The following is a 144,179-nucleotide window of genomic DNA, read 5'->3' as shown; positions in this document are numbered from 1 at the left end:
TCCTGGAGGATCCTATGGACAGGTAGTTTTCTCCCCCCGCTGCCAGGGTAACACAGATTCCCATCGTCCTGGTTCCGAGACTCCCGATATTGTGGGTGCTATGACATGCTGTAGTTACAGACCTGACAGTTGTCCCTTAGAATCGAAAACATAAATTAACCCTGATGTTACCTAGTGGTGTGAAGTTTGACAGAGAACAGTACATAATGGTATCTGCAGTTCCCTTGCAGAATTCAAATTTCAGCAGGCTAAGAAAATTACCGCCAGAAGACTTCTTCCACTTTAAGAATATTGGCCTTGATTTTTATTTAGGTGCATAGAAGTTAACTCAAAACTGGAAGAAAGGGTGCAAAGTGAGAACCAGATACATTTATGTTTAAATACTCACCTGGTCTGCAAGAAAATAGCTGGTCTGTGTTTTTCTTTCAGGGGGGCCCGGGTTCTTCCCACAGCTCTTATTCTGATAACCAGGTAAATATTCTGGTCATTGTGCCTGGACAGGAGCAGTCTAAAAGTTTTCCCTGAGAGACCATTTCAACTACAAAACAGTAAATTTCTATGTTTTTTGTATAGGGAGGGTCTGTCTACTATCCTGGTGGACCTTATGGACAGGTAAGTGTTCTTACTCATTTGTAAATATAACAGACTTCTGTTATTTTCATTTCTATAATGCCCTTGAAAGAACGAAAACTCTTTCTTGAGGGAACCAAAATAATAAACTTTTTTTATTTTCTCTACAGGGAGGGTCTTCTGTCTATGACAGCAGCAGTGAATCCTATGGTCAGGTAGATACTCTTTTCTTCTCTTTGTATAAAGGGTGCCGAGGGCCAATACCCTGGTTCCTATATACAGCTTTATTCTGTACACTATACAGAATTTCACAGAAATACAGAAATACACTATACAGAATCTCACTGTATTTTAATGAAGGTATGTTTTTTCTTTGCAGAGTGAATTTGCATATACTTTTAACTACAAGCTTGAATTGTTTATGGGAGTAAAAAGTGTGGTGCCTCCAATCGTTAAAGTTCATTTTCCTCAACAATGCTAGCTTTGAATCATCTGCCAGATGAAAGTCTCTTCAAAAGTGGAAATAGAATTTGAGTTAAATATATATTAAATTAGTCTTTTACAGGGACATATCTATGAGTTGCTCAATAGCTATTCTGATAACTAAGTCAATATTAATATTTTTTAAATCTCCCCAGAAGGGAATCCCAACAATAAGTGTCCAAGAAAAAAGTCGTCCTTTTACAATACGAAAATAATTTATGTTTTCTGAACAGGGTGGATCTTCCACATATAGTGGTGCTGGATCTTATGGTCAGGTAAATCTTATTTGTTTCATACATCAAAAGCTTAAGCTTGCTGTGTTGGTTCTTACATGCACTGGGTTCTGTATTTCAATTATTTTTAAGTGATGACCATGGAAATGCCATTTTACCTTCTGTTTCTCTTTACTTTTATTTACCTCTTTACAACTCCAAATGTTTCCATAAGGGAGGAAAGGTGATGCAGTATATACACCATCCTGCTTACTGTGCCACTGTGACTGGTCAGTCCTTTAACTACTCTACTGTTTATGTATTAGCTCATCCAAAAGGAAAACACTTTGTGCATTTACTTTACACACCTTGCTTATGCAGAAGCTGTTGAAAGTCCAGGGGAATGCACATACTATATTTGAAGTCTGTGAATATCATTGTGGGATCATTCTGTAGGGACCATCTTATGTTTTGTTTAGCAATACATTTTAACCAGCCAAAGTAATACAGAATTATTTATTAAAAATAAAAGGCATATAATCCAGACTGCTTTTTCATAGGAAATTGTGTCGTGTTGCTGCTTCTAGCGCAGGATCTAGAAAGAAAGCATAGGTAATGGGATTTTTGAATGTAAAGAATGGTTAATTTTGCAAATTGACTTTATCTAAAATTTTTCCTTATAAAAATGCATGTTTACAAGGAGAGGGGGTTTTAACTTCTTCTGCTTAAGCAACAGGTAAAGTTACATGTTTTTGCTTTTCTCGCACATTCCCTGGTTTAGGTAAAATTGGAGATTCTAAGTGGCTAGTTATTTTTATTCTTCTATTTTATATTCTCCACAAGTAAGGTAACGTATGAGTCCTTTTTATATGAAAATAAATGTTTTTCCATTATTTTACAGGATTCACCATCCATAGGAGGCGGTGAATCTGATGACAATGTAAGTATTTCTTCTCAAGTATATCAATATCAGAATTTACAGTCTTTTAAAGTATCTAGGTGCTTACATGGACCTTCACCTCATCATCTTATCTTCAAGAGTTCCTTTAGAATACATTCTAATCATCTCTGTTGTTTAGTAATTTTCTGCCATAACTTCTTTGAAATTATATTGTTTTTGTAGATAAAGGAAAATGTAGATTTAAATTATGTCATATTATTGTGCTATGGTGTGATAAGAGTTTGGCAAATTAAAATTGCAGTTATGAGAGTTACTGACTTGTAACAATCATACTTTTTTTTTTTAAATTGGTTATTGGAAGTAGCATTTACAAAGGAAGCGCTTTTCCTTTATTTCACAATTTCCATTGCAACTCAATATATGCTCATGGTATATAAAACAACCAGACACTTCTTACTTCCAGTGATTTATTTTGGCTACTTTTTCACTGAGTTAATTTAATACAACAACATTAACTTAACATTGTAACAACAGTGCTATCAATATGTTAGATCAGCCATTCTTGTTCTTAAGGGTTATTTTTTGTGATTTATTTCCATAAGAGTATATTCCATATATGTTTTCTATTCTGGACTCTCATAACAATTTGCACAAATTAAGACTTTCAAACTTAATTGCTCTTAAAATACAGATTTATTTTAGAATTCAACTTTTCCTCAGTTTTTTGAGAAAACACATTATATTTTACCTGTAATCTTTATCTCATTTATTGTTTTTTAACAACACAACTTCCCTTATCAATACTGAACAGACTACTTCTTTCTCTTTCCATCTCCAATTCACCCTACACTTCATTTGTGTTCTTGCAATACCAGACGTAAAGGATTCAAGTTCCTTCATCTACATATTGCATAGGAATTCTGTTTTCATGTAGTATCATGAGAAGTGCTTGCTTTTCTGTTTAAAAACATGCCTTTTCTCCTGACTAAAGTATATTTCCTATTAATTCTGATGAAGCTGTTTATAAAACTTTCCAAGTTTAATGTCTCATTTTCTCGGGGTCTTGAGTAATTTATTGTACAATAACTGGATTTCTAATAAGTCTGTTTTCCAGTGTCTTGCTTAGTAGGAAAACGCTCTCCACAAATTTTTATAAATTCAGCTGTGCACTTCAGCTGCAAGTATAGTGTGCTGTTAGTTTCTACACAGTTTCGGTACCAAAATCTTCTTACAGATATTCAGCAAAGCTAAAATATGATACTACACAGGGCCCCAAGGTCCTCTGAAAGAATCTAAGGTATAACGACATTGGTGCGTACCACCAAGGTCTTACAAGAACCAAGACAACTTTAAAAGTGCTGATGGTTTTCCCACATAGCATTCTGAGAGGAAATAACATAGACTGAGATGTGATCTCATTCCTTTATTATGCTGTATCAGGATTCAGCTTTCCAAATAAAGAAATGCCATTCTCCAGAAATTAGCAGAGAAAGAACTTATCTGCTTATCCTACAGGTGCTTATCCTACAGCTTTTGACTTTCCCAACAAGTCGTGCAAACAAGCAGTAGTTTTCTCTGCCTTCCAACCTTGCTTAGAAAAAACGGAAATATTTTCAATGCAGTAATTAAATTCTAATATTTTTTAGGATTCCACCTCACCACCTGGCAGCCGGCAGAGTGAACGGGTAAGCACTCCTTCCTTACTTGTTGCCAGTAAGGAAGCTAGCCACCTCCATTACATCTTGTGTGGAAGCTGGTGTGGCAGCTTCCACTGTGAGAAAGAAAATCTTTGAGCACAGAGGGAGTGAGGATATGGCTAAAGTATTAAAGTACCGCTAGAAATCCCAACTGATGCTGAGGTGTGGTCTTGAATCAAAAGCTCACACTAGAAACCACAATTTACTTGTTCATGTTCCCGCGCTTTTTTAAGTCATTGCCTGACTGCAAAAGGCTTCAATACCATGATTTGTCTAGCATTTATTCTAAGTGAAGCCCTTTACTGTGCTGTATGACTTACTTATGAGGGCTTCCATTTTCCTGTCATTTTTACATGGCACCCATTTAACTTTTAATGAGAATTAAATGACACAGACTGAGAAATTGTTTTGTTGGAGATGTAAAAACTCTTCAATCATTGTATCCAAAGGAACATCTTCCACGAAAAGAGCAATTAGCAACAGGGATGAAGGGGCATGTGTTGTTTTATACGGAAAGACCTTTTTTTTATTGTTCTTGAACAATCCATAAGAGAAAATTAAGGAATGTGGGAAAGCAAGGAGGAGTGTTCTGCTTGTATCCTGACCTTTCCATACTACAAAAGAAAGGAAGTTTTGGGGTTTTTCACGTAATTTCAATACATTTTTCCAGGATTTTTATTCCCCAGGAGGCAGCCAGTCAGGTGGACATGTAAGCATCTATTTTATTCATTATTTACAGTTCCATTCCAAAATGGTTGTTCTATTTTAAAATTATCCCAACAAGTAAATTATATCCAACAGTTTATCTCCTAGAATTGCTCATGACATCTGGCATCATGTCTTGTGAAATAAAATGACAAACTGTTTTCTTTAAAAAAAAAAAAAATCTAAAAATTAAAAAAAAAAAAAGTGTGTGACTGTTCAACAACATAGTCTTGTTTTCCAGAAGCCATTTTAAACAACAATAAATTGGGTCTGCTTTTTGCAGGGATCATCTTCTCAAGGTGGTGGCTATTCCAGTGGACAGGTAAATACTAACTCTTTGTGGTTTTGACCTGAAGTATCTGTTATACAAAAGCTTGAGTCCTCATATTCTATTACAGTAATTTTTTATCTGGGAGCAAAATTAATTTGGTAGTCAAACACCTTTTTCTTACCTATCTCTACGTAAAAGTCCAAGTGTACACAGAGTGGTCAAAATACAATTCATGTATTAACTGATGTTCTAACACCAGGAAACAAATGACAGTAATAAATATTTTCCATTAAGAGTATTTCTTAAGTAGAAATTAATTGATTTGAATTTTTTTCAGGACTTATCCTCATCAGGAAGCAGACAGTATGGTGGGCAGGTGGGAAACTTTTCTTCTGTGTTGGTTTTTTAGTTTGTTTTTTTTTTCTCCAATGTACATATTTCAAGAAAATATTAACAGATTGGTAATACATAAGTTTCCAGACTACTGTGGGGTTTTTTTAGTTCTCATTAATCTTTATATAGATAAAATCATGTTCTTAACCAGATAAATCTTTTCAAACATAGTTTAGAGAGTAAAATACACTGTAATCAAATATATATGTCAAACTTAAAGACGATCTTTTTAAATTAAAATACAACATTTACAGGGCTCAACTTCCTCAGGAGGCGGCCAGTCTGGTGGACAGGTATGCTTTTCTTCCTCCACACCATTCAGTTGTGCTAGTGTCAGGCACTCACAATTTACTTCGCGTCCCTTTCCTTCACAAGAACTGTTTTCCTTCACCCCTGTCCTTTTTGCCCAAAGCCTCAGCAACACGTTATTTTGTTTTTCCGTGTCATTTAGACATCCCGCAAGCCAGAGTAGCCTGTCTGAATGGCAGCTGTCTTTGAGCTTCTGTACCTGCTTCAGTGCTAAACATTGTTGTTCTTAGACATTTCATGCAGGTAGAATGTGGAAAGTGAGACATTGAATGGTGAACCCCTGGCCACCTCTCGGTTAGTTTTATCAGAGTAGAAATCACCTAGTGGCCTCCACTGGAAGTCACCTTTAGTGTTTTCTGCAACATCTGTGGCATGAAAGAGTACTACCTGTATTCCCAGTGCTCTGACCTCTTTAGGAAAAAAAAAATTGCTTTCTGTAGTACTTCTCAGAATTTTTTACTCATCCTTTTGGTGATTAAGGTTTTTAAGGTAAAGATTGTAGGTAACAAATTTAGAAGTTTTTTGCCCCATCAGAACAGTAAGTGCAGGAATAGTTGCATAGGATGAAGAGAACAAAAAATAGACTAATTTCTAGAAGTTGGGCGTTTGGGCAGTTATGTACGTAACATATGGCTTGCATACCTGGGATTGTAGAAGTAATTTTGAGTTGTAACTAGAGTTCCTTTCAGTCCTGGACTCTTGATATCTTAAATATTTTCTGCATTCTCTACAGGGTGGATGTGATTGTTCTGGGGGAAGTTCTGTAAGTGTTATTTGTTCATTATACGTTTTCTTTTACCAGGTTATTTAACTGGAAAATTATCTGTTGTCCTATTTATTTTTAACTTACTTATTTGAATGTATTCTTAATTTTATGTTCGTTATCCCTTTGGTGACTTACATATTACTGACATGGTAGGAGTTATTTCTTCAGTTATTATTCTTCAGCCAAGCTGAAGAATTCAGAACCCGCAAAGTTGGCAGCAGGGTGTATTCTCTGAGCAGTAATTTTTCAGTCAGCATACAGTTTTTAGAGAGATGTGTATCTCTTCTCAAAAAAAAAAATTTTAAAAATTGATTGCATTAAATAGCAGAATTAATTGACAAAAGACCTATCATGAAGGGAAGCTAAAATAATATAATCTACTAAATCGCCAACCATAAAAAGTTGTCTCAGAAATCAATCTTTACCAAATTAAAAAAAAAAAACACAAACCAATCACAAACCAAAAAAAACCCCAACAACAATAACTGAGCCACTTCTCATTTGTGCTTTAAGTCCATATGAAATTATTTAAAGACTGTGAAATAGGGTAATACATGCTTTCCAAAGCAAATCATATGTGGTCAATCAACATGTAGTGTGTAAAGGACATTCTTGCACCTTGGGTAGTGTTCTTATTTTCTAGGCAGTCAGTCATGGGTAGATACAAAATGATACTTTTGTGATTTATAGTCTACCAGGCTGAAAAAGACTTCTTTCATTTTTTTTTTGTTTCACTTTTGGTTTATGATCAAAGACAAAGGCTAATTTTTCTCTTCCCCCCGCCTTCCCCTTACAGGGTGGATCCCCTACCCTAGTCAGAAGTGATTCCTCTGCAAATGTAAGCAATGTTCATAAGCTTGTAAGGTTGCCCTGTGTTTGTTTTGTCAATATAATGGCTACAGAGGTTAAAAAGAGTCAGTACGTAATAGAAGTCATACACAATTTTACATCTGTAAAAATAATGTAACTTAGTTAGACTTAAAAGTACAGACAGGACATTTATCCAGCACTCACAATTTCTATTGCCATTTGAAACAGTATTCATTCAAAGAGAAGTCTTTGAATGAAAAATGTTGTTTGGCACAAACACAGGTACATAACAATATAAATATTTACTTTGAGAGTCAGTTCCATTGGCTTCCTTGGAATTATGTCAAAATATCCCCTAAGGACATGGATTTATGTGTTTGTATTCCCCTTAGATCACTTACTGCAAGACAGATTAGTATTCATAGATCAGTAATTTCATTATTTTAGCCTTCTCATACGGATAAGAACTCTTTTGCAGGAGAGACCTGTTTGCAGCATTCCCAAGACCAGTTCTGTTCATCTAGGTTTGAAAGTCATGCAGTGTAGGACACTGGAGCTCTGTATGTGCTGCACTAAAGGAAGAAAAAACATTTGGGTCTTTTTGTATCTAGTACATAGTACAACTCTGTGGCATTGTTACCAGACTGCTAGCTGATACAAAGCTGGCTTGGACACAGCTACATAAATGTACCATACAAAAATTAGTATTATGTGATAAATAGGGCTGGTCTTGTGCTCCCTTGTAGGAGGGAGGAATGTGTATATATCTACAGTCAGGAAAACATTTTTACCCACCTGTGTTCTTCATCCTTTATATTATTGGTGTTGAGATTTGTTTCCTTTGAAACTTCCAATTGGGACTGAGGTTTTTGATTTACTGACTTGGCCATATTTGGACAGCAGTTATGAATCAGGGATTGTGTGTGAAGATTGAGGGCACATAGTGGCTATGTCTACATTGACCAGTACTGCAAACTGCTAGGATTGTTTTACTCTACAGAGTGAAAAAATCAGTGCTGATGAACCGATGGCCACACTATACACATTTCAAGAAGGGTTTGCTCTGGTCTGGTCCCATGGACCAAAAGTCCATTTACTACCTGAATGCATTAAGTGTGCCCATAGAGAGCATTCTACAATTTAGTTTAATCTGAAAGGCATCCAATTAATTCACTCCAAGACCACTCCATGATGCAAAACAAACTACAATGAGTGGGGAGTATGAGTTTTGTCTCAAAAGCACACTCCTGATCCGTACTAAAATGCGTAGATGCACCCAGTACCTCAGCATTGGAGAATGGCTTTTGCATACTGAATGTAGATCTTGGTTGTCCCTCAACTATATGTTGCAATCTACCTCAGAACATTGTCTTTAATATCTTCTTTACAGGGCAATTGAAAAGTCATTCATAAGATTCCTTTCGAAGGACACGTATCTGATCGATGCTTAACATTATATCCTAAACACAAAATAGTTCAATTTATGAGCTTAGCAGATCTTGTGGAAGCTCAGAGTGTTCAAAACATCTGTAGTATTATGCAAGAATTAATATGAAAAGCTTTTTGTGGGGAGGTCATTCTTCAGTGTGCTGATTTTAAACTGGAAGAAATAAGCTGCCTATCTTTCAGTCAGATCATTTGAAGTGAAATAACTGGTATTTCCTTTCTGAAAGGGCTCTGGAGGCAGCCATTCTGGTGGACAGGTACACACTAAATTTTAGATGTATTAACAAAGTAGGGAAGGCTAGATTTTATATTTTGAGTGGATTTTAAACCCAAGCAAAAAAGTTTAAAATAGAAATTTATATACTGCTGTCCTTTAAGAAGTTTTGCTTTAAAATAGTTCTGTTAGAGAAAAATAACTGGTTCCTTTTTTTTTCCCTAGGGCTCATCATCATCTGGAGGCAGCCAGTACAGTAGCCAAGTAAGCACTCATTCCAAAAGGAGAGCCAGCTTGCCACTTGTGAAAATGATAGTTATTCACAAACTCAATTAAATTCAGTTTTGATATGGGAACTATGTCTAAAGAGTAAAAACTCAGTAAATTAAATTCATCATTGAGTCTACATGTCCTAAAAATTATAAACTATGGCTTTTTTAGCAAATAGTGCCCTTATTTTTGTGAATCCTGCATAATAAAGCTCACACAAATAATACATGTGGGCAAGAATGAATCAAAATACAGCATTTTTAATTCCTAGTGAACCTAATTTCATTAAGGGGGAAAAAAAAAAAAATCCCATCTCCCCTCTTTAAAGAGACTTCTTGTTGTATGAGGTTTCAGTAAACTTGTTTGGTTTGGTTTTCAGGGTCCCGTTAGGTAAGCCAATCTTTTCCTGCTAGCTTTGGCCCAGGATTTAGCTTTCTGTCATTCTCCAGAAATAAGTAGAGAAAGAACTTGAAAGAATGCTACTTTAACCTTGCCAGCAAGTCACACAAAGCAAGCAGTAGGGGTTTTGCTTTCCACCCTTGCTTAGGAACTCAGGTATTTCCCCAAGCTACCTTGTAAGGCTTGAACTCTAGTTATTAAAGCATACTGAAAGTCCTGCTCAGTTGCCTTCACTCTTAGCTTGTTCTCTTGCTCCGTTTTGGCCTGGGATAGTCATGTTTTGATTTAAGGAATTCCTAGAGCATGTAATTCACTTGCTTGGTATTCTTTACAGGATTCATATTCCTCTGGAGCTAGCCAGTATGGTGGACAGGTAAGCTCTTACTTTTAATATTTTATATATTTACCATTATTTGACTCTTCTCCAGTAAAGGATTATCCAGATAGCTATCGATTTAATATTTCAAGAAACTTTATAGTGGTCTGTTCTATTAATGTGAACTCAAGGAAGACAAAAATGTGGAGTTTATTCTGAGAAGATTGCAAACAGTCAAATAACAAAATACAGATATGTTTGCCACTCATCTCCATGAATTAGATATTCCTTGTGAAACAGAAATAATTGATCATCAGTATTTTTCTAGGGGTCATCTTCTTATAGAGGCAGCCATTATGGTGGAGAAGTAAGCATTAATAGTCCCTACTTTCGTAGTTTTGACCTATGCAAACTTGTAGTTTATTCATTGTCTACCCAGCTGTCTGCCTTAGCTTTATGTATCTTAGTCTAAAGTCTTCTCAGCAAATCTTTCTCTGTAGTATTATGGTGCTACTGTGATTAAACAAAACAAGTTCAGATGAAGACCATTGTTTAAGACTAAGAAAAAACAGAATGTGCAATACACTGACTCAATTGGCTCCTGAAGTTTGCAGGACTAGACGTCATGTCTTTATGAAATAAATTTGTACTTCATGAAGCTAACCAAAATTTTTAAAAGCCTCATGAAATGATTCTATGATTCTATGAAATGGATGTAAAGAAGTTTCAGTTTCTTTTTTGTTCATATTCAGGGTTCACCTTCCTCAGGAGGCAGCCAGCATGGTGGACAGGTGAGAATTCTTCCCTTGTAGTGTTTATTACTTTATCCAAGATTTGGTATTTCTCTGTGTAAAAGAATATTAATAAGGTGATTGATTTTTTTTTTTTCATGTCAATTTGTTGCTAGGTATGTAGTAGTTATAAATGTAGGTGATATAAAGCCACAGGAGAGTTTTTAGGAAGTGTAATTTCTGCTGCACCGTGGTAAATGCAGGTGAGTCTTGCTCCTTCTTGCACAGACTGGTTCAGTACACTCACAGTTTTGCACTGAAAGAAATTAGGTACCTCTCCTTCATATGGAGCATGGTTTAAATGAGTACTATTACATGGATGTAGAGATTATTTAATTCTTTTTGTTCAGGGTTCACCTGCTTCAGGAGGCAGCCAGTATGGAGGACAGGTGAGAATCTCTTCCTGTGTAGTCCTTATCCTATTACCCAGCTTCTACATCAAAACTTGGTACTCTTCTATTGACTGAAAAAATAATATTTTGAGTAAACTCTGTTAATCTGGTAATAGGTGATCAGGTATCTGAAGATATATGATCTGAAACAATACAAAAATGAGGAAGGGACAGTATTTCTGTTATATCACAGTAAATGCAGTTCTGGCCTTGTTCTACCCTCCAACCTGCCCTCCTCATTCTGGACCCATTTCTCTTTTGGTGCTGTCATGGTTTCTTAGCTCTAACAGTAAGAAGTGGCTGGAAGCAGATTGCATTCCTCCTCTAACTCAACCTATGGAATACCTTACTTCCTTCAGCTTACTTCCTTCAGTAAAATGCAATATCAGAGTTGATATCAAAGCAGCAGTATGTTTCCAGAAGGGAACTGGGGAGAAGGTCAGGAATTGTTAAGAGAAGGTGTTCCATGCCCATGTGAAATGAAAGATGATGGAAGAGGGTGCCTAGCGCAGTCTAGCGGTATAGCCTTTAATATGGAGTGAAATCCCCAACAAACTCATCTTTGGCCTCTGAAAACATTTATTGTCAGATTTATTGGAGAGGGAATTAGAGGAGAAAGAGATTTTCAGTCCAAATACAGTCTCCCGAAAATAGGTATATAATCCTAATAGCTCATGATCAGTATTATGGAAGATCCATATGTTACAGACAATCCCTAATTGCATAGAACACATAAAGGAATAGGATGAGTGTTTATCCTGTATTCTTTCATTGTACAGCAGAGAAAGAAAATAGGTTTTCTTTCAAAAAAGAAGCTTAAAGAAGCTTTTTGATAGAGAAATAATTGTCACCTTTTTGTCAGGGTCCATCTTTCTCAGGTGGCAGCCGTTATGGAGGACCGGTGAGAATTGTTTTTCTATTTATGGGTTGTTTTTTCCATTGTTCACCTTTCTTTTTCTGTTTTGTGAAGAACAGAATATTTTATAAAGGGGTGGCTTACAGCAAAACAGTGTTTAGGCAGAATAGATGAATATGTGACTGTCAGGCCACTCGGGAAAGTAAAACATAGGAGGCTGCCCTGAGCACACAATCCAGTGCAGCAGCACTACTCCACACCTGCCTGAAGCTGACTGATTTAAACTTTATTGTTCTGTTTAAATACTAGCCATTGTAAAGGCCAACAGATTTCAGTATGGTTATAGAGGAAGTGTTCACATTCCTGTAACACTTAAATCCATGGAAAAAGAAATGAAAGTGTATTTTTGTGTGACAGGTCAATAAGTTAAAGAGTGTGCAACAAATATAAATGCTTTCTCAATTTTTTTAGGGTACAGCTTCTTCAGGAAGCAGCCAGTATGGTGGACAGGTAAAACTTCTACTTTCATAGTACTTGTGGTTTTGGTACACAATTCATTAGGAAAACTGACCCATATTTTTTGCAAAAAAGAAACATTCTAAGAAAGAACGGCTTTAAGCCAAAGTGAGTGAGGATTGCTAAGTATGGGTCTGCCTGGTATGTCAGATCATGATATGAGCAAATGATACAGGGGCCCATGTGACTGCATGGAAATGCTTCCTTAAACAGATCGTGGTTCTAAGCAGCCCATTTTTGTTGTTATGTTTAAACAGAAGCAATTTGAAAGACTTAAGGACCACAAAGAACAAGTGAGAATATTTCTGTGTTACTGAGTAACAATTAGTTATTCATTTTTTCCAGGGCTTTTCCTCAGGAGGCGGCCAGTCTGGTGGACAGGTATGCTTTTCTTCCTCCACACCATTCAGTTGTGCTAGTGTCAGGCACTCACAATTTACTTCGCGTCCCTTTCCTTCACAAGAACTGTTTTCCTTCACCCCTGTCCTTTTTGCCCAAAGCCTCAGCAACACGTTATTTTGTTTTTCCATGTCATGTAGACATCCCGCAAGCCAGAGTAGCCTGTCTGAATGAGCTTCTGTACCTGCTTCAGTGCTAAACATTGTTGTTCTTAGACATTTCATGCAGGTAGAATGTGGAAAGTGAGACATTGAATGGTGAACCCCTGGCCACCTCTCGGTTAGTTTTATCAGAGTAGAAATCACCTAGTGGCCTCCACTGGAAGTCACCTTTAGTGTTTTCTGTAACATCTGTGGCATGAAAGAGTACTACCTGTATTCCCAGTGCTCTGACCTCTTTAGGAAAAAAAAAATTGCTTTCTGTAGTACTTCTCAGAATTTTTTACTCATCCTTTTGGTGAGTAAGGTTTTTACTGTAAGTTTTAAATGAGAAATTAGACTATTTAAAAATTGGATCAGTAAGTGCATAGCTAGCCTGAAAGAATAGTGGAGAAAGGTGCTACTTTTTAGATGGAGGTTGGTAAGTCTATGAGCAGGATTTTATAGCCCATTTCCTTGCAGTAGGAGAAAGTGAGTTTGATTTACTAAATCAGAGGTCTCCTCCAGTGATTGACTCAGGAAAATAAGTTTCATTGTGTTTTATACAGGGTGGATGTGTGTGCCCTGGTGGAAGCTCAGTAAGTATTCTTTGTATGTTTTTCATAATACGTAGAGATATATTAAAAACTTCCCAAGGAACAGCATTTCTTGAAATAAATCTCTCTATGAATTTATATGTATGATGAAAGGTTTTTTTCACATTGTGCGAAAATGAGAAATTTTGAACCTGCTAAGGACAAAAATATTAAGTGACTTGCAACTGTAGTACTGTATTCAAACAAATACATGGGAAAGAAATTGCACTTTCCCCACCCTGGATTAAACAAGTAGTAATGTTCTCCAGTATCTGTATTAAAGGAAGACTAGTGCTAATTCTGTAAAATATCCAGACATGAAAAACTGCTTCAAAGCATTTAATTTCTTTTGGCTTGTAAGAGAGGCCTGGCATTTTCTAAGAATCTGTTTACCAAATATCTCATGGTATATCTACTGGGTTTTGGACACATGTAATAATGCTGCTTTTATGATAGTTATTAAGAGTATAATTGAACTAGTGAAACTTAGATCTTTGATCTTGGCTCAAAATGCTTCCAAGTGGGAGCAGAGGAACACATGAAAAAAGTTAAAGCTATTTCCATTTTTCTGCCTAATTAGTACATTTCCCATACTTTTGTAAATACTTTTAAAAAAACCCACAAAACACAACAACAACACCCCACCCCCCCCCCCACAACCCTTCTTTTTCTGAAATTAAGCTAATTCACTTTTGAGGGGAGAGTTCAGTTATCTGTTGTCTCAGTATAGTCAAAATTGCTTAGATGACAACTTCTTTTTCTTGGATTATGAAATCAAGCAAAATCAACATGCCATGAGTAATACCACTCATGATATATATGCCACTTCTGAGAATCAGAAGTGCTGAAAAGAACATATAAATTACCAGTTTACTTCTCTTTGCAAGCAAAGAATCTGAAGGAGTAAGGAGAAATCGAAACTAAATCCTTTACTTGTTTGATCAACCAAATAGAAAAGTACACTAGTAATCGGTGTAAATGACCTGATCATTGCAATAGGTCAATACGTTCTCTTGTTTTTCCTCTACATGACATTGTATTTAATAGAGAGTAAACATTGCTATTCTTATTGAACACAGGGCTCTTTTGGAGGAAGCAGCTACCATGGTGGACAGGTAGGCAGTCTTACTACAGATTAGTTCCTCAGGAATAAACATGGCTCTGTTACCATATTTGCCCAGAAGCCATTAAATATTAAGTTCAGTTTAGTCACAGAGATAGGGACAATAATTCCAGAGAGTGCATGTGGCGTTTGTTGAATCATTCCTGGCATTTCAGTTATATCTTTCTATATTCTAGAGCTTTCTTACCTTGAAAAAATACTGAAGAACCATGTCATTGCATAAACGACTAATATGATGTGTGGATAACTGGCTATTTGCCACTGCATTAACAACTGTGTAAAGTTCTTCCAATTAATTAGTGTCATGAGTATTGTTTAGATTAGTTCGAGGGTTTTTTGATGCCAGGTGGTATTTAAAAAAATTATTTATGAAAATTTCACATCCTTTTTACAGGGTTCGTCGTATTCTGGAAGCAGTCAGTATGGTGGACAGGCAAGCAACTTTTCTTTGTTTTCAAGATCTTCCTACTTGCTATTTCTTAAATGAAAAATATGATGCAGTGCATATACTGCCAGTCAGCTTTTCAGTGTTGTTTTAATAAATATCTGAAAACAGGATTGGTTTCTCACTAACTGAAATGGAGTAGCATGAATAAGTGTCAATTTAAAGAAACTGCATAGATCATCGTTTTAGTTGTTTTACCTCAGAATACCTCTTAGCTCAAGTGATAATTTTAATGAACCATTTTTATGTTTCAGTTTCACATTGCTATGGCACCAGTTTAAAATCTGTTTTCTGTGTTATTTTTCTATTATATTGAAATTATCCTTTTTTGGTATTTGTTTAGATTAAATACTTAGAAATTTGATACAAAATTTACCAATCAATATTGCTTTGAAAATATAAATTCTGGTGTGTTACCCACGATAATACTGCTTTCCTCATCTTCAGCTGCCATTTGAGTCTCTTACTGTAAGCAGGTCCTTATGTACCTTTTGTAGACTTAGCAGTTTGTCACGGATTGAGAAATCTTACTAGACCCAATAGTTAACAGATGTAATGGATGGCTATCTAATAAGAAGGTGGAACCTATTTTTCATTAGTATTACTCTTCACAGTGTTTCACTTTGCTATACTAAAAAATAATTTAATTTCTTTTTACTTCATTGGCAAGCATTTGAGTTCAGTATCACTCTGTTGAGAAGATAATATCACAGAATCACTAAGGTTGGAAAGGACCTTCAAGATCATTGAGTCCAACCATTAATCCAGCACCACCATGTCCCCTAAACCATGTCCTGAAGCGCCACATCCACACGTTTTTTGAACACTTCAGAGATGGTGACTCTGCCACCTCCTTGGGCAGCCTGTTCCAATGCTTGGCCACCCTCTCGGTGAAGAAATTTTCCTAATATCCAATAGAAACCTCCCCGGTGCAACTTGAAGCCATTTCTTCTCATCCTATCACTAGTTACTTGGGAGAAGAGACCAACACCCACCTCACCACAACCCCCTTTCAGGTAGTTGTAGAGCGCGATAAGGTCTCCCCTCAGCCTCCTCTTCTCCAGACTGAACAAGCCCAGTTCCCTCAGCCGCTCCTCATAAGACTTGTTCTCCAGACCCCTCACCAGTTTCGTTGCCCTTCTCTGGACACGCTCAAGCACCTCAACATCCTTCTTGTAGTGAGGGGCCCAAAACTGAACACTGTATTCAAGCTGCAGCCTCACCAGTGCGGAGTACAGGGGCACGATCACTTCCCTACTCCTGCTGGCCACACTATTTCTGATACAGGCCAGGACGCTGTTGGCCGCCTTGGCCACCTGGGCACACTGCCAGCTCATGTTCAGCCGGCTGTCAACCAGCACCCCCAGGTCCCTTTCCGCTGGGCAGCTCTCCAGCCACTCCTCCCCAAGCCTGTAGCGTTGCATGGGGTTGTTGTGACCAAAGTGCAGGACCCGGCACTTGGCCTTATTAAACCTCATACAGTTGACCTCAGCCCATTGATCCAGCCTGTCCAGATCCCTCTGCAGAGCCTTCCTACCCTCCAGCAGATCAACACTCCCACTCAACTTGGTGTCATCTGCAAACTTACTGAGGGAGCACTCGATCCCCTCATCCAGATCATCAATAAAGATATTGAACAAGACCAGCCCCAGAACCGAGCCCTGGGGAACACCGCTTGTGACCGGCCGCCAGCCGGGTTTAACGCCATTCACCACAACTCTCTGGGCTCAGCCATCATGTAGCATGGGGAGGGTTTTTAAAAGCTGCAAAACAAATATTTCCCAAATTAACTATTTGGAATAATAAGGATGCTCTTACAATAATACACATGCTGCTCTCTGAACACATTTGACCTAGCAGAAAATCACAAATAAAGTAGATTTTTTTTTTCTCTTGAACAGAACCATACTTAAAGACACTTTATATCCATATATTTATGCCAGAGCATAGTTTTAGCAGGTGTTTTGTGACTGTTTGCCACATTTACTAGTTTCAGTTGTTAAGGAACTTAGAGGAATTAAGCCAGAAGTCTTTCACTGAAAGTTTTTAGATTAATATGCTTTCCAGATTCCTACTGAGATCTCCTGTCAAAAAGTCCTTTCGTGATGTTTCATTCTGCACAGACCAAAAAAAAGTTACTCTCTATTCTGCTGTTACTCTGCCAACGCGTAAGCACTTAAGTTTCCTGTGTTTTGTTTTGGTTTTTTTTTTTTTTTTTTAATAGGGATCTTCTCCCTCAGGAAGCAGCCAGTATGGTGGGCAGGTGAGTATATTCTCTTCCCATCCCATTACTCCTAACTTCTGTCCTGTACTGTCGGAATCAGGTCAGTTACTTGATGCTGAAGGATACATTCATTTGGTCATTTTACTGAGCTTAAATAGTTGAGGCAATATCCATTAAAGTCATTTCAGTAAGCTGAATAAAAGAATTGGTTACAATGAATTACTGTTGTGTGTAAAATGTTCCTTTGAATATACTATAATCGCTATACTGTATTTCATAACAACGCTTTCTTGATTAAGAATAACAAATTGCCATTGTTCTGTTGTGCAGTGGATAGCTTAAGTTTCAGGTACCCCAGTTACTTTTGTTCAAATAACATCCAAATAACTTTGTCCTAAGTACTGCACAAATTGTCTCAAGACAGTGATAGAAGATTTTTTCATCCAACTAATAGATGTTTGATTGACATCTTACAGGGTTCATACTCTTCTGGAGGCAGACAATATGGTAAACCAGTAAGTAAAAAAATTTCAAGTTTACCTTTCTTTTTTCTTATAAGCCGGTTAAAAAATTATATCCAGTTAGGTATGAACTAAACATTTTTCTGAGAATTACTTAAATATGCAAAGTGTCACATGATTTACTTATCTGGGATAATCTCAACAAATGCAAACACAGTATTTATTTTCACACAGTTCCATAGCTTTGAGACAGCATTTTACCCTGTAACTGAACTTCTAATCAATCTCTGGATTAGTTCTAGTAATCACAGAATGAGATTACAGGATCTTTATTTTTTTCATAAGAGACTTCTGAACAGTTATTTCTATTTAAATTTATAGTAATCATACACTTTGTGCTCAGGGCTCACTTTTTCATTCATTTTATACACATTTGTCATAAGTGTTTTTGGCTTGCTTTGAAGAAAATAATTTCTTTTTCTTTTTGAAGGAAATAATAGTTGACATTTGACCATGCATATTTTCATCTTCTCCCATTTCAGATCACTTTTTCACTATGTAATTCAGACCTTGCTCTTGTTGTCATTGAATACCAGGAGATATAAATAAGCACACACAATGTTTTAGCTTATCTCTTATAGAAAATAAGGTGTATCCACCTGTTATTAAAAAGTGGGCACAAATGTTACATTTTCTTATACATGAATCATAAAAGTAAGACATTCTGTATACTGTATTTGATGGCATTTCTTAAAGAGTCAATGCTTGTAAGATTTCCTGTTTGGCAATGCCATTCGAATAAGCAGAGCAACTTTGCCAGAAATCTGAATAAGACTCTTGTAGAACATCTGATTTTTCAGCATCCACTTTTATTTTCAGTTACCTTCCTTATTAGAGCTTTCTCCAAGTAGAGCTGTAAAGGACTCTAACATTAACATTTGCTTTTTCTTCTCCCCAAATCTAACTGTAGACTGATTCCAGGTGAATTAATGTTTAATTGGACCTTATTATTTTTTACTTTATATATATTAAACACATAACTACAAAACAGCTCTTTCTTCTTCAGAACTTTGAAATAATTTCTCTGACTAATACGTCATTCAAAAGAATACTTGTAATGGAAAGATGTTAAGTATTTGTATTTCAGATAAGCTTTTTCTTGGGATTTTTGGATGACTGGTCACAAAATAGTGTTCATTCTCCCGTGGTCCTTTATTCTAGAGAGCAAAAAGTACAAATAGGCTTAGAGTCAGAAACAGGGAATTTTTTTCAGGGTTCATCTTCCTCAGGAGGTAGTTATCCAGGAAAACCAGTAAGGATATTCTTCTTTCAATATTCCACAACCAAGTGAGAAATGTGGATATTGGTATTTAAAATAGATAACAATAATGACGGTGAAATTTAAAGTTATGTTACAATGGTGAATGTCTGAAAAAAATGACTAATAAAAATTGGAATATTTTGTTCAAACTTGAACCTTAGGATGAGGCAGCATTCATTCCTCCCATAGGAAAGTTTTGATATACTCCTTGTTATACTCTGTTTTGATATACTCATAGCAACAGGCTTGGATCATTCTATTTATTAATGATATATTTAAATATCAGGATAACTATTTCAATTTCAAACTTTGTAGTTCAGTCAATAATACATTGCTTTGAAAATCCTCTGAATCTATTCATGGAATAAAGAGGACATAGCTGTGCTTACTTGAGACTGTTCAGGTTAAATAGGGAAAAAAGTGCAAGGAAAAAGGTAAAATAAAAGGCAGTATCAAAATTACTAGTATCTAGGGCATTTTCAAGACTGCTGTGTGCTTCTTGGGCACAGTTCACTAAGAGTCTTGTACAACAAAAATAAATGGTTTATAATTATTTTACAGGGCCTCTCTACCTCAGGAAGCACTTACTCTGGGAAACTGGTAAGAATACTTTCATCACAGCATTTTTATCATCTTTTCTTAGTAAACAAAGAACCTGTGTGGTTGATAAAGCAATTTCGGGATGATTTGGTCTGAAGAGAACATTCTGTATTAGTTCCATTTCTATTCGAGCATATTTAAACAAACCGCTGTGGAAAATATGGCCTCAGCCTGGGAAAGCTATTTCAATAGCAGTTATTTTAAATCTGAATCTGTCTTGTTTCACATTCCAGTTAGTGGCCTTGTTACATTTTACTGTCCACTATTTTAAAATTCCTGTTCTCTGTGTAGATTTTTATAGGTTCTGCTCAGTTAATCCTTCACTTTTTTTTCATAAGCTAGATTGTTGAGTATTTCACTGGTAGATTACCTGGTTTTGCACTTTTCTTCTTTGGTTGTTTTTTTCTTTCTCTGTACTAATTTTTTAACATCCTCTTTCAACTATAAAACTCTGTATAGAATATGATAATGGAATGAGAGGAAAATAGACTTTTGCCCTTTCATCAATTTTAGATGAAATTTTCAGATTTAAGATGAGATAGAGTGTGTAACTAACACTACTTTATCTATGCAAAGCTACTTTCCTCTTGAATGACTTAAAACCATGGTGTGGGTTAAGCTATTAAAGTTTTGTTGATCACAGGCAAAACTGTGTCCAAAACCACTGGGTGGGAACAATTCTAGATTTGTTTGTTTGTTTGTTTGCAGAATTCATCTTCCTCGGGCGGCAGTCAAGTGGTAAGATCTTTTCCTCTTTGTAGTTTCTACTAGTTTCTTCCTATACATGTTGTAGAAAAATGAAAGTATTGTTTATACTGTGAGGTATCTGTCAGACTTCCTATACCTGAATAAATGTTTGAGAATATATGTGCAGCGTAATAAATGGGAGTAGTATCAAAAAAAATGAGGAATAGTGGGACCACATAAATGCTTTATACTTTTGATGCTGCCTATCATTTGAAAACTGAACACCTGTTGATTTACATGTACCATAGATATGGCTCATCATCTTTCAACATCAGAAGTGTCTATGTAATAGGAGGGGCTAACTTTTATAATAGTAATAAATAGAACTATTTTCATTTGGGTTTATCAAATTGCTCTCTCTTTTTTTTATAGAGCTCTGCTGGGAAACACTCCACTCCCCGACTCCTGCTGTTATTCAGTGTTTTGAGTGCCTTTGCTCTCTCTGCTGCTACATCAAAATGGTCTATGTGAACTTCTGAAGAGTTGCTTGGCATCCTAGACATGGATTATATTCAGTAATATTAGATCAATTACTTGATGTAAGAAAAAAAAAATACCCTTAAGTCAAATTGGCAGATGCTACTTGGCTGTTATGTTTTAAGTCTAGCTAGTATGTCATGCCTCTCATTAGTTTACCTTTGGTTTTAGTTATTAGTAGGTATCGTTAGTTTTTTCAGTGTTTTAGGCATAATTTTAAGAGAGCATATCGTACCCTACCTGTATGATTTATTTTTATTTTTATTTCCGATGGGAAATGCAATGAACGCCTACCTGAAATCTGATCGGTGCGACAAACAAGTACTCAGAAAATACTTGGTTATTAACCAAAGCAGAGGAGGTCAAACAAATTGTTGCATACGCAAACTGAGCTCCGTGCCTGGTCATCACCACATAAAATAAGGCTAATGTAAACATCTGATAAGCAGTCCTCGATGGGACAGAAGAAAAGATGACAGACTAATACCAGAGTATTGTTTTTAGTCTAGTGTAATCAAATGCAAGTTTAATATGGAGGTTGCAAAGCAAAACAAACAAAAAAAAATTTCCATAGGACTGAAATCTTGAGGAATTAATTAAAGTTTATTCATTAGAGAAGCCAAACAGCTCAGAGCAAAGAAATACTGAACTCTCTTCAAACTGCTTGCAAACACCTAGAGTTCTGTGGAGAAGCGCATGAGGCAATGCGCTCCAGATTAGGTCGATAGTCTAAAAGCTGCTGAAAAGCAATGTATTTTCCCTTGGGAAGAATTGGAAATTTAATTAAGTTCATAAACCTGATAGTATCTTGGTTTCTCTTCTCAAGTACTTAGTCTAACCTGTGATACCCAATATATCTGCAAGTTTAATTTCAAGAATGATGCTGACACCTGCAAGCAGGTACAGTAAATGTGGTCACAGAAAGACCCCAGCCCACGTTTGAGTTCAGGAGCAGTTCCACATCTTGCAGCGAACTCTTTTGGAGCTGCCGGGGCACCCTTCTCTTTGTGTAGTGACCCTTGCTCTGGCACATAGTTAGCAGCGGCGTGTCCCTTGTACTGCTGCTCCCACAGCTCCTGCGTCAGCCACGGGCTGTGCTCATTTGGTGTTGGCAAAGTGCATTCTCCTAAAGCATACTTCTAACTAATGTCTTAATGAACATGTGCCTAGTATTAAAATTACATTTAATAGTAGTATGCTTCTCTCCCGTGGTTTACAGTTGTAGTTGTGAAATGTATTTCTGTTCATGTTCTGCTACCACCTGGGATTTTTCACCCATTTTTGTCCCTCGGGCGCTATGCCATGCAGGACACGCTGTCCTTTCCCAACAGTCAGTAAATCAACCTAAGTATCTGAAGCTGTAATTGAAGCACAAAGGCGTTTTGCCTAAATATGATCTTCAAATTTTGTTCCTTTGGAACACGCAACAAGGCTCTCGGGGAGAGGTCCGTATCTTAATTTGATCTAGTCTGGCACTTTAATAAATTAATCGTGGATTTCATACAAAGTACTCGTGTCGGTCACTGCTGAACAACCCTTCTGAAGACCCTTTTTTGGGTGAAACACTTCCCCTCCGCTTCCGTCCCGTGACGGACCGGAGCCCGCTGCAAGGCGGCTGGCGCCGGTGGCCTCGGCCGCGCGCGCCGCCCCCTCAATGGCCGCCGGGGCGGCCTGGGCCGCGGGCAGCGCGAGGCGGCGGTATGGGCGGATCCCGGCGGGAAACGGGCTCCCCTCGGCCCCAGCTGCCGCTCCAGCTGCAAGTATTCGCTTCAGGGGGCTGTGGGCCCTTCCTGCCCCGCGTCCCCGTTCCTCACGCAGTGGCCCGGGCTCCGTAGCCCCTGGTAGCCTCCTGCCCCTCTCCGCCGGACAAGAAGCGGGCCCGGCCGCTCCCAGACGGGCGGGCTGTTGCCTCGCGGACCGTCGCTGCGGCTCCGGGGCCCGTCACGAGCGGGCCGCGCCGCCCGCCGCGGCCCTGGGAACGGCGCGGGCGGGGCCGCGGCTGCAGCCGGAGCCTTTGTGGGACGGGACCGTGGCACCCGGAAACACCGGGAGGCTGGTGCGAGCTCTGCCGGCAGCGAGGGGCGAGCTGGGCCGCCGGCCGGGGGCTGCAGGTGGGAGGCCTGGGCTGGGACCGGGAGGAGCAGAGCCCGGCTGAGGCTGCCCCGGTGGGAGCGGTGCAAGGGTTAGGGATGAGGGAAGAAGCCTGAGGGAGGCCTTTGGTGTGGGAGGGGGAGACGTTTGGGCTTGGTGGATGTGGGGGGAAGCAGATCTGTGGGAGCAAGGCTGAAGAGGGGAGGAGTGGGATTGAGGAGGTACTGAGAGAAATGTCTAAATGGAATGGTCTGGGCAAGAGGGAGGGGAGGGGTGAAGGTGAAGTTGGGAAGGCACACGGATCGGGTCAGCAGCTGTGTGGTTGATGAGGTGGTGGCTCGCTTGCAGGGTTTCTTCTCGGTGTAGGTGCGGCTGGTGCTCTGGAGGGAAGGTGCTTGCTCTGCTTGATGTAGTGCTGTGTGTGAAGTTAACAGAAATGCACACTTTACAAGTATTTTCACGGCATCACAATTTCATACTGGGTTTTTGAAATGAGAAACGCTTTAGCAGTATAAAGCTTATAGATTAAGTCAGAAAACTGGAAGATGCACAATACATATTATGCAATAGACTGGCAGGTAAAAGATAAACACGAAAAGGTACTCCAAGTTGTTTAATTTCATTGATTCCTATAAACTGTACTTTAAATCAGAGTGAGAAAGACTTGGATACCAGAGAAAGGATTTTTAAGGGATGGTGGGGTGCAGAAGACTCTGACTGCTTTGTGCAAGAGGGATGTGTTATTTAGGACTTAAAGACCATATGCAACAAACCTTTCTAAAACTGAGTGAGCACCATAGTGGAATGCTTATCTGTCATGGTGGCCTCTACACAGGAGGGTTGGGATCTAAGGAACCCTTGCTCTTCAAAGAACGTATGTGCAAACTGACAAAATAGGTTTTAGAATGAACATTAGGTGACACACTGCTTCTCCCAAAATCTGTGGTGTTGTCTTTCTTCGTAGGCACTGTACTTGACTTATCTGAACTCTTTGTACGTGGACTGAGTTGCGCCTGACCTGTTCAGCTTTCCTCTGTTAAGTTAGTACACCGGACCTGCTCCACAAAAACTGTTGCTGTATAGACCATCTGCTAGGGTAGGCTCTAGCTCTGTGATGCATGCTTTTCTTGTATAAAAGAATAAGCAATGTCAAACTTCTTTAGAGCCTGCAGGGTGAGTTTGTGGGAGGTGATAGTTGTGGAGAAGCTGTTTTACAATAACCTCTTCCTTTAGAAATTGCAGCTCATGATTCCCTTGTACATTGTTAGGCATTGTGAGAACTTGTGAGTGAAAACAACAGTTCTGGGAGATAAGGATCTATTGGTTTGGGATGCGTGATGTTCTGGTATGTAGAAGTAGAATGTGTAGCGAAAATACTGGGTTGAGGAAAGACTGTGGTGGTAAGTGTAAATTTGCTTTATTTAGAACGATGTATTGTTAGGGGTGATTCTATGTCTTCAAGAATCCTATGGGCTCCCTACACAGTCTAACTCTTTATGCTAGTTATGCTGCTGTTTGCAATAGCAAGAAAAAGGCAGAGATCGTCTGAACCAGCTGCCTAGGGAAATCAAATCACATGTGTCTGCTTAAAACAGTTCCAGATTTGGCAGTGTTAAGTGAGGGCAACACATACTTGATCTTTTGGATAGGCTTGCTAGATATAGTTATTCCTCTGTCTTTTTTTCTTGAATTGCTTGCCACCTGGGCTTATTCTTCACCAGTTGCTTCAGATCGTACCCATATGCATGCTGCTTGCACCAGCTCAGTGCCTTCATTGGTACCAAGGAGGCCGCACAGCTGGATCACATCAATTGAGGGTGTCTCTAGAGGGGAGGATAGGTTCCTAAGGTGTACCTCTTAGGATCTGTTACAATAATGGAAGATGGTTAGGAGTTCAGGATTTTCCCATTAATTTTTGAACCTACTTGTCTTATTCATACACCTCAGTACACTGTTCAAATGTCTTAATTTTATTTGTAATTATTAGCTTTATGCAATAAATGACTACAGATTTATTTTCACTATAGTATCTAGTTTGTGTTACTCTACTCAAACTAGATCACCTTGACTGAGAGTGGCTGCATTGCCTCGAGCACCCAGACTTGATTAGTAATTCATAAATAGCCTAAGTGTAAGCTGTAGCTGAACCCCGGCTGTATTCAGTGTTCAGCCTTTCAGCACCTTAAATCAAGCTCCTTCATGGACTTGCTACATCTGCAGGAGTTGCCTTTGGGCAGTGCTTCAGTTTATGGCATTGTACTCCTGTATGCTTGAGGAGGGATGGGCATTTGAACTAAAACTGAGAACTGAATGCCTCCTTGCTCACAGAATCTGAATGTGACTACGAGGACTTTCTATACTGTGATCTATACAATGAATGCAGTGTATGTACTGTTTGAAAAAGAGAGAGGCGGTTAAGGCAGGTTGTATCAAATTTCTATGCTGGCAGGCAGAGTTTGGCTTAATGACTGTTATGTCGATATAAAACTATTGCACTACTGTGCACATAGTCGAAGTCTTCATCTTACAAGTAATACTGGTGTTAGGTTTAGCTCAATGAGGGCCCGAATTGCCTGAACGCTGAATATTTATACTCAATACATGATTTCTTTAATATTTATAAAACTAAATTCTCATTAGTCAAAGAAATCTTATCTTTGCATTCTTAGGTTTGGTGTAAAGGATAAAGGGGGTGGACTTAAAGAGTATTTAGCCACAAATTTCACATTTAAGCTTCACAATGCCCAACTTTTCCTGTCTAATACATAGATTAGAATAGTGATTCCCTCTCCCCCCAACCCGAACAAAAAAGAAAAAAAACCACCCACCTTTGTGAGATCATCAAAAAACTCAGCAGTGTTAAGTTCCCTTTCTGCTAGGTTTTCTGTTAACCTGTAAAAAAACCTCACCTGACTCCCAAGCAATTTATAGCAATGTCTGAAATTAGACATTAGTTAATATGCAATTGCATTGCTGTTAGACTTGGCAATGGTGGAATTTCCTGATTGAGCTGATACAGCTACTACTATCCTGGGCAAAGCCTAGGGTTTTGGAGCAAAGCTGAGAAGAAATCATTGGTTGATCTTTAGCAGTTACACGTTAAATTGCACTTGCCAGTGCTAGAAAGTATCTGCATGATTTTAAAGAGGCTGAGATAGGGCTGTGGTTAGGGAGCTAGATGACATTGCAGGAGCAACGTCCACTGGTGTTCTACTGTGTTGTGCTTGATACCCTTGTCATGAAAATATTATTTGAATGCAGTGATGCATTTAACTCTTTTCACCAGTTAAGAATGTTTTTAATGTAAATGGAGAAATTGAAAATACTGCCTGAAGGAAACCTTCATGTGAAAAAAAAATCTTTGTTACTCAGTTTCTCCTAGAAGAGTAAGGAAAAAACTTTGCTAGAAGATTTGCTTTTAATAACATTTCACTTTTAATAATGCTTCTGAAGAATTCTGAAGAATACAAGCTCTAAGAAAAACATAGCTTATTTTTTCCATAGTGTACTTGGTAAGCATTCTAATGTATCCGGCAAGAAGAATGAGTAACAAACTGAAAAATAAGAGGAGCAAAGTAAGCTTTAAAGTGAGGAAGTGATTTGCAGTGGTTTAGTTGAAAAGTGCCATGTATTTGGGGAGGAACAGCTGACAATTATAGATACTTTATGTGAGGGAACAGAGAAGAAGCCTGTATCAAGTATGAGGAAGATGGAAAACATTGATAGTGATATTTTAAAGTGAGAAATACAAGGCTTAAGATGATTAGAAATGTTTATAATATTATGCCTTATTAAAAAAAATTATATAGACATAAAAGTTTACATAACTGATGGGATGGGGGGAGAAAGAAATGCATTTTTGAATGATAGCAGTCAAAATTTGGCAGTTAAAATATTCATCTGTGTGTAAAATCTTGTTCATAACCCAGCTCAGCAGCACTTACTAGCTTTGGAAAGCTCTATGCACCTTCAGTACCATCTGGGATATTTGTCATAGAATCATAGAATGATTTGGGTTGGAAGGAACCTTTAAAGATCATCTGGTTCCACCCCCCTGCTGCCATGGGCAGGGGCATCTGTCATTAGATCAGGTTGCTCAAAGCCCTGTCCAACCTGACTTTGAACACTTACAAAGATGGGGCTTCCACAACTTCGCTGGGCAACCTGTTCCAGTGTCTCGCTATCCTCATCATACAAATTTCTTCCTTATATCAAATTGAAATCTACCCTCTTTCAGTTTAAAACCGTTACCCCTTGTCCTGACACTACAGGCACCAGTGAAAAGTCTCTCTCAAAAGTCTTTCTTAAAAGCCCCCTTTATATATTGGAAGGCCACAACAATGTCTCCCCAGAGCCTTTTCTTCTCCCATCTGAACAACCCCAACTCTCTCAGTCTTCACAGGAGAGATATTCCATCCTTCTGATCATTTTCAGGACCCACTCCAACAGGTCCATGTCTTTCTTGTGCTGAGGACTTCAGAGCTGGACGCAGGACTCCAGGTGGGGTCTCATGAAGGCAGAGTAGAGGGGCAGAATCACCTCCCTTGACCTGCAGGCCGTGTTTCTTTTGATGCAACCCAGGATATGGTTGGCCTTCTGGGCTGCAAGCACGCATTGCTGACCGCTGTGCAATTTTTCGTCCCCCAGTACCCCCAAGTGCTGTGCAGGGCTGTTCTCCATCCATTCATCCCTCAGTCTGTGTTGATGCTGGGGATTGCCCCAGCCCATGCCCAGGACCTTGGACTTGGCCTTGTTAAACTTCATGAGGTTCCTTCGATCCATTTATTTCTATCTGCTGTATTAGATACTACTTTTGGTGAAAAGGTGGCTATATTGAGTCCAATAGAAAGATTTATGGAGCAGATCTTTCCTCTGAGGAATATAGTTGTGCTACAGAAAGTAGCACGTTACTTGTGTGTTATCCAGCACAGGGAAGAGGGAAATGCATGTGCAAAAGCATAGAAGGAAGTCTTCTAAAAATAGGTTCTTCAGGTTCTGTGAGCTGGCTCTTGCTCCGCCTTGCAATTGTGCTCTCCCGCTTTGTTGCCAGCTTATTATATTTGTATAGGTGTAGCATCAGCACTGGGCTCAGTGCTGATGATTTCATTTGAGAAATAGGAGAACAAAATCCTGTCTCTTTAATCAGATTTCAAAGCAAATGCCCAGGAAGTGCCCAGTCCGTACCTGCCCCGCTGAAACGGTGTACTTTACTTTCTGCTCTGTTTTTCCTTCTGTAAGACAGACTCAATCAGTGTTTATTTTCTGGCAGATGCCAGACATAGAACTTGGTGTACTGGCACACAAAACTTAAATTTTGCCTTTTGCAGTTTTTAGAGGCTGGTTGTCTGCTTCTGCTTGGCTTTGTATTTTAACTAATGTGCAAGTGCCTTCTGTTTGGTAAAGCAGTCTTAAAACTCATTAATCATAAAATGGAATAAGAGCTAGCAAATAGCAGTAACTCCTGTAACTTGGCTTTTTACTCTAAAAGACTATAAGCAGTGAAAATATTTCACAGCTAGGCTGGAAGTAATGTAATTCGTGTAGTGTCATTACTGTGAAGATTGGAAGCATAATACTAGTAATTTTTATTTATTTATTTATTTATTTACCTTTCCTTGTGTCAGGGTAGGGAGGAGTAAAGAAACAGTTGCCAGTAGGAGTTACTTGCACGTCAAATCTTTTGGTAAATGGGTAGAAATTAATACAAAGAATTAATACAAATGTGGCCTGTTGGAAAGGCCTCATTTCACCATTTTCTGTTACTCTGTATGCGTTTGTTTTCAGCAGGGTGCATCCCTAGGCCATCACCTAGGAAGGCCTTTGCTTTTGTGCCTGTGTAGAATCCTACACCTCTGCCAGTGAGGTGTAAATCGCAGGATGGGAGCCTAAACCAGTGGTTTTACCTTCCCTCTGTCATGAATTCCTCTCGTTTTATCTGTATGGACTTGTTCCAAAGATATTTCAGGGGTAGGTGGACCTTGATTTATAGACATCATGACCATAGGTACCCCAAAACTATTTTAAGTGGTTTTTAAATTGTATCCTACAGTGAGAGGGCTAAGTGCCTGCAACTCGTTGATTGTGACGTAGCCTGTCACATCTGTTACCTAGTAGTATTTGCATGCAGGACACTTACTGTGGATTGCTCAGTCATTTGACAGAGAGGATGTTGTTATTTAAATCTGTGAATTTAATTTGCTTTTTTGTTATGTGACTTATTGGAATTAATTGTTAATTGCTTTTTTTTGTTGTGTTAGCTACTTCTGGAGATAGTGTTGAGTGCTTGGGTGGTTTTAGATGCTGATTTCTTTTTTTCAAGTTTTCTCTGATATTCTCTTGAAGTTTCAGAAATTTAAGAAAAATTAAATTTAATGAATATAATAAAAAGTGAGTCAGCTGCAGTGACTAAGAAAAGCTTTCTTAGTAATTCAGGCTGAATTAATGAAATATAATGGAGAATACTGGATAGTTTGGGATAGTGAAAGAGCGTTCAATGTGATTGATGCGGGAGAAATGCACAGTCAAATAAATGAAATTTGGATCATTTGTGCAAGAACTATAATCTTTTTTATTTATAAAATAATATGTGAAAATGTAAGGTACCCCAACCTTAAAATTCAATGAGTCTAAAACATGCTAATCAACTAAATACTTGATGTTAGGCAAAGTTGAGTCTTAACAGTTCTGTGCTCACTTTATCTTAATGTATTTGTATCAGTATGGTGTGAAATTTTGGGAGTGCCTGGATCTGTGGAGCTGCCCCTGCTCTTTTGTTCTTGCAGATGGTGTTAGGCCATGCTTGCTGGAAGGATCTCCATAATATGCAGTATAACTCCAACCATCTTTGGAAAATGTCTCAAGACAGTCTCTGAGTTTAACTAAAGAGTATTTAAAAGAAATTAGTCACATTTCCTTCTAGAGTTCTCTTTTTTCAGTGTTTTAGATACCTCAAACTAAAGTAATTGTCAGATTTTGAGACCTCCTACAAATATAAGAATAGGATAAATTCATAAACTAATCCCTAATTTTGCACAAAATTCTGTTACTGTAGGTGTTTAGCAGCTGAGAAGCTCAAAAGTTTATACCATCAGATCTTTAAAAGACAAATATCTTAAGGTTAAGTCCTGTAATCTTCTTGTTGCTCATGTAGTATTAATATGATTAATATTAGTGAGTTTTGTTAAGAATGGATAGAGGAAGATAAAATATATATGGTATGTTTATTGCTCATTTTGTCAAACTGATTATGTTCCTTGTGGCCTAATGTATTTCATCTGTAAGCATTAGAATTTAGCAGTATTTTAGGAGGGCAAGTGTAGGGACAATATAAAAATAAAATGTAAAACATGAAATTTTAGCCTGTGGTGGAGAAAATTAATAAGGGACATGAAAATCTGCAAGTCAGAAATGTATTCGTTGTGTCTGAATGAATATTATGAAATGGAAGCATGATTGTTCACTTTTAAAAAATTCTGCTTCCTTTGAACAGGTATTTTTCAGACTTTGATAACCACAGTATGGTTACTTTGAGCTGAAGGGATTATTTCCTGTATAGATTGTTTTGGTTTGTTTTCTGAGTCTATAAAACCTTTCCAGGGTCATCTTCCTTTATACTTTTAAGGAGAACCACTCTTCAGGTAGTATCCATCTGCATTTTATCCACCTGTGTGTACTGAAGTCGAATGTTACATGGCTGTAAATACCATCTTGGCTTACTGCATGTTGACTTCCCATATAGACCTGGCTTTAACCTATTCCCCTGCTTTCTGTATTGCTGGCTATAGGGTGTGTCTGCATGGTACACTGAATAAACTATGCAGAATCCATTTACTTCTGTTAGTCTAGGTAAAAAAAAAAAAGAATAATGAGCCTAGTCACTGAGTTAATAGATGTGATAGGCTACATTACAGTCAATGGGTTACAGGTACTTGGCACCTCTCACTGTAAGATACAGTTCAAAAGTCACTGAGTTAATGTGACCGCTCAACTTCACTTGCTTTGAATTAGCAAACCTAAATCTGAGTTTTGGAACAGATGCATCCTGCAGAGTACTGAATAGTCTGTCCAAAGCCCAGTAAGAAATTGGTTTTAACTCTGTACAGGAAATGCATTGGGAACTTTCATTTCATTATTGGTTTAAGACAATTGAAGTGTGGGCTGTTACTGAAGACAGTAGTTCATTTAGTATATGACTGCACAGTCTGTTGCAGTGAAGGTAGCAGGAACTCATGGGTAGAAGAGAGCGTTTATACCTCTGGTACTACTCTGTAAATCTAAACCTGCTGTGAAACTGCGCTTGAAGACAGTTCAACTGTTTGAAGTTCAGGACTTGGCTCCTTTTCTGGATCCAGTCCCCAGCTTGCACTGAGTTCTACAAACTGATATGCAGCTCTTTTAAAAGAATGGAACAGGGACTAGGAGAGCTGATAAGATATCACGCGTGCTCAGTAGAGAGTGGTTATTTTATTGGCATACGCAAGTTTCAGGACTTTCCTGCTCTGTGAACCAACTATTTGTGAGTACAGCATGAACTCACACACTTGCTGTCTACAAGCCTGTCCACTGACAGGACAGCTTTTAACAAATATTCTTATTTTAGCAATCACACTGGACACTTAAGGTCCATTATGTGTGAATTTTGGAAACCCTGAAACTGCTTTAGTGAATTACGGTAGAGAAATGTTTCCTGCTGCTGGCACCTTTTTGAGACACATTGTCTGGGGAAAATTCCCTTTTTTTTATCATGGTTACTAATGAAGACAAGACTGTAGGTGAAGATAATATTGTGGTATGTATTCGTTATGGCTTTACTGATGTGCTTATTAAACTGTTGTGGTTGTTGGAATGATTTCATGATGGATGCTTTGATACTTGTTCATAAACAAGGTACTAGTGATTTACTTTTTAAATTACATTTTAAGCTGCTTAGTAAATAGATGGTTTTATTTCAACAAGAAATTCATGTGAACATTATTTTCTGATATTGTGACCTATTTTGAAGGTTAAGGAATTGACCTCTGAGAATTTTGAACGTTTGTAAAACCCTTTGTCACTTCACAGGCTCACAGAATGCAGAAATTGAGTTCAGGAGAGGTGTGTGTTCCCATTATCTGTATTTTTTCAGAAGCATTTTGAAAACTGAAAACCAAAAAGTTTAAAAATGTACTTAGCTGTAAGTGTGCTTTCATGAAATTTAGTGTTGTTCATCTTAACCTCTTCGTGTTTCCAGATTGTCAGATCTCAATACTGAAAAGAGAAGTGGATGGAAAAGGTGGAAGAAATTGTTTGTGCAAGTTGGCTCACATAAATGTGCATTTTGCAACGTCAGTTTTCTCCAGCAGAATAGGCAGACCTTTTCATGAAATTCAGTTCTGTATTTTCTCTAAGTGGATTTTTTTTCTTGCTTTCCCTTTATCTCCCTCTATCTTTATGCTGCTGGTATTTCTCCAGAGTATGATCTCTGACCTTGCATGTCCCCTTTTCATGCCTTCGCAGGAACTGTTCCTCTGTTTCTCCTCCTTGGTCTCAGCTATAGCAATTCTATTCTTCAAAGACGTTCCTTTTTGACTGACTGATCTCCATTTTGTTTCTGGGGATGCATAATTCCACAGTTAACATCCTCATGTAAAGGATTATTCCACCAGAACCTGTGGAAAAAAGTTAGCAAATCTTGGATGTTGTCTGCAGCTTTCTTCTCCTTTGTGCTTTACGTTTCTGTCTGATTTATATTGTCCAGTGCAGTTGTGTCTTTAGTATTTGTTTCTTCAGTGAGTTAAATGAGACCATAGTTTACACAAAAGTATCTTCTATTAAGAATCCGCATGTTTCTTCCTCAGTTTCTGCATCCTGGCATCTTTTCCTTCCTCCTTTTGCCAATATGCTTCTACAAATATTTTTACAGCCATATGATTCTTGAGGTAAATAATTTTATTGTGCAGGATACAAGTATGTACTTCATATCTCTGTGGCTGTTGGCAATTCATGTTTGTTTGCAGGTTATTGCAATGTCTCTCTAAGTATCTGTGCCATATAGGTATTAATTTGACTTTGTGTACTTGACTGGAGAAAATGTATTAATGCTTGGAGACAAGATAAAGGCAAGTCAGAGATACTTGAATAGAACAGCTCTCCATATCTTTGAAAAAATAGCAGTGAAAACTGTTATGAAATGCATCTTGAGCTAGAGAAATTCAGGCAGCAAGAAACAGCTTCAGTTTCAGCTACAAATACTTAGAGGTACCAACACATCCTTCAGCAGTGTGTACAAAACTGGATAGTTAATGGGTCAAAACTTGTGTGCCTGTAGGTGTAAAACATGCGTAGGGACAGCTCTGGCATATGCATTCAATAAGTACTGCTTATGCCATCTCTAGACTTCTAAAAGTGAGAACTGCATTCATTGTCTTGACTTGTTACTGTTTTTCTTTTACTTGAAAACATATTTGTTAACTTTAAATTACTGATTTGATTTTACTTTGGCATTATAAAACACTGCTCTGGTTTTGAATATGTGGTCAGTGTAGGCAGTAGCAAATTTTTTGTCGAAAGCATTCATTTCTGTGTATATGAGAATTCTTAATATGAAGAATAGCAGAAATTTATATGATATTCTGAATAGCAGTGATGCATTTTTTAATTTCCTTGTAATATATTGGCTTGCAAAATGAAAGTTGCTGTCTCTGTTAGTCTCCTGCACTACGCTAGTGCTTTAACTGGTGACAGAGGGCAAAGAAAACCCCATCAGCTTGCTGAATGGTGGAGATGAGGATGATACAGCTTTAGTAATGTAAATTTTGTGATAGTCAGTGCAGTATGAGAAAGTAGGTGCAATCACCTACTCATCTATATTCAGCTAATTTTTTCTGAGCAGGTATTTAGCAGGACAGGTTTAGTGCTGTCTCCCCTGCAGCTCCTCCATCCCATGTCTTCCTATCCAACCCTGCTTTCCCACAACTCTCATTTTCATTTAAATTCACAGCCCAACCCTCACCCTGTCTTGTGCTGGCACTGTGTCATCTGGCAAGGCAGAGACTGTAACCTAAAAAACTTTGGAGAGGTGGAAGAATGAGAAGATCTCGTCATTCTGGGAATAGCTCATATAGCAGCAGGGTACTGGGCATTTTGCAGTACCACATTGTGGGGCTTTTTTGCTTTGAAAATACCTTCTGAGCCTTAACCTACATAAAGAAATCCATGATTGATTTAACTTGGGAGACTCCTTTGTGAAACCAGTTATTGGAAAGCTTATTATCAGTTGATAGTCCTTATTTTATGTTGTTGTTATTACAGATAAGAAATACTTCATTTCATTTCTCTGTTAGTTATCACTTCTCCGAATATTCTGACATGCTTCCCCATTAGTAATCATGTATTTGAAAAACATTTTGAAAGTGTTAATCTCCTTTTTCTTTTTAAATATCGGATTAGGTTTGTTGCTTTCGTTTGGCTGAGCTCCCTGGATAACTTTTTTTAATATGCTGATTCCCAAGGGAAGCATCTATCTGCAATATTACCTTTTAAGTCTGGGTTTGATTTTTTTTCGTTTTCAGGAAGAAAAAAGTCAAGAAATGTCTACCAATTTAAAATACCTTTCCTTGGGCATCCTGGTTTTTCAGACCACAAGTTTAGTCTTGACCATGCGTTATTCTCGGACACTGAAAGAAGAAGGACCTCGTTACTTATCCTCTACTGCAGTAGTTATTGCTGAACTTCTGAAGATTTTGGCCTGTGTTCTGTTGGTCTACAAAGACAGCAGTATGTGTCAAATTTTGCACCAAGTAATTTTCCTAATCAAAATGCTGTATTGTAGTGGCAACTGCAAAGCAGTCATGTGAGTACAGGCATACAACATGTAAGAAATAGTCTTGGAAAGGCACTAATCATACTTCACTCCTCAACACATGATACAAGATACTGTATATTTGCTGAAGAGAGTTCTCTTTAAAGAATGAGGAGTGCAAGAATATATTTTCTACTAGCAGCTTGAAGCTTGTGTTTGCTCAGTCATTTTAAGAAATTTGTATGGAGAAGTACAAAAAAAATAAAAGCTTTAAGTGTGTCCGAAGCATGAAGAATAATTTAGAAGTCTATAATAAAGAGCAGATGCAACTGGGGAGGAAACACAGTTTTAAGCTCAAAAAAAGTATATTCAGAGTTACTCTAGTTCTTATTTCGTACATTTTATACACTTAGCCAGTTCCTTGACATATATATTTGATCTTTAACAGCTTAAAAATATCATTGTATATGCATCAATATTGGTGACTGTAGGCTTCTAAATGTGCACTTTTTAGGTGATACTCTTTAATGTATCATCTTGAAATATCAATATGGTTTCAATAAGTTTTACTTAAAGTATTTTGAATCATTGTTCTAGTCCTGATATTCCAGGCCACAGGAAGATACTTTGCAGCCTCTTTTTCTTACATATACGAGGCTCATGAAAGTCAAACATAGACAGTATTTTGAGGTCTTGATAGCAGTGATAGCTATAAAAAGTGGGCAACAATCTTTAAGAACAGAACATTGCTATTTCTCTCTTCCCCCACCCCTTCTCCTTTTAGTGAATGTCTATTTCTTTTATTGTTTCTTTGGGTAGAGTGCAATTTACGGACTCTGAACAGAGTGCTACATGATGAAATCCTTAATAAACCCATGGAAACTCTTAAACTTGCTATTCCTTCAGGAATTTATACTCTTCAGAATAACTTGCTGTATGTAGCATTGTCAAACCTAGATGCAGCCACATACCAGGTATTGTGCATTTAGATTTCTCTGGAAGTTTCAAAAAAACACAGTGAATTTTGTGGTAGTAACTGTTTCTGGGTTCTTCTAGGTTACATATCAACTGAAAATTCTTACTACAGCCTTGTTTTCTGTGTCCATGTTGAGCAAGAAATTGGGTGTATACCAGTGGCTTTCATTAGTAATATTGATGACAGGAGTGGCATTTGTGCAGGTAAATATTAACAGGTGGTTTGTTATTTACTTAATGTGTTTATTCAAGGAACATGGATTTCTATACTGATTACACAGCTTTCTGATCCTATCAGCTGCACATGAGCACCAGACTATGGTTGGGAGCTACGAATCACAACTCACCAGGGCTAGAGGACACCGGAAATGGTGCAAAGGCAGAAGATAACGCTTCTTTTGTGTCCCAGTGCTCTACGGTAGAATGTGACAGGGCCTCTGGAGCCACCTGCAAATAACAGTGACAGCAGTATTTATTAGCACAGTTCTTCAGACGTCAGGAATTCACAGGTCTGTGCCAGCACAGTCCTGCTTCTCACCTTGTGATAACAGTTTCATCATGGCAAATTTACTTGAACTTTTTCAGGAGGCAGACTTGGCCTCTGCTCTAAATAGTGGAGGTACAGGAGTTTGTAGTTTTCAGAGGGTAGTATCATGGGATAAGAGACTGTTGTAAAAATGTTTAGCAGATTTTAGCATATCCTAGAAGTTTTTATTTTAAAACTTAAGGATTTGAAAAAAATTCTGAGGATTAAATTTTAGCATTTTCAAATTTAGTAGTTAAAATGACAACAAAACATTCTGATCGTAATTAACAGGCTCTTCACTATGGTTTTGTGTATGATGTTGTGTTTTATTCTGTTAGCATTAGATATATTGCAGGATTTAGCTTAATAAATTTCAGCTTATTTTAGTCATCTGCATGATCACTGAAGAGGGGCACATGCAAAAGACAATTCATTCCATCTTAAAGACAATTGGTATAAGTGGTTTTCTAACTGTGCTTATATTTGTGAGGTAACTAACTGTCGGGTGGCAAAACTTGGTCATTGTGAATGACCATGTTAAGTCATGCTGGGATTCAGAAACAGTTCCGGCTTACAAAACAGAAGTCCTGGACCTGTTTAAACTGATGGGTATTCTCCCAGTTCAGGCACAATTTTAGCCCTTACAAATGTGTAGAAAGAAAAATTATGGCTTTGCAATCCTTTAAAAGTATTTATGGTGCAAAATATAAAACTTTACAAGCATGTGATTGTCTGTATTTAGTAACTGTTACTGTTGCTAGAAATGAAATTTGCATTTTATAGATGCTCATGACTTGATTTTATCAGTGAATTTTGTATAACTGTTTTTACATCCAGTGGCCTTCAGACTCTCAAGCAACAGCTGCTAAGGAACATTCAGCAGGATCTCAGTTTGTAGGCCTGATTGCAGTTCTTATAGCATGCTTTTCTAGTGGATTTGCTGGGGTTTATTTTGAGAAAATTTTAAAGGAAACTAAGCAGTCTGTGTGGATCAGAAACATTCAGCTTGGTAAGTTTAATTTTAGTAAATTCTTAGATACTGCATTCTGAAGAGTTAAGATAAATGTCAAAAATTATATATATAAATAAAAAATATCACCAACAGTTTAGTGTTCTGCCTAAATGTACTTTTAAAACCAAGAGTATAAACTCTGCTAGATAGAATTCTAGAAGTTGCTTTCTGATCTCAACCTAGTTATTGATTTAACTTGCTTATAGACTGTAAGTTTGTCCAGAATCTGTCGATTGAATTTGTATTTAAAATTTTCTAAAGAATGTTATCTTATGCAGAATTTTATATATCCTCTGTGTTTAAAAAATATTGTCTTTTGCACTCATTCATAAGGTCTGATAAATATAGATAGTATTAATTTTTCCTTTTTTAAAAAATTTTTTTTAAGAATATAGAAACATTTTAAAAAGTATGTTTCTAAATCAATGTTTTGAGATGTTTAAAAATTAACATTTTTTTTCTCTTGTGTCTGGGTAGGCAGTTTTTATAGGTTGGCACTTTAAACACAAAAAAACCTGCTTTATGAATAAAGTTGAGGTAATGAATTACTATTATTTCAGTATAACTTAGTTGTCTGTATAATCACTGGAAAGAGGCATATGCAAAAGACAGTTTATCTTAACTATTTTAATGCCCTTACCTATTGTGCATTTATCGGTAAGAGAATACCTTCAATTTCCAAAGTAGTTCTGGGTCTTCTAGACCCTAGGTATTAATGGTGACAGAGTTGATCCATTTTCCTACATAAGTTTTCCCTCACTTCAAAGCAATCTTGTGCCGTTTATAGGGTTGGAAATGTGACATCAGCAATATCTTTTTGTTCCTGTTTTGCAACAGAAACAAAACTTATTATTGGAGTTGCCCTGCTTTCCCTGATGGAATCCCTCTAGTCTTCACCTGTAGGCAATAATTATTTATTGCATATTTGAATAAGTGCTTTCAGCAGAATTTGAACTCTCCAGTACCTTAAAATGGACTCTTGATCAAATCCACAGTACTGTAGAATTAAGTCATGAGGATGATTTAGTGGATGAGGGTTATGTACTGAGTCTGGTAGAATGCAATGAAGTACCATAAAAACAGGAGATGGTGTGTTTTTCTGTAATTAGACAGTTGGTCAAAAACTGATATGGTCAAAAAAAGTCTGAATACAAGCAATATTTTTTCCTTTCTTTTCCTGTTGCTGTGTTTTAATTATAAATGGTTTCAGGTAAAAATGCAGAACTGCATTTTTATTTTATTTTAATGTTTTTACATGTCCATAATATTTTGAAACTTGAGGATAGAGAAGGGGATCAAAAATTCTACTTACTGGCTGCTAGTATTTATTGAAATTGTGTATATTAAAACTAAGTTTTCTTGAACAGGATGTAGGGGATACATCAGGAAAGGTTACACTAGGGAATTTTGGAGGCAAAGAAGGGTGGGTAGCTGGGGCTTGGTCCAGCGTTTAAGGTAAGATATGGTGCTCTGGATGGAGCTACAATCTAAAAATATGTTGCCAAGGAGAGATGATTATTATTACTTTCAATTTGCATGCTAAAAGCGTTTTTGTGGGCAACAGTGCAGATATCTGAAACAATTTCCAATTAAACATTCATAATTGTTGAAAAAATCAATGATTTCTTCTAAAACATTCTTCAGTCATGACTAGTTTCAGGAAAACTGGCATTCTGTTTAAGTGAATTTTGCTATATGCCATAAACAAAAATCACCCCATTCCAGTAGAAAGCAATGGAAGATAAGTATATAAGAATGTCCTAATAGAAACAGTCAAAACTTGTCATAAATGTGGAAGATAGCTTTTAAAAGAGAGTATCTGATTGCATTTGAACATGATAGTATTGCAAGTAGCAGTCCTATTTTAAAATTGCATATAGTGTGATCTGTCCTTGAGGACAAGGAACCTATTTATATGCTTTTCACCTGAAGCTTTTAAATCAATCTTGTACTTTCAGGATTTTTTGGTAGCATATTTGGACTGATGGGTGTATACATTTATGATGGAGAACAACTGTCAAAGAATGGGTTTTTTCAAGGATACAATAAACTTACTTGGATAGTTGTTGTTCTACAGGTGAGAAACCTTGTATCTGTGAAGGCACTTGGGATTCACAGTTCTATGAATGTCTGGGGAAACTAATGGGTGTCATTGAAGCCACTGAGAATTCTATAGTCAAAAGTCAGATCTATCACTATTGAATAAACCTCTAAATAAAAACCTGGAAAATATATAGCAAGTATGTGATTAAGTATTGTGCAACATAAAAGCATGGTAGCATTATTTCTTTTGTGGTTTAAAAAAAAAAAACAAACATGCCCTTCCTCCTGTGGATAAAAATGTATAGTACAAGCATTTCCGCTAATTTAATGATGGTGATATGATCAACAATGGGGAAAGAAGAACCCCTCCAATATTTATCTTCAACAATGCATATCCATAACATAAAATAAATTCAATGCTCCTAAACATAGACAAAAGCTTTTCCTAAAGTAAGCGCATGTTGTTAAAATAGGTGCTTTCAGTGGAATTATCAGGTTGCAAATCCAAACCTCAATATTTTTCAGGCACTTGGAGGGCTGGTGATTGCTGCTGTTATAAAATATGCGGACAACATTTTAAAGGGATTTGCAACTTCTCTCTCTATTATACTTTCAACATTGATCTCCTATTTCTGGCTGCAAGATTTTGTTCCTACAAGGTAAGAATTATTTTCCATGTATGCTGAAAAAAATCAGTCAAAAACTTAATGCTTACCAGATATAACTGCAAAAATAAATTAAAAAACAGCCCAAGCCACACTTTTAGAATGTTTAGATACAACTTGCACATGAAAGTTTAGTTTCCTGACATACTGTAACTAATACTTAATTTTTTCAGTATATTTGTCAAGATGAAATTTTCTCTAAGATACAACCCCCACAAGTCAGGAATAACTGAATCTCAAATCTTGGCTTTTGACAAGCCACTCTCGTGCAGGCTCTGTGTTTTAGTTCACTGTCCCTTTCTCTTGTTTTCCTGCCTACCTGATCTCCCTCAGTCTGTTCAGCTCCTGCGTTGTGTTTATGCTGAAGCCAGTCCTCTGTAGTTTTGGTGCTTGCCTTGTGCTGTGTTTCGCTCTGCTTTTGGAACCAGCCTCCCCTGCTGGCTGTTCTGAGTGAGATGGTGACACAGGGGTTGTCTGTCTCATTTTCTCTTTGTCCTCTAAATGGACAGATCTTCCACAGATCATCTCATTGATGCAAAATGCATAATGGCTGCACAATGAGAACAGTTATAATCTTTTTATACTGGTTTTCATCCAATATCAAAACAGTCTATAAAAGAGATAATTGCAACCATACATACATGGAAGTTACACTACAGCAATTAATTGCCTAAGGACACACAGATGGCAAAAAGCAGAGGTTTTTTCTAAAGACAATACCATATTTATTAGTGAAAACAGACAACCAAGAAAGAGAGAAGAATGCTTGCCATATGCTTCTAGGCCCAATACACTGTGTCCTGACGTTTTGTGAATCAGATTTCAGTGGCTCTGTACAGTGCAGGTTTTGTACGTGCGTAGGTTCTGGAGTAGTGCTTGTCTTGGCAGTACATGTTCATATGTGGAGCATAGAAGTAACATTCCAACTTTCAGATATATTAATAGGATTTTGCCTACAATTGACCTACACTCCTCACATGTGTTACACATTCATAGTGTAAAAATCTTTTGAATAATATTCACAAGTTCTGTATTTGATGTAAAGAAACATCTTTTTATCCAAAAATAGTATTTACAATATTAGCAGGAGTTCACTTAAACATTCAAAAAAGGAAGTAGAACAGCTATTTAGACTTTAAAAGTGGAAGACATTGAACTTAAATTATAAGTACCCTATACTTGTCCTGTTAAAACAAATGTAGAAAGTGGTTTAAGAATTCATGTGTGCTCAAATGGAAAATTAATAAGTAACTTACCAGCTCCTGAAAATATGGTGAAAATGGAAACAGTGGTAAATAATTAAATGAGACAGAGCCAACTAGCAGCATGTAGAACTTGAAGCCATCTCACTTCAGAGAACTTGATTAACTTGAGTTAATCAAACTTAATCTTTAGTACCTTGCTTATGCCAACTGAATTTATGTGAACTGAAACTGAGTAATTGCTTCTCTCACTTCAACAAACATTTTTGATTGGGATAATAGATGTAAAGTACTTAAGTGCTTGAATGTGTTGCAATGGATGGTGTCCAGAAATGGGCTAGCTGTATTCTCTGAAGGATTATCATGACATGCACCACAGTTTTTTTAGTGTTTGATTCAGAAGATCAAATTGTCAACATTGTCATGTCTTTATGACAAGGTTCTTTTCTAAAATGTGTACTGATTGTCTGTTGGCTTTGGATATTTTGTTTCAGACTTGTAACTATCAAAACAACTTGAAAGGCCCATATGTCACAATACAAAAGATGTCTTTATTATCTTTTCCTTACGTAAATCTTTATGTATCTGCCAAAAATTAGATCATACTGACTTGCAAACTGGTTCTTGGGCAGCAGTAATTTGTTGTGACATAAGCTTTGGACTTCAAAGCAAGCACAACTCCAACAACATGATGTACGTAAGATGTTAAAAATGGCTGGGTAACCACGGTAGTTGCACTTCTTTAGTTTCTGCTTGCATTTTGCACAGAGCCTTAGGCAACATAAAAAAAGATTGCTCTGATTACTTTTGACAATTGTTCCATGAAACTATAATTTTAGTTTTGGGAATACGTCAGTATAATGATACATTACTTTGTAGATGTAAGCTTCTTGTTTCAACTTCCTCCTGTATCTGTCTATAATAAAAATATGCCAATTATTTTGTTCTTTATAAACTGGACAAATGTAATTTATCTTTCTGTGTTCCCACAGGAAAAATATCCTTTCTTTCGATTCTATTACATAAATAAAATTGCATCAACTGAAACGAGGTAACTTTTTTTTTCATCCCTATTCTATTCAGTGTCTTTTTCTTCGGAGCCGTCCTTGTAATAGCAGCCACTTTCCTATACGGTTATGATCCCAAACCTGCAGGAAATCCCATTAAGGCATAGCAGACTTCCTCATCAACCTGCTTCTCAAGATCATGCATTGGGGTCCTTGCTAACAATGGCATGTGGAAAGTATCATTGTGCGCTGCAAGGAAAGGATTACTACCCGGAATCTATTGAAGAAATGCTTATGAGTAGTTTTGAACAGCCAGAGGGGTTGAAGGTGGATCATGATACTGTCTGTAACTGATGGGGGAAAAAAAAATGGCAGGGGAATGCCCAGTGCAACTTGCTAATAAAAACTTGAAAGGAACAAAAAGTTTCTGAGAAACTGCAATTAGGAATGTTTACAGCTTTGACTGGGATTGCATCACAAGAATTTACTGTATTGACTGCTGCAGAAATATGTCCTATGCACTCTTTGAAAGAGCACATGACAACATTGTCAGATTGTATGTTTTTGCAATTTGACTATATTTAATCATAGTAGATATGTTTTTAACTGTCTATTTACATTAAATCAGCTGAATATACATCATAGATCTAAAGTGATGGTTCTAATTAGGTATTTCTCATTAAAACTGTGAACATTGAAATATGATTGAAAGACACTTTCACAATGTCAAATATTTTTATATTTTTAGAAGGCTGATTTAATAACATAAATCTGTTATTAAATTATAATATTATAATTCTGTTGCTTATATAAAACTATTGTAAGAATGTATACTTAGGTGAGAAAGTTAACAAAGGGAGAAATTCAGAGTGAAGGCTGAAAATCTGGATTGATACTCCAGCCTTCATCAGGACAGCCTGTAGTGTTCCAACAGATGCAATAACTCTGTGAACACAGGCCAGAGGTTGCTGCATTAACCTGGTACTAAGAGTAGGGTTATGATGGGGTGCTTGCTCAGAGGTAATGTTCATTCCTTTTATTTTTATTGATTACAAATCAACTTCTCAGTAGAACCTTTAAAGTAGTTTTTGTGCTTTAAATAGCCTCTGGGGATTTTTTTAACCACAATTAAAAAAAAGAAGCGCATAATAAACATTTTAAATGCATTATTGTTGTCTGTAACAGCTCCATATGGAGCTATTATGGTATATCATCTGTATACTGTACTGTACTTTATTACAGAGGTGTTTTTTAAACCAGTGTTGTTTACATGAACTCTCCAAGGCTTTTTCAGTACATTTCTATGTAATGGCTTAATTAGAGATTTTTAAATTATTATTATTTTTCTTTTGTTCTGGGAGTCCTTCAGCCAACAGACCAAAATGTGTTCTCTGGAGCTATTCAGTCTAGTAGTGGAATTACTTAATAGGATACATAAGGAAAAAGTAATTACTTGTGCAATAGATAAATATAAAAAGATACTGTTGTTCTGTTTTAAACCAAAAAAAAACCAACTTCACAAAGAAACCCAGATGCGATTAGAACTTAGATCAGTTAAATTGTTACAAACACTGCATTTATTGAATTATTTGCACATAGCCAGAAACACACACACAAAAAAGCCAGAACTAATAAACAAAAAAAAAAGCCGTCTTAAAAACTACTTGTTTTCAGGAGACCTATTCACAATGGATATTAACGTACAGTGACTTCTTATCTACATGTTACACTTGTAAAGCTACACATTTATACGACTACATATCAATAGTCCCTTGCCTATAGAATGGCAAGTGGTAGAAATGTATGATTTCCTCCTCCCTCCTTCTCCCTTTTGTCTTGTGCTAATGAACACGCTGTGAAGAGAGGGGTGTGTTAAAATGTTTATCAAAGTACCTCATCCTCTTTTCCACATTTTAGCGGTGGATTGATAAGGAGATTCTGTAGGAGTGCTCTGAGTTTTTTTAATGAAGTATTGTAAACGGGAAAGGAAAAATTCCACTTACGTAGGCCAAGTAAAAATAGTTTCCCTTCTGTTGGCAATGGCATGGATTATCAACTTTTTGTTTGTTTATCGTATCAGAGCAAGACATGAAAAAATTTCAGAGTTATGCTAAGGGCTTGTGAAGCTTTATGAACTGTGAATCTATCTCAGGATGCCATAATTGCAGGACCTCTGCTACTTGGTAGTCAAAACTATCTTGTGTTACCCTAAATTGGCATTCTATGTTAATATTAAACCTTTTACCTATAGCACTAAATGTGGCAAAGTCTTTGAAAAGTCGCATTTAGTCATTTTGCCACTGAACTACAACATGAGGTAAAATATATGCATTAGAACAGTGGCTCGCAGCGTTGCTTAGTGTAGAATGGGAAGTACATGACTCTGAAATGATTGGAGAAGCGTTGGTAGTAATATCTGAATTGCAGTTTGGCCTACATGGTAATACTTTTAATTTCATTAATCAAAGTAGTAGGAATGTTCAGGTGATATAACTAGTTACTTCCTTGGGGCATTTCTCCAGAAAACATAAGCAGCGGGTTGGGAACACTTTAAAGCCAGTTGCGCAGGAAGGGACCAAATAGGCCAATAATCACCATGTTGCTGGAGTTCTGTTGTGTATAACCCAGTTTTAATACTTCAGGTGCGCCTGTCAATACATGTCAATAAGCATCAGTTTAATGGAAAGAATGAATATGTGCTCTTTGCTTTTGAATAGGATGTCATACAGCTTTGGAAAACAATGGGTCTCCTGTACTAACCGTAACTCCTGTCGTAGATCAGTGACCCTTCCATGCTTTCAACTGACAGTTCCATTAAATTTTCTGGTAGAGGGTAGATCTGTTCATACACTTGTTGCTGTAAAGGAAATAGGAATTTGCATTTTTAGCTGAGGCCCTCCATGTTGAAGAACGTTATTCTAGACAGAGGGAAAACAGCATATGTATCTTGAGAACAGAAAGGAGTTGAGGAGGATTTACTGATTTCTGTAACCTGCAATCTGAGAGCATATGCATATCATGATTCTATGATTTTCTCATTGAGATACTTTTGTATCTGGATTTTAAAATTTAAACAACAAAAAAGGCGGTTTTAAGTCTCATTAACTAACTCATTAACTAACCAAAGAAGCATAGCTAGCACAGAGCATTGGGAAGCAGGGGATAGTGTGCTTTGAGTTTGCCCTAAAAGCAATCTATAAGTGTCTAACTTTCCAAAAATAAACCTTTCTGAACTATTTTTCTGACTTTTAGACAAGGGATTTGTTAGCTTAGTTGTATATTTAGGAGGCTAATCTGTACTTTGCAGAATTTTATTTAAGTATTTATAAAGTTATAGCTAGGTATTTATTTGCAATAAGTTGAATTATGTGATTTTTTTTTTTTAAGATTTGCATAATGGAAGTACTAGTATTTATTGAATACTTGGATATTTGGTAGTTTTATTTGAGAACCTCTGGGATACATGATGAACAGACAAATAACAATAAACTTGGAACTATCTTCAAAGCAAAATGAATCAGTAGTTTGATGGTGAAATACCTCTAGTCTAATAAAGTAGGATAAACTTTTCTTTAAACCTTGTATTTCTGTGCTATCCGCAAGTGCCCAATAATCTTTTTTCTCAAAGAATTCAGATAATTTTATAGCTTTCTTCAACTAGTTTTGTTTTAGGCAAACTATAAGAAAACTTATCTTTTTGTTTGCTTTAATAATGGGTAGATTACTGTTCTAGATCCAGCTTCTAAAAGATAACACCTTGTTTTTTTTACTGTAACTTTATCGAAACTATTGTTTCATTTTCCTCCAAAAAAAAAAATCTTATTTTGGTAGCATATGCCTGCATTTCAGTTACTCATACAGTCCCCTCTCAGATTTTTAGAAGTACGTAATTGTTTTGTGTTCCTAACTTATTCTTATGGCTGTAATACAAAAGACTGTAATGGATTTTGTTAAATTGTTTTAAAATTGGTAAATGAAACTTTGCATTTCTTCTGTTTTTTTGTTGTCAGTAACTTTCAGATTTTAATGTATTTCGTTATTGTCCGTGCATGTTCTGTTGTATTTAAGTCAGTCGTCATTTTACAAATTTGAAGTTGTTGCTCATTTTTCCTCTTGTTGACAGTGTTTCTTGCTGGATATTGTGAATGAGGAAGATTATTCATCGTTTTCTTCTCTGAAATCTATATTTTGGGGGAATGAGATATTAAAAAACATTAAGGGTTTTCTTGTGTATTAGAAAGGTATATCTGTAACACGGTATCACACCATACATGTGGTAGTGTATCATTACCTATAGTGTTCAATTATTGTAAGAATGTCCAAGAAGTGTTTCCTTTGTTTACATTGTTTTGTTCGGTTTTAATGCTGATTATTTTCCACAGGAAGTAGCTGAAGAGTCCTACTCTTTCCAGGTAAGTTCATACAATTTTAGATCTCTAGAATTAAGATATTTTTACTGGGAAAATGCAGGGGAAAATGCAACAAAATAAGTGAGATTAATTAGATGATATCTTCTGCTTCTGTTACTGTGAATCCAAATTTCTGTTCAGTTGAATTTATATTTTTTTCTAATTATTTCCTATCTGGTGAATCTATAACTCTTTCTAGAAGCAGAAAAAGCGGTCCTGAGATGCCATTCAGTGCTTGTTCTTGAATGTCTGCTGCACATTTCCATCCAAGGGTAGACATGACATTTTTAACTCTTGCCTTCAACCTTCCGTCATTGTTCTGACTGTAATTAGCCATATTTATTTAATTAGCAATTTATAGCTCGGTAAGAATTGCTTATATGCTAAGCATATGTTTATATTTGCTGCCATGCGTAACACTTTCTTAGATTTTTTTAAAAGTTTGTCTTTATTGTCAATATATTTTAAATTTAATTTTAAATATATGAGCCCACATATATATTCAAACATTGTAGCAAAAATTTTAAATTAGTCTTAGGATTTTTAATATGTTGATGTTGATATTTGTGTGTGATTAGACTGAATACCATTCTAATATATGGTGATTCCAGGCAGTTTGGAAACAGGTTATTTTTTTGGTATAACACTGCTGAGCCATGGAATGCATCTAACACAGTCTTTTTTTTAATCCATATTGAGGTAAAATGCTGGGTTTTTTCTCCTGTATGTGTAGATAATGTCACTACAGTAATAAACTGTCTAAAATTAAGCACCGGCTTTATTAAGAATATGATATAAAACTGTTTGAGAGCTTTGTAAATGGAGAGGCTTGCCTTATGCATATTTTGGAAGAAATAAAGCAATGTTTTAATTAACAGCTATTATTTCAGGATATAATTTTTGGCATAATTTTCTATAAACTCCAGAAGGTTGTTGTAAGATGTTTGTTAATGGTGTCTCTTAACATGTAGCTTACTGAATTTTGCCAGAAATTCAATTTTGACTGAGACATGCCTCTTTTTGACCACTGTATCATGACTTCCTGTGAATCACATTCCAGCAGTGTTCACGTGGCTGTCTGTCTCTGCACTTTTCTGGTCTGAAAGCCCTGGTCTCCTTGTTCAGGACTGTGGTTCCTGAACTGGAGGTGGTAGGGAGCGTCTGGGTAGCAAGTACCGAGTTTATAGTATTGTGTGACTGTAAAACACTGTAATCCTTTGTAGAAGAGTTTTGCCAGAAAGTTACCGGGAGGCAGCTGGTGATTCGGTAGCTTTTTTTTTTTTTTTTTTTTTTTGACTTGTTTTAGATACTTATTTTTGACAGCAGTGGAAAGTACTATACAATACACCCTCTAGAATACAACACAATCTGTTGGTTCATGTTACACTTTAGAAGCTGAGGTTTTGTATGAAGACCTGAACAGAGTTCACAAACGCATTGCTATAGATGGTGGATAACATGTTTCGCTGTCCTTTCTAGAGAAATACATAGTAACATCAGGTCATTTCACCAGCTATGCACCAGTAATGTTCATGACTCTTCATTCCTGTCAGTTCCTTTTGTCTATTCCGCTTTGATCTTAGTGATCACATGCAGTATGATTTAAACTGAGCTTTTTAGTCCATTAGGTGACAGAAATTAATTATTCATCAGCTAACCAAAGGAGCGTAGCTGGTACAGAGTACTGGGATGCAGGGGACAGTGTTCTTCAAGTTTGGCCTAAAAGTAATCTACAGGAGTCTTGACTGAAACCATTGAAACCATCATCTGTCTGTGATTTAGAATCAAGGGTTTCCCTTGGGGAGGTGCTTGTACAGTTTCATTCTGCTTCCGAAAAGATGGTAATCTGTTCTACAGCTAGCGGGTGGTGTTATGCATTTGCTTTGTATAGAAGGTTGAACGCTACAGGTGTTTACATGTAACCAACAATTTTTGTTTCTCTTCTTCAGGAGATTAAATGTCAGGAATCTGTCTCTCAGTTAAATAATGGCAGAGCGGATTATGTCAGGACTTACGTAGGTAAGTGGAGTTTGATATTTGAAAATGTGTAGCTGGCTGAAATTCGTGACAGCAAAAGCAAGTCATATTTATCTAGAGTTTATTCTAAAGTTAGGATTTCTTACTTGAATCGTCTGCTCAGCCTACCTGTGCAAACTTGACATTTACGATGCATTTATTTTGAGTTAATGACATCAATAATAGAGGTAGGTCTAATATAAAGGTGTGGATAGAAAAACAGCTGCTTAATCAGCCTAGTCACAAAATGTCTTTGCTGAGATGTAGTTCTGTAAACTTTTTTACACGAGTTCCTTACATGTCATGTACATGTCTGTGTGTGACTTTCCCACCAAATTGTAACAGCACTCTCTGCACGGAGCAGACTTGAAACCATGGCAAAATTTTAAGAGTCCTCTCCTTTTCAAATAAAAGGGGTGAGAAACCCTGGAACAGAACTGTCACATACTTGGCATAACTTAAGACTTGTAACAAATGACTGATAATAGCAATGGCTGCAGACATCCTTCTTCCCCTATGGGTAGCCCAGTAGATCCACACTGTGTCATGAGCTAGAGTCTACTTGCCTTTGTCTCACTGTGAGAGCAGAGTAGACCCATTGGCCTGACTAGGGCTATGCCTCATTAAATTCTACATTCCTTAAAAGCTGCATTCTGATAAGAGGGTACTTGGTCTTAAGGCTAATAGTTTAACTTAAGCCCACATGATCTTAAGTGGTGAGTGATTTACACCCTTTTGTTGACATAGTGGTGGCTGTGCCGTAAGGGAGCTAGCGTATGGGTCTGTACATTAGGGTGAGGTTCAGCGTAGCAGCCGCTGTTTGTATGGAGATGTTAATGTGTGGCTGAGGTTTTGGGGGAAACGGGGATGTTGCAGGAGCTGGGGAGATAGGGCTATGCAGGCAGAGGGCTGCAAGTTGGATGACTGAGCGAAGAAGAACACAGAAGAGAAGTCTGGTATGTGGATATGGCCATGGAGAGCTATGTCTGAGCTGGTGAATGTAGTATTACTGGATGTGGACAGGTATTGCTCTGTTTAGTGCTGCCAGACATCAGCGGTGAGGAATTTAAACTATAAGCCACAGAATAATTAATAATAATAGTACACATTTCTAAAAGATTTTCTCCTCTAGTGGGTATGATGCTGTGGGAAAGCTGACCCCTGTTATCTTACTACCTGCAGGACGTGTGGTAAATCAGAACCCGAAATGGCCTGCCCATTTAAAGTTGTTATAGCAAAGTTTAAAACTTGAGAGTAAGCAGAGTATCTCCAAGTTGGATTTTTAAGATGGATTGTGTCTGTGGTTATGTACTTTGGCTCTAGAAACGTCTTTTGATGTCTAACAGGTGTATCTAGTAAGAATTGCCTTTTTTTGCTCCTTTTTTCCAGGCCCCTCAGCGAACTGGGGCCTCCCAGTTGAAGGGTCTGGAGGGGATCCCTTAGGTTCGGTTGGGAGGGAGCAGCTCGGGGGATTGATGCGGCTGGAGGTGTGTGAGAAACTGAGGCTTCCGAGGGGCAGAAAAAGCCGTGACAATGTATTTTAATATCCCAGTGTTGCCTGGACGGGGAAAAAAGTCACGAGTCTCCAGCAGTACAGCTGGGCCATCGGTGTGCCGAAAGATGGAGGCGTTAAGGGAGAGGTGGCGCAGAATGGCAGAGGGCACCGCGCTCGGGCCGGCCGCCGGGCTGGGCACCGCCGCACCGAGCCCGCTGACAGGAGCCGGGGGACTGGCTCTTGTTGGCCGCGTCACAGCGAACCGCACGGCGCCTGGCAGCAGTCTCTTCTCTTTTACTCATTTATTCATTTTTCCCAACTCCAACCATTAATTTTTCGAAAGGCAACAAGGCGAGGCCCCGCCCGGGCTCGGGCGCGGCGGCCGGGGGCGTCCCGCGCGGCGCATCCTGTGCACGTGACCGGCGCCCGGCCAATGGGGCGATCGCGTGATGCGCGGCGGCTGCGCCCGGGGGTGGCTGGCCAAGATGGCGCCGAGTGCGTGAGCGGTGGCGGCGGCAAGCGCGGGGAGGGGAGACGAAGGTCTGGCTGCTGGGGAGGGTCCGCTGCTGCCCCCGCTCCCCCCCCCCCGGGGCTGTAGGATGGTAAAATGACCCAGGGGGGGAAGAAGAAGAAACGCGCCGTGAACCGCAGTATCATGTTGGCCAAGAAGATCATCATTAAGGACGGCGGGACGGTGAGGCCGGGCGGGGCCGGGGGCGCCGAGCGGCGGGGCCGCTCCGAGGAGGGGAGGGGGGCGGCTGTGGGGCGAGCTGGCGGCGGCGGAGCCCCGCGTCCCGCGGTGATGCGGAGGACTGGCAGCGGCCAGGCACGGGGCCGGAGCAGGTGCGGCCGGGCCCAGGCTGGCGGGCCTCGGGCAGCCGCAGCTGGCGGCCTGCGAGCGGGCCCTGCTCCGGCGGCGGGCTGAGCTCTGTGGCGAGGTTTCGGTTTCTTCTATGCTGCGGATTGCTGCAGACCCGATAGCTTCGTTCCGGCATCCCGGGCCGGTTTCCTCATTGAGACAGTTGCCCGAGAAACACCTGTGCGGGTGACACGCTGGTTTGGGTCGTCTTCGGAAAGGCGCTTTCCCAGGGTGGGACGATTTTTCGGACTCGGGAGCAAGTGTGCGAAACAGTGTCGTCTGAGGAGCTAGGCGTAGCAGGTTGCGGATCGCTTTCGTTTGTCCGAGGTCATGTGGTACGTCTCTGACCCTAACTTTGCACTGAGACGCCTTTCAGGGGATCTTTGCGGAGGGGGGAGCTGCGGGGCAGCAGCTGTACGCACAGCAGCAGCTGTTGGCTGCGCCGCAGCCCGGGACGGTGCGGGCAGGCGGGCGGCGCCGAGCGCGGGCCGGTGCCGTGCTGCCGGTGGTGCAGAGCCCGCCGCGGGAAGCGTGGGTCGCCGTCACAGCAGCCTCCTGTCCTCTCGGTTTCTATAGCCCGAGAAGGAATAGGCCAGCGAGCGGGACAGACTCCCGCATCAGAGCAGTCCCGAAAAGGGTGTCTGGAAGAAGTGTTTTGCAGCTCCCTCCCACTGTCTTGCTTCCTCTAAATATGTAAATTTTAAAAAGGAAGGAAGCTGTTAAGTGTTTTGGCTGTTGGCGCTCGGGTTTTTTTAATTGATGAGTAGCATTACTTCCAATGTATCATTGCCCCTGGATTTTTTTTCCACTGTGTAACAGTGGAACAGCTTTGCTCTGCACTCTTCTAAATGAAGTATCATTATTTCAAATAGACATCTTGACAGATTAAAGTGCTGGTGGCCCTTCAGTTTGTCGTTTTGGAACAATAATGGAGAAGAGGGTGGTGTCAGAGTCACTATAGTTGTTCATTGAACTAGTGTCCAACTGTCTGGATTACTTAGTGGTAAGAAGCAAAACTAATTCCAGTGATGGATGTTGATGTCTTTCAGTTTTCATGTTTGCCTGCTCTTTGTAAAGACAGAAATGTACGAGATTACCTTGTACAAATGTTAAATGCAAATATTTTAGAATGACTAATAAAAGCAGAGTAAATATTGTTCCTCATGAGACATGGTGCTTCAGAATTTCTTTCTGGAGTAATCATTGATTAAAATACAGTATACTTCCAAGTGTCCTTTATCTCTCAACTTTAACTTTCTTGTGCCAAGAGAGGAGAAAGGATGTTATAACAACTGCATTCAGTGATACTTATGGTGCTGCGTTCAGTGTCTCCCACCAGTTTCAAAAGCAGAGTGCAAACTTTCATGAGTTCTGTATGATATTCAGCTGTTTTTCAAACAGTGCAAAAATGGGCTATAAACATTAGATGAAGGTTTGTAGATTGTTTATATAACAAAAATACCAGCTTGTGATATTTTCTGCCTTCAAATAAATGTTTTGAGAATTTATTTCTTTTAAATATATTTTTAAAATTATGAAGTGTGGTATAGCAGGGTATTCTTTATAATGACAGCAAAAACCTTATGCTTGGATTTTTTTTTTAATGTTTGCTGAAATATTTAATTAGCCTTCTGTGCTCAGTCTCCTTAGTTTCTTTGCTTACCCAACATGCTATGTGACATTATGGGAAAGAAGTAAATGAAAATGGCCTGTGTCTTGAATGTCTCCAACTGGCAAACCAGAAATTGATCAAGTATCTAAGTGTACAGTTTCCAGCCTGATTGGTTTATTTTGAAACTATTTGACATCAAAGAAAACTCTGTGACTGTCTTGCCGGCAAGAATATACAGCTGTTTATTGAGGCAGTGTCACAAGCAGGAAGAGCCTACTGACAGGGAAGAATTTCAGTCCATTTAATTTATTGTCACTTCTAATCACTGATTCTGATGCAGAAAGAAAAAAACAAGCAAAAGGGAAAAACCACCCCTTGCGTCTGCAAAGGCTCTCCTCCTGCCGCAGGTTACGCTGGGTCCCCTTGGCGAGGCGATGGGTGTTGCAAGAGGTTGGGTTGGTGCCTGGTGGTATTTTTGTGGTCTTTTTGCAGCTTAGTTGCTGTATCACAGAAAACAATGTGTAGTGGTGTGTGTACTCAAGTCTGTGTTGTCAGATGCACCAGAGGAGAGGCAGTAACACCAGTGAAGTGGTTTCAACACTGTTCTTAATTTTGCTTGCCTTTATGACCAATTGGAATTCATCTTATATAGGATTATGCATTTTTCAAGCACTCATGAAATGAATTAGGAGGTGCACGCCTGGGCAATGCTGGAGAGAATTGGAGCTTAGTACTTTATTTGGTGCCTCTTCCTTTCCAGCAGCAGAGCAGCAGCAGTGATCTTATATCTGATGCCTTGGTTGCTTTGATAGTTATCCTGTGGTTATCAGATGTGTGTTCTTAGGGTTGCCCGGCATATACACTTGTTATCACCGGCATGACTGACAGTGCAAGGTGTTTGGTAAAGACCTTTTCTCTCTAACTAGAGAAAGGGGCATTCTTAGAGCACTGTTTTGTGCCACGGATTTTGCCAAACATAAATGCTCTCTGCTCTGGCTGCACAGTTGCAGCGAAGGGTTGCTGTTACTCAGGTTGGAACATCTCCATTCCAGGGTGTTCACACAAAGGCTCCTTATCTTTTATCTCCAGGTGTAAGGCCGCCTGATTTGGTTGCGCTTAGGTTATTACATTACATTACGCTAGGTTAGCCAGTTTGTAAAGCACAGCGGGGCGGGTTTGTAGACTAAGACAGGGCTGAATACCCAACACCTGTGCTGTATGTGTTGGGGTAGGAGGGTACATCAGACTAGACTTAAGTCTTGTGGACTGAATGCACATAATATGTCTTAATGCACTGTAATGTAACCACTTATAAACTTCCTTCCCTTTTTCTTCCACCTCAGGAGTATTTTTGCTACTTTATAGCTGCAACCATCTTTAAAAACAGCTATAGAGGCGATGATCTAAATGTGACTAAATTACTATTTTTTTTATAGATAAGAACAGATAACAGTATCTGTGATAAGTGAGTGTTAGCAACACAAAAGGAAGGAAGTTTAACCCTAGTGATCTCAATGTCACTTCTGTTTGTTTCTGCTAATGCAATGGGAACATCTGATCAGGTTGCTTACAGCTGGACGGCATGGCAAGAGGGCAGCAGTCACCCACCTGTGTGCCTCTAAAATTGCCAACAGTTTAGCTGGGCAGAACAGCCACTGGTTTCGTTCTGTTGTTTTGGTTTGTCTGTGTGATCTCTGAGTAGCTGCCCAGAGCTGGACGAGGGCGGCATAGAGACAGCTGGCTGTTGAGCTCGTGTTTGCTGTATGTGAGCAGAATGGAGGTGCTTTTGACCCCTGGTGCTTGGAGGGACAGGGATGGTTCCTGACTCCTCCCTCACCGTCTGTAATACCCTGGGGGGTCACGAGCCAATAACTTCACGGGAATCTGGGGGCTGTGGGAATGAGCCTGATTTTCTGTATCGGACTAAGCTGAACAGCTAAGATTGTTACTTATGGTTTGTGCAGAGCTGGATAAATTTTTAACCCAAAACTAAAATAAAGGTTGTGGGTGGAAAGGGAAAGGAATTGTGGGAAGTGAAGATAATTACAGCCACTTTCTGTACCTGTTAATTTACCTCCTTAAGAGAATGGGATGAAAAAATAGCAGACATATCTGTATGGTATGTCTGTATTTACTGAAAAGAGCTTGGAAAAGAAAAATAGCACAGTGCTAAGGTGCTTTAGTAGCTCACATTTTACATATTGATATGGTTACTTTTGAAAATTATGATCTTTCCTAGCGATAGGGGTGAACAGCCAGTGTGGCTTCCTATATTTATTTCCTACAGTTGTTCAAAAGGCTTGTCTTTTTTCCAGTGTTGGAAATACTGGAATCTGGAAAGAAAAGCTAGGTATGACTTGCATAAATCTTGTAATAAAAGAAAGACTCAAATATTACCTAACTGAAACTTAAAATTGTGTCGTATTTGAGGTTGGAAGGCACGTCTGAACACCTCTAATCCGACTGCCCACCCTCTTCCGCCAGACAAGCTCAGCTGGAGCAGTTTGCTCAGGGCTGTGTCCAGTAAAGTTTGGGGGATGGAGATTCCACAACCTTGCTGGGCAGCCTGTTTCCAGGGGTTGGTTTTGTTCAAGCTTTTAGTAGAATTTCCTGTATTTCAGTGTGCGCCTCCAGTCCTGTCACTGACGCCTCTGAGAAGAGTCTGGCTGTCTTGTCTTTACTCCCTCCCATCAGATATTTACACACGTTGATAAGATCCCCCTGAGCCTTTTTGAGAAGCAGCTGAGGACCTTAGCCTGTGTGTGTTTGCTCAGCATTAAGTGCATGGTCTAATCAAATGAGTATCCTCTGTTAGTAACCCACCTTCACACAAAGCTGGGAAAGTAGATATTAAGGCAGCACTTCCCTAAAGTTTAAATAATGTATATGAGATTTTTTATGAGTTATTCATACTACCTTCATCTGAAAATAATTAGTGCACAGTTTCCTCAGTTTGCAAATGATGAACTGTGGCATGTTGTTTGGCAGGGTAGCATTTACAGACTATATGAGATGAGCAGGTTGTCCCACCCACGTGCTTTTTGTTCTCTTCAAAAGGTACTTCTTGATTATACTAAATCACCAAAGAATTTGAAGTTCCTTATTTCAAGTCTTTTATCCAGATCTCTTCCTACATTTGAAGCATATTGTAGGTAATAGGGCTCTTTCTCAGTATTTGGGAAGTGATCAGTGCTGTTCCTGAGATTCACTTCTGGCATTCATTATTTCAGTTTTTCTTTCCTGATTTAGAGCTATCAAAGTTTTGTACGTAGCCATGGTGCCCTTTAGTAACAGAAGTACTATAAAGCTGTTTGATAGACCAGGTAATTAGACCTTGGGATAGCTGAGTGTGAACGCTACCATATTTTGAAATTATGAAAACTTGATTTCCATGTGGCATTGTGTGGGTTTAAGCATTTTTCTCACAGAAAAGGAACTAATTATCTGAAGAAGAGTCTGTTTATTTTTGCATTTGAAGATGGGAACGCACTTTGTATTCTGCGGAGGATTAAAACACTTGAGGACGTTAGCAGAAAGGGTTAAAAAAGGAATTTCTCTCAGTACCAGCTAGCTTGAGCAACTGTAGTCCAATGTTTTGAGTCCTGTTTCATTTCTTAATCCTTCTGTTTATAGTGTTCAGAGGCATTTCTCATGACTGTGATAGACTGATGGATGTTTTAATCGCCTGTTTTTTCTCTTGTTTAGCCTCAAGGAATAGGATCACCTAGTGTCTACCACGCTGTTATAGTCATCTTCTTGGAGTTTTTTGCGTGGGGACTCTTGACAGCACCCACTCTGGTGGTAAGTGATGTGCTTAATCTTTTTCTCACTGTATGGGAGATGGGGCAGTTACTGCCAGGGCACTGAACATCTGAATTAAACCAAAATTATGTATCATTGAGCTGCGCTGTTGTGCAAGTGAAAGGTTTTATATTTTTACATGGAATCAGGAATTTAAAATTATTTCATTAAAGCAGTGTAATCCTGCAGCATAGCTGTTTATGTGCAAGTCTGCTAATACTCAAGCTTACATGTAAATATTTTCTGGCTTGAAAACAGTAAGGCAGTAATGAAATTATCTTTCCTTTCAAGATGCTACAAAAAGTTGCCACTTCACAAATGTAAGGACAAAAATACACTTGAAATTTGGGAAAATTATGGAAGCGTGTGTGTGTGTAGGTAGGGAGATCTTTGCTGACCTGGCTTTGCCTTAAATGGAAGCTTCAGAGCGCAGACCCTGTTACACCAGTCAAAGCTTCCCTGTGATTAGCGAGACAGTCATACCAACGTGTTTGTACCAAATTACTTCCTAATGTAGCTGGTTGCTTTCCATTTGGATTTAATCTTTGAGAGTGACACATGCTTACAAATTAAAAGGAGCGAAGGCTTAAAGATCTCCAAGCAAACTCCACCTAAAATGCAGTCTTGGTGCAGTTCTGTAAGCTGACGTTGACCACGAACAGTCTCTCGGGTATAAACTGCACATTGGTCACTAAATGGAATCCATCTTGCATAATGCAAGACAGACCGAGAAAGGTGCCTGTTTTAACCTGCTATCTGGGCTCTGGTCACCAAACTGAGAGGCACTTCAGAATGATGATGTCTCTCCTCTCTCCCCACAGCCCCCTACAGATGACGCAGTAACACGTGGAGAGTCTGGGCTGAGATAGTTTTCTAGGTTCTCTGTGCTCTATTAAGATTTCAGACACTGAAGTTGTATGACATGAATCCTTCCCAAAGTGTTGAAAGAACTGAGGCCTCTCTCAAGTAAAGCTAAAATCTCAAAAGTACCGTCCATGTGAATTAAAGATTAAATAGATTATTTGTGGTGTGTCTTTTTTTCTTTCTCTATATTCTATGAAAAGATAAAACTACTGTGGATGTGCCACTGTAGAAGCTGGATGCATCATGAGCCATATTTATAGTTAATATTGTGTAAATTACAATGTTCGTATTTCTTCTCCAGGTTTTGCATGAAACCTTCCCAAAACATACATTTCTAATGAATGGACTAATTCAAGGAGTAAAGGTAAGGTGACAAAAGTTAATCACAAGTACAATTTAAAGTGGATGGTGAGAGAAATGACTGACAGCTGAGAGAAACGTTCGAGGGGGTTTTCAGAATAGCTTTAACAGTATAAATAAAACAGGGGCATACATGATTACTAAAAATGCAAGTATGCATCATTTTACATTTAGTAAGATATTGCTTGGTCTGTACCTGCTGTTTGGGTTCAGCAAATAGAAAGGTAGGTGACTAATCCCAAAGTAACATACATGGTGTTAAAATTTGAGAATTTTTTACTTGGAGCTTGTTGTTCCAGTAGGGTATTATGTTTATGTGAATTCTAAATGTAGAAAACTGTGATGTACAGTTTATAAAACTTCTAGTATGAGTGGATCATCTGCATTTTGAATTTTCTGGAGCTCTGAGGTAATAAATCTCAAACTTTATGTAATCAGACATGGGACAGAAGATCAGTAATGCTTGACCGTATTGCCCTCTACGTGTTGTGCTGTAGTCATCAACTTTAATAAAAATAGAGCCCAGCCTGCTATCAGATTAGGGTACGGTCAGCTATCGTGATTCCAGCCACTTAGGTCTAACTTAAAATGTTTTGTTTCATTCAGGGCTTATTATCGTTCCTTAGTGCCCCACTCATAGGTGCCCTGTCTGATGTGTGGGGACGAAAGTCCTTCTTGCTGCTAACTGTATTTTTCACCTGTGCACCGATACCACTAATGAAGATCAGCCCATGGTTAGTAAATTATTTCACACTAGATTTGCCATTTCTTGTCAAGGTTGCCATACAATGCTTATGTTTGTAGCGCCGTGGATAAAATACTGTTTGTGCTCCATGGAAGGTTGAGGCTTTTGTATTACTTTGGTGCAAAGTTGGAGAACAGAGTCAAACTGAAGTCACTGCCATGAGGTCAAAAGCCTTGGTCAGAATTTTAAGAGCTGCTGGTTTTGAGCTCTGTGCTGTAGGCCCCACTTCCTACTCCAGCACATTTGCAAAAGATATTAGACTGCTTTGCAGTGAACTGTGCAGGTCTTTATTGTGGCCATATTACTCAAATACTAACCAACTATGCAGAAATGAAAACGTAATGCTAGCTAGAGCGTGAAATAACCTTTTGTAACCTAAAATGTTGCTGCAATTTTTAAGATCCGACAGCTTTCACACTGTGTGCAAGTTAGTAAGCTCTTAACTGGCACGTACATTCCCCAGGTAGCGCGTGAGTCAGAACTCAGTGTTGTTGGACTACTGTTCAGGTAGCTCAGTCAGCCTTTTCAGTTTTCTCTCCGGTCACACGGATTGTTCATGGATCCTTCATCCCTTTTCTGGGAAGCAGCTCGTTTCTAAGTGGAGATTGATGTTTCAAATGGTGAGCGCTAGTGTCTGTAGCGTAAAGATAAGGCTTGATAAGTCATTGAGACGTCTCAATGACCAGATTCTCAAAATACTGAAGTTCCTAATTAGCGTTGGGTCACAGGCATCCAGTTGAAGTTAGTCTAACACCTCGTTTCCTAGAAGTACTTCATCACAGCAGCTTTTTGTAGGTGTATCAGAATTATGCTATTTATCTGTGTACTCAGTGCGCCAAGGAGGAATTACACGACTGTGTCGAGACACATTCACACTGGCTTTATCCGAGTTTATCTTAGTATTTGTCAGAAAAAGTTGGACAAGATTATTTACTGTTGAGCTGCACTTGGATTGTAAATAGAGACATTTTGTTTCTATTTAGCTCTCTTCTAATTTTTTGTAATATCCTTAGGTGGTACTTCGCTGTTATCTCTGTCTCTGGAGTTTTTGCAGTGACGTTTTCTGTGGTTTTTGCATATGTAGCAGACATAACCCAAGAACATGAAAGAAGCATGGCCTATGGTTTGGTACGTATTTTTTGGCTCTGTTCCTGTGGTATTCAGTACTAAACACTTAAGTAGGTAAAGCTTTTCAAAATTGTATTTTTGTTTCTTCTCTGGCAAGTTGACTTTAGTTTGGTGTAAGGTTTTTCTGTTTAATTGTTCTTGTCATCCAGTCCTGCATCTCGTGAATATTGTGCTTCTAACTTAAATAAAATATGACTGTGTTAGAAGCTGTCTTTCAGATGTCTGTCTTAATGGTTATTGTCAGTTTTAATGATGTAATTTGAGGGGCTTTAGTTACTCCTCCCTTTTTTCTCACACTAGTACTACTCTGTCATCTTCTCAAAAATCTAACCTTTTGTTCCTGTATAATGTTGGAACTGCTGCTGTTTGATATCTTGACTGCTCCCGCTCGTGTCTCCAGTCACGCTGCTGTGCTCCAGTTCAGATCAAATGTAGCTGAGTAACTCATCTGTCTTAAGTTCTTACAATTCACCTCCATTTCTCCTTTACCTCCTGATAACCTGCCAGATCTCAGGAGCCTTCGCAGCCCTGTGTATTATGGAGTAGCAGAATTATCTGTTGCGTTCAAGTTACAGAGTCCACTGTCATATTCAGCAGGAAGAGCCGAAAGCAAGAGATGTAGAACTAAACAGTTTCTTTCTGCCTGTACACATCAGGGGTTGAGAGGTGTTGAGAAGGCTCCTTCCGTTTTGAAGTTAACATCTTTCACGACAAGGCCAGCTGGTGAACTGGAAACTACTTTCTGAAGATCCATTATGCTGAGTTGGATTAACCAGCATATTAAATTTAATATGCCTTTGCAACATGTGATTTTTTTTTTTTTTTTTTCTTCTTAACAGACATTGCATGTTTCACTAATACAAAGATTAAATACAGGTCATTACTTCCCAGAGATATCAGCAGACTATATAGTTAATCAAACCTAATTATGTCAGTACATGCAAGAGTGCTGTGAGTCTCACTTTGCTGTCCAGTTATTTAAAAAAAAAAAAAGCTTTTATTGAAAAAATTTTGTCTGTCTGAAATACACAGCTGCTACCACATAGTCACAGGAAAAAGGTTGCTTTTAATTGTTCCTTGATTAAAATGGTTAGGTGTCTGAAAGTGAGGCAGAATGGGGAACAATACTGTTGACTTCAATCACGGAAAATCTTACTGGCCGTTATCTGTTCTAGGTTTCAGCAACTTTTGCGGCAAGTTTAGTTACCAGCCCTGCTATTGGTGCCTACCTTGGTCGAGTCTACGGAGACAGCCTGGTTGTGGTCCTGGCTACAGCAATAGCCTTGTTAGACATTTGTTTTATTCTTGTTGCTGTACCAGAATCACTGCCGGAGAAGATGAGGCCGGCATCCTGGGGAGCACCTATCTCATGGGAACAGGCTGACCCTTTTGCAGTAAGCTATTTAAATATGGAATATGTTGTTATTTGTAAATGTTGAGCTTTTGAGACAGGGAAGGGACTGAATTTACTACATTTCAGGCTTGAAAAAAAAAGCCCATATTTCTTCAAGTTTAACCTTGCATCGCTGCCAATACTTTTGACAATGATCTTGCTAAGCAGGCAGGGAAAGTTTTGGTGGTACCACATAATAGCTTCATTAATTCACCTGCTTTTCAGATCCTTGCTCGGTATGCTTTTCTGAATATGAAGATTAAACGTTTTATATTTTTTTTCTTGCTGTAGTCACTGAAGAAAGTCGGCCAGGACTCAATTGTGCTGCTAATCTGCATAACAGTCTTTCTTTCCTACCTCCCAGAGGCAGGTCAATATTCCAGCTTCTTCCTATACCTCAGACAGGTAACTTAACATTTTGATACGGATTTGAACAGAGGTAAATCTATAGGGAAGATTTCAGTATCGCTGAATTAATACAGCAAGTACAGATAACTAGTACAACTTGAAAGCTTACAGCAGCTGACTTAAGTCCTCTTGCTGTTCTGGTTTTGAGAGAAAAAGAGATGAGAGGGATGAGTTATAAAACAATTTCTCATATTTTGTAATTATTTGCATTATTCTTGGACTACGAGGTTCACTATGTTAAACATTTTTAATTTTTTGATGGAACCATTTACTTTTTTTCTATTTATGCCCCTTTATTTTTGTATACTTGTCGATTTCAACTTTTTTTTTGAAGTTAGGGAGGAGTTGAGCAATACCCGTCTTCTGCATTGTGTGTTCCCTCACTGATGTTTGTGACATCATGATACATGGTTTTCGGTTAATGATCACATTGTCTTTTTTTTAATGTAGATAATGGGATTTTCATCTGAAAGTGTTGCAGCATTTATAGCAGTTCTTGGGATTCTTTCCATTATTGCACAGGTCAGTTACTGCTGTGTGTTTCACCAATTTGGTACTTTTGAAAGAGCTAAGCACTGTAGAGAACTTCCATAAAAGAGCGGTTCCAGAAATGTGACTCGCTGCTTCCGCAGCTCTTTTTCCAAGTCTCTAACAGTTGATGAACACTCTTACATTAACTTAGATGAAAAAACAACTTGCCAACTAGGGTTTGGCTCATTAACTGCAAACTGTATTGCATTGGGAAAACTAAATCAAAGAAGGGGTGACAGTTCGTTCGTATTACTGGCTGAGTGATTGCTATTTTTTTGGTAGAAGCTCCTGAATACTCAGCCAGTACTGCTTTTGGAAAGTTTTACCTGGCTTGTAAAAATTAATTTATTTACTTGCATGTATTTAACATTTAGAATAAAATGGTCTGAGGTTTTTTGTTGCTTTTTTAATTCATTAATTTATCTGCATACATTTAACATTTAGAATAGAATGTCATTTTTCTTTGATTTTCCCCCCATCAGACAATAGTTTTGAGTTTACTCATGCGGTCCATTGGAAATAAAAATACCATCCTACTGGGCCTAGGATTTCAAATACTACAGCTTGCGTGGTATGGCTTTGGATCAGAACCGTGGTATGTAAATTTCATTTTAATATCTGAATGATACTGTATTTTTCTGCATCTCTTCCTTTATCCAAGGGAGACACTGAAGTGTGTGTACGTGTATCTATCTGTACACACCTACATACACAGATACGCTCCAAACGCAGAACGCCCTCCATGCAGAGCCATCACTTTGAGTTTGTATTGTTTGCAGGATGATGTGGGCCGCTGGAGCGGTTGCAGCCATGTCCAGTATTACTTTCCCAGCTGTAAGCGCACTGGTTTCACGAACGGCTGATGCAGACCAGCAGGGTAGGTTTTGTCCCAGTATGTGGAATTCTAGGCAAAGAACACTGTGAAGACAGACATGTCGGGGTGTCCTCCCTCGTAGGGCTAGTCAGTCAGCCTGCAGCCTGGCACAGAGCGGGCCACACACCTCAGCACAGGTCACAACATCTTACCGAAATCCAAGTCACTTGTAATGTGTGCGGATCGTGTCTTTCGGGCACAGAGGGAAAACATTCAATGGGTCCCAACAGTGGCGAAATACTTTGCAGACTTAATATGCTGTTGATTTTCCTCACTTTTGACAAAAGTTTGCTTAGTTGTCCAGGTTGCATCCACTGCTTTCTCTCCTGCATGAGACAGCAAGGATGTTGTGTATATATACTGGTCTGTGAATGAGCATAGCATGGGAAGTACTACTCTGTCCCTAGAGGGAGGTGGCAAAGGTACCTGAATAGACTACAATGGCAATTTTTCTGTGCCCCTTGTTTATTGCTATCTATAGTGCAACACCATTCAGAGGAGCTTTCCTGCTTGTATCAGTCTGAAGGTGACCAGTCTTACTGATCTGTTCATAGTCCTCTGAGATAGGTATGTATGTATGTATAAATATAGATAGATAATGGTGCATTTACTTTTCCCAGGTGTTGTTCAAGGGATGATAACAGGAATTCGAGGACTGTGTAATGGTTTGGGACCAGCACTTTATGGTTTTATATTCTACATATTTCATGTTGAACTGAATGAACTCCCTATGCCTGAATCGCCAGCAGGAGGTAGTGTGGTCACACAATACCATTTGCAACAGGTATTCTTTTACTTATTAATTCCAAAAAAAGACATTAGGAAGGGATCATGTTCTTGAGTATGATGCTGTATTACATTTTGTTATGCTGACTGTGAATGAAGCACATAAAGAGGTTCTGAAATCACTCTTGGGGAGGGTTCTCTTCAACTGGATGGTAAGGTTTGGTTTAACTTACAGTTGGTAGTAATTAGACAACTGATGACCCTGTGAAGAGAACAGACTGAGGGAAGGATGGACTAATAACTACTGTTATCACCTTTCACATGTTTAATGTTTTGTTGTCCTTTAGCCTTTTAACCAAGCTATTAATTTGTTAAGGAAACTCAGCAGTAAGGCCTTGCATTGGAAGTGGAAGTTGGCACACATGGATAAGAACCACGCGCTCCCTCTCCCGAGTCTTAGGACGTAACATTATTTCTTCTAAAAGAGTGCACATGGGGCCAAATGCTGCATTGGCTAGTGGAGCAAGAAAAAGTTCTTCCCACTTTTGAAATGTGTGCAGTTAGCAAGTGTAGTCTGTTAACATGTGTCTGAAGGGTCATTAATGCTTTGTGGCCTTACTGTTGTTGTTTTCAGAATTCTATAATTCCCGGACCCCCATTCTTATTTGGCGCGTGCTCTGTGCTGCTGGCACTACTCGTTGCCTTGTTTATTCCTGAACACACAAACCTAAACGTACGATCCAGCAGCTGGAAGAAACACTGTGGCAGCCATGGCCATCCCCACAGTCCACAAGCTCCTGGTGAAGCTAAAGAACCATTATTGCAAGATACAAATGTATGACAAAAATCCAGAAAGACCTTTTAGACTTTTTTTTCCATCAGCAGTTTGGGATACACATTCCAGTAATTACATCCAAAATGTCATTTCTTAAGGTGTAATCTTAAGAAGTATCTTTCTGCATGAAATTCATAGGAATTAAAAAAAAGGTAAGTTTCTCCAAAGATGTTGCCATTGAATTAATAATTTGCTTTTAAAAACCAACTGTTACGTACTTGTATCTTGCCATGAAATACTGTTACTACTAAACTTTACATTCTAGTTCAGAGACAACAAAGAAGGGAGTCAAGGCATGAGCATGTGTCCTTCTGTTTCCTTAAGGTGGTGAGCTTTAATTCTAGTTGTGCTAAGTCTCAATGAGACACACTGGCATCCGTGCAGACCCATTCATTTTAATGTTGTAAAATTTTGGGTCAGATGATTCAAAGCCTTAATGTAAATCTACTCAAGTTGGAAAAGGTGAATTGGTATCATTTATCTTTAAAGTCATATGGCAGGTTTTTTTTAAGTTTGTACTAATATAAAAATCACCCGAGCACGCTTGCTGAGCAGTAAAAGTTATTTTTTATGTAAGTGCATTTACTCTTTCTACTTTTGAATAAACGGTAGTATCAAACACTTGTTTAAACATTAAGTGGGTGTTTTGAGCCTACGAATTTTAATACTGGCTCAAAACCTCTGCTTTCCTAAGTACCGTTTATTATACTACTATATTTCTGATGTTTGCGTAATCATAAAGGACCTCAAAACTTGAATACACAGACTGAAATATAAGCTGATAGCCTTGAATCTGTCCATGTGCTATATAGTGGCCTTTGAGGACTGTCACAATAACCCTTTTGCATTACAGAGCTAATGTTTTAGTCCTAAATTTTCAGGACCCTTAGTACAGAAGAGAGCTTTATACAATTACTGATGTGAATTTCTCTAAAAGTGTATATTTTTGTGTCCAGTTGTATTATTTAAGTGTTCCTTTGTATAAATTTGTGTATAAAGTATTGTATAGGTTTAAAATGTTTTCATCTTGTGGTTATTGCTTAATGCTTTTTTACCTTTGAACATTCACCATGGTTGACCAAGAGCAGGAAAAAAATATGTAAATATACTGTTAATAAAGTTGAATATTTTAATGAATTTTTAAATAATTGTTAATGTTTCTTGATCTGAACTGGAGTTCTGTAGCATATGTGTGTTCTACTTCAGCAAGTGGGGGAAAAAAGGGCTGGAGCACAGGTCCAGCACTGTGTTTTATCTGCCTTCTGCCTGTCACTATTCTCCCTGGTGGTGTTCAGCAGTGCAGGCCAGCCACAGGGGAGCTGGTGGAACAGGATGGCCATAGATGCTGGCTACAAGAAACAGGTCAGTAACAAAAGACAGTCCGCCTTCAGTACACAGCGGGCTCTGCCTCCCTTTCTCAGGCCCATTACAGCTTTGTTTCATTTTAGGTGTAAATAGGACTGGGAGCTCTGGAAAGCTGCCACAATTTAATTACCCACTTCCTGTTTGATAACAGCTTATATATACTTGAAGAGAAATAGACCAAATTCACATTAATTTACACCTACTAAAACTTAACTAGAAACAGTAGCAGAAGCACAGACCTTAGAACTGGGTGGCTGCCATCTGGGGAGTGTAGGTGCAGCATAGTGCTGGTCCAGTAGCACTGCCTTTGCGTGAATAAGCTGTGAAGAAAACTCCAGAAGAAGGTACGATGGATAAAATAGTACTGTTCTGGCACTTACCTCAGCTTGGACTTTCAGTGCAGTGGGGGTGTTGGTTTAGTACTCCTAAAACATTACTTAGTCAGAGTTTTTGATAAAAACCTTTTAATATTTCCACTGAAACTTACATGTGCCAAAACAAGAGACTATACATTAACATCATGCTGATTTATAAACAAATACACACATTTTGCACTGCAAAACAAACAACTTAAACATACAATCCTCTGGATGCACTTTAAGTAACAAAGGTAGAAGGTATGAAATACCTTTAACCACAGAAGTAAGTAATAGTAATTTTAAAAAGGGTATTTTGTATGTTACAAATACTTGCATGCCAGTTCTTTATTGGGGACACCAAATAAAAGATGGCACAGAATGAAGCTGTTAACATGATTCTAGCATTTGAACCTGGGTAAGTAGAACAAGCTGAATAATTGATGTCCACCTAAATTTGGGTGTTGGAGTATCTTCAACTTCTGTAAGACTGTACAGTTGTTAAAAGTATGATTAGTAAAAATAAAGTGGCTTTTAGATGTTGTAACTTCTAACTGTTCAGATAGATACTACACCATTAGAACCTCTTAAGCATGGTGGCGCTGACAGATTGATAGAAAAGTTAGGGTAACCAAGAGTGAGAATTTTAAATTATCATTTTATACCTTCAGTAAAATAATTTTAATATCTTTAGTATTAAATATATTTGTAAGTCTATATGCAATTCAAATAAGCTGGTTCCAAAATTACACAACTTTTGAAAATTAAAAGTGTAAGGGAGGATTAGTGAGGCAGTCATGCCATTATTAAAATGACAGCATCACGCTGTTTTCCAGCCCCTTCTCTTTGCATCATCCTTTCTCTGAAAGGAGTCAAAAAAGTATTTACAGAGCCACACTTGTTAATTCCTCTAACAAAGTCGTCAGCGCACTTAAAGTGGGTTTTTTGGAAGACTACAAGGTCTCCAATACACTTAAGGGAAAGTTCTGCACACCCCCGTGACTTCACGAAGGTGGTGTTCCCCCTAGGGCCGAGGCTGCCTTGGAGTTTTAGCTTTTCTTTAGGCTCAAGTATCCTGAGAAGTCAGTCAAGGTATCTTTCTTGAAGAAGATGGGTTCAGACTTACTTACAAATTATGTCAGTTCACACCGATACATTATTACAGGACATCCAAAAATCCCCCAAATAGTTAAAAGAGGACTCTTACTTTAAGAACCCTGTCTACTATCCAGGAAAGTAAGCCGAGGCTGGTGTTACTGCAGCTTTTGGTGACGGCTGGGCTTTTGTTGGTAAATACGCTTTCAGGTGCTCTGTAGAACAGCAGAAGCAAGATACTGTTCATAGAACTGTAACTATTAATAGCCTTTACATTTCAAAGGAGGTCTTGTTTTACTATTTCCATACATACCCGAGTTAAGTGTATTTTGACTAAGCCCACGTAAAGGAATGCTGTCATCTTTTTTCTTTAAATATTTGGAGTCCAGCCCCAAATTACCACCACTAGAAATAAAAAAGATTAATTAAAATTTAAGCCAAACATAGTTAGCAGTGCATTAACAGGTGTGGATACACACTCATTCAGAAAAATCTTAACTTGAAGTGGAACTACTGTGTGTTCCTACAAATGTTATCATTTAAAGGTAAACCATCACTGAGTAGGTTAAGAACAGTCTAGAAGTAATTTTTTGACTGACCTATCACCTGATAGCCTTAGATTTGTCACCAGGAGGGACAATGAACTTCTGTTCCTTGGGACCCACTCCTGAAAGCATGGCTCTTCATTTGTTACCTACAAACTGCTTAGCGACCAATTATGTCTGCCACAACTTAAAATTCATTAGCATGTTGATGGAGAAAGGCAGATCACAGCACCAGCTTGCTACTGGAAGTGTTCTGCTCAGTTCCAGGCACGCATAGAAGACAAATGGCTTTATAAAAATAATAATTAAACTTACTTCTCCTTATTTGCTGGATGACTACTTGCAGGAGTCACTGTCTGAACATCTGAACATCGATTCACCTTAGAAAGCTGTGTGTTAAACTGAATCTGCAGAAACAGAAGAGTTGCAGGTTAAAGAGAGCTACTCCTGATATGACGGTCCACCAGTCAATGTACTCAGAAGTGATGTTTCTATACCTTGCAGAGCAGCACACAAGAACTAAGCGACTTAACAACAAGCATTAGCTATTACAATTACTAACAGTGATAATGTTCAAGACAGGGCATTTAAGAGTACTAGGATATGCAGTAAATATTTATGCATTATGAGAAATATGAAAAACATTAAGCTTTGATATTTTATGCTATCGCATTCTTAACCAAACAGAAAAGGCAAAGTGCCTGCCTTTGGTACTGGATATTGTGAGTTGACATTATAGTTGTGTGCTGGTTCTGGAAAGTTCTGGAAGGCATACAGAGGAGAAATGGGATGATTGATTCCTGAGCTGGGAAAGGATGGTCGGTCAGGCTGTAAGGGAAATAGAATGCATCCATAAAAGGAGGAGAAAAACAATTCTTGAAGTAATTGTTTGTAGAAATTCCAAACTTAACAACTAACCACAATTGCAAAGCTAAAATTTGAGTCTTCCTCACAGGAAGACAATGTCACTTTTTATAAGTCAGATGAGTTAAGCACTCCTAGCTAGTATTTATAAGCTCATAGTAAGCTACACACCCTGTGATTAATATATTAAAGGTATCTAGCTATAACTCGGAGACCTCTTTGCATGAACATGCCCTTCCACTTTTGAATAAGCAGCTCATCAACTGGTAGGTGACAAGGGACATCTGTACACAGACAACAAACAATAAGAACCAATATGCTATGATATTTAACAGAGACAGTAGGTAATGTTTCTCACCCCTTTTTTCATGTTTCTAAATATCACTAATAAAAATATTCAAATAGTACACTTTGTCTAAGTTGAAAAAGAAAGATAATTACTATGTAAGTTTACCTCACAACACAAAAATGCCGCTTTTCTTTTTCACCCTGCACTTCCATCTTTTCCAAGTTAATTTTGCATTGTTTTGTGTATTTTAATTAATGAGCTGAGAAAGTTCTCACTTAGAAGGCCAGGGCATCAAGTAGCACCCAACAGGGTATTACATTATTTAAAAAAATAAACAAAACAACCCTGCACACACCCAAAACTATAGGGCCAAAAAAAGATGAAAGCACTTTTTTTTTTTCCTTTCAAGGCCATACATTTCAGGAAAATATAACTACACATAACCATGTCATTTATAGTTGCATCCTACCATGCCATGAGGTGAAATGGCAGTCCTAACACCACTGTGTGCACCAGCAGAAGGCTCCAGCTTCTTCGTCATCTGAATGTCATTCAGCTGTTTGTTTAACCATGTGATTACTGAAGAGAGAAGAAAAAGGTCAAGTTCACTTCCTACCTCTTGCAAGCTGCTTAAAACAGCTAGTGGCCCTTCCTCAAAAGAAGTGACAGCTTTCAGTGTGCTATTTTTCCCCCTTGAGCTCAAGTGACTAGAAGTCTTCATCTCATGAAAAGCCTTTTTGTTCAAGCTTCCTCCACTCCTACATGCCCTTCTGTTCCTTCCGCTAGAAGCAGCCCCCTGTGCATGCAACCACAAGCACCAACTGCAAGGGAAGTCGTCTCTACTTGGAGCTCTAGGTTGTTGCACACTCACTACAGACAGAAGTGAGTCATATTATTTTCCATAAATGACAATAATCGCAGCTCTTTTTTACAAAAAAAGAACACAGGTAAAGCAATATAGTTGCTTTCCTTAATTTTCAGTAGCAGCTAGATCACTACGCCATTTTTACAGAGGGAGACATGAAATTGTATAAACCTACCATTTTCATTGGTTTTCAGCAACTGCTTACTTTCTTCTAGTTTTTGTATTGTAGTTTCTAGCTGTTCTTGTAGCTTGCAAACCTACAATATTCCCGTAACAACATCATCAGGAGCTACTACTATTACAAACTGAAGAAAAAACACAATACAAATAAAAAGGATCTATGAAGCTGTTCTAAAATTACTTAGAGAAGTTTGAACTCTGTTTTTTCACAAAAGCAATATGGTAATTCTTTTAAAATAAGCCCTACTTTTAGCGAGGGTTTCAACACGACAACAGCCAGAAACCTTTCCGACCTTAATTTTTCTCTGGTTAAATAAATGCAAGGACTCCAAGCAGGGGAATATACTTAGTGGAAAAAAAAGTTCACTCTGTTCCTGTTCTTGCCTCCTCCATCAACTTTCACATGAATATGCCCTCTAAAGCATGGCAATTAATCATTATATTGCTTTGTACTCTTAATACAATTTTAGTTTTCTTCCTTATGGATGGATGGCTCTTATAAGTCAGTTTAACATAAAAAGAAAAGTTACTACACGTTTAAATAAATGTGTTAACTAAGTAAAAGAGTACATTCTATTCCATGGAAAGATTTAGGACCTTATTGCTCTAAACAAATAAGTTAAACACAAAACCCAACACACTACATACAGCAGTATTTACAGGACAGAGCGTTAACCTATCACAATACCTCCTCCTCTTTCATTCGAAGAGATTGTCTCGCCTCCTGCAATTCTCTCTGCTCTTTTTGAAGTCTCTCTTCTTTTTCTGCCAATAGTTTTTCCTGTTGAATTGTTACTGTATTTTTCAATTTTAATTTACTCATTAGAGTTTTCAAATCTCCTTGTAGCTTCTTGATAATTTCATTGGCCTATTAAAAAAATAATAAACCAGATATTCTCAAAATAAACATCTAAAAATAAGGAAACAGTTTCATAAGGATAATGGCATGTTCAAACAAACCTTAAGAAGTTCAGCTGACAGGGACTTAATTGTTGTCTCTAGTTTTTCAATATGACTCTGTTTTTTCTCTGTACTCTCTTCCAGTATCACCTTTAAAATATTAAAAATATTGTAATAAAGTTATGTGATAGACATCATTTATGATTTCAACTAGAGCCTCAATAATTCTTTGAGAGATAATCCTTACAAGAAATTCAGTCCTTGCTTTTCAGTCAAATTACACAGGATCTCAATCCATTTTTTGTTTACAAAAAGTACCACTAGCTTTACTGCAGTACCACAGTATTAAAACAGTAGTGACCTTTGTAAAACTGAATCCAGTGTACTTTTGGTGCCATAATTTAGAATTTTTAACTACATTTGAAAGCTTACTTGCTGTATTCATAAAAACTGGTCAGCTGCTAATCTATAGAGACTGCAACTAAGGTTCTACAGAGCTTTACAGAGAATTATTTTGAAACTCGAAGGAACCTTTTGTTCTTGCGTCGCATCTAATACTTCTTTTGTTCTAATAACTAGCTGATCTTTATCTTTGATCTCTTGTTCCAGAACAGCGACCCGTGTCTGTAGCTGATTAATGAGTTTCTCTTTTTCATGACATTCAGCATCCAGAGTAGTGTTCTCCCGACGCAGTGACAGCACCTCCTGCTTTGCTCTTTGACATTCCTAGAATGTGGGAAAAGAATTTAAGAAAACCTGTAATAGTAATTTAAACAGATATATCTAAATATTAAGCATAATGTGGAATAAAGAGAAGCTGAACAAACTTAATATCCTATATTTTCTATCACATGCATAGGCAGGCAGTGTTAATGCTCTAAAAATAGTAAGTTTGGTTATGGAAATTAGTAAGCCATACATCTTCTATTCCAGAAAGCTTTGCTTTCAGTTCTCTGACTGTAGAGTCTCCTTTGTATCTCCTTTCTGTTAGATCTTTATTGACGACCTCGAGTTCTGAGAGTCTGTTCTGCAACTGTTGAATACTTTTCTGATGCAAGTTTTCTAGTTCCTTTTTCTGTTGTTCATGCTGTTGTTGGTACTGAGCTTGTGCCTGAAGCAAAGTAAAGTGTTATTCAACAAATCTAAAAATTAAGCCAAGAAACTATTCACATACAAGAATATTGTTAATTCTTTTCTGTTGTCATACCTGGAGAGCTCTTTCCTTTTCATTTGTCAGCTCCTGTGTGTGTTTGTTCGTTAGAGCTGTAGTGTATGATGTCCATTCATTTTTCAGTTTGTCTAGTTCTCGGCTCTTCTCTGACAAGCTCTGTTTGACAAAGCATGAGTTTTAAAAACTTAAGCATTTCAGTCAATACTGAATGATTCTTTACTGTTACTTCTTTAAAAGGACATGGAGTTATTATGAAAAGTCTAAATTTCAGCACCAGATGCCAAAATACCTGTTCATTCTGTAAACAGGAAAGTAAGGCACTGAGAAGCTAAGGAACACCTTTCTGACACTGTGAATAGAATAATCTTCGTTTCCAATAGTATTTTCTTCCAACCACGATCTAAGAGTGAAAAAACAGTCTGCTGATGTTCCCTACCCTTATAACAAAAAGTGCTCTAGTAAAGGGAAGGGAGTGGGGGGGTGAGGGAATATTTCTTCAGCAGCATCGTTTCCTTTTTGATTTGTAATTCTACATTCAAATTCAGCAAACACATTCCAGTAACTCCAACTGAAAGTGCAAAGGTGAGGTAAACAAGCAGTCCATTCCAAAAAAGCTACACATAGCGGTTTTAATGGAATTTTTATGTTTCATGATAGTCAAAAAAGTCACCTTGATAATTCTAGAATTTGACCCAAATCATCCTGTTGAAACCTACATGTGAAGTCACTACTGAGCTGACCACAGAAAACCGAAAAGTAGTAGAGTAACATGAAGTCCAAGACTTCTAATTTATTTCAGAATTTTTTCGTAATTTTTCCAAATATAAGGATTTCCAACCATTCATGGAATATGTCGATTACACTTATCTTCACACTACCATACATTTAGTATGTAACTTGTGTGTGCCTATACAGAGGCCTGTACAAAATAAAAGTCTGGTTTTGCACTGCAAGAACTAAATTTTATTCTTCAGTTGCACGCTTCACTCATTCTGAAAACTACACTAGACTACTTTTCTTCTTTTCACTCACTCCCAAGTCCATTATCTTAGCTAGGTAGTGGCTAACCAACCAGCCCCAAAAGAAGGCACATTTTCCACAAATTAAAACCAGTACAACTTACAACAGGAAAGTTAAAAATGTACATTACCTGTTGAGTGTAGCTCAGCTGTCTGGTAAGATCCTCTTCAGTTTTTTGAAGCTTTTCTTCCAATACCATTTTGTCTTCCTATGTACACATTGACATCAAGTCAAATCCTTAGCTCCCAAAATACAAGTAGTATTTAGCTTCCATTTTATCAGCATACCCTGCCTAAGCAACCACATACCCATGACATCTGTGGAAAAGTAATCTTTTTTAAATAGGATTCATTTGAATAAGATATAATTCATAAGTTTAAAAGAAAAGGCATTAGCTCACAAGGTAATTAAATTCTTACCGAGTTTCTATAAGGAAATAGTATCATAAAGGCTTGTTTACAAAGGAGTTGCATGAACAACAAATCAAGTGAAATACTGCAAATTTATATTATTAAAATGACTTATTAGGTGGCTATAAACATCACAGCACAGTAGGAGACACACCAATCTCAGGCTATGAAAGACACCACAGTCAAACTATGAGACTGTTATTTCTCATTAAATAAAACCTAGCATGCTACCAACTGCATCAACACTACCATTTTTATTTGGTATTTATAGCTACTAGCCCTTTGAAGTCCATAAAAATCTCAAAATTATACACACATGCATGCTCTTCTGAACCCAACTGCAGAACAAAGACACTGAAAGTTTACAGTATTTTACTTTTGCAGTTGATGTGGCAATCAGCACAAGGCTATGAAGCACAAGACACTGAAGCATTCAGAAGCATTCAACAGCTGCATACTACATGCGCTGCACGTGTAAAATACCCGATTTTCTGCCAGTTCAAATTATAGCAGCTAGTTGAATATACATGTGGTATTTTCATTGCTAGAGTGACAGTAACAATTTAGTTTTAGAACATGCACCCAAATAACAGCATGCAATGACATATATGAGCTAAAATAAAAAATAAACCAGAGCATAAAATTTGGTATATACTTTTGAAGTCTTAAGACTGAAAAAATGCTGAAGTACACATAGCAACAAGGCCTAGTTGCAGCTACGACAAGCCTTCATTTTACCTTAAGGCATTTCAAACAGCTGGCTAAAAACTTCTTTATTTCTGCATCATTTCCTGGTAGGAATTTTAGAGAGAGATGGGTAAGATGCTTAAAAGGGTTGGTCTCCACTACATTTAAAGAGACAGGTGTGTGATCTAGAACAGATGCTGAAGAAACTAACTGCAGCAAAAACCTAGGGAAAATAAAAAATAAACAAATGTTTAGTGTATTTCTTTTCCTGATCCTACAAGCTACTTTGAATAAACTACATTTTAATATGTGCAATAAAAGGCTGTCCAGTTTTTCTTTGAAAAAGAACTATGAAATTCAATCCTTATGATGTAGTTAATACTACAAATACCAACTAAAATGTTTGCACCTTATCATAAGAAATGTACAAAACTAATCAGTTTGCTTATTTATAAAATTTTCAGAAACTCATCTTAGACTTAGGAGTCCAAAGCCAAGTAAGGTCTTTGTAACCAAATTCAAAAGGAAAACGGACTCCTCTCTTTTAGGTATCCTATGACGTAGTAAAATTCATAGCCCACAATACATACTTTAGAAAATAGCTGACTACCGGAGTGGCGCTAGATACTCCGGACCAGGCTTTCCTTGGTACCCACACAAACAAAAATAACATATGGAAAGGCCACTACAGGAAGGGTGGATCTCAGGTCTCCCCCTCACGTATTAATATCTGAACACTGAAATGAAAGAAAAAAACTGTGACAAGAATGCCTTATAACTTTGCCTTCTCCTGCGAAACAGAATGATTTACACCTCAGTCCATCAAATTCAGATTAGCTCTCCAGCATTAAACTGTTAAAGAAAAAAAGGACCAGTGTTGCATCCTTGCTCTTCTGCTAGCTTGCGAAGCTTGCCAGCTTCAACTCAGATGGGGAGACTATTACTAGACATCAATTCCACTACTCTGTCCTCCCTAAACTTAGTTTTTATCAGCAACCTCCACTGACTGATGCATCCAGAGGATGGTTAAATTAGTCTTGTTTTATTGACTCTTCTCAGTCTGAGTGGTTGATAAGCATTTATGCTTAATGATAAGCACTTATTACCTACCTTGGGATATCTTTGTTCTGTTCCTGAATGCATTGCTGAAGCAGATCTATAAATTTTTGTGGGAAAGCAGAGAAGTCTACCAAGAGACCTTGCTGGGATTTTAAACTACATAAACAGATTGGGAAAAAAAAAAAAAATTAACAGTATATATAAGTGTATTTTATTTCCCATAAAATATTTTCTTTACACTAGTAAACATGATCATGTCATTAAAGATTGCTATCATGTTATTCTCAATCCTGAACACAGAAGAAATGTGATTACTTCTGGACAATAATCACCAGAGGGTATTTTTGATTTCAAGAGTTCTTGCAAATAGGCTGCACTAAGAAAAAAAAAAAAAGTTTTGTGGCAGAACAAATGTGTTCCTTTGAGTAAACATCTTCCTTGCAGCACAGAGTGGTATGGTTACTGGATAGGGGCACATGGAAGAAGCAAAGGACAATGAGGGGAGACCCAACCATTATCAAGACTTCATTTGCCTACTTGTTTATTTAATTGCACACCTTCACCATAGATGTAGTAAACTCAAAGACAAAAACAGGCATTCAACAGTGTATGCACAAAACCATACCTTGTATAACAAAACACTTCTGCAAATCTGTTTTATAAATACTATTTCACTTTTGCCTTTTGATCCACACACTGATCATATTTCTCTTTAAGTAATTAAAAAACCAACAAAAAACCAAACCCAAACAACAAAGCAGAAAACTCAACTGTTAAAGCTGGTGCCCAAAGTTGACAACAAATTCTGAGCAAGTAAAATGAGAGCCAACAGTACAATTAGTATGTAAGAAACCCGTAAAACAAAGGCTCAGGTCTGTGAATCCATGTCCATGCAAACAGACTTTCCTCTTGCAATTATTTCTTAAAATAGTTCACACACATACAATAGTTTGTAAGAAGCAGCTATGATAAACAGAAGATGTAAGCAGTAATATAAACTGTGGTACTGTAGCTATGCAGGGAACTTAACATCAGGATTCTGTCACGCATATAATCTTTTCTGTACCTGACTGTTTCACCAACTGGTCGAAGAGAACAATACTATCCAAATACGGACAAAACTCCGTAAGAGAAAAATGCCCAAACCTGAATTATAATATAGACAATTCTAAGCTAAAAATATTCCTTCATTCTTTTTTTTTTCCATTTAGAAATGTTTCACAGACAACACATTATAATTTCACTTACCTTTGAAAATCTTCCTCAGATATGACAAGGTTATAAAGGAAAAAAGGATCAGTATCATCAGTCAATCGAACAGCTAAATCCTGAAAAGACAGATATTTAAATATAATTAAAAATACTATAAACTACCTTGTAGGATTGCTTAAATATTGTAAACCATTATTGCAAACAATATTTAATGTTTTTACTGCTTAACCAAAAATAAGATGGCATCGCAGCAACTAATTCAGAAGGTGGAAAGCATTAACGTTAACACAGCTTCAAATATTACAGTGGGAAAAACAGGAAAAGTATTTCTCACAAAAATAAACCAAGTAAAAACCTTCAACTTTGAGCAGCAAAGGTTTCAAAATTCAACGTGTCTTCATCATTTTACAGAAAGAAAACTATTTGCTATTTTTCCCCATCATGGAATAGAGTGTAGCACTAGCAGTCCGCTGTAACAGATCACAACCACATCATTCTGGTAACTGGAAGTTTTTCAGAGCATATTGCTCCTAAAAGTTTAAGATATTAACTCGTTTGTTCCCTGGAGGTCTGCACAGGATTTTGGAAAAACTGCCTTCTCTGTAAACAACTACTCCTTCATTACAAGGCTGGGGTTATGCAAAACACCTGGTACATCAGGCCCAGGCACCTGTCTCTATAACAAGGCTCAAACCTGTGTGAAGAATATAGTATTTCCTAGAAGAGGAAAGGAAGGAAGCAGAAACCCAACATCACTGAAGTGTGACCACAGCATATGTACATAATACGTAACTGAAACCAGTTTCAGTAATTCGGATACCAGTAACACTAACAAAACTCTCAGCTGGAGAGGTATAAACAAACTTCAGGATTTACCTGTGGAGCTAGCTTACGTTAAAACTAATGCCACCCCAAACCAACTAGGGCGGGTAGGATAAGAATGCCTGCTTGGTTTGATGTCCCATTAACTGATACAAACATTTGAAGTTATCTTTTTAGACTCATCACTCACTGATGTACCCAACTGCATCTCCAGGCTCCTGCTGACAGAGGCTGCAATTTGGTACACAGTTCTTAACTGAACTGCATCTTCACACTTAATATTATCATTGTCACAGCTAGCAGAATCTTACAAAAAAATGCTGTACTCCTTTACAAACAAATCTTTACTCAATAACACTATAACCAACTAATGACTAATCTTAACATCATGGTAGGTGGAAGCACTGCTTAAGTGACAAATTAGACACATAACAAAAAAAGATTTTAAAACTCCAGTAGTAATCTCATTGCTATTTTTCCTAATAAGACTTTCTTACTGCAAATTTAGTACATGAGTTCCTTCCTACTCTGACTGGATGAATTCCAAACATTCAAAGACTAAACACTTATAAATAAAAAGCAAAATGTTACGTCTACGTACAAGTTGTCATTTTTGCTAGTTAAGATGAGACCTTTACAAAGACAACTGCTGCTCTACATTCTTAAATAAGTGTTGAGTATATTTAAAGCGAGATGGCTCTTAGGGTCTAACTTGGGTTCCTCTGAGGGTCTCCAAATACTTTTAATTTGCAACTTTACTAAGACCCATTACTAAGACCCATTTAGCAAAACTAAAAGAGAGGGCTAAAAAACCTATTAAAAAACCACACCACCGTACCAAACCAATTAAATTACTCAAGAACTTATATAAAAAGTAAAATAAGGTCAAGTGACAAACATACTGAAATCCTGTTTTGCTTTTCCTTTGCCTATTTGTCCTCTTATACAATGAAATCCAGATAATACCTAATGAATGACACAAATATGACTAATCCACAAACCTTTTTATGAACAGGACTAGAAATTGACAGTAGCTCAATATTCACTCGAACATTTAATCTCCTGTGTACAAAAAGATGAAACTTAGTAACAAATCAAGAAAACATTCCCCAAATAACTTGTTCATTGCTACACTACAGGAATCAAATGACATTTTTAAAACAAAAGTTCAGGCAGAAGTACCGAGAAAGTTCCCACTGATGACTACTACTAAGACATCTGAAAGCCCCACAGTTTCAGTTATCATTACAGCTCCTCAGCTCAGGTTTTTTTTGTGGCTTGTTAGCCACCAAACTTTAAACAGCAAAGTTTGGAAACTTTGTCCAGAAACTAGAACCTTTGGAAAAGCCTGCTGAAATTTATTAATGATTGCTGAAACTTTTGATAATCATTTATACAGTGCTACCTTGTCTTCATTTACTTCTTGTTGAGCAAGCCGAGAAATTACTTGCATTACAAAAACACACCCACTGACATCGGACTCTCCGTGCCTTCCAATACAGGCAAGCCAGAGTAGCCCTAACACCCGCACACACTGTCTAATCCAGGTAGGAGCTGTATTACTAAAATTACTGTATTTGAGTAGAGGCTTCACATAAAATATTCCCTGGGCTTTCCCAAACACCAGTGCTACGCCATGCACACACGCACACGGGGGAGCCCAAATCGACTTATCCCTCGGCAGAAACCGATCGGGACGGACGTGTGGGCTCGCCCACGCCATAGGGGCAGTAACGAAGGATCTGAGAGGCGCCAAGAGGCCGCGGTAAGGCCGGCTTCAGACAGCGAGGAGGAGGAAGAGGAGGGAGAAGAGGAGGCGGGCCTGCCCGCGGTGCAACCGCTGCAGCCTGGGAGACGCGTAAACACCGGCCCGGCCAGCCGGACCTGCAGCGCTGCGAGGGCCCGTGCAGGGGCGAGGCAGAAATCCCGACCCTCGTGTAACCTGCAGCAGAGACGCGCTTGCCCCCGTACCCCTAAGGCGTTTCTGTAAAGCCACTACGTGTTTTCTCCGCCCCCTCTCCCCTGGCAAGGCACCCGCGGCAGCCACTCCAGCCCCCACTAACCATCTCCAGCCTTGCTGCGACCAAGTCCCCTTCCCTCTAACCCAGAGGGTTCCCATAAACAGCCCCAAAGCATGAACAACGCAAGCAGCATCTCAGCTCACTGCTCGCACTAGGAGCAGGGCCTCACCTCTCGCCCAGCAGTTGTTAGGGCAGAAGGAAAAAGCCTGTCGTTCGGCAGCCCTTCTAAAGAATGCAATAAAGCTTCCGCGCAGCTGCTGAGGAAACCAAGTCAAAGCCCGCCGCACAGTTCAAGTCAACCCCTCACCTCTCCTCACAGCCCTGGCACCTCACTTGCATACACACCGGCCGGTTGAACATCCTCTCCGCCGCCATCTTGCACTTCGAGCTTGGCGCCCGGCTCCCGCGGAGGAGGAGCCTCAAGATGGAGCCGAGGCGGCGCCCGCAGAGCGTGCTGGGACGGAGATGGCGGGGCTGCAGCCGGGCAGCGGCGCCTCGGTCCCTGCGCGATGTGCCTACTTTGTGGAGAGGAAGAAGCGCTTCTGCAAGATGATCCCGGCTCCTGGGAGGCGTTTTTGCGGAGAGCATGGGCAGCAGGAGGTACCGGGCCTTGCCGGGCGGAGCTGCAGGCCCCCTCCTCCGCCTGGGGAGGGTGGGCCCTGGGGTCAGGGCAGCTCCGGGCCCTCTGGGAAGGGCTGGGGTAGGGGGGAAGCCGCGGCGGCACCGCAGGGGGCCTGGGGGTGGCATGTCCGCCTGGGCTGGTTCCGCAGCACGGGCACGAGAGGCTGCGCCTGCCTTTGAGCTCTGGATGTGCTAAGGCCATCGGTTCAGCCCAGGAGTAACGCTGCCATTACATTGTGGGGTTATTCTTTTAGGATCTATACAAGTATTCTTGTCTTAATGTCTCCATTCTGGTTAACCTACCTACCTCAAAATAGATGTTTTATGTAACTCAGATGTCCCTCCACAGCTTTTCTAAAACAGGAGCACGACATGCTGAAGTGTTGTCTAAAACTTTTCTTTCATAACTAGGAAGAAAATTACAGAAAAAGAATTCCATGCCCTCTTGATCCAAAACAGTAAGTATATGTAGATGCTTTTCCCGTTCTTTGTCAGAGTTCACACGATAAATGCTGATACTTTTCTTTCCATTTGGATTTTAGCACTGTATATGAAGACCAACTACAAAAACATTTAAAAAAATGTAATTCAAGAGAGAAGCCAAAGCCAGTAAGTGCCATGTAAATTCAGCACTACTTCCTCTCGTATTTAAGCCCCTAAACATTACAGCTCTGCAGAGAATGTATTGTGCTAACAGCAGCTGTGAAATGGAAGACAGCAGTCTTAGCAAGCACTATAGAAGGACATTATGGAAGCTGAATAAGTACTTGCTGAAATGGAATTCACATTCCAGTCTCCTCATCTTCTGTGTCCCGTCTCACTTTAGTTCAGCACAACTTTTCAGTTCTCTTAGTTACAAATGAAAATGCTGAATTAATTTCTCTCAAAAACATTCTCTAAGAACAGTCTCTCACAATGCCATTCGTTCTGGTGCGAGATTGTCCTCAGAAAGCAAAGCCAGCAGGAAGGCTCTGGGTGTTTTCCTACCTGTGGCAGTCTGTTGCCCTAGCCAACTGCCTGCTTCACTCAAGCTAGCAGTGAATTATGGAAAGCAAGGCTGACAGTTGCAGCCAGTGCTGAGGGAAGGAATAGGATATATGTCTCAACAGCTGTTTCAAGAAAACAGAAGATGGTTTCTTTCCTATCTGCCTTTCTGCCTTATCAGTATTGCATCTTTAGTGTTACCTGGGAAACCTTAAAATGGTGTCTGGAATCAGTCTAGTAAGCATTGACAGCTTCACTCGTATGAACGTGTTCAGTCTTGTCAAAATGTGCTAGAACAGTCATTCCTCCTGGGGATTCAGGATCAGACTATAGGGAAAAAAAAAATTACTTGGAATATCTTCTTTTGCAGTGGATACCTATTGCTATGCACATTATGATAAAAACACTGAAGAATTTAGCTTTTTGCTTCCTGATAATTAATATAATCAGATTTCTTTTCTTTTGATTTTTAAAGGTCTACTTTGTTCAAGATATTAATGCAGGTTTAAAAGATGTAGCAGAAATACCAGAAAAACAAGTGAGTACATTTATTTGTTCTAAAGCTCAGTCCCTATGTAATATGTTGCAATTTATCATTTGACTAAGAACTAGCAAAAATTAAAAATTCTCTTATTTATGGGTTGTGCTTTTTTTTTTTTCCCCTCCTTAAAAAGGTACCTATCTCTTCTCTATCCAAAGAAGAGCTGGAGAACTTAATTGTCAGGTTGAAAAAAGCAAGTAATGGTGAGCTTACTTAATACTGAAAATAAGATGCTTTAAATTGAATTGATTAAATATTTCAGTTTTATTTTTGTTGGTAGATATCTTGTGAAACTGTGAGACATTTGGCACTAAACACATCTGGAGTAATTATCAGCAAGGTGTAGGCAATCCCCCAATAGCTAAATTTTACTCAGAATAAACTAGATTGAATGATAAAACACTGGTGTTTGCTCACACAGCTCATTTCCCTTCCTTTTATGTTTTTTGTTTTCCACTCAAATATCACTACAGATAACAACACAGCTCTGTTACAAACATGTGATGATAGATTTATGCTCCCAACAGACTATTTTGTTAGTGCTACAAATAGAGCTTATGTCTGACTATTGTAACGTGTGTCACAAAACCAGAAACTCTTGGAAACTGGAAAGCTATACGTAAAAGTTTTGCATTTGCATGCAGGCCTGGAACTTCGCCTTAAGGAACAAATACTGTCCCACCAGGCTTTACAAGAAGCCTTAAATGACCCAAAGAATGGGGAATCCGCTTTCAAACACTTGAAGCAACAGGTATGGTCACTGCTTTACTAATAGCTATAGATGTTTTTAAACATGTGGAATTCTACTGCTGTAAATTCGAGTGACTGTGCATGCATAATGCTAGTCACTTCATATGGAGGAAATCTGATATGCTCTGTAACTTCATGCTTTTAAATAATAGCAAACATATAACCTTTGAATGGCTGCTTTGTTAAGTATTAGTAATAGAAGTTTATCAGACTACTGAAATAAATTACAAATTGTGTGGTGTTCTTACGAATTTTTACTTATATATTGTTATTTTATATTAACTCATAATAAATCAGCTACAACAGGTAAAATGTTGTATTTGCTAAGAAGTCAAAGGAATTTTTTACTTTTTCTGTAAGAGCTAGTCCTAGATTACCCGATTGTGTAACAGATACTTAAATGAATTGGAAAGCCTGAGTTTACCTTCTGCCTTTTTAATGTATATTGAACAGCAGGAATTTTAAGGGAGATGGATTGCACACTGTAGCAAAATAGAAAGTGTTGGGAAGAAAAATTTAAAAGTGAGAAATGTATGTTTCCTGTACTTTCTTCCCGTGCTCCACTTACACATTTTGTAATACATAGGAAACTGCAGCAAAGAGAGAGGATTCTGCAGGCACTGATGCTTCACAGAAAATCCAGTACGTTGCCCATATTTTGGATGGCTACTTGGACAATCAGCAGAGAATGATACTATAATGTGTACCTGATCCCAAAAATTAATTCCAGAAACTTCTGTGTGGAGTTCTGTGAGCAGTGGAAGAAGGGCAGGGTGCTGCTGACTAGCCAGAACTTATAATCCCTTTCCTCTGGTCACACAAGATCTTTTCCCTAAATGCATCATGGAAGGGAAGGCTTGAAAAAGTCTTCTGCAGTTTGCTGAAGTAATCCTTTTTTTCTATCAGGCATTACAATACACAGTGTATGTATTTGCTTGGTTCGTAAATAACCTTTTGATGTTTCTAGGCTTCTATTTTAGGTAACCTGGAAAAATTACATTTACTTGTTCCAGGAAGATGTTTTGTTGAGTTTGGAGCTGGGCGAGGAAAGCTGTCCCACTGGGTTGATGTTGCCTTACAGAATGTTGAAAATGTTCAGTTTTTACTTGTGGAAAGGGCAACTACAAGATTCAAGGTAAGAGAGAATATTGTCACATTAGCAGAGTATAATTTTTAATCTGTTGTCATTGAAGCTGCTAACATTTGCTTTTTATCTTCAAAAATAACATAAAGCCTTTAAAAGTTTTGGAAATGTGATTGCCTACATTCCCTACTTTGCCAATAGCAAATTTATTAAGAAAAAAATCTTTGTGTAGAATGTTGGAAATGTGCAGATGTTGACTTGACAAGAAAGAAGTCTGGCATTAATACCTGGAGCAAAATTACAATTATTAGCAGCCAGCCCTATGATGATCTTGTTCTGTTTACACAGGTGGATGGAAAACATAAGAGGAGAGATTCCATATTTGAAAGGCTTCAAGTTGATATTCAACATTTATGTTTAAGTAAGTTCCTTCTTGGCTTGCATAATTTTGAAATAGAGGCTTAACTTTGGATTTTGCATACTGGACTTCAAGTCAATTTTGTATGTAGCACGCTTAAATATACTTGATTTTTGAAGATCATTCTCAGTGGTTGCTTGGACACATTAATGCTGTGTATATATACATATACACTTACATATATATAAAATGAGGATTTAAAATTTTCTGCTTCTTATTTATAGGACATCTTTATAGGTGAGAAATAACAAAACAAAAACAATTTGAAGGTTTTTTAGAACTTGCAGGATTAAACACCTTTGCATCTTTTGTTTTAGGCATGTGGAATGAAGCAAGTCATGCATATCAATATATTAGAATTTGTGGGAACATCTGTCATCAGGAGATGCATTAATGTCATTTACATTTCATAGGCAGTATAGAAAGGCTGAAATGGTTAAATAGGCTTCTTGGCCACAGCATCCAATTCTCTTAATTTGTTTTAGAGAAATAAACTTTTCTTTGAATAGCTTATAACTGTTATGTACAGACCGCTATATTTTTAGTAGTGGTGAAAAAAAGAAATAAATGTTTAAGTGTGCTGAGATTATATTACCCAGAAAAGATACTGCCTCAAGTATAATAATAAAGATTCTGGATTGTGTGTGTTTTGGTTTTGTTGGGTTTTTTTTTTTCCCCTCCAGATAAGGTACCTGTTTTGGAGAAGACAAAACTACCAGTGGTAGGAATTGGGAAGCACTTGTGTGGTGCTGCAACAGGTACGAATTATGTATGTGTTAATTGCAGAAAGTTGGGATACTAAATCTTACAATCCGAATGGATTGTTCCTCCGAACTGTCCTTTTATGCTTTTTTTGCCCTCTTAAACCCCTTTTTGGTAAATGTAGCAACTCTATTCTAAACATCTGTTGACTTCAGTGGAATGGTAGATGGATAATAGATGCAAAGCTACTTTAGACAGAAGTAAAACCTTTCTTGTTTTTATAGAGTAGAACAAAGAATAGTGTGTGGTGGCATCGGTCATGCATTTGTAAACTGTTGAAAGTGTCTTTGCCTCTACTCCGAAATACTTTTCTTTCTAAATTTGTATTGGCTGTCTGAATGTGTATCCCAAGCAAACAAATTAGAAGAATGAGTTTAAAATTATCAGGACAGAAACAAACACACTTTTTCTAATGTTATGTCTACTAAGTAAAGATAGACATCTCAAATATGACACCTATATAGGTACTGTTACAAAGATGACACAGTTAAGCATTTAAGAAGTACATGTACATATTAAATAGATTGTGCCCTGGATATCAAACTTTTAGAGCAAATACTTGGGAGGAGATCTTCCTGCAATATGCCAGTTTAACCAAAGGATTGCAAATTCACTTTTGTAGAACAAATATTCAAGAGCAGAGGTCGCATAATACCCATTTCACATTTAGGGTTTTCATGTTTTCAAAGCATGCTTGTAATTTTTAGTTAAAGTTGTGTTTTGGCTTGACTTTTCTTACATGAAGACAGGCTGAAAGAGTTGGGGTTGTTCAGCCTGAAGAGAAGGCTCCAGCCAGACCTTATAGCAGCCTTCCAGTACCTGAAGGAGGCCTGCAAGAAAGCTGGAGAGATACTTTTCACAAGGGCATGTAGTGATAAAACAGGGGGTAATGGCTTTAAACTGAAAGAGGGTAAATTTACATTAGATATGAGGAAGAAATTCTTCACTATGGGGGTGGTGAGGCACTGGAACAGGTTGCCCAGAGAAGGTGTGGCTGCCCCATCCCTGGAAGTGTTCACAGCCAGGTTGGATGGTGCTCTGAGCAACCTGGTCTAGTGGAAGGTGTCCTTGCCCATGGCAGGGGCGTTGGAACTAGATGATCTTTCAGGTCCCTTCCAACCCAAACCGTTCTATGATTCTGTGTATGCTTTTATCCTTCTTTGGGGGAAGTACATTCCCAACCATGATACAGCCTATATAACAGCATTGTGTTCGTTGCTGGTTTTTTGGGGGGGTATATCTGTGTTTTCCCAGATCTTGCTTTGAGATGCTTGGTTGAAAGCTATACAACTTGCTGTGATGGAGAAAATGAAGAGCCTGCACCAAAACGCTCTAGGACTGATAAGACAGAGGTGGCATCTAACAGTTCTGCTGATAATGAAAGCAACAAAGAAGAGCGTAAGCCTGTAGCTGGAATTGTTATTGCACTGTGTTGCCATCACAAGTGTGACTGGACACATTATGTAGGCAGAGAGTTCTTTAAATCAGTAGGACTTGGACCAGGAGAATTTCATTATTTTCAGAGAATGAGTAGTTGGGCCACTTGTGGCATGCGAGAAACCACAACCAAAGCCTCTACAAATGAAGAATGCGAAGGTCAAACTAATGACACAGAAGAACATGAGCAAACATTCAGCAAGACAGAGAGTGGGTCCGATACTTTACAAAGGTATGTAATTTCCTAGCAAATGGACTCCCACAGAAAAGCAAAACTATGTATAGTCGTATATGAAATTTTTCTGTGTTCTTAGAATGACTCATTTTACAGAAACATTTTAATTACTAAATTTATGGAAATATTCTACTTTTAAAATACAGTTTTCATGGAGATATGTTGAAAATACTTAAACAGTCATGCTTGCCTGAATTGAAAGCAACCTCAAGAGTTTTTCCAAGCTTAACTAATGTTAATTAATAAAACTATTCTTCTGACATGTTGTTCATTCTTTTCCTCCTTTTTATGAAACTAGGATACTTACTGTTGAAGAACGAAAGGAGATAGGTCACCTCTGTAAACTGCTGATTGATCATGGACGGATTGAATATTTACAACAACGAGGATACAAGGCTGCACTACAGTATTATACAGAGTCTGCTGTGTCCTTGGAGAATGTCTTGTTGACAGCTGTCCCAAGTCCATCTTTGATACCAGAGCCAACTACATGACAGGAGATAGATTTGGAAGTCGTAGGAAAAAAGCCTATAAAACTTAGCTGGATTTTTTAAAAAGCTAATTCATTGCTTACAAAAAACCTGTTTTAGTCTTTCCTGTACGCACAAAAAGGTCTTATATTTCCTAGTTTCACTAGGACTTACAAATAGGCAAACCAGTTCTCATCACTGGAAAAATAAAATCGCTAAGAATATTTGAAATCTGTTGTATGCCTCTTTGCTAGGAAGAAGTATACTTGATATTTTCTTCCATTCACAGTACACTCTTTATTCATTAGCATTTATGACAGGAGAATGACCAGAAGTACAACTTTCCAAATTTCCTGAAAGACAAAGGGTTAAAATAAGAGAAATTAACATACTTTATTTTCACTTTGAACTTCAGGATAGCTCTGTATTTCCTCTTAAATTATTTAAGTAGGCCTATGTACTTTCTTTTGCCCGTACTGCTAGGGGAATCTGTTAAGGAAGAAAAGTTTTTTGTAAACTGTCATCTTGATATATTTTTGGTAATTTACTTATTCATTCATTGAAATATTGATAAGAAAAAAAGCTTGCTTAGGATTTTAAATCAAGAGCATTGTAGTAATTCATTTTTTTAAGCCTTCATGATAAACAGAATAAAGATCAGAGAGAATGTTTTACATCTGCAGTGAAGTTCTTTCTGCAAGTAACAGCTGCCACCTGGACATTTGTTCAAAAGTGCTTGTTTTGATCTCATACCACAACCTTTAACCTGTAAGTTACCTTTGAGACCACTAACAGCATTTTTTTGTCATAGTGAGTTAGAAATGGGATGAAAGTGGAGGTTGTTTTGTTTAGGTAACTGGATTTTCTGTCAGGGTTTATCAGATGTTGAAACTTCATGCTAAAAAATGTTCTATGTGGGGAACATAGGCATCTCTCCCTTAACATCATCCTTTGGTAGTCCCCATGTGGACAACATCCAAAAACAGGGAAAGCTGAGCTTCATGAGACAAATAGTGCTAGAAGACCCACACTATGTAAACTCTGATTAATTTGCAAATACAAGAGACAGTCATCAACTTCGAGTTATCCAAGCTGTAGGTAACTGAGCCATGTGTATTCTAATGTTCCATGGTTCCAGTGTGTTCCTACTAGAATATATGCTGTTCATGTGAAGACCTACTGTGCCAACTCCTGATAAAAGTGCCCTTGCCCTCAGTAAAAATCTGTTTATGGATATTTTGGAAAATGTTGCTCGTTTATTAAGAAGATTATTCACGTTTCATTTGCACACATATCGTAGTGTTCTAGTTTATCCTTCTCTTCCTCACTGTATTCCAGAAAGATGAGAATGAATAAAAAAGACATACCTGCTTTCTTCAGTGACTCCTGGATATACAAGTGCATGAATTCAATGCCAAACATTTCCTTTTGCTCCTCCTCTTCTGTATTCTCACACGGAGGGAGTATTACCTCTAACTCTAGTGGGTTGTCTCTGAAGTTGACAAATCTGACAGTTCACCAGAAAAAGTTACTCTTGCAATAGGTTTTGTCCAGAGAGAACAACTCTTTTGAAACTCTATTTTGAGCAAAATAAGTCTTTTCTTATACTAAACTCACCACTATTAAGTAAACTAAGCTAAGACGACACCATAATAACAGTAGCTGATTGTGGTGGGAGAAAACATTGCAGTCCTCATTATTTTGTCTTCAGGTTTTCACCCCATTGTCAGCCTTATAGAGCTTCCACAGACAGGTGGATAAGAACAAGAGTGCAAATGTTTGCACTCTTTGCAAGGCACTAGCCGGCCCTGTCTCCCTCTGCTCTTAGCCCATCCCTGCGCCTATGCTTGTATGTATCTGTTTAAAGAGGTGCTGCTTCTTCCAAAACATCTGAAAACAAGCATTGTCTTACTGGGTCAGACATGATTGATTTATTTATTTCGACTACTATTCTTTCTCTAAAATGGCCAGCACCCAGTAATTCAAATGAAATTCAAACAACAGGAAAGTTTCTGACACAGTGTACAAAATAATATTTCCAATTCTACTAATTAAAAATTGACATTCGTTCTCTTATTTTTCAAGCCAATTACAGCAGAGTTTAATCCAAATCCTTATAACTAATCCCTTTTGTTTAATTCTGAATGCTTGACTTCTCAATGCCAAACTTCTACTCTTTCTCTACAAATATTACTTGTTCTAAGTTATCCTTATACTGTTACACAAGTGCTTTGTGTTCTCACTAAGAAAGAAAGATTGACTGAAATTCAAATAGTAGGACTTCAGGACCCTTTAGTACAGAACTGCACTCTACTTGAGTGCTAAAAAATACCTCCAACAACTCAAAAAAAAAAAAAAAGCTTGTCACATATTTTTACTCCTAGCTCTTGGCTTTGGAGTGGGATATTAAAAGGCCAGTTAGAAGTCGGAATTTGGACCTTTCGGAAATGAGAAAATGTATTACAGTCTCATTTTCACTTGCGACTGTAACTATGCTAGTTTACTTCTTTAAATGAGTTCTGCTACACAAAGCTTTCTTGACCAGATCTTCAGCTGTTATGAATCTGTGTAATTATGCTGATTTTTTTTGGTATTGTGTCCATCTGTACAACTGTGGACATGACTTTTCCACTTCCTTAGTATCACTCTATGATATACAACTCGAGGGAGGCTTTAAAACTTAGCTTCTAGTATTTTAATTTCTATTTCTGTTGCATTTTCTTACCTCAGATTTGTCATGTCCTTCATACAAGCTGGAATATCCTTAAGTTTGTTGTTGCTAAGAACAAGAGTACTAAGATTTTTCATATTACCAATGGTTTCTGGCAAAGAGTTTATCTCATTCCTTTGGAGCCATAAAGTGTGGAGATTTTCCATTCTGTAAAATAGGTATTTGTGCAGTCAATCATGATTGCGAAAAGTAATGTTACCAATCATTAATACAAAGTAATTGATTAATTTTTACAGACACATAAAGGACTTTCATAAAGAATACAACAATTCTCAAAGGAAATCCCATATCTAAGTTAATCACCTAACCTCTCGTTGAAAATGTCATTGGCAAGAAATACTTAACTTGATAGCTGTACTGAATTTATTATTTATTGAATGGATTATTCCAGCTCATCCAAAATATCACATTAGGGCTGATAAATCCTAAGTTTGCAGTAACGTTAACATTAAATTAATCTTTTGAAGTAGAATTTAATAATTAGAATTTCAATGCAATGGAATTGAGACTAAGATGTGAGCTTTGAGCTTTATTTACCTGTCAATTGCATCGGGAAGCTCCTGGAGTTTATTCCCCCCCATATCTAACCATTCTAGATTTGGCATGTTGAGAAGAGCTGCAGGGATGGTAGTAAACTGATTCATGCACAAATCTATGTGTGAAAGCTTCTTTAAATCACTGAGCTGAAAAGAAAGGGAGATTTAATGCAAGTTTGTATAACTGTTGCATTACAGCAGTGCTGTAATAACGTTGACTGAAAAAAAAAAAACAACCCAATTTAAAAACATTACAATATGTTTTAGAGTTAGTAAACACAGAATGGTTTCTGAGTTACCTTAGCTGATACTACATAACAATTACAGTTCTGGCCTGGAAGGTAGGTAGGTTTGAAACTGATCAAACAGAAGAACTTTATCTCCCACCTGGTAGTGAGTGCCCTAGCTGCTAAGAAGCTGAATGCCATGACTATAATGCAGATACACCTCAAGCCTTGAGAAGAAAAGGAATTTTAAACACACCACTGTCCTTAGTATTTCATACTCCATGCAATAGGCCATTTTTCATTAGTCAAATATTTAGATTTTTATGGATGAAATTGCATGGACTGTATTTTAGAGTGAACCTAGAATCATCCATGTTTTGAAGTCTACTACTATGGCAAGATATTCTAAAAATGAAACTTAGCATCATTCAGTATTGCAACACCTAAGTCCTTTGGTGAAGCATGCCTTCAGGTGCTTTTACAATGTTCAAGTGATGCAAAGATGTTTTACTGCAGATCTAGTCCAACTGTCTAAAGACTGAATGCCACTCCAGTACATGTAACCAAAGCTTCATGGTGTTTACATCACTGTAGTCTCAATAGGACAGAACTATGTATTTGCTATGAGCTATTAATTTAAAAAGCTATCACTCCACATTACACCACGTAACCTGTATCCACATAGATTTTTTAAATTCTGGATTCTGATTAATCACAGAATCACTAAGGTTGGAAAGGATCTTCAAGATCATCAAGTCCAACCATTAATCCAGCACCATCATCTCCCCTAAACCATCTCCTGAAGTGCCACATCCACACGTTTTTTGAACACTTCCAGAGATGGTGACTCCACCACCTCCCTGGGCAGCCTGTTCCAATGCTCGACCACCCTCTCAGTGAAAAAATTTTTCTTAATATCCAATCTCAACCACCCCTGGTGCGATATATAGTGTATATTTTCATCTGAAGATTTGTTGTTAGGTATTACTGTTTGGACTTGACTCAATTTTGCAAGGCACTGATTGCTGTCAACTATTGCCACTACTGTTTTTTAAAATAAATTAAAACAAGTAAATGTCGTTACATACTTGTCATCTCTATCTAACAAACTAACACTTAGAGATGCAGGTGTCTCTCACATTTAAGTCAGACCAAATTAAAGCTCAATAGTCGGTGAGCAGTTTCTTTATTCTCTCTCAATTTCTTTCAACATCTCAGAAAAACACTCATTCGACTCTTTGTGCATAGGCAGTTGTATAAATCACACAAACCCTTTTCATAGCTAGCAGCTCTGGTAAAGATGCTTACAGTTGTGTCCTGGCATATGGTATGAATTTGTATTCTCAACCACAGAAGGGAACTTCTCTATGCTAAGGCATCAGATCCTCAGTGGGGTAAATCAGGGAAGCCCTTCAGCCTAACCAAATTAACATCAAGTGTATCACTGTCCTATATGCACAACTAGGTCATTTATCTGGACAAAATAAAGATTGGCTCCTTCAACTACTCAGGGATATGTACATCCTTCTCATGTGGTTTCAGTTTGACTAGTCATATAAATATTGTTCACATATGTGTTTCTGTGGAGTAGTTGTGAAATCAGAATATCAAAGCAAATCTGAAAACATGGAGTGCAACGTTTAATGAGAATTGGGTTTGGATAAATTCAAAATATGCATTAAACAAAATGAAACTAAACAAAACAGCGTCAAAACCTGAGGAGGAAGATCACAGATACTCCGGTTAACAGCCAGTTCCAATCTCTCCAGGCTGACACAGTTACTTATTTCCTTAGGAACAGACTTTATTCTATTGTAACTGAGAAGCAGCTCCTGGAGGTTAGTCAGCTGGCCTGCAGAGAGCACAAATGAGAAATGATAAATCATAGAATCATAAAGGTTGGAAAAGACCTCTAAGATCATCAAGTCCAACTGTCAGCCTAACACCACCATGCCCACTAAACCATGTCCCAAAGTGCCACTCTATACCTTTTTTGAACACCTCCAGTGATAGTGACTCCACCACTTCCCTGGGCAGCCTGTTCCAATGTTTGACCACTCTTTCAGTAAAGAAATTTTTCCTAATATCCAATCTAAACCTCTCCGGGTGCAGCAACTTAAGGCCATTTCATCTCGTCCTATCACTTGTTACTTGGGAGCAGAGACCGACCCCACCTCACTACAACCTCCTTTCAGGTAGCTGTAGAGAGCGATAAGGTCTCCCCTCAGCCTCCTCTTCTCCAAATTAAACAAACCCAGTTCCCTCAGCCGCTCCTCATCAGACTTGTTCTCCAGACCCATCACCAGCTTTGTTGCCCTTCTCTGGGCACACTCCAGGACCTCAATGTCCTTCTTGTAGTGAGGGGCCCAAAATCCTCAACACAGTATTCGAGGTGCGGCCTCACCAGTGCTGAGTACAGGGGCACAATCACTTCCCTACTCCTGCTGGCCACACTATTTCTGATACAGGCCAGGATGCTGTTGGCCTTCTTGGCCATCTGGGTACACTGGCCAACAGCCCTGCTTCTGCCAGGCAGCTTTTGGTACATTTATGTAATTTCTGGAAGGTTATTAATCACATGATTAGTTTAGCCTTTAAAGATTTCTTTAGCCTTATAACTGTGTGATAATATGTTTACAACCTACTCTCATAGTCCTTAGGCTATACTTGCCTCAATGCTAACATTTCAGCTATGTGTAAATAGTTAATCACAAGGAAAGCATGCGTGTAGAACCAAGAGGCCTCATGAAATTAAAACAAAGAAGAGTTAAGAAATGTTCATGTTCATTCTATTTGAAATACAATATTAGTTGTTTTGTGTTATCCTTATACTGTTATACAAGTGCTCTGTGTTCTCACTAATAAAGAAAAAAAAAGAAGATTCACTGAAATTCAGATAGTAGAACTTCAGGACTTTTTAGTACAAAACTGCACTCTAGTTCACTGCTACAAAAAAAAAACCCGCCAAGAACTCAAAAAAAGCACTTATGAACATAGGCTACCTGTGCTGTAGGCTCAGAACATGAAGCCTGTTTTTCAATATCACTTTTCTAGCTGCATTCTGATGTCTAGTACCTGCTGCGCTTACAAGCTTTTTTTGCATGGGGAGCTTTCATAAAGATCTGTCTCCTGCATCCGGCCTTTGTTTTTTTTAAATTTACAGGGAATCCATGGTTTTAAGATCTCTATCTTACTGTCAGATTTAAATCGTCTGTTTTCTAACTACCCAATTAGGATTGTTAGACAGGCAAAGTGTGCAAAAATGGCGTATTTGTGCAAGATTAATTTTCTTAGAAAAGCAGCTTAAGATAAAAGAAAGCACTGCTCACCAATTTCTTTAGGAACGTTTTCAATTGCGTTCCGGGATAGATCCAGAACAACAAGATTGTGAAATCTTCCAATGAACTGAGGAATTTTCTGCAAACTAGTTCTATGAAGCTGCCATTCCTGGAGATGGACTAGTTTCAATAAGCACGAAGGTAGTGTCTAAGACAAGAAATATGAACCAGAAGAAATTCAGCTTAGCATACAAGAAAAATACAGGCTTAGGTAGAAGTTTTATTTGAAACAGTAACAGTCTTATGATTAAAAAAAAGGGGAAAAAAAAAAAAATCTTTCCTTCTTCTCAAGCTATACTGTTACCTCCCGAAATTAGTACCATCAACACGGGTCATTCTGACCACAGATTTAACCTGTCCACTTCTGCTCCCAGGATTTAGATATCTGCACTACTGTCATTGCTTGAAAATCCTCAGGCTTGCTTTTGTTTGTTTCTTTTTTTTTTGTTTTGTTTTAAACAAAGCCAATACAACCGAAGGCGAAACTGCTCTAAATAGCTTTTTGCATTTAAATGGTCATCTAAATGGTATTTCCTATTCTGTTAAGAAAAACAGTGAGCAGCTGAGAGCAGAAGAGTTGAGAGATAGAAAAACTACAATGTCTGTATGCTACAAGTTCTGAACAAGGAGCACTGGCATATGGACCACCAGAGTATTGCTGGGTGTGGCTGTCACTCTCTCACTGGCCTCAACATGGTTTAATTCTCATCACTTCATTGGAACTGGCATCTACATTTCTGTGTGGCTCAGAACAGACTGTTATCTTCCACTCTGTTGTTGATTCTACAGTTAGCTGCTTACCCCCATGCATTAGAAACAAGAATAATAGTATTCTGGGACTCTCCTCTTTTTCACTCTTAGAAAGAGAAAGTAAACAACAATAAGAAATATTTTCATGCACCTAAACATAGAGGGTTTTCACCTTGATACATTTCATTAGTTCTGGTGTGTTAAACAAGGATTTAGGTAATTAAACTCATAATTTGCAGTGTAAATAATTTCTAATGCAGAAAAGCCTTTCAGGCTATAATTTTGCAGAGTAATGCTTACTATTCAGTACTAAAAAAAACTCAGCTTGTTTTTACACTCTCACAACAGTGTGTCTCAATTAATTGTTAGCAAAGCAGACAGTGAGCACTTCATAGATTAAAAATAGTACAACTGTAAGTGTAAAGTTGTAAATAGTAGTTTTCTAATGCATCAGTCATTCAACCCAAGCCACATTCATTCCTATCAACACTACCTTCCATTCTTCTTCCTCTATCCTTAAAATTGCTCTTCCATCTTCATGAATAACTTTTTCTTTGAGCTTTGCTAAAGCAGCTCTCTCCTCCCAGACAAGTAGTAGTCTACGAGGGAAAGGAGATCTGTTAGTGGTGCAACAATGAATACAGGCAATAATTACTACTGGTTCTGTTTCCTGGAACAGAGAGACAGTAGTCTTTTTGAATGTCAAACAACATTTATTGTATCTGGATGCTAAATATACTATCAATTTGAGGGAAGACAAGACCATAAAGTAGTGTTTGGCTAAGGTAATTTATAGGAATTCTGTTTTACAGTTCTTCAAATTTACAGTCAGAAGGAAGACATAACTTCATTCACTTTCATCATGTTGCAGCAGGGCAACAGAATATGAAGTAATGTGGAATTAATTTCCAAAGCCGTTAATTTTGAAGCAGTCTCCTAAAAGAAAGCCTTCAGTTCACCAAATGTAAGTGCATTCAAACAAGGTCAATCAGCTAGGATTCTTTTAGCTTGATTTCCAAAGGAGACTTAAACAAGAATTATGAAAATTAGGCTAATTATCTTTCTTTCTGCTTGTATTTTCCATTAGTAACTTTTGAATTTGTTATTCCCTTTTAAACGTATCCGACAAGTTAGGAAGAGTTCCAAAAATAGAGTGCTAAATTTCTTCACATTTTAGGAAATCACTGGCCAGGCAGAAGACCAGGTGACCCTGTCAATGCCTCCACTGATAAGAAAGCATAATAAATTAAATCTCGACTGGTTAGAATATCCACACAGGAGAGGATTTTAATATCTAAGTTTAGGAGATTTAGTACATATGCTAGTATTTTTATCACAGAACACAGTTCTTGGTTTGACCTGACCATACTGCTAGATTCTAAACACTGGTAATTTTGCTGGAGTAATGACTAAAGAATTAGACTGTGGATGAGTTTGAAAAGACCAGTTAATGTCCTCTGAAATGTAACACATGACCTAGCTTTTCACATACTTAAAGATCTAGAATTTACCTACCTTCCTGCAGACCTCTCTCTGAATTCCTTTTCTCTCTGTAATTCTTCATTTATCTTGTGTATTCTCACTTCCCAAAGTGTCTTCACAGCAGTGAATGTTCCAACACAAACTGCAGTTTCAGTCATGTTCCTCACATGTTCAGATTCAGTCACAGGAATCCGACTGTGAATTTCAGGCTCAATGCATCACCGCATGTATCAGCTACCAGATGGGGACAGTGACGTGAAAACTAAAATACTGCAATACCCACTAGATTATATTATTAAATTTAGTTGATGTCTAGAGCTGACAGAATTTTACCAACTGCTTTCTCTTTATAAAAATAGATAATTACACCTAGTTAGTTTTTCTTACAATAAGAAACAATATTCTTGCAATCTCTCTGCATTCTTAGCGAACAACTGCTTTTCTCAATTCCTTCCAATGGTAGGCTGAGAATTGACCATAATTATTAAATGCAGATAAGAGCATTCATTCCCCTCTCAGGAAGAAGTTAAGCTGTTGCCTGCAATTTATGGCAGTTAAATCCTGGTAGCTGCATCCTTGCAGCTACCTGGTATAAATACTTGTAACTAAAGGAGTTTTGCACTTTAGAGAAACTGAACTGTTGCTGGAAATAAATTAGTATACTTTATTTGCATTCATTTTCTTCATAGTTTAACTCATATTATAATATATTTTATAGTTAGTAATGCATTACCTTTAAGAAAAGGCTTTTTAAATTCTTCAGATCTCTCTTTGAATCTTCTTGTAGCCCTGCTGAGTGTCAGGATCCACATTTAAAAAAAAAATTGTCCTAAAGTTTTGAAAGCATCTATTCCCTAGTGAAATAATACATACATATTTTCCTGAAAAGCATCAAAGTAGGATACTCAGTGCATCCCTCTAAAAAGCATTGTTATTGCTGTTATTGTAGTCATTTGAGGAAGAGGTTTTTTGGAAATAAACTGGAGCCATGATACTGATATTCAGCTAAGTTTGGAGGGCTAAACTTCATGCCAACAGCAGTGTACTCTGAACACTGATGATTTGAACGCTCCCTTTCAAACTTTTTACTAATACTTGCAGGGACAAGTAGGAAAAACATCTTGCATATCCATTCAAACTAAAAAAGTAAGGATACCTTTCTTCCAAACAAGCAGGTAGAGAACAACAAAAGTGGAATTTCAGGTCTTTTCATACATATATTTCCCTACAATACTTGCTGCAGGTCTGTCTTTTAGAGCAATCTTTTCTATCATATTTATTCCATTATGATTTTGTGTGGCATGGATGTGCCACAGTTGCTTAGTGAACATTTTTGTGTTCAAACTGTCAATCATTCCTTTACCATACCTTTCACTAACATAGTTATTTATAAAGCCTGATTATACTGAAATCTCTTAATTAAAAATGTATAGGCAAGCCAATAATAAGAAGTGTAAACTGTCAGGATTGCTTCCTGTTGTAAAGACAGCATAAGATCAAATCATAATGCTTGAATAAAGAAGAATCTGGTCCAATAATTTAATATTAAGGATACTTAACTGTTCTCTGTTAAGGAAAAATGGCAGGATTTGACAGATGACGCAAATGGCAACCACAGTGTGGCACAATGCAGTCTGGAACTTGGGTTCCTAAAATGGGATTAATTTTTTTCCTGTAAAGAGAGGATTCTATCCTCTTTCCCTCCTTCACATCAACATGATCACATTCACTAGTTTCAAGGATTAACTCCTCTTTCAGTGATCCTCATAGCAATTACCTTTTCCAGTAGTGACTAAGACATTGTGTCAGGTTTTTTCCTCTGATTAGTGGTTACAATTTAAATTGTCTTATTCTTCAGAATTAAACTTTTACTGAGATTAAGTGCTTTATCTGATCTATCATTTCTTGTTGTTTAGAGACATTTATTGAGCTATAAAACTTTTTAGGTAGACAATTAAAAATCTTTTTATATAAATTGTGCAGAAAAGAGACACTGCAGTGCCAATCTCTAAAGAGATATTTGTTAATACTTGTACTACTAAAACCACTATCAAACTATACTTATTTTTAGTAAAGTTTACACTGGGCAACTCTCTTTTGCTGTGCAAAGTGTACTATTCAATAAACATTGCTTTAGAACTATGAAATATGGAACAGGGCCTAAGTATCTGATTTTGTTTTCAAAGACATTTAATTATATAATAACAGGACTACCATCAAAAGCTTCTTGTTCTTAGATCTTACTATTTGTCAGGGAAATAAAAACCATAATAATCATGCCATCACAGCCAACAATTCAGAAGTGAATTCCCAAGCATGGCTGTAAAGCAACCACAAATTTACTCCCAAGTAATCACATCTCCCAACAACTTCACCTCCAAGCATCTGAAAAAATTTAAGAACTTACCTCAATTATTTGGTTTTCAAGGATTTTCAGTGACTCATTGCTTTCTGGGCAGGAACAGAGATAAATTATGAATCTTGTCTGCACTACCAAAACCATTTAGAACTCAGACTCCAGCGCAATGTCAGTCTAGTTCTAATTTTAACCTATGCTGAGAATAGAAGGTATCACATGAAGCACTTCTGCAAACCCCCCCCAAGCATTTACCACTCTTAATGTCTTCCCAGTTTGCTGTACATGAGTGGACTCACATAAACACCTGGACTCCCATTAACAAAAGTTACAAATTGTGAACAAAAAGAACAAAGGAATACTTGTTATGTTCCACAATGAAAAATAAGCTAGTTTTGAATTAAAAATGACAATTATTTGCTTTATTCTAGTAACGTTTCTCTGCAAGATAACTGAGCTTCAAAGTGCTATTAAAGAGCAACACTTACTAATTAAACTGCAAAAAGTGTTACATCACTAAGTATTTTACTCATTACTTTTGCCCGTGCTGAAGAATTCTTTTGTCAAGAATTTTAGTGCAAATTGTCAAAGTCCAGACAGAAAAGAAATCTTTACCAGTATATGCAGAGGGGTTATTACTCACTCCTTTTCATGCTTCCAAACATTAAACATTTTTAACATTCTATTTCTTCAAAGAGCCCTTGGAGAAGATAAAAGGAGAACAACTTTGTCAGAATCTTTTTCTTCACCAAATGAAGACAGAGACAGCAATCATCACAGGTCACTATTTAAGGCAGAAGCCATAAAACTGGGTGATTCTAACCAATTCTTGCACTGGAGTATAAAATGTGAAGATGAAATTTTAAAAATATAATTCTTTTGGTTATAACCCTGTTTCAGTAGAAATAATTTTTCCTCATTATTTGCCTTAGATTCTAGCACTACTACATAGAACTTTATAACCAAAAAACCCTCTCCAGTGCATAACCAACTGAACACCAATACCTATTTAAAAACACACTAACTCCTTTAGCTTTCAATCTTCTAAGCTTTTTTCTTTTTTTTAAGTTATGTAAAAGGAAAAGTGATCCAACAGGATCTTTGGTATATGTATTTCTGCTTTCAGCTTTGGATTAGTTCCCCACAGTGTTTTTTAATCAGTGTTTTTTCTTGATCTAAAAAAGTAATATCTAAAAACCTAACTATTTAATTTCTTCCTCCAGAGCTAGAAAAAAAAAAAAAACACAACAAAAAACAGCCTTTCCCGTTTATTCGCATTTTGAAAAGACCAAGCAATTTCAGGCTCCTTGTGTGAGCAAAGTTATTCTGTCTCAAATATTTCAAACTCACTTTATTGCTTTCTATCATACACTTGTACTTCCTCAATTTCTTTTCTCCATGGTAATCAGATTGAAAAATATACTATTCAGACTAAGCCCTTACCACAACAATATACTTGTAGGAAAGTAGCCATTAGGCTGTGTTCTTTTGTTAGTCTTGAGTGCAGTAGGTTCTTTAAGGTAAGAAGAAACAGAAGTTTGAGTCACCCGTACAGGATTGCCTGCATAAAATTCACAAATAGAAACAATATTACTACAATTCTTTGTGGCTTTAATTTTTTTTTATTTGGAATAAAAAAGTATTATAAAAATGAAATAGGTGATAAGCATGACATATTAGTCAAACTTTGCAAGAAATGACCTATATATAAAAGACCCCTATACCAAAATAGAAATATAAATAGCACCTTACATGTAAGCTCCCATGCTCCCTCCCCTACATTACCAGCTTTCCTCTTGCTCAGTCTCAGCATCAGGGATAGCAGAGATTCTACCTCTGGTGGCTTGTGTCTTGCATCTTCACAGCTAAAGGCAATAGACAACTTTGGTCTACAATTTTGGAGAATGCTCCTGTAGAGGCAGGTTTTGGTATATCTAAAGAAAGGAGAAAATGTCCATTTTCTGCCTCACAAATTAATTTTTAAGGCCATGTAACTGTCTTTTCTTGTGTCTGTTTGCAACTTATGTTTCTAGAAGGTATTCATAGCCAACAGTTTTCTTCATATCTCCTGTTATGAAGGAGATAACCAGTGCAATTCTCAGCATCTGTTTACCTTAAAGCCCCATAAGTGTTGTCTGTTCTGAAGGCATTAACTTGAACCTGTTCATGATGTACCTCATACCTGAGTTTAAGCCTTATCACAGCATCATAGAATAGTTTGGGTTGGAAGGGACCTTTAAAGGCCATCTAGTCCAACACCCCTGCATAAGTAGGGACATCTTCAACTAGACCAGGTTGCTCAGAGCCCCGTCCAACCTGACCTGGAATGTTTCCAGGGATTTCTCTCACATAGTATTTTTTTAATGTTAATTCTTTGTTGTATCGGATTAATCTGTCAAATTCTACTACCTGTACATCAATAATACAAGGTGATGCAAGCTTTTAGAACACATTCTGCTTACTGTCAAGCTTACCTAATGACAGAATAACAAATGAGATCCTCTTTTTTTTTTTTTTTTTTTTTAAACAGACAGATGCTTTCTATATGAAACAAAAATAACTGGAAAGTATTTAAGGACTGCAACTACTTCCAGCCTCTAAAAATGCAGGATAGTCTAGAAAGTATTAAGGCCCTGATAGTTATCAATAAATGTTATCAGTAAGCATTTGAATAAATATGGCCTCTTGATTTGTAATTTCATAAAGAGTACCTGTGCAAGTAATTGCCAGGAAAAAGTGGACTAGCAAAAGACTTGAGAGGTTGACTCAGCTGAACAACAAAAAGCTCTCTGGACATCTTACAGCAGAAGCATAAAAGGCATTTTATTTGTATATCATTTTTGCATAACTTCTTTTGGGAATTTGGATATTATTTGTTAAAATAAATTTACGTGTCCAACAAGGAAGAACTATGAGTATTTCCCTTCAAAACAGGTTAATCAGGTTATAAATACTGCAAATGTAAATCACTGTCATTCGGTCACACCAGCCTCACAACCATATGTATTACAAAAGGCAAAATAAAGACATTCCATCACCGTATTCAGAAGTCGCACCATGACCTATTCAGTCTGACAGTCTGCTGTAGAAGAAATTACAGCACTAATAATTAAAAGAAGTAACAACTAATTGATAGATTGATATCAGCTCTTGAGAACTTTTAACCACATAAAATTATATATAATATTAGTAGCAAAGGGCACGTGCTAGCAGAGCCAGCTTTTATAATTATTCAGTCTAATCCACAAAGTTTAAAGCCATGGACATTTCAAGCCATGGTTTCCTTTATTTAAGGTCTAGCAGCATCGAAGCAGGGTTCTCCAAGTAAGATTTCCACAAGTTAGAAAACCGGGCCATTGTAGCTCCATCAATGATGCGGTGATCAGCTGACCAACTCACATTCATTATCTGTGCTTTAAATACTTCACCTTTTCCATTAAACCGAGGAAGAACCTAAAAATCAGAGGAAGGAAAGAAATAGAAATATTAAATACTTTCATTAAAAAAATCTGTATTTTTTAATTGTTAATTTGTTAATCTAAATTTAAACATTTTGCTAAATTAGACAGACAGCAGTAGTGCCATTCAAAAAACAAAGACCTTTGCATTATTGATTGTGCTACGGATTAGAATATATTGCAAACCTACATAATAAACAGTCATATGCTGTTTACACCATCATGTAAATACTGGAGGTGAAAACCTTTCATGACTCAAAAGTTTCTTTCTGAATAGTTTACTACACTCTTAGTGCTCAAAATGACAGTTTCCTTACAGCATTCCCTAAATAAAAGGCTCACAGGAATAACATAGAAAAGAGTATTTTAAATTAACACTAATTTCATTTCCAGCATTGATCTCAATTGTCTATATTAAAGAATTAGAGCCTGAAATTAAGAAAATAGGAAACTGCCTTCACCATACAGATTTCTGAATGGATCCAGCTATCTGGCTCATGAAATTAAACTTCATTGTCAGAGTACTTTTTTAGTCTCAGGTTTTCTCCTTGATGATAGCAAAAATGCTATTGCCATGTTGCAAAACTTGTAAAAAGACATTTATGTTGTTTCTTAGTAACTAGAAGGCTATACATAAATGTGAGTAAAATATAACAGGATTCCAAAAAACACATCTGAACCTTTGGCATAAGGGACTTTATTTAAACATTTGGTGTGTCTGCACAGTCATCTAAAAACATCACAAAACTTTTCAATCACAAGCTGTGCAGTTTCTGTAATATAAAGAAGAAATGTTTATATAAGAAAAACAAAACAAAGGGACACGCCACATTTCATTTTCATTACAGATGACCTTAGTTAGCTAGAATTAAACACTCACACCACTGAGATAAAGTTAATATACCTGTATCTTTCCAACTGCTCCAATAGCTACTTCAGGAGGTAGTATCACTGGTTTGGCATAAGTTCCACCAATCTAGAAAAGAAACAGCTGGGGATATTAGTTAACTTAAAAAAAAAAAAGGCAGATTTCCTCTTGCATTAATTGCTACAGGTTTTGTTCATTGCATATGAACAAAATATATATCTTTTGCAAAATAAAAATACACATTATATAAAATTATATATATTATATAAAATTTATATAATATATAAAAATACAAAAATATACATATTGCATATATACCTTTACTAAGGTATTAATTTCCAAAGCAGTTTTCTCATATTAAGTTCTCATTTTTCCTGTACTTACTGTGCCAATATTTGAAAGAGTGAATGTTCCCCCAGTGAGGTCATCTGTTCCCAGTTGGCCTGCAGAGCCCAAGGACTGCAGGCGATTTAATTCAGAAGCAATCTCAAACACACTACAGACTTGAACATTTTTCACATTTGGGACAATTAAACCTTGCTCCGTGTCCATAGCAACTCCAATGTTGTGCGAAGCCTGCAACAAGTTTCATTAACCAGTCATTAACATAAGCTGTCAACATAAAATGTATTTTACATTAAAAAAAACATGTGAATAAAGTCTTCTTTATGTATCTTTTTTAACCTAGAAAGTGCTGTCTGTAGTAAGCAACTCCTCTATACAACTTTGAGAGGGGAAGAGGATGTGAATTTTAAAATATTAGCTTTCCATATCTGCAAAGTGCAAATTGATTTTGGCAGTTTCACATCCAGGAAATACAAGACTGGAATCAATTTTGCACTAAAAATATTTCACTTTAGGATGATTATATGGTTAACAAAACATGACCAGCAGATTTTAGAGAGAACACTAAAATAAAAAAAGAAGGAAACTGAGTTGCCTTATTTGCTAGAAGGAATATATAAGGATTCATCTGAAAGATATTGATAAAACAGCACAAAAGGAGTTTGTACCACACGGAGTATGTACACATCACTTAAGAAAATAGACACTCACTGCCCAGAAGTATCAATCCAGCACCTTGTATGAAAATTAAGTAATTTTTATCAAAACTGAGTTTAAAATATGACTTTTATACATAAGGGTTGAGTGTTGGAACAGTGGAACCATTATGCCATTACTAAAAAATTACTGTATTAGATTTTAAATATTCTCATTTTAAATGCTTAGCCCATCTTCAGGTAAAAAGTAGGAAATCACTGTATGTGTTTTTGAGGCAAGCCTGAATAACAAAGTGACTCTCATTAAACAAACTACTGAAATAAGATGAATAATAAATCAAATCCAATCTTAGAATCTGGACATACAAATTATTTTCCAGCACCACATCATAATTTTCGTTCTTAGAATTAGCTCAGACATTCTGAAAAGCCCTTGTTAGCTGTTATTTTAGGTTTTCCGCTCACAACTTTTATCAGTAGCTTACAAACCTTGTATGTGACATTTTGACAGCTTTCATCCAAAGAAGCATTAAGAATGGGATACTGCAATAATCCCAGAGAGGCTGCCTATTAAACAAAAAATAAATTAAAAAAGAGATAGATTTTTATGTTTTATAACCCGAGAGCTGCACGGAAAGGAAGGAACAGTGGGAGACAATTTAGATTAGTAACAATATAGATTTCCTCAATGCAATCAAATTTGGCTTAAACTCTCCTAAGACTTGTCTGTTGTTATTCTATCATTATTAGGATATGACAACTTACAAAAACCAAATATACATCAGACAAACACATAAAAAGTGATAATCCCTTTCCTAAGTATAACTGAAATTGAATCTGCATTTGTTATTTCTGTTCCACAATTCAAATTGAGTATCCCAAGACAAAAGTTATGAGATTCAGCAGCAATGTCATTCTCAGCTCTCCACTTAGATGACAATTATTTCAAGGAAGAAATACTAATTCCCCCTAAAGAGAGTGAGCAGAATGAGTGCTTACTTAGTACTCTTACTGAAATAGCATTACCAGAAGTTTCAGACCAAGTTATGCATTCAATGCGTAGCTTAGGTAGTGCATCAGCCTTCACTGATGCCAACAGTTGGAAACAGAACCATGGCAACTAAATGAGTGCAAGTGCCTGGTCTTTTGAACAACAGAAGAGACATACTCATTCACCTGAACAACAGAAGAGGCATGCAGATTCACCCGAGGGATTCATTACCAACAAAAATATAATAACAATAATGATGCATTTCACATAGGGTTCGTTTTAATGGAGCTCATAAAAAATACTGACAAATTTCCAAAATTTGTTTTTTGTAATTCAAACACACAGTGATGCTTACCCCTGTAATGAATAATGCTTTACCTGCTCTATCCTTCCCCATTAATATTTCAAAAAATGTCCATGATATTACATAACCCCAACTACAATTCCAACAATAAATTCATAAGTGGTTCAATAAACAAGAGAAGTTGAGACTTCTCTTGTGATCTGTAATTATTCAGATGATAGCGAGGTGCTCCAAACTTAAAACAATCACTGATCAGACTTTGCCAAAATCTGCATAAGTACTCCATACAGCGCTCTGCTGCACATCTTACCTTTATGAAGAAAGGCATAAAGGAAAGCTTAACTCCACGAATTTGTGCTAGAGGTTTCAGCTCTTCTCGCAATTGAACAAGCTGAGTCAAATCAATCTCATCACAATAACCGAAGTGGGGTATCTTCAGGGCTGCACTCATAGTCTTTACCATTGCCTTGTGAAAACCTGAAAAATATTCACTGACTTCTCAAACCAACAAAATGAGCTTCAGGGAAATTATGGTGACATTTCAATTTCTATTTGTTTCCATTAAACAAATTACACAATGTGAAAAAAAACAACCACAAAAAAAAAAAGACAGGATGAAGCTCACTTTAGGATCAACAGTTATTCAGCACATGCAACTCAATTTTTACAATTGTAATTTTTCAGATTATATTACTGCATCTCTCTCCTATGTATGGATGTATGTATGCATTTGAAATAATAATACAGTAATCTGCACTACTCTTTCCAGACTCTCCAAATAAACATTGCCTGAAAGGCAAGCCAAAATCTTTTATCTTCCTCTTTTAATGTGATTTTTCTTACCTTCGTTGCACTCCAGAACAAGGGTGAATGCTGAAGTACGCTATTATTAAGCACTGATAAACCTTAAATTCACTGCATTTTGGCACTAATTGCATAATGAGTCATGCTGTGACAAATTCACATGTGTTTCAGAATTCCTACCTGTTTCAGCATACATTTGAAGAAACACAGATTAAAAATGAACAAGTGCAACTTGCAGCCCAACGCCATCCAACCAAAACATGAACAACTATTTCATAAAATAAAAATTTCATACAACACTTTCTTACAGAGCATGTTTTCCTATTGCTCACTTGCATGTCAATAACACTCCCAACAAAAGAAATCAACTGTTCACCAAGTAACATTTACTGGTAGTCTACTGTGAACATGGTCTCAAGATTTTTATATTTCATGATTTACCTGTTATAGGTTCAGTTTTATCTTTTCCTGAAAACACAATGGGTGTAGAAACAGGTACAGGAATTTTGCGTGCTTTGTCCTTTGGAGCAGCTGGCACAGTCTCTGATTTTGGCAAAGGCGGGATAATTTCAGCCTTCGGTGATGGAGGTAAAATAGCTCCTGTTTGTTTGGCCAAGTAATTGAGTATGTCTTCTTTAAGGATTCTGTTATCTTTTCCTGTTCCAACAACTTCACTCAATTTAATCTGAAAAGTACATAACAAGCTATGACACTTTCATTTTACAGCAACATAAAAATATCCTGTATTGTAAGCTACGGTTAAAAATTATTCCAGTTACTGATCTATAAAACATACAGTTTTCTTTCCCTTTTATATGACTTATTAGGTACTTGACATTGTTCAAATCATCCAGAAGGCCCACTATGTATCTAACTGCATACTTTAAGGAGGAACTATGAATACTACTTACCACTTAATTACCGCACAGGATCAATAGTGAAATATTTATTTGAGGAAAGCTATTTGTCACTTAATTTCCTCTGCTTAATGTTTTATTTTTCTCCTAAAAATGTACCACAAGCTTTCAAAACCAATTCCTCTAGATCAATGTTCTCCTAGTCAGTCAAACTGCTATATAAAAGGTGGATAAAATGCAGCAGGACCTGATTCAGCAAACTTACATTGTTCTCCATGGCCAGACGACGAACTGCAGGGGTTGCTAATGTTTTGTGACCTTTTATCTCTTGGTGAGTGTGCTCTTCATGAGACATAGGAGGTGTTTCAACAACATCTTCTTCTGGGGCAACACCTGCAAACAAAAAGAAAAATTTTAACTTTACTACATTATAAGCATTTGTTAAATTCCAACCTCAACCATTCTGTGATTCTGTGACAGCTGAAGTTTTTAACATTCAGTTTGAGCTACTGTGGATGGGAACATAGCATGCTCAAGGCTGCTGCTTAAGCTAAATTTTCAATAGGAAATGTCTGGCTTTTTAGATTTTAAACCTAATAAAATATCACAGCTTTTTCCACTTAATTTTCTTGACTTTATAAAGGAAAAAAAATAATTCAGTTTCAAGATTTGCAGGAGGAAAAAGTAAACTCCTCTGTCACTGATGGTTTTATGGCAACAAACATAAAATACGCAAGAGAAAAAAATGGCTTACAATACCTTTTGAAGCATCGATTTCAATGTCCACTAAAGGTTTTCCAACATAAGCAATATCATCTAAATTGTAATGGAGTTTTCTAATGATGCCATCATAACGACTAGTAATAGTAACGGAAGCTTTATCGCTTTGTACTTCACAGATGCTATCAAACTGAGACACGCTATCACCTTCTTTTATATACCTAAAAGAAAAGACACAGGCTAGTATAAAACATACACAGTGTAAAAATCTATGCTGTGTATTCTTTTGATAAGTTCAAGTTATGTACATCCCCACAACATGAAAATGCATTCCAGATAGACAAATTCTACATAATGGATACATTTGCTACATACCCTTTTGCCAGACTGCTCCAGAACCCTTTGTTGTGTGAAATGACACAATGATTTAGAGTATCATCACACATACATTTTTACCATTATTTTAGTAAAGCAGAGTTTTCCTGACAGATTATAAGCCATCTAAAAATAAAAATAAGCCCAGCTTAGTCTGAACCTAAGGAAGTTCTTAGTTTCAAATTGCCAGCCTCAATATATGATCAGTTTCAGAAAAGAAACTGAAAGTGGGAAACACTGTCATCTATGCAGAGGCGTATTTTCACCTATTTGTCAAAGAACTAGGCATTTCAACGCGGCCTTCCTTCACTATACACTTTGATTTTGCTTAATCCATTCATCATTGGCTTTTTACAAACAATTTAAATGTTCAAATCCTCTACTAAAGTCAATAGAGAAGGGTATAGGGTAAAATTACGTGGATTCTCCAGACTAGTCATTTGTTTCTAATGTTCAGCCTAAGGAAGTATACTAAAAGGCAGACCTCCTGCACTCTAAAAACATTAATCACTGAAGGAAAGCTCATATACACGTGCAGTTAGGGCATCCCATTCCTTCCATCTTTTCCACTCCCAAATAAACCAGATTGCAAATACGTAAAATGTAAAGCTAAGTATATACAAGGCTTTAAAATGTCGAAGATGAAACTTGAAAAACTTCACTACTAACCCAGAAAACATATTCTCTGATAAATAATTGGTAATACAGCTGTTAAACTACTTGCTGATTTCTTAGTATATTTCTGAGAAAGTAGAGCTTACCATTCTTTTACAGTCACCTCCGTAATCCCTTCTCCAATATCAGAAAGCTTAAACTGGACAATTTGGCCACATGAAACTTAAAACACACAATAAGGAAATACAGCATGTTTAATATTAAATACCAGATATCAGATAGAAAAATCTGAATGCATCAGAAATAGTCTACATACCACTCATATACAAACCGCTAACATAACACTCATAAAATAGCAAAATAAAATAAATTATTTTATTATGAAAAAGATTACCAGCAGATGTTCTGAATAATCGCTGTTGATGACTAAACTTGAGGGCAGATTTGTCAAACACGCACACATATTTTGATTTTATAAAGCGAATGCTGCTGCACGATCTAACACGGTGAATGCAAACCTGGGGAGAAAAGTCTCAAGTGTTAATATAATGGACTGAGGAATGTAGAGCTCATTTAATATGCCTGATGCAACAGTAATACTAAAATAGTTTAATTCTAGTTTATATAAAAGAAGTTCTTATGGAAACACAATTATACTGAATACATACTGAATGTACAATAACCATTAAATTAGCATAAGCTTTGTCAGATCTTTAACTTCTTTCACTAACACAACACATGGGGACATCAAAGCCACAGTAACGTAACCACTTAAAAAAAAACATGACAAGATCTGATAAGAGATTCACACTTGCTATTGTTTCTCTAAACAATTAGTTTAATCAGGACACACACACAAAAAGCATACATAATATCAACTACATCAGCCATATGATACATTCTTATCTAGAATGAATGTTGGAAGGATCCCCTAGACTGCAGGAAAAATCAGCATATTTTTCTTTGTCAGTTCTTATTCCAATCAAAGGTTGATCAGAAGTACTAACTGGAAAGGAAATTCACACTAGAGGGTACAGACAGTTGCCCTTTTATTTCTGTTAATATATAGGAGGCAATCATCTTCAAGTAAATATCATTTCACATCAACTTTAATGACATTTTTTAAGAACTGGGCTTGAGATTTATTTTTTTTTCATGGTTACAATTATATTTATCCAGAAATCAACTTAAAGGGTCAACGGAATTTTCTGATAGGTTTTTCAGACAAAACCTTATGCTGTAAAGCATCATGTAATCAGTCATGATTTTGGTCAAAAGCAAAGCCAGTAGCACTTGCATTGACATAAACAGGCATTTTATCATTAATCTCAACAGAAGTTAGTTCAGACCCCTTCTTATTTAGTAAGATTTCTTAAATCTAATGTAACTCTGGTGTTATGTTGTCTTAGAGTGCTGTAAAATTAATAAAAATAACAATTTATCTGTATATACTATCTCTAATTAATTTAGAGATATGAAAAAAATTCAGGTGCTACAATGTACCTCAAGTAGCTCAAAACTGTAAAATTTAGAAATTATCTTCTTAGAGGACCCAGAAAACAGCACACCTGCATGGGAAAGTTCATTTTAACTTCTTTTTAAAAAAATCCTTTCAGTAATCACAGAGCATATGAAACTTCCTGATTGCCCTCCCCACCCCCCAAACTGTTCAACTATTTGATTTTGTATTACACTTTTAAAAAGCAGATTATTCAAAAAACTGTACAATTCTGAACTGATGATGTACACATTTTCTGTATCATTTAATCTATTGTTGCAAGTTACATTAAGTATCACCTTTCTTTTAGGAACAAATATTTATACAATACAATCTACCATAAAGGACACACAAACTGAGTTACTTTTCAGCCTGCTACTAAGATTGTATCTACTGATCTAGTGTAAGTATTATCATTCCTATAATGAGCGAACAGCAAGTCCTTTCATTAGTCCTCCAAATAATTTTCCCTATTAAAAAATCAGGTAAAATGGTAATTTTAAGCTATGACAAATCTTATTTTATGAACACACTAAAAATTCTCATTCCATTACAGAACTGGTATATAATGTACATCTTCACAAGCCTATTTTCTCCTACTTTTAATATTATTTTTCTTCCCTAGTGTCCTAGTATGTTAAAGCAATAATAAAATACCCAATCTCTCTATAGAACGGTGTTCTTTTCTAAACCTTTGAAATAAAGAGGCTGTGCTTACTAATTTCCATATTTAATCACCATAATACTACTTTATGTGTAATGCTGAATAAGGAAATAACAAAAGCATACAATAGACAAAATTAGTTCTAATATCCATAGCATACCCATCTGTGTATCTCAACGTCTGGAAAAATATAGTAATAAAAACCCAACAAGCACAGTACTACTAGCAGTTATATATTATGTCACCACTATTACACCATATGACAATAAGCAATAATGCCACAGTAAGGTAACACCTTTTCTGTGTAAGTCTTCAAAGTGTGGCGTTACTATGGCGAGAAGAAACCAAGAGCCCACTCCGGTCTCTCACTAATACTGAGGACCCATCAGCCAGTGACACTTGGTTGACTAAGACTTGTCATTTGAACCAAGAAAACATGGGAGCTGTATGCTGTCTGGGGAGAATTGCCTTGCCCCTGTTTAGTTCAGTTTTGGTTGTTTCCTTATAAAGAAGCCAACTGTGCTTTTCTAAATCACCGCTAATCCTAAAAATTTACTGCTGGCCTCAAAACAAAATGTTCTTATGCGGCCTGCAGGCAACCGATTACCTGATGAAGTAACACTGAGTTTCAAAGTCAAATTGAATAGTTTGTGCTCAAAGGCAATGACTTCTCATTACATTACAACATACTCCACTACAGAACTCTTTTGATTTGCTGACCCACTGAGTCATTTTAATGAACATTTACTTACATTGGATTTGTTTTGCATACATATTCTATATCTCCATGTACACAGTTGACTATATACTAAACCAATGTAGCGTGTTTCAGTCAGACATTATTCCTCACCTAAGTGGCACCATGTCCTAGCGTCTAGGTAACTGTTATTTCCCTACTACTTAACACAAAGACCCCCAGACTCCTTTCTTTTCTTCTTCACAACTTACAGCCCCCATGCACAACCACCATTACTTCGTCCTTCTTCCTCTTGCTAGCCAAAGTGTTTGCAAAAGCATTGAGATAACGTCCTTTAATATTATAATAAGCATATTATTTCTTGGATCTTATCACTGTTTCACAGTAGACGGTCACAAGAAGAATTACTATCTAGCAAAATTCAAAATGTGCTTGCAGGAAACACATGCTATAAATAGCCATGCACATAGATAAGATGAGCATTTTCACCTTACCAGAATCTCCCTCTGGATTTAAGAGTTGATGGTTTAGTTAGAAAGAAAACTAAAAAGAAGCTGCTATTTTCAATATTCTTAATTAGTAAAATTACTTATATGTAGCCTAAAGCTAGATAGTTACCGAAGTATCACTGAAAAAGTCCTCACTACCATGCTTTCAAAATACAATATGAATTATTATTAAGAGCAAAAATAATAATAGAAACTAGAACTGATCCTTAATTTTGTTTTCACTTGGATTATCTTACAAAAAGATGTTTCTTTTTCTGACATTCCACAAAACAGCAGTGACATAACTGGAAACCAACACTCTTCACTACAGCTGGAAGACTATAATACAAGAAGGCAGAAGAAAGCATGAATTAAGTCTTCATGACGATATATGTTTACAAGATTGTAAGTGTCCTAAAAGGCAACCAAGTAGCTTCACTTCTTTAAGTATGGAAAGGTATCTCTACTTAATTTGCAAACATCAAGGCTCCTGGGATTCAAAGAAATAAATTTCCCCCTTCTGTGTAACTACACGGTCTCCGTGCAGATACGGTATGCAAAGGGGCCTGGTGCATGGGCGGAGGAGCGGCAATGGCAGCGTAACGTATAGGCAATGCACTGAATCAGATGACTAAGAAATAACAGAAGAGAAGGATGTCAGTGGCGTATTACAGAAGGCACACCTGTCTTTCACGGGAAACACGGGCAAAGGGGAAGACATTCAGGGGCAGCAGCACAGGGCGGACGAAGTCTGTGCTGGGGGTCCCTGGGGAGCGAGGACACTCTGACCCCCAGGGAGCGGCACCGCAGAGCGGGCGGGCCGGGCGCTGCCGACAGACCGCCTGCGGGGCACGCAGTCATCTGTGCCACCGCACCGGGGGGCAGCGGCGGGGCGGACCGGAGCGTTGCCCGCCCGGAGGCGCGGCTGAGGCGGCCGGGCAGGCTGAAGCGAAGGCGAGGAGGGAAGCTCGGGCACTGCCCGCCCGCAGGGGCGGGGGAAGCGGCGGCAAGCCCGCGAGCGTATCACGTTTGCTCCGAGGGTCTGCCGCGCGGTCCTCGCTCGCTCCCGGCTGGAAAGAAGAAACAGGGCGCAGAGATGCCGCGCGTTGTCCACCCCCTCACCGGCTGACCGGGAGCGCCACCACCCGTGGGGTCCCCTGTTCCCCTTACCAGGCGCCCCGCGGCTCGGCAGCTGCTCCTCAAAGCGGTCACGGCCGCCATCTTACTCCGGGAAGAGGCAGCCCCCACGCCCCGCACACCTCCCACCGACCAGCCAACCGGAGGGCAGCCACGCCAGCCGCAGCCAACCAGGCGGCGGGCGGCCACCCTGGGCAGGGGCCAGCGAGGGCGGCGGCGGGGCTAGCCGGCTAGTCCCGGCCGCCGCCCCGCGAAACGCGGGCGGCGGCTCGGAGCCGTCACACGCCCGCGGGAAGTAACGGGAAGGCGTCACCTGTCCCGGGCGCCTCACGGGACTTCCCCTAGCGAAGCCGCTGGTGGTGGTGAGGGGGGTACGTCTTCCCTTGGCCGAAGTGGCGTGAAGGGCAGCGCGAAGGGCCCGGCCCTTCCCGGGACACCTGTAATAAAGTCCGAGTGCGCCTGCTAGCCCAACGGGCGCGTGTCTCTCCGTGCTTCTTTCAGCGGCCTCGCTTCTGGGGAAAACTACCCGCTTGTGACCGCGACGGCAGGAGCTCGGCCACTCTCCTCCAGCCGCCGGCGGCAGCACAGGCCGTCGCGAGGCTGAGCTTTCCCAGCCGCGGCTTGGTCGCGGCCTGTGGGTGCCGCGTTTGTCAGCGCTCCGGCCATGCGTGGCCCTCGACCGTAGCCTCAGGATAGGGGAAAAGGCATTGGCTCCTCCGGTACGCCGAGCCGCCGCAGCCCTGCCCCGTCCTCCCTTAACGCGGGGAGAAGGGAGCTATCCCCGCCCGCTACGCGCCTACCCGGGCGCTGGGATCCGGCGGCTGCTCTGCACGCAGCCGCAGCCGCCCCTTGCCAACCCACGGGAGGGGGCTCCGCTCTGCGCCTGCTCCAGCGCCGCCGCCCGGCTCAGGCACCGGCACCACTGAGGCGCCGCCGCCGCCACCCGAGCGTATCTGGGGCGTGCCTCCCTCGCCAAGTGTTCGCGGTCCCGGGAGGCTGCTTCGCCGCGGTCTCGCCGTCTGCAGGACCCCTCCGGGATCCCATCGGCGCGGCAGGGGCCTCTGCGAGAGACAGCTCCGCTCACCGCCAGTCATGGACGGGGACAGGGTGGAGATAGACGGCGGGATCATGGAGGGGGTGAGCACCGGCAGCGGGCTGGCCTCGCCTTACCTCGCCCCGGGCAGCGGTGACGGGCGGGCCGGTAGCGGCCAACTGTGTGGGAAGTGCCGTAGCGCCTGACGAGCGCGGTGTCTCCGTGCAGGGCGGCCAGATCCTGCGAGTGTCCACGGCCCTGAGCTGCCTGCTGGGCCTGCCGCTGCGGGTGCGCCGGATCCGCGCCGGGAGGAGCCAGCCCGGCCTCAGGTAATGGCATTCGCCGCGTGCACTCGCCCGGAGCGCGGGGTCCCCGGCCGCGTTCAGCGGGGTCGCGTCGCTGCGTGTGTGAGGCCCTCCCGGGCCGGGGGCGTAGCCGTGCAAACGCCTTGGCTTGCTTTTGCCGGAGATACTTCCGAGGACAAACCCCGTGTATTTCCATTGCTTCAGGAGGGCCTTTTTATCAGAAAATCCCGTATGTGGCTCACTCACGTGGAAGGACTGAGCGCGGAGGAAAGCCAGGGTGTGAAGCGAAAGCCCCGCGGCTTCCCGCCGAGAGGGTTCGGACGCCTTCGCGCGCTCCCCTCAGCGCGGTTCCCGCCCCGGGCCCCGGCCGGCGGCCGGGGCGGACAGACGGTCTCGGAAGCGTTCTCAAGGGCGCTAAGCAGGCTGCTCGGGGTGAAACGCCGCAGCAAAACGTGGTTCTCGGAGCGCATAGCGTTAAGAACAGGTTGTTTCTTTCCTGTCTAAATTACTCAAATGGAAATGCAAGCACAGCAAGACAGATACATAACAGAACTGTTAGCTCTCTTGTGGCTCTGCCAGCCACTTACTGGCTTGGCTGCAGTTCAGTGTTGCCATCGTTATCCCATTGCATTTTTGCCCAAGCGTTTATCACATTAGGACAAGCGACTGCTCCTGCATCTCATCTGTCTGTCTGGACCCATTCTAATGGAAAACACATCAGAATCCTGCAAATTCCAGAATGGCCTGAATGCTGCTCCTTTGGCTCCTGTGAACTCAGCAGAAGCACTGCAGGAACCAGATCAAATTTCTGATCCATGTTGGATCTACTGTAGTATTTATTAGGTTTTTTTGCAATTGGTAGTATTTATTAGTTGGTGTTTAGTAGTTCTTTTAATGTAACGTATGTAGTCTACTTGCACGTGTCTTTAACTTTGTATTGTCACTCCAAGGCCTCAGCATCTGTCTGGATTGGAGATCATTCGAGATCTATGTGAAGGGAGGCTGGAAGGTGGAGAAATTGGCTCAACAGAAATAACTTTCACTCCTGGGAAGATCAGAGGTGGAACCCACATAGCAGATACAAAAACAGCAGGGTATGTCTTTGTACGTGGATAATGACTGACCAGTAACTGCTCTTAACTGCTTTTGGTAACTTTAAAATGATGACAGAAGGCGTTTTGGTAGCTTTAAAATTATCACACAAGAGCGTTGGAAAAAAAGAACTTTACTACATGAGTAATGAGCCAAAATCTGTGCTGCCTGAGCCAGGAGTATGTGACCAAAGAAACTTGAGTGTAGGCAGGATATGTATGAATAAAGTACGTGCAAGTGTAATAGTTTTAAAATTATAATTGATATGTAAGTTTAACACTGAATTAATGTTAAGCAAAAAACAGCTGCCCCATGTATTTAAAACTTTATCCATTATTTTCTCACATTAGTATATTACATATCAGGTCAAATGCATCAAATTAGATAAGTATCTCAAATCTGTGATATCTGAAATAATCCTCATCATATAAAAAAGTAAATTTTGATATTTTACTTATGCACGTAATGGTACAATACTGGATACTAGTCTTTTGGAACTGGGAGCACGTTCTATCCATGGTTCTTTGTTCCTATGTTTCTTCTATCCTGTATTTCTGTGTTGAGTCCTTTGTTCTTGGATCTGTTGCAAAACTAATAAATGGGTTTAGGTACGGAAGGCTGGTGTGAACAGTTGTTTGGAAGCATAAGCTATCTTAGGCATAAGTTAAAGTTTCCTTTCATTTAAGAGAAAAATTTTTCCAAGCTGCCATAGTATAAATGACCAAGCTGATGCATTTTACTTAATACGGAAGGCTTGAGTAAGCGACAATGCAGCAGAATTGGTAATTAAGCACAAGAAAAAAAAACCCCAAAAAAAGAGAAACGGTATGGTTCACAAACATTTGGAAGTTATTTAGAAAACAAAAACATGTTTTCATCAGTTCAGTGGTGATTACTGTTTTCACAATTCAAAATGATGTTTGAAACCACTGTGACATAACTGTTATATTTTGCTGAACAAATTTACTTCTGGAAAATTTATTTTGGAGGTTTTTTTATTACGTATGAAATGTAGAGGGATTCAATGATAGGGGAATCTTGTATCTAAAGTGTATTTTCTATGCTCCTGAATTTTCTTGTGTGGGATGCTGACCAGCTTCTAAGCAATTTTGTAGTTTTCTAAATATTTTGCTATTAAACAAGTATTAAAATGTTAAAATTATTGCCTAAGCCTTTTCTGCTTTTATCATCTACTAGCTAAACTTAACAGTTTTCACAGTCCCATCAGTATACTGAGTCAGCTACATTACTTTTATTTCAAACAGGAATATTAAAGATGCAATTGCTGTGGAACAAAAACCTTCATATTTAGGCTTGCTAAGGACATGAAGTTTTTAATTAGTATTTTAAAGACTAGTAAGTTTATAGGTAATGTTCAAAATCAAATACTTATGTAGATGCTCTGGAAAGTTATTTGCCTTTGATATGTAATGAGTCTGTGGAATTCTATGGATTATGACTGCATGACGTTTGAGTATCTTATAATTGCTTTTAGGAGTGTGTGTCTACTGATGCAGGTAGCAATGCCCTGTGTGCTGTTTGCTGCTTCCCCATCAGAACTTCATTTAAAAGGTGGGACTAATGCTGAGATGGCTCCTCAGATAGACTACACAGTCATGGTAGGGAAAAATTTCTTTGGCTTGGTGCATCTTTCATGCATATATGTGCAATGTAACTACTGTACTTCTGTTGCTCTTATTGCAAGTTTATTTGTAATTAGGGAACTAGACATAGGCATATTACACTATTAGTGTACTATATGTAGAGAGCAACCAGTGTTTCATGAAATTCCCTGAAACAGCAACTAATCTGTTTGCTTTTAACTGCTAAAGAAAATTTCACTTAAAATAAAACTTTATTCTAGAAGTGCTGTGAATTGTTAAGACTTCATCTTTCTCTTTCCATAAGAAAATTTTACACAAAGTGTCATTCAGCGTGAAGTATGAGGAATGTCAAAGAAACTGTCTGGATGAGACTGGTTATCTTTTTTAATAATGTAACTAAAATTTTTGTATTGAACTTCTTTAATTGAAGACTATAAAATAGTAGGACATTATAAATGCAAAATAGATTCACTTTAATTTTTTAATGTATCCTTGTTTTTCAGGTTTTCAAGCCAATAGTTGAAAAGTTCAATTTCACATTCAATTGTGACATTAAAAAGAGGTGAGTTACGGAGACATGTAGCAGAGGCAGGCCTTTACTGAACCAGTGTGTGAGCATGGAGGCACACAAATAAGGTCCCCTGAATCAAGCTGAGGGTTGAATTTATAATAAATTAACTAATCTGTATTAGCTGCCCCTTTCATGTAGTGTCACCATACAATGAATGTGATGGGGTTCTTTCCTGTCTTTTTTCATTGCTGAGTCTTCAGCTGCTGTTTAATGTTTCCTGTGGGCTACCTCCGAGGGAAGCGCATGCTGAACAGGCACTCCAACTCCATTACTGAGCTTTTTCTGAGGTGCCAGTTATGTTGGTGTTAGGTAATTAATATGATGTGTGTGATGAGGTAAATAGTGTTAAGAGAACATAATTCTATTGTAAGGCTTTCTAAGGCACACATTGACAAAATTCTTATGTACAGTAACAGGCAACATAAAAATGTATGATGAAATATATGAAGAGCCTTCTGGTTCTCTTCTTGGTTTCCTTGTGATCTTTGCATTTAATTATATCTGATTACTGTTTCTAAATAGGGGCTACTATCCTCAGGGAGGTGGTGAAGTTGTAGTCCAAATGTCACCAGTCAAAGAGTTGAGCCCAATAAACTTAACAGAACGTGGCATAGTGACAAAGATATATGGAAGGGCATTTGTTGCTGGAGCACTGCCTATAAAAGTAAGTGCTGATAATAGCTCTGATAGTATCCAACTTCATATATCTATATAAAATTGCACATAATCTGCTTAACATAATTCTACTGTTCCTGTATTCTGCAGTCTTTCACATACAAACTAAGTAGCCTTATTAAATGGTTTCAGTTATTCAGGCTGTAGAATAGAATTTTGGATGTTTCTAAAATGCTTCATCTGCCCCCACCTGCCTGCAATTTAAAATTGTTATTTTATATATTATATCTTGTAGAGTACATCCTGTACATAATTGTGGTGGTGGTTTTATTTTAACAATCTAATGTCTTAAGCTAGTCAAGACTAAAATCAAATCTTTCTCTCTATGATTGGAGAAAAATTCTTCAATTTCTATTGATACTGAAGCTCCTACGTATAGCACTGCAATTGTCATTTGTTCAACATTTAATGTTACCTTAAATTTGTGCAAAAATTCTCAGAAGAGATGATGTTCAGTGCTTGCTTATAGGGGTTTTATAACAATCTTCTGTTTTTCTACTTGATAAAGTAGCCCCTTTATTCAAGGATCCACTGTAATAATTAGACTTATGAGGAAAAAGTATTACTATAGTTACATAATTTAATTAATGGGTTTACCTCTTTTCTTGTTAGCTGGCAAAAGACATGTCAGCAGCGGCAGTGAGGTGCATCAGAAAAGAAATCAGAGATCTTTACATTAACATTCAGCCTGTTCGAGAACCTGATGATCAAGCCTTTGGGACTGGAAGTGGAATAATGTAAGATGAGCCCAAACTTTCTACTGATACCTGTAGCCTTGCTGGTTGATTAGCTAGACCTTGATTACATATCTGATAAATAAAGTGTAATGAGAGTAATTTTTGTTCTTAATATTGATTCTGTTTTTGCTGCTTAGCATTGTTGCAGAGACTTCAACAGGTTGTTTGTTAGCTGGGTCATCACTGGGCAAGAGAGGTAAGAGTTGTATTAACTATACCTCTTTCAGATTTAACTTAATGTACTATTAACAAATAGGAATCTGAAGTGTAACTTGATCAGAGATCTGATGCTTTGAGTATTGCATTTTTAAATGAATGTTGTTTAGTAAAACAGGGCAGTGGAAATAAGCAGACTTTAAACTTAGTAAATGGAGTCTTACACTTTATACTTCTAAGCTGCTTCTGCCTAGTGATAAAAATTACAAAACCATTAAACTTACCTTTTATCAGAATGGATTGTTAAAGATCACTGAGTGGAAAATGCTTCTGAACTTTAAGAACATACAATCTTTGTGGTTTACCTGTGAAGTTTTTGTTCATCACTGAGTCTAGATGTGTATCTAGATTAAAAGGAATAGAAGTTATTTTGGTTTTAAATGGTTTGAATAAAATATTTCTCTGACTCTAAGTGGGGCTACTTGCTTCCCACTGCTTAAGACAGATGAACTGTATGTCATCATAAGATGGGAGGGTTTTTTAAGCAGATATCTGAGGCAAGAGCATGGAAATAAAGTTTTTAAAAGTTTATAATTTCTTGATTTTTTTTTTCCCCCCTTCTGTATGTTTTAAATGTTAAATAATAATTGGCAGCATCCTAATCTTCTGGATTTCTCTGGTAGGAAAGAGTTCTGACAAGGTTGGCATTGAAGCAGCAGAGATACTGCTTAGGAATCTTAAACATGGTGGAACTGTGGATGATTCTCTGCAAGACCAAGTAAGGCTCCTCTATGGGTTTACATGAAGTTGAAGTAGCAAGAACATGCACGTATGTATTACTTGTAAAGAATGTAAATCTGAACAGGCAAAGAATGAGATGTAGATTTCAAAGTTAGATTGTATCTCCACAGGTAGGCATGGCTTTACATAATTAATTGATAGTTAGAAGTCTTGTGGTCACAACATCACTAGTATTAGCAAATTACCTACTGTTCTTAGGAACCACAGATGCTCCTGGCTTTGCACCAACACACTTAAATTTTCCCTTCCTGCAAATCTTAGTAGGTATGAAAGACAGAAGTAAGAATTGGCTTCTGTTTGGCACTCCATGTAGTGCAGTAAAAATAGCTCCCTGGTTACATATTAAGAATGATACTAAGTGAAGCTAGTAGAAAACAGAATATCTAGGAGGTTTTCCTGTTTGTCTTGCTCACTTAGTTTCATTTGAGAATGAAGACCTTTCACCCTGCGCTATCTTATTTTCAATAATGCAGCCTCATAAGAATCTTGGGCTGTTCTAGATAAGATGATAATGTTACCTCTTAGCTGTAAACACCTGGCCACATGCTACTATTATGTAGTATAATAGGAAGTGTTTAGGTCTTGGACTCATCCTACTTTTTCCAAAACGTGCACAGTACAACTGGTGGAAACATGCCACAGCTAGATTCAGTGTGTATGGGAACTACTTAGAGTTCCATGGCGCTTTACAGAGTACCTGTCATGGTGATGTTTGTAAATCAAATCAGATTTTTAAGTATCTGTCTGGTGAATACATGATCAGAAAGTGTTATAATTAAAAAAAAAACAACCTTCCTGAGTTTTTCTTTCCATGCAAAAGTAATTACCAATTGGAGTCTGACACGACTTTGGGGAATGTCTGGGCGGAAGGTTGAAGGAGAGCAAAGTTAAATGTTATAACAGAAATTCAGTGCCAAACTCCACTGTGGAAAAGTAGCAGCCGTTCTGTAATAGGCGTTATAGTAGCAATTTCCAAGCTTCTTCAGTCATGGATCACTTTTAACACTCAGCACCATGAACTCTTATGAAACTTGGCAGACCACATTTTTACATCTACAGACATTTTGCATGTTTTTATTTTTTTGTTTGGGTGTTTTTTGTTTTGTTTTAATCAATAAGCTCCTAGGATCTGAAGAGTTACTTAATTATTACCTTTCCCTCCCTTTCAGCTGATCATTTTTATGGCGCTAGCAAAGGGGGTGTCTAGAGTGAAAAGTGGACCAATTACGCTTCATACTCAAACAGCTATACACTTTGCAGAGCAGCTAACAAAGGTGAGTCCAAAACTTCAGGAAGTTTCACCTATCAGTTGTCGTCCAGTAACTAGGAAATGTGCAGTTTAGCAGGCATTGTGAACAGAACTTGATCATGAAGGACAAGCACTGACAAAATAATTGCTACGATATTTATATGGAAGTTTACATGTAGAAAGTGAACATAGTTTAGAGTTAAATGCCCTTAGAATGGTTAGATACTTTTACCACTTTTATTTAAATGGTTTTTAATGAAATCAGTCAAAGCTATAATATACATAAACACATGGCAACATGACTATGGGACATCAGATACTGAATATTTAAACTTATGTATGTTATAACTTAATTAGTGATATATTTCTAATCCTGTTTTAGGCCAAATTTACTGTGACAAAATCTGAAGAAGAAGATCCCAGCAAAGATACCTACATCATTGAGTGCCAAGGAATGGGAATGATAAACCCAAATTTATAGGGGTTAAAAAAAAAAAAAAAAAAAGCAGCAAGTTGATAAAAGCAAAACTCAACATACCTCAATGCACTACATTTCAGTGGATGTATAATATGCATGTGAACAGGAGGAGCCTTCTGTCACATCTGAGTGATTTAACTTCAAGGATGATGTCAAGTTTTTCCTTGGTGTGTTGAGAACCTGTGACATCAAAAAACACTTTTCTTTTGGGTTTTTTTTTACTAGTAGCAGCAAAATGAGTACAGACAGGACAGCAAATAGAATACGTTGTATGTATTTGGGAGGTTCGATGAGAAGCTTTGAAAATTCAGATTCACCAAAGTAGAAAATAACTATTCTAGTCTGGAAAAAATACTGATACATGCTTTCCTTTTGAAAAATGTTATGAGCATGAAAAATTTAAGTTTTCTCTGTGGCAACCTTTATGTTATGAGGTAGATGGAATGAAGTGCACCATCAAATCTGTATTGCTGTTCTTCCTTAACCATTTTGCTTAAATTGCGTGTGAGGAAATAATAAAGCGGTATCACCATGTGAAAGCCTGGTATGTATATTTGCTGTTACCTCAGCAGGTTGTGTTAGTGGGAGGTGGATACAAAGTAAGTTTTCAGAAGCATAATTTGTTTCTCTCTCCCCACAGAAAAAAACTAGTCAATTCATAAAATAATGTTCTTTTAAATCTTCTCTTTTCATCTACTTTCAAAAAACCTTCTCAGGCAAGCTAAAAGGAAAAGTGCCACATTACATCCCAAGCATGAAATATTAACTTTATGGTATGATTGGATTTTCTATCTACAGTAGTCCTTGTTAGCATACTAACTAGGTCTACATTTTCACCAAGCTGTTGTGGTGTCTTCTTTTTAAAGGGAGTACTTAATTTCAGTTGTGATTAGGGAGCTGTTGAACACACACACACACATATATATATACACACAAATATATACATGTATATGCACAGCACTGCATATACACACAGGTGTATTTAGGCATATAAAATCCAGTTGGGTTATCTCCCATCTGTGGATTAAGTAAGGAAGACCTTCTGCCAATCTGGCCTTGATAGTGCTACAAAAGCTTTTTCTGAAGTAAAAGGAAGATAAAAGGAGAGATAGGACATAATTTGTTCTGCAAACGAAGAACTGAATCACAGAGTTGGAATCACTTAACCACAACTATATAAATGCCCTCTGGAAGCTTGAATTGATTTCCAGGTTTTCCCCAGCCCAGTCTTCAGCCCTTGCTCCAAGATCTTTTTTCCCTCAGTTGTGCCTTCAGCTGATCTAACAGCTAAAGATGTAACTTGAAGTATGGTTTGTCTTACTCATTAAGATAATTGCATTACTGTGCATTTCTAACACGACAGAATCCTTTGATGATACACAAACACGTTCACCGACTATCTACTTAGCAATATCTTTCTTAGGGTTCTTCCCCTCTCCCCACCCAAAAAACAGTGCAAAAGAACGGGATGCTGTTAATGCCTGGCTAGAGAATTCTTTTTCTGCAGTACTGGGAATGGCTGAAGGGGGCAGCAGGCACCCGCTGAACATTTTGTAACGCTGGTACTCGGCTGTCGTTGAAGAGCACTTCTCTGAATTGCTGGTCTGTGCTGCTAATGATTTTCAGTGTTTTCGTTTGGAAGAACTTGGAATGTACTTAAAAAAAAATACTTGAAAGAAAGCTCCCAAGGAGCTGTTGTCTTGTGCTTAAGAAAACAAGCTCTTCTAAACCACATTTGAATGGATCTTTACCTGCTTCCACAATTCAAAAAATTAATATACTTGACAAATTTTACTTCTAGTGGAGAGATTCCTGCTGAAAGGATGGCTGGGTGTAATTTAATTCAACCTCCTGATCAAAGCACCACTAACTTAAAAGTTTTATCAGGTTGCTCAGGGCCTTGTCCAGTCAAGTTCTGAAAATGTTCAGAATGGATGTTCTACAATTTTTCTGGGCAACTTGTTAACAGAGCTTAACCACTCGCGGAGCTGGCATTTAATGTGAGCAGGCAAAAGGGTTATGCTTCTTGTTTGTTTAGTTTTTTGTGATTTTTTTTGTTGTTCGTTTCTTAAGCAGAGGGACTGCTTCTTAAATGGAAGTTACTGCCTGCTACAGGAAACATATTGGGAAGGTGAGCTTAGCAGTATATGAGTTCTCCACTATTTCTTCAGAAGAAAACATGGCAGAAGAAAATTAGATAATCAATTCTACCTTATTCAGAAGATTTCTGGTGTGTGGGGAATCCTCAGGTTGCTCTGGCAGCTGAGAACAAGGTAGCTTCAGTAAGCCCTAAAACCAAAAATTAATTACAAATAGTTACATATTGTTGCTTAAAATTAATACTGAAAAGCACATTGAATGCAGTTTGTAACTAACACAGTTAAAGTATTCCTTTTTATTACTTTCAAAGTTCAATCGATGGATTCATTGTAATTTAATATCTTTTTACCAATATCTAATCAAGGAACTTTCACAGAGTGCAGGCAATTAAATTTATTTTTTATTATGCAATTCAAACATTTGTAGAAATTATGCTCCTTGAGAAATGTTCTTTGTACTATTATTCAAAGTAAGCCAACATTGTGTACATCCTTATAAGTTACAATCCAGCAACTAACCCTTTAGGGGTTTAAAACCCTTTAGGTTTTAACATCCCTAGAGAGTGCCTTGCCTTGCACACTTGGCCTTCTTGCCCTCTAATCACTGCTTCACTTTAGCACTCGCATAAAAATGACCCACTTTCTTGCCTAGTAGATTCTTTGTGGCCTGTAAGCATACTTAGATGTTAATGCCTAGATGGTTTAAAGAGTAAATAAATCAGCATAACTAGCTCCTGTCATGTTAAGAAAACATTATGAATGAAAGCACAGCTAAATTAAATCTTCTAGATTAGGCAGGCTTTTACATATTTGTGCACATATACGTATTGCATTATGCATGAAAATTAGGGTAAGCTTCAGCATGATTTTATATCTGCTCAAAGGGTGGCTGGAGTACCTTTTCATAGCTTTTTCACAGCTTTTCATTGCTTCTGAAAAACTATGCCAGTTTGCACACCTGAGATGATGTCTGCAGTGCTACCAAAATTTTTCCCGCATTCACAAATGCCAAAGACTGTCTTGGAACAATTGCAACAAAAAGAAGAGCTAGCAAAACCTTGAGAGAACTATCTCATGTTAGAATTCCTAGCTCTATTCAACACTTCCTGAAATCAGGTCTATCTAACTAAAAATTTCCTTTGGAAATAATTTTACAATGTGCAGGCTTTGTTTCTAAGGAGAATAGAAACAAAAAATCAACACGACAGAACAAAATTCAGATGAACAAAAAATTCCCATTAAAAAATTGAAATGCAATCCCTGTCTTCCAGACAGACACACATATATATGCAGACATGCATATAAATGCTCAGCCAACATACTTAACAAAGATTAACAAAACCCAGGTTACCAGAAGAAAAAAGTTTCTTCAACCTCCTTTTAGTAAATGTACAATCAGTAGCAGCCCAACAATACTGTCGAGTACTACTGCACCTCCCCGCTCTCCATAAGGCTGTCAAAAAATGCAGCTGGTCATTAATAACTGGCCGTCCTTGGTAGCTTCCTTGCAGGCCCGTTCAAGTGTCCAGCCCCCTCTTCTTGTGACATGACTAGTGGGGCCACCACTAGACGGATGAGGAGGCTGGTGAGCTGGCCCTTCCTTGCTCGCCTTTGTCATTGTAATGGCTGTCCCCTTATCCCTGCAGTGCTTCCTGGGCTGAAGGAACCTGGTGCTGATTTGATCAGGGTTTACACGCAACCTTCTTCTCCTCAGGGGTTAGAAAATCTCTAAATGGGAAACACCCACAACAGATTTTACTCATCAGTAGGTTTAAATTCCCAAAACAATTTTTACTCCCTGGTGTACATGCGTGCACACACATGCATACACAGAATTTTATTACCCAGGCCCAATTCACATCCTGTCACCTCATGGTGCCCTCTTACCAGGAAACGTTTATCATAATTCCTGTTCTTTTGCTATATACAATAATTAATTACCCTTCATTGCATATATACTTGAAGAAATTTTAATTGAGGTAACAAAATTCATAACATGAATTTGGGACTACTAGTATCATTCATCTTCTACCAAGTTGCTATTTTCCCTTTTCAACGGGGTTCCACATTATAAAACTTAAATCCTCTGGGTTTACATTTACTTTCCATTCACTGAGATTTTAAATCTACAAGTCAAAATATGAGCTGCAGATCTTGTTACATCACACTCCTACATTGCACTTAAGCTTAAATTTTGCAGCATAATTAATTCTTAACATTAATTCAGTGTGTGCAAATTAGTTGTTGGTAGCTAGTGGTGCAAGTTTTCTTTCTTTAAACTTCCTGCCCTTTTTGAATATTAACTAATAACAGTGCATTACCTGAAGCTTTTTAGCTTTCATTTATATCCATTTGCAATCATATCATTTTTAGCGATAAGGTTGGGTTAAGTCACTTGTGGGAATGTATTAACCTTTTGTTCAGGAAGAGATGAGACATTGCTTGCACCTGCTCTACAAATACGCACTGGGTTTTCTTATGTTAATCAGGCGCACTTGAATCATATAAAAACTTCAGTGTGGGTGTATAGATACAACTAAGATGCTTACATTTAATACTGCTCAAACAAGTAGTGATGATGACTCACAAGTTCTATATATCCGAGGAAATGGGATTAATCCTCTCAAACAGTATGTCCCTACTGTACTTCCATGAGAGAGAATTGTGTTTAGATGAAGGCGAGGATCAGAGAAAGGCAGTGCGCTGAGATACGCAGGGACTGAAGTCTCAAGACAAATAACAAGGGCGTTATATGCAGCTGGTTACAAAGTTCCTCAGGAAATACTGCACTCGGGTTCTGACTGAACCCTGTTACTCTCAAAAAGAGTACCTTTGAACCTTTTCTCCTCTCATGCCCTTAGATCTACTGCAGCTGGTAACTGTTCCTCTTCTGAGCCTATGTGTCTCTTTCTGGTCACTAAAGTATTAGTAAAAAATTTATTCTTTTCTAGACCACATTGAGAATACTGCATCCAGTTTTGGGCCCCTCCGTACAAGAAAGACACCGATGGTCAAGTTGGGCTGGAGCTGGAGCCCTGTGAGGAGAGGCTGAGGGAAGGGGGCTTGCTCAGCCTGGGGAGGAAATGGATTCGGGCACCTACCAGCAACCTGCTAGTGCCCGCAAGGAGGTTGTGGAGGAGATGGAGCCAGGCCCTTCACGCTGGCGCATGGCAGGAGGGCGAGAAGCAGCAGTAGTAAACTGAAATAAGAGGTGCTCAGGCTGGACAAAGGCCTGACCAACCTAGCCTGAGCTCATGGCTGGCCCTGCACTGAGCAGGAGTTTGGACCAGAGTCATCCTGCGGTCCCTTCCCACCTCAATTACCCTATGATCCTGAATGCCCTATCTGGCAACTAATGGTCATCCAAACATAGTGCAGAAGAATTCTCCAAAATATTCCAGTACAGGTTATTTGTAACCAACATTGTTAAAATGAATAAAACACTATACAAATTAAAGGTGCATATAGCAAAAAAAATTCCCAATTAAATTCTTTACAATGGAAACAATGGACAAGTTTTTTTAGCATTAGAGTTACATCTTGAATTAGAAACAAGTGAATGCAAACACAGAGTTTCAATCTGTTGGTGATTGAGAAAATAGGAAGCAATATCAGTATCTAAAAATCAAGTAAGATAGGTCAGCTGGAAAGTCCTTCCCTAATGTTTGACTGCAGAAAAGTCTGCAAAGACTGAGGTAAAACAAGTGGGGACACATTCCTGTGTAAACTTAGGCAGAACCAGAATTTTTCCTTTAATCCCAGATTTACTAGTGCATTAGACCAAAGTTCAAAGCTTAGGAAACCTACTGATAAGTCCACTTAAAAGCTAAAGCTGTTATGGAGTATGCATATGGAGAAGCTCACACTACAAGCTGTGTGATTTTGACTTTTTGTACCATCTAGCTGTCTCTTAGGTGTTTCACAGTTTCTCCTCTGCCCAGGAGGCTTTCTGCCCGGTGCTTTCCAAATCCGATACCGTAATCCTGTAGTGACAGGCTCTCTGTTAGAACAAGGAACTCTGATTTGAAAATCCCACTTTCAAATAATAACTGAATCTTTTTCTTCACATAGAAGTATTTTAGGATGAAATTTTAGACAAATTTTCTGCCACACCATGCATGTTTTCAAAGATCCGTAACAAGAACAAATCTTGCTAGCTCAGAAAACATCTAGAATTGTTTCTCTTTCTCTCCTTCCAAATATATTTGTCTAGCCACTTCAGACTTTCATTTCTGGATGAATGATTCCTGTGTAAAAAGACAATTTGTGAAAGGGTTTAACGATTTTTCCAGATGGAAACCTCTCTATAAACAGAGAATTTTACACGCACTGCACTGTTCTAGTTTATACAATTCCAGCTGACCTGAAGTTTATGCAACTCTTGTAATCCAGGAATGCACTAGTAGATGGTATGTTTTCTCAGCCATTAATGCCTGTAGCATCTGAACAAAGTCAGGCTTGTTTTAATCCCAGACTTCTTTCTTATACTGGTATTACATTCCATTAAAAAAAAAAGTTACGAATAAAGCATTTGCATTTTATCAGAATGGGGTCTTACACAAAAAGGCTGTGCAGACTAGGACAATTTCCAGTATACTGTATTTTAGAAACAGTGGTCAAGACTTTGCTGCTTTAATACAACAGCAAACCTTTGCTTATAATATGATGAAACTGTGACTAAGGGAATTTACATTTGTATAACTGAAGATGGGCTTTGGGCTACATGCATAAATGAAAAAGATTATCAGATTACAGTATTTGGCAAAGAAAGGGAGGGAGAGTAAGCAGTGAGTGTAAACAGCATTTCCATCACTTTTGTTCTACCATCATGCCCCCAAACTTAGCCACAGACTACTATGATTTTGAATTATATTTTGCTGTAATGGCTTGCTAGTGAGTACTCCACAGCAAATGAATTATGCCACTCACTTACCTTTCAGCTGTGCAAATTTACCAATTATATTGCTTTTTACAAAAGTTAGTCCTCTCTTCCCCATCTCCCATTCCCAAGATTCCTTAGATTTTTCCTTTCTCCCTGATCAAGGATATGTTAAAAGTTAGGTTCTCTATCAGTACCATTTTAAAGGTGTGAGTGTAAAGAAAAATTCTCAATTTATTGCAATTAAATTCACAAAATATCCAAGCCAAAGAAGTTACTCTGAAGTAGCACTGGAGAGCACTGGCACCAACTGAACAGGGAATATCAACACGTGCTGACAAATCTTAGATAGCTACAGTGGGCTCGTCATCAGAAATGAGGATAAGCACATGGCCCCTTAACGTTTAAGTGAATTGGTGGTGCTGTATAAATATCTCTTATCAAAACAAGATTGCTAGCATTCTCTTCTACGTGGGAGAGTTCATTTTCGTAATCAAATTATCAGATGTAAAACTGTAGAGGAAGACTCTGCAAGTTAAGCTGAACTGTATGAGCTCAAAATAGGACTTAAAAATTAATTACATTCCATAAAGCACAGCAAATCTTGGGCCCTCCATTCAAACCTTTCATCTTTTTATTGCCCCTCACATCATAGCTCTGGGCTTTAAACTTCAGCTCCTTAACTTTACCAGTGATTTTGCCACACACAATTGACTTCTCAGTTGAGACATTCTTAATAACACCATTAATTGTTTTTTTCTCTTTCCATTCCAAGATGTAAAAGTCTGGTCTCAAAAATCTTTGAAAGTAACTCTTAATTCTGTATTTTTTCTTTCTCTGTTTTTCAGTAATAAAAAAGAAACAATTTCAAAAAAAAAAAAAATCAGTCTAAGCTGCTGCTTTTGCTGGAAGGCTAAGAAAGACCTATGCAGCTAATTGATGAAAACATTCAAATATGCTGATTTCCTTCACCTTATTAATTACAACTGGAACAAAATTTTCAAATTTGTTGGACTGCTGGAGTAAAATTTAAAAGCAACTAACTGATTTAGAAGTTTATATCTTTCAATAGGACAGAGTCTGCTCCCAGGTAAAGTAAAGAATAGTTACATGCCTGTACGAAGTCTTATTTTCAGAAGAGGCTACTAGTGCTCCCATTGAAGTTTACACGTGTGGCAGTGTGCTCAGCTCCTCTGAAGCTGAGGACTTACATAAGTTTGCTTTGCTTTGCCTTTTTTTTTTTTTTTTAATTACTAAATCATTTTTAAAACCTGCACCACTGAAGACAGATTTCATTAGTAATAATGAAATAGAATATTTAGAATGGGTTTATATAGTCCAAAAAGCCATATACTAAACAAAAATACTTTATATATTAACCCTTTGTACTTGCAGAAAAGAATTAAAGTAACTGAATCAATGATAACCACCGTCAGAGAGGAAAGGTCAGTGTGATGTTGAACTAACTTGCTTTTAACATATTTTGGTCAGTCAGCACAAATAATTTTGAAACTGTGCTTTTAGATAGATTTGTTTGCTTCCGTCTTGGAAGATGGTGACCTCCAGGACCACAAGATTTATGTCCTCTGAATGCCAGCCAGATTCCTGTATCCTGTTTATTATTTAATATGTGCTCTGTAAAATAAGCACAATTCAAATGCCTTGCCACTCAATCAGGAATCAAGCCCAAGCCCACTAGGCAGAATTTAGATATGTGTTTTATCCCATGATTATTTAACAATCCTGAAACAGAACCAATGAAACCTTCTTCTGTATGAATGCCTCAGCCACTCTGGTTATCATGCAGGAAAAGAGGAGAGCCTCTCTCCCACAGCAAATTGGATCAATAGTGAATGCTGCAATTTAGAGGGAAAACTATTTAAATCCTTTCCGGCAGAGAAAGAAGTTAAACCTGGGTGTCTGTCTGCCTGGGAGATGCTTTAACTCACACATTACCCTACCACCTCTTGTCCCGATTGTTAAATGTCTCCTGCTGTCTCTCGGATGAAAAAGTTTCTGGTCTGTCACACTACAAGATCACAAATGGACAGAAAGACATCCCTGCAGGAAGAACTGGGTTTGGAACATACCCACGTACTGCTTAGGTCTCATCAGCAATCACCAAGAGTTCGGATGGCTCCCTGCTCCACTCCTCATGGGCTGCACAGTGAGCCTGGGGGACAAATCCAGTCTCCCACTGTCCAGGAGTTTGTCTTGGAGCCAGCCACCGCAATCTTAACAGTTTTTCCTTAAAGCTGCTTCTCCCACCATGTGACTGCATGAAATTCAAGTTTCCAGTAAATCACAGGCAGCCTTTTTCCAGGAGCCACTACTCCCCTGGATATGTCAGGAGTACAGGTGAGATAAATAAGGTCAAAATTCAGCAGAAGAAAATAAGGAAATCTCAGCAAAAACTGCACAATTTTCCATATGATCTGATGACACTACAAAATCTCTGATACTTAGCAAGTTTAAATTACACAGTCTCACCCTATTGATCCAAGCCTTTCTTTTGCCTTCTTTCTCATTCTCTCTCCCCAGTCACTATTCACTTTCTTTGTATCACTGGCTGTAACCTGTGGATCTGTGGAGAAGTGAGCAACCCAATGCTCTTTTTCTGCACTGCAGACTATCAGCATCTCCAGCTTGCAGACTCAGCTGCAGTGGAACTAAGCTCGTATGACAAATAGGATCAAATTAAAAAAAAAAAAAAAAAAAAGTCTTTTTTACTTCTTGTTGTTTTTTTACTTCCTTTTCTGCTTCTATTTTTATTTTCTATGCTCTGCTTTCAAGTTCATTTCTTTCCTGCTTTATGTGCATTTTCTCATCTTCCCTCCAAATTTACATTTACTTCCCTTCTCCGCCCTCTTCTCACATTCACATCTAGTTACAGAAGCATTACAATATCACAGTATTGTTAAACTACAGAATTAGAAGTACAGTCTGGCTCCAGCTAACCTTGGTCCTTGCAAAACCAGTTCACTTCCTGCAAACTACAACAATTGGAGATGCAGAAAGCATTCAAGGACATCTCTGCAAGCCCCTCCTATGGTTTAACTGGACAGAGGTTCAGTTCCTATGAATGCAGCACTAGCCTGTGCCTGCAGAGACAGCTATAGTACATGGCGGTTCTTGATATCTTACGGAATAGAATGAATACTGGAATATGGGATTAATCTTCTTTCTGTATGAATAGAGGAGGGAGACATCCTCCTGCAGAGTTTGGTTGGGGTTTTTTTGCATCAAACAATTTGTTCTTTAAACCACATGAAACTGAAGCAAATTAAGATCACATATATGATGCTGTAGCTGTACTTGAGTTTATGCTCAAGTTCCTGGAGCCAGCTGCACCCACATTGCCTAGAGGGGTAGGACTTTCCTGTGAACCTGGCTATCCCCATGCCTCAGTCACTCCTCCTGGAGAGCCCTGGTTACACCCAACTTAGACAAAGTGATATCTAACATGTAGGCAGCATGAATTATCTGGGAATTCCGGCTCAAAGCAAGCTAAAAAATAAAGTCTAGATGAACAAGTGTCCCAATACCATTCTAGAAAAATGAATCCCCATTGTATACATGGAGATTTGTGAAGGCTTGCAACTACCTCTCAGTACTTAGCAAAATAAGTTATTAGCCCATAGACAACAGACATCTTTGAAAGAAGGATGTTTTTCTTTTAGTTCTCCTTGTTTAGTATTGTTCAGAGTATGCCCAAGACTGTATCTAAACTGCTGAGAAGCTGTGATGGAAATGTCACAAAATGACTTACAGGAGATTCCTGAGGTTTCCAACTTCATCCAACGAAAAGAACAAGACTGGCTTTTCTCACATAAATGTAAGACTGGCCTTCAATTAAACCAAGATATGCAAAATCCACAAAAAGCCCAGAAACGAAACAGATTAAAGAAAACTTGATCAAATTTTAGAAAAATCCCTTTCCCAGCATTTTTCTCCTGCATATGCTTTATCTGCCCCACACTCAAACTACTACCATATGAGGAAGAGCACTCTTCTGCCCCAGTGTCTTTCTCCGAGTAGTTACAAAGTGATTTACATGAATTAAGCTTCACTATATGCCTGTAAGATAAAACAGTGTAACAAGGCAAGATACAGGACAGACGGACAAGTGAAAACAATTGCTAAAAGGCATATTAGAAAAGACTGAGTCAAAAAGTAGGTTTTGGGATCCCTGGTTCTCAGTTCCTAGTTGCACCATCTGGCTGCTCTTACTATTTTGTAATGTCAGTGAAATTTATAACTATTTTGAAGATTTCCACACATCACTGATGGCAATGATATTTTAAATCTCTCCATTATAGGACTAAAAACCTATCTTTTTATTTTTCATGCTAGCAGATCTCTCAAAAGTCCAAAAGTGCCTCATGTACTGTTCAAATTTAGCACAATTTTCTTCTCTGAAAATCTAGCACCTAGCCTGTGTGCTGTACCACAGCTATTCCAGCAGAGCATTAACACCCCCAAGCACACAGAACACATTTAATGCCTCTTTACAAATAAGAATGCAGCATCAAAACAGGACAAGAGGTTACAGAATTGTAACTCAGAAAATTCAGAATGTTTCTGAATTACAGAAACAACTTTCATTTATGAGTCTGGGGGGGGTCTCAACTTAAGATCAAGTGCAATTCTGTGGCAATTTTTAGGATTTTATGCACAAAATGAAGAGGAAAACCTTTGCAGGGAAACTGCTGCATCTGGAAAGCTTTTTGAGAACGTAGGTCACTGTGTGCCATGACACCTGGCACTTTCATGGCCATCCTTCCACTGTCTCACAAGATGCTACCCTGTCTCTTCTCCGCAACATTTCTGCAATTACAACCCCAGTCACACATCTTGCATATGGCATAGGGTTGGGTCACAGTCCTGAAAAGACTTACTGAAGCCTCAATGCAGTGCACTGAATTTACTTACACATTTAAAAAATGTTGTAATTTGTTAATATATTGTTTTCTGGCTCAGATTTTCACTTCATGTGAGCATCATGGTAGTTTTTAAAGGCTAACAAAATGGGTCTTAGCCTTTGGGATGACTTATGTCTGGTGCAACAAAATGAGGCATCAATTTATTTAGTTACTTCTTACCTTGTCAATACCACTGCAACTCAACCATTTAGAAAGGAGACAAATTTGTTAAAAAAGTTAAATTAAAGGTCCATCAAATTAAATTGCAGCTATTAATAATATTAAAAATAATGTCTTCTACTATCAAAAAAGCCATCATAAACAGCACCAGCTTTTACTTAAAGAGTTTACAGATTTTAGTAATTAACAGAGTAAAACCTACTCTGGCACAGTGTCCTGGTTTCAGCTGAACACACAGCTTCACAACTGCATGCAGATAAAGACATTATTTCCCCCTTTAATGTTAGAAGCAAATGGTAGTAGTATTGGCAGTGGTGACAAACACCCAAATTCAGGTCAGGGGATTAAATAGCTGCAAGGACAGTTGTCAGTTCACACTATAGTTATGCTTCTCTAAAAAGGCACAGCTGTTGGTTGACATGAATTTTGACGTTACACAGATATGTGTCTAAACCAGCTGACTCCAGATTATCACAGAAAAATTATTTCCTAAGCAATTTCTTTATGAGAAGACAGTAGGAAGACAAACAGCAGCAATTTGTAGATTTATGTTCTTGACTCATGGATTTTGACACAAAGTTTGGGGAGGGGGGGTTGGTTTTTTTGTTGTCGTTGTTGAGCAAGTGGGTGATAATACAAGATGACAGGAACAGCATGTGTTCTTAACCAACTTGCTGTTTCAAAACAATGCTGGGAAGTTGCTGACATACCAATATGTATCACTTGTATGGCAAAACTGCTGAAAGTAACTCAGAGCGCACATTCATCTACAGTTTTAGATCTGCTCATGAGGTTCCTTAGGGAAAGCGCCTGGCTCCAGGCTGCAGGCTTCCTCCAAGGGCAGTGAACACTGAACCATCCTGATGCAGCTCACAGCCCTGGGTTTCTCCTGTGCACGCGGTGTCCTGCCGTTCCACCCAGAGTGACTCTTAGTTAATGCATTTACTGAGGCGGAAGACACTGAAGAGCTGTTAATCTCAGTAACATAGGGAAGCACAGACTGGAGTTCATGGCTCCACCTGGGATGTGGCTGATGTGGTCATAAGAGAGGTAATTCAGAACAGATGTGCAAGCGAGAACTTTCAAACAGAAGAGGAGCAGAAAAGGTGCTTTCTATAACTAATACTAATGAGAAGTGAAAACTTCTGTCTTTTACTCAATGCTTTTTCATTAAAAACAGAATATGCTGACCTTCCCCGACATCAAAAGTTCTTACAACTTTCCATAGTGAGCAAATCTATATTTTAATTTGCTTCTGATGATATTGGTGATTTACGGATGGATGATCCTAAATGCAATTTGCAATAATCTGAAAAAGAAAGGGATATGGCTGCAAAGCACTGCAGGGTCACGGTAGGAGAGAGACAGCCCATCATCACCCCTTCCCTTCTAAGGGCTGAATCCTATATAATCCCTGATAAGGCTCATTTATTTCTTCACTACATGTCTTTGCATTTGAAAAAATGTTAAGACAACCTTAGGTGCTTTCTGGGAATAAAGATTTACTTGAATACACTTTTCAATCAAGGATACTCTAAAGGAAGTCCTAAATGCAGTTATCGAATACATTTAAAACATTCAGGGAAATGGAAAGTATTTTTCAATCAACTTACTTGGAAAATCCAAGTCAAACTTTAGAAATACCAAAGAATTTCAGAAAGAAGCTAACTGCTTTCAACTTCCTACAGGAAATTTTTGGTGTGTGACATGCTCAACAATGACCACTTAGATGAAGTTATTAAACCCACTACAAGTTTAATGTGCATGTTACTAAGTAGGCAATTAACAATCACTGTTCTAAGCTCAGTAAAGGTCTCTGTTGAGTGTGCATCTATCATTAAAAAAAGGTCAGCTATCAAGAGTAACTGGTTTCACAGACACTTTCAATTCATGCAAGTGTGGGAGACACGGATCTGTCATCGTGCTGATGATCACCACCACTAGTTTGGTTGCACTAGCCTAAAAATGAGCAAGACCCTACAGCAATTTGGATTCAGGACCTGATCCAGTCAAAAATTAACCCAGCAGAAAAAAAAAGGGGCAGATGGGTGAGAAATTAATTTTCAGTAAGGAGACTCTCCTTTTGGTCTACCATGGGCAACTGGGATTGGAAATTACAAAATGTCTTATTTTGGTATCAGGCAGACTTTGTCAGCTTAAGACAGCAATATCCCAAAATATTATTCTGCATCTCATTCCTTGCAGATACTAATATAAGAAACATTATAACTCCCTTACGGTATCTAAATGATGGAGCTTCATTTGGAATAGAAAGTACCAGACTGATCACCGCCTATGAAAGTTGACATTGCACTAGAAGTTTTGGAGAAGGTGACAAAGATTATTGACATGTGGAAAGCATTTCTAAATATAAACACTTAAAAGAGTGGTATTTTTGTGATTTTTTTTTCCATTTAGAAAAAAGATATGAGTAAGACAAAATTGCACACAATGATTAGCAGAAGAATGATAGATGACAAACTTTTAGTCTTCCTGCATCATAATTCAAAAACAAGGGGACAAAAAGGAGAAGTATTTTAAACAAATCAAAGGAAATACTTTTTACAAAGTGTCTAACTAAACTATGCAACCCTTTTCCACAGGAAGTAATTTAGGACAGCACTTTAAAAGGAGTCTTGAAATGAATGGACATTTAGACTTGTGACTAATGCCAGTGATTTGGAAGAGAGACTAAGTCTTATGCCTGTAGACTTACATTTAAGCAATCTATATCAGATATCAAAAAAAACTCAAGACTGTAGAAGCAGCTGTTCCTAAATCTGTCTTCAGAGGTGTTTCTTACATCCTCCTGTGAAATTTTAGTTGCTGCTTATCGCCAAAGACCAGTGTACTGAACTGTTTGAATATTTTTCATTTGATCTTGTATGGGAATTACATTGCTTCTTACAAAACAAGCAATGGTATCTCGTGGAAGACTCTCATGCATAGTTACAGAAAAATTTAGGTGGGGGTGACCACAGGAGACCATCAAGTCCAATGTCCCGCTCAAAGCAAGGCTAACTTTACAGTTAGATAAGGTTGATCAGGGTCTTTTCCAGCTGAAATGCAAAAATCCTCAAGGACAGAAGTTCTACAGCTGCTGAGCAATGTGTTTTGAGTGCTGAACTATACTCACCATAAATCTGTTGCTTACATAAAATTGGAACTTCCCTTGTCACATCTTTTTGACCGTATCCCCTCATCTTTTTATTGTACACCTCTGAGAAGAGACTGGCTGTGTTCTCTCTAACCCCTGCTAAGTGGATGGATATTGAAAGACTACAACCAGTCCAGAAATACACTTCATCCTTCTAAGATGTGGTTTTTATCTGGCAAAAGTATTTAGACATATCTGCAGATTACAAACCTCAAATTGCGAAACAGATTAAATGGAATGGAAAAGTAGGCCTACATTAGCCACAACATTTTTCATACTTTGCCTTTTAAACCTGCCACCAGTATATTTTCCAAAAAGTCTATGCTTTTAATTCAATCTAATTGTGACCTCTTTAAAGTTTGGAAATCAAATTTTCAAGAAGTAAACTGATCAATCATATTATATGAAATTTAAGGTGCTTCATTGTACAACTTGTGTGTGGGCCATAATCTCAGGGTCACCTAGAAGGTGCACTGTACTACATTCCTTTATCTAGGCTGCAGACTTCTGTCTCTTTCCATAAAATACCAGGAGCCTGAGGATGGCTCTTTTAAGACACTCAAAACCCATGCTTTCAAGATGTCTATGCTTGACAGTTCAAATGCAGGAAAGGTACAACTAAAAAGAGGTATTCGTCTTTTAAGTACAGGGAGGGATGTTAATCTTGTGGTTCAGAACTGACAGTTTTTCTTTTCAAGTGTCATAGACTTGAGCTCTGATTACATACTCTTCACAGGCTCCAACAAAAGAAACTCTTGTCTCATCTGTGCTTCATGCTGTTGGTCTATTGTTTCACATATTAATTTTGATAAATCATACAACATGCTACCTTGAAACTAAGTTTTTGTCATTAACAGTGGAAACAATACCTACATAAACAATCTTTTATAAAATTATATGAGATTTTTAAAGTGTTCTACTAATTCAGTAAGGTTCCAAGCATTTCCTTCTTATCTGTTTTATTCTACTCTCTACCCTGTTTTATTATTACTCTTATTTTACAGTTTAGAACATTTAACAATATATCAGACATTCTCCTTTAACACTCTCTGGCCAAGATTTCTACATGCCAAAAACATTAGACTCTCTTAGAATCCAAATAACCTACATCAACATTTTTCCCAGAGTTGTTGTGAAAAGCACAGTGAAGGCTTTAATTTTGTTTGCAATGAACAAGAGAAGATGTGGTGGCTAGTCTTACTCCTGGCAGCCCTGGACCTGCCACAGCTGTCCTCTGCTTCATTTTATACTCCACAAAAGGAACAGGATAGCACAGCATAACAGTAAAAAAAAAAGACGCCAAACAATCCCTCTGCAACAAACCCAACGGGACTCTTCTGCAATCCTTCAATGAATCAAAAAATCAAAACTTCCCCCACCTCAAAACTGTCCTCCTTTACCTTGATTTCAGTTCCTTGGAAGGGCCCAGGTCTCACAAAGGAGCTATATTCTAAATTGCTGTACACCTTCTGGACAAGAAATCATTTTAACTTTGCCAGGTGAAAAGAAATTTTGTGAACTGACATAACATTCTAAGCAGTCCAAAAAGTGACCAGGTGAGGGTTTTAAAGATAAGCATTAAATTAAATGTGATTGCAACACTCTTCCAATAAAATTACCTCAGTTTTTATTCCAAAGAGATACAGCACGAAAACACTGATTTTTTAAAAAGTTTTTAACATTCTACTGTTTCAAATATAAACTTTTAATAAAAATAATGTCACATCAGTAGTATGACTACCCTCCTCAAAAATAAAAAATCAGGTTTTCTTTCCAATCCTAATTCTATAGAAAACTGCTGAGCTAATTTTTAAAGTAATCATGCAATTTGCTTACATTTGTTTTAAAAAATAATAATTTGAATGCTAAATATCTAAATGAGAGTTCTTCAAATGAGAAAGTAATCGATTACTTGTACTGTGTTAAATACAGTAATTGTCAATACAGATTATATGCAGAATTACTCCTTAATAGTTTTTGCACATTCAGGCCTCCAGCTATGCTTTATGGGATCACTGCCAAATCCTTCGCTCCTGCTGCTGACAGCTTGTGGCAATGCTGTGCAGAGTTCTTCACACTACATTCTCTTGTGTCCCAGACATTATCTAGAAATCTAGATAGCTCAGTGTTGAAAGATTGCTTAAGCTTTATCATGCTTTCTTCCATTTTGAAAAGACAAACCAAAAGAGTCTAAACCAGAAACTTCAAAAGCTCCCAGTCATACCACAACAAGATATTGAACTCAGCAAAGTGGTACTTCATTCTTTGCAAACAAAGATCTTGTACATGCTATGAATTTACATAATTTCAAGTGACAAAACAAACAGAAAACAAATCCATTGCAAGTTACTAAATGCAGTGAAGCAAACTCTAACTCAGGAAACTCCTGAGCTTCAAAACTGTTGGCAGCTGGGAGTGCATTTGGAGAATATATTACAATACTTTTTGCTTTTACAGCATTTTTTAGGCATTAACTTTTACCTACAGCTGGTTAAAAAACTTGGTCTGACCTAATGTGGTCATTTTTATGCTCTACATCATAGTGAGCCTCATTTCCCTTTCACTGGGTCTTTCTACAATTATCTTGTTACTTAGTTACCTGGATCTTGTTCCAAAATTACGTGTGTGCACTCATAAAAAGACTGCAGAAACTTTGCGGGTCAGTCAGCATTAATCTCACCCAGTAGTTACCTCGACTTCCCTATTCAATCAAGCCCAAGAGTAAACCAGTGACTTGATCATAACTCAAATCTACTCACCTGTCTCTCACCTCTGCAACAAAAGGGCTTTGCTAGCAAAAAGCACAACAGCTTTTAGGAGGTGCATTTTCATGTCCAAAGAAGTGCAGATCTTGGAGGTTTATACAGCCCCACTCTATTGAATTAACAGCGAGCTAGACACAGGAAAGAAAAAAGAATAATCATACATGTGGACTACTAGCAAAGTGTGCTCTTCAACTGCTTGCTACTACAGATACTTGCTAGAAAACAGGGAACAAGGCAAAGAAGAATTAAGTTCAATAAGTTTATAGATCTAATAAACAGGGTATTTCTGTACATTTATGTTTTGAACACTGAATTTTCAGCCTATGAATTTACCTGTAGGTATGGAAATAAATTATCCTGTATCTTGTATGTTTCTTTGGCTGCTTCTACAGATATACCACTTTTTTGGCTGGGAGACAACGCAAGTAGAGCACTATTCTGCCATGTTCTTACTTTTTAGTTCAACTCAGACAACTTGGGAAGAGTGCTTTATGCCAACATTGTCGCAATTGCTCAAAAGAATTGATGTTCTTTAATCAATACAAAGAAAATTTTGCTATCTGTTCCACCCCTGCTCTGTTATCAGCACCAAGGCCATTTGTGACTACGAGCTAGAACAAAAGACTCAACAACAATGTGGTGCTGAAATTACATTTTTTACGTGAGAAGGAATTTTTCTTTCCTTTTTCCCGGTGCTTATCTACAAAAAAAAAATTATCTCCCTAAAATGTTTATTTCAGTATGCTTTTCAGATAAGAGTGCCTACTGTTACGATGCTTGTATATATATGGAGGGACAAAATGTTGCTCCTATGAGTAGGGAATGAACAGGGAATCAATAGAATTAGAAATAACAGAAATCAATAGAAACAATAGCGGGTACATTTTTGGTGTAATTTTAAAAACTGCATGCAGTCCTGTTTTAACTCTATTTTATATGTATTTCTGATGTTGAAACAAGCAAATGAATGCACCATTAAGATTTTGTTGCTTAAACCCATTAGCTGGAGGTCAAGATACAATGCCAGTAAATACCCCAACCCCATTTTCTGAAGTTGTCTCTTCAGCTGCATGTTAGAAGTAGCACTAAAGGATCTAGCACTGTTTTTTTACATGCACACCAAGTGCATGGGAATGTAAAAAGTTAATCCACTAGGTTTGATTAGCCAAAGCAAAGAGGGTCTGTGGCTCAACCAGCAGCAGTGTCTCAAAAGTTGCATCACACTTAAAACTGATAGTCTCCATCACTGCAAGTCTCTGAGCCCTTAGTAAATATGAAAGAACAACATAAAATATAACAGTCTAAAATAGATGGGAGTGTTCAAGACATGACATCTGTGTTGGGAACATGGATTCACTCATTCATGGCATCATTTCTTTCAACTGTTGAGAAAAGATATCCCATATCTGCATCTCATTCAAAGGAAAGGTACAATATTCAAGATCAAAAATCAACAGCATTAGGTCACAACATTCTGGGTTTTACAATTAAACACAGTGAAGAGCAATTTCCTCATATGCTCTATTCTGTTTCAGTTAACACAGACAGGTATAGCTTTCATTATTGCAATGAATAAAAAAAGTCACTGTTGTCCTACTTCAAGTCACATAAGCACAGAGTCACAGACCCTGTGTCGCATCTATTTATAAGATATGTATTTGCCTTTTTAAAAAATAAATCTTCAGTTAGTCCTGGCACAAATCTTAGGATTTTAATGTCTAAATTTCTTCACATTGCAAAAACTAAAAGGTGCCCTTGTAAGCAAAAGTTTTCAACCAGTCAAAAAACTGTTCCCCTTGCTTAATTCACAACAAAACTTAAAGACAGCAGAATCGCCAAGAGGAACCAAGAACACAGTAAGCAAGGGGAACTTCACACCCCTATATCTCACAGACATACATTTGACCATTCTGTGTTCTTCGACAGCATCAGAAGGACTCCACAGGTGGGAGGGGCAGAGGGACAGACAGGAGATTCCCTGCTTTGGTACCTGGTGGCTACCCAGGTACTCAGAACAATACATTTTAACTACTAAGATGCCTGGTAGCTCACAGCAAAGCACATCACCCCAAAAAGTGTCCACATGCTATGTAATAAACATATAATATATATATTTAATAATTTATATATAAAAAAGTGTGAGGCTTAAAGGCTGTTGAGCTGCACAACAGACTGCAGAACAAGAGAGGTAGTTTCCTGATACAACTGCTTCTCTCATTTCTTTTTTAAATGTGAAATGGCCTTTAAACTCAGTATAGAGTAGTGTCAAAAACTGTCAGTTTTTGACTGATAAGCTGAATGGCCTGGGTAAAATTCAGACTGGTTGGTATGGCAAAGTTTTAAATAATGGGAAAAGCTGATACAGCGATTAAAGGATAGAAAACATAATTAGTGCTGGTCAGCATGGTTTTATGGAACATAAGCATTATCAGACAAATTAGATTTAAGGTATTTTGACTCATGAGGCATTTGACTTTGTATCACATAGCTTTCTGTTTCAAAAAAGCATAATATGAACAGCTCTGAGGTACTGTATCCTACAAAGGACTGAGAAACCGTAATGGGAATAAGGAACTGACTTAGTCTTTATTCCCTGCAGTGATCCTCTGACAAAAAAAAACGGAAAATGTAAAAAAGGCTGTTTATGGAAGTAGAGCTGCACAGAGTGGGAGTAAAGAAGCAAAATAACCTCTGGCACTGGCAGAAACAGCACTGGAGGATCATATACAGATCTTTTGCCACATGTTAAAGGCTATGTTGAAGTGCTGGAGAGGATTTAGAAAAGACTTAGGGTTATTTACCACTGTAGAAAATGCCTTATAGAGAAAGGTAGGCTCACAGCAGCTCAGTCTGTTTAGTTTATCAAAGAAATGAGATGTCTTGATTACAGGGTGCAATTATCTTGTGGGGAGAAAGGCATAAAAGGTCAGACAAATTGGACTAGGAAGTAGGCCATGTATATACAACAGAAAGGGCACAGCTAATTATCAAGGACAATGGTATATTTTCCATTTGTGAGGAATTTCCAGTAAAAATCAGGTTCCTTACAGGGGCACATGGTCTGCTCAGAGAAGTTACCTGGTCCAGCACAGCAGCAAGTCGATGAAGCTGAATGGCCTGCCGCAGCCAGAGACACCCGGTCATCGTTTGGCCTTAAACATCATGATCGGGCCCTGCTAGTCCCCGAAACCGCAGGGAGCCTGTCCCCGCAAACACAAGGCCTCCAGTATTATCTCCAGCAGATAGCAGCACCTCTGTCACGGGATATATTAACCGTTCCCTTCAGTATACCTACAGAATAGTTTGAAAACATTCTTGAAGAAGTTTAAAAAACATACCTTCTTCTGTTTGAGCTTTACATTTTAAGGAAGAGCATGTCCTGAGCTAGCTGTGGGGAGTGAGATTTTGCAATCACCTTTTAACATCCAGGCTCATTTTAGCGTTAGCATTGCCCCGTAGTATTGCTGGGGTAAGGCCCTGCTCTGCGGAGGATGCCAGGGCGACTGGTGTGCTGGAGCACAGGCCCAGGCAGGGGAAAATGCAACTCCACCACCTGCAAGGGTGAAAAAGTAGAGAAAACCTGAGCAGACCTGCCACAGCCCTTTGCTCTACAGACCACTTCTGTGGTCATAAAGACAGGCCCTGTGGCAGGGACTCTTACCCAGACCTCCAGGCCGCGCCGACCCCTTCTGAAAGGGCTTGCTGGGCTGGAGCTGCTATTCATGCCTTTTTGCCAGGGCAGAGGCTGCATATTTTGCTTGTTGAGAAACTGTGCCAGGAGAAACAATATTCCTTCTGTAATTTTCAATAAAAGGAGAGGTTAATTGACTGTGAACTTTTAACCTCCATAGGGCAAGATTCTGCCCGAATCATAAGTGTACTGGAAAATACCGAGGATCAGGCAGTAGGGGAGGAGATCCCCTGGCAAGGTCCTTCGTGGTGATTTCACTGAGAGGAAGCTTGCTGCCCACACAAGAACAGCCTCTCCTGAAATGAGCACTACAAGCTCTATCTGTTCACTTAGTGTTTCTGGGTGAAAAACTGGCCCCGTGGAAATCACAGGCCAACTCCTGTTGACTTAAATGACTTAATACTTAATGGAGGGCAGACAAGCCACGTAGACATTGAAGTCCGTATCTACACCACAAAACCTGGTGAAACCAGCAGCAGAGAGGATGCTGGGAACCCATGGAGGAATCTCCAGGAAAGATGACACAAGCACCAAAGCGTTGTTGCAGGATGACTCCTATTTCTCACCCACTCATCTTTCATCTTTTTATTCCTTCTACACGACTACAGGAGAGGGAAAAACAGCACAGGAACTGCTACACCCCTTCTCCAAGTAGGCCTGGCCCAAGACAGCTCAGAGAAGGCATAAGAAGGCAAGACATAACTTACTGGGTCTCACCAGTGATCCAGCTACCCCAGTATGTCTCCAGCAGTGGGAGACACTATTTCAGGAGAGCATGCAAACCTGGCCACTTTCTGCAGTGTATTCCCTGAGGATTGCTCAGCATCAATGGCCAATGGATTAAGGATGTTATACACTACATTTCTGCCTATTCCCTTCAGTATTTCTTTATGGACCTTTAGTCTGTTATTTTTACCGTTCCCCTGTTGAGCCAATTGATACTGCTATCCTCTACAACCTTCTGTAGCAGCTTCCAGTAGTTCACCACTCACTGTGTAAAGAAGTACTTTCTATTATTTTCGTTAAACTGCTCTCTCCTTAGGTTCTATGCCCTGCAGTTCTGACATTGCATGATTTAGCAAACAGCAGTTCTGCATCTGTTGTTTGCTACCAACTGCCTTCACAATTTGGAAAACACCAGTCTCATCCCCTCCTCCTTCAGAATTCTTTCTCCAAACTGGAAAGTCCCAGGCATTTTCATTTTTCCTGTTTTCTAGTCCTCCTTCTCTGTATCTTTTTTAACTATCCTTCTTGTAATATAGATACCAGAACTATACCCAGTAGACAAAATATGTGTGCAACAGTTTTGCACAGTGGAAAAATCATGCTTTCTGGTTTGTTCACAAGACAGCACTGAGACAGGCCTGACATTATTCTGAATAAATCTGCCTGGCACCACCTCCAAGAAATTTATGTCATGGGCCTGTCAAAGCTCTCCTCCTCCTCCATCTTCAATCTTTTCTTCACCCTCCTACTGCATGCTCACATTCCTCCAAGCCAAGTCCACACTTCTATTTTTCTG

The 144,179-nt window shown here is 38.2% G+C and overlaps 7 protein-coding genes across 8 annotated transcripts; 4 read left to right on the top strand and 3 right to left on the bottom strand.

The window, feature by feature from the left end:
- Positions 1-26,462: 26,462 nt before the first annotated feature.
- On the top strand, positions 26,463-42,314 carry SLC35A3 (solute carrier family 35 member A3; the record flags this gene model as incomplete). Of its 2 annotated transcripts, none has more annotated exons than XM_082002929.1 (8): positions 26,463-26,513; positions 34,488-34,692; positions 35,537-35,691; positions 35,774-35,896; positions 37,056-37,227; positions 39,189-39,307; positions 39,799-39,932; positions 42,224-42,314. In XM_082002929.1, the coding sequence occupies 8 exons, from the start codon at positions 26,463-26,465 to the stop codon at positions 42,312-42,314; spliced, it is 1,050 nt and encodes a 349-aa protein (XP_081859055.1). The 2 variants fall into 2 exon arrangements, with proteins under 2 accessions (XP_081859055.1, XP_081859056.1); XM_082002930.1 differs by lacking the exon at positions 26,463-26,513 and adding an exon at positions 31,682-31,726.
- Positions 42,315-50,674: 8,360 nt separating this feature from the next.
- On the top strand, positions 50,675-64,209 carry MFSD14A (major facilitator superfamily domain containing 14A; the record flags this gene model as incomplete). Its single annotated transcript, XM_082002988.1, has 12 exons — positions 50,675-50,761; positions 56,244-56,339; positions 57,505-57,567; positions 58,170-58,297; positions 59,322-59,436; positions 60,612-60,830; positions 61,121-61,234; positions 61,688-61,759; positions 62,251-62,363; positions 62,548-62,645; positions 63,263-63,426; positions 64,003-64,209. 12 exons carry the CDS (start codon positions 50,675-50,677, stop codon positions 64,207-64,209), a joined length of 1,476 nt encoding a protein of 491 aa, XP_081859114.1.
- A 2,939-nt stretch (positions 64,210-67,148) lies between these two features.
- On the bottom strand, positions 67,149-79,576 carry SASS6 (SAS-6 centriolar assembly protein; the record flags this gene model as incomplete). Its single annotated transcript, XM_082002876.1, has 17 exons — positions 79,372-79,576; positions 78,045-78,105; positions 76,258-76,337; positions 75,061-75,165; positions 74,002-74,173; positions 72,984-73,061; positions 71,870-71,989; positions 71,582-71,773; positions 71,194-71,388; positions 70,723-70,812; positions 70,451-70,630; positions 69,758-69,839; positions 69,187-69,296; positions 68,270-68,392; positions 67,880-67,971; positions 67,333-67,424; positions 67,149-67,234 (listed from the first exon to the last, which is right to left on the bottom strand). The coding sequence occupies exons 1-17, from the start codon at positions 79,437-79,439 to the stop codon at positions 67,149-67,151; spliced, it is 1,926 nt and encodes a 641-aa protein (XP_081859002.1). The 5' UTR covers positions 79,440-79,576.
- Positions 79,530-86,390, top strand: TRMT13 (tRNA methyltransferase 13 homolog; the record flags this gene model as incomplete). Its single annotated transcript, XM_082002754.1, has 11 exons — positions 79,530-79,664; positions 80,097-80,143; positions 80,228-80,294; positions 81,145-81,207; positions 81,344-81,413; positions 81,855-81,961; positions 82,928-83,095; positions 83,393-83,465; positions 84,146-84,220; positions 85,479-85,893; positions 86,195-86,390. The coding sequence occupies 11 exons, from the start codon at positions 79,530-79,532 to the stop codon at positions 86,388-86,390; spliced, it is 1,416 nt and encodes a 471-aa protein (XP_081858880.1).
- Positions 86,391-86,663: 273 nt separating this feature from the next.
- LRRC39 (leucine rich repeat containing 39) lies at positions 86,664-95,612 on the bottom strand (the record flags this gene model as incomplete). The annotated part of the gene is made up of 8 exons (XM_082002700.1): positions 95,464-95,612; positions 94,442-94,547; positions 93,190-93,346; positions 91,576-91,712; positions 89,635-89,780; positions 89,092-89,244; positions 87,734-87,873; positions 86,664-86,719 (listed from the first exon to the last, which is right to left on the bottom strand). Exons 1-8 carry the CDS (start codon positions 95,586-95,588, stop codon positions 86,664-86,666), a joined length of 1,020 nt encoding a protein of 339 aa, XP_081858826.1. The 5' UTR covers positions 95,589-95,612.
- A 5,459-nt stretch (positions 95,613-101,071) lies between these two features.
- On the bottom strand, positions 101,072-112,347 carry DBT (dihydrolipoamide branched chain transacylase E2; the record flags this gene model as incomplete). The annotated part of the gene is made up of 11 exons (XM_082003257.1): positions 101,072-101,239; positions 102,149-102,220; positions 102,497-102,688; positions 103,603-103,680; positions 104,719-104,885; positions 105,654-105,897; positions 106,335-106,462; positions 106,829-107,010; positions 107,926-108,001; positions 108,174-108,297; positions 112,297-112,347. 11 exons carry the CDS (start codon positions 112,345-112,347, stop codon positions 101,072-101,074), a joined length of 1,482 nt encoding a protein of 493 aa, XP_081859383.1.
- A 1,008-nt stretch (positions 112,348-113,355) lies between these two features.
- On the top strand, positions 113,356-121,120 carry RTCA (RNA 3'-terminal phosphate cyclase; the record flags this gene model as incomplete). The annotated part of the gene is made up of 11 exons (XM_082003054.1): positions 113,356-113,400; positions 113,525-113,625; positions 114,552-114,695; positions 116,189-116,312; positions 116,801-116,859; positions 117,391-117,532; positions 118,156-118,280; positions 118,418-118,476; positions 119,120-119,214; positions 120,407-120,511; positions 120,869-121,120. The coding sequence occupies 11 exons, from the start codon at positions 113,356-113,358 to the stop codon at positions 120,965-120,967; spliced, it is 1,098 nt and encodes a 365-aa protein (XP_081859180.1). The 3' UTR covers positions 120,968-121,120.
- Positions 121,121-144,179: the final 23,059 nt, after the last annotated feature.

This window comes from Phaethon aethereus (genome assembly GCF_964289735.1).
Source record: "Phaethon aethereus genome assembly, chromosome: 8".
Taxonomy (NCBI): domain Eukaryota; kingdom Metazoa; phylum Chordata; class Aves; order Phaethontiformes; family Phaethontidae; genus Phaethon; species Phaethon aethereus.
This window is presented reverse-complemented; position numbering and strand designations above follow the sequence as displayed.